This window comes from Mesoplodon bidens (assembly GCF_964165515.1).
Source record: "Mesoplodon bidens genome assembly, chromosome: X".
Lineage (NCBI taxonomy): Eukaryota > Metazoa > Chordata > Mammalia > Artiodactyla > Ziphiidae > Mesoplodon > Mesoplodon bidens.
Genome location: NC_138163.1, coordinates 67,406,192 through 67,550,370, shown reverse-complemented (window position 1 = coordinate 67,550,370; position 144,179 = coordinate 67,406,192). Strand labels below are relative to the sequence as shown.

The window sequence follows — 144,179 nt, the reverse complement described above, 5'->3', positions numbered from 1 at the left end:
GGACCAGGGCATGAACATGTGTCCCCTGCGTCGGCAGGCAGACTCTCAACCACTGCACCACCAGGGAAGCCCTATGCATCTCTCAATAGGGATAATAACCAGTTCATAAGATTATCATGTGGGCTCATATATACAAAAGTATATACATATATACAAATGAAATCACTTATACAAGACACTTGGCATATCTTTAGAGTTCAGTAAATGTTAGTTCCCATTCCGTCCTACTCCTATATGCCTCATTTTTTAATTCAGGTATAAATGGACCTAAATAGTGCCTTAGTAAAGAATTAGATGGAAGAATGGGAGAACATTTTTTAAAGTCTGTTTTTGCTACCTCTTTCTTACTTCTATACATTTTCTATTTTGATGATATAGAAAACTGTTCTTTCCTACCATAGACAATATTCCTGGGCACATGGTCCAGTTCTTGGCCTTCCTTATCTTAGTCCTGAATATTTTCCTAACACTTCACCCTTTTTTCCACCTATAGCATCTGGCAGACTGCTAGATAGTCAGATTGAACTTTTATTTTGGCATGCTTTGACTTCTTAATCTGTTTCACTCATATTGCCAAATAAGGCCATTATGCTTTGTTTTGTTTCTAGAGCAACACCGTTGGCCCTTTACCATTTTATGCTGACTCCTAAGTTTATGTAGTATGAGCTTAACATATATTGACTATCTCCAGAAGGAGATCACCTAGGAACTTGTTAGAAATGAAAATTATTGGGCCTCACCCTGGATCTACTGAATCATAAACTCTGGGAGTTGGGTCCAACAATTTTTATTTAAACTAGGTTAAATAAATAAACCTGGTTTATTTAAACCCAGTGACTCTGATGCATGCTCAAGTTTAAGAGGTACTGACTTAAGATATATCTGTTATATAAATAAAGCTCTTCTTCCCCCTGATTTTTCCGTCTAATTCTTTACTAAGGCACTTATTTTATATCAGGGAATCCACAGCTCTCTAGTAGTAGAAACTTACTATTGAATATCTAACTCAAACCTAATTTGGTCCAGTGATCTAGAGAAGCAGCAGGCTTAGAAGCCCACCACCAAGTTTCTGGATCATTTATTTCCCTATATACTTGCAATGACCAAAGAATTATTTGATTAATGCCACATTCATTTCTGAAGGACCTATCATCCAACATGATTTACTAGTAAATCAGCGATTCCAACATTTTTGGAGTTATCCTATCCTATCTCTAATTCTTCAATGTTCCCTGCCTCCCCCTAAGAAGTGCTGTAGTATATATGTGTTAATTTTTAGGTGAAAGGAAATGCAAATTTACTTTGTGAACATCAGTACATACCTTGAGAAAAATCAGAAAATAACATAGCATTATTTCAAATCAAATTATGTGTCTGAGAGTTGGGCTGGGAAATTTAAAATAGTATCTTTGCAAATGGTGGCTCTTCAGTAATGGTTTATAAAAGTATAACTTTTGATATAATATTGATTGCAAATATTTTCTTTGCCACTATAAAATGTACAAATTAGGTTGTGTCATCATTTCCTAGACAAAATGAGAACATTTAATTTTGTTTTTTCTCTTTTATAAAAGTTTTCCCTTGAACTGTGTACCATCATATCTTAATGATATTTGTTCAGGGTTTGGTGATGCCTCAATAATAAGTATATACACACACATACAATAAGCACGTCTTCTTTTTATAATGTCAGAAAGAAAATTTAAATTTAAAAATGCTATATCGGGGGAAATTATCATAAACCTTGTGATTAGGAACACAGTGCAGTAAGGGAGAAAGCATAACATAATCACAACAAAGGTGAAAACAATGTGATATTTAAGTAGCACACTCACTAGTGTAAGGGTAGTAAAAAAACATAAGTTTCACCTTAAGGCTATTTCTAGGCCAAATAATCAAACAAGAACACATAGACAATGGTCTGTACTAAAACCTACATGTAGTAGGTATTACCTCAGGAAAGTGTTGTAAGAAAGTAGTAATTTCATATGCTAATATCTAAAACGAATTGTTATATTTATCCACATGCACATGTACATCTATTTTTTTCTAAGATGTCTTACTAAAAGTGTTAGTCTTACTTTTATTTTCACAAGTATTATTACTATTATTAATCTAATATGATAATTTTCTTTAGAAACTCCAGCTGTAAAATATTTTAAACTTTTAAGATTGGTCTTTAACAAAATTTTCTTTTTTTTTTCAAGGATGCAGATGTTTCAGATTATCAAATGCATTGTCAAGGAACAAATTGTTTCTTGAAAACTGGGAATAAATGCCATTGAAATAAGTTGGAGTATAGAAAAATATGGAAGATACTTTTAAAAGATACGTAGTGGTGCTGATGGAGGGAGGGTAAGAGTAGAATTGAGACTTACATTGTGAAATATACTACAAAGAAACACTAGCTCTATTTTTAGTTTTTTGAGAAACCTCCATACTGTTTTCCATAGTGCTATACCAATTTACATTCCCATCAATAGGGTGTAAGGGTTACCTTTTCTCCACATCTTCACCAAAATTTGTTATTTGTGTTCTTTTTGATTATAGCCTTTATGACAGGTGTGAAGTGATATCTCACTGTGGCTTTGAATTGTGCTTCCCTGATGATTAGTGATGTTGAGCATCTTTTAATGTGCCTGTTGGTCATCTGCATTTCCTCTTCAGAAAAATGTCTACTCAGTTCTTCTGCCTTTTTTTTTAATCAGGTATTTGTTTTCTTTTTTTTTTTTGATGTTGAGTTCTATGAGCTGTTTATATATGTTGGATATTAACTCCTTATTGGTCATATCATTTGCAAACATCTTCTCCCATTCAGTATGTTGTCTTTTTGTTTTGTTGATGGTTTCCTTTGCTGTGCAAAGATTTTAAGTTTAATTAGGCTCTGTTTGTTTATTTTTGTTTTTATTTCCTTTGCTTTAGGAGACAGATTCAAAAAGATCTGTTGCAATCTATGTCAAAGAGTGTTCTGCTTATGTTTTCCTCTAGGTATTTTATGGTTTCCAGTCTTACATTTAGGTCTTTAATCCATTTTGAGTTTATTTTTGTATATGATGTTAGAGAATGTTCTAATTTAATTGTTTTACATGTAGCTGTCCAGTTTTTCCAGCACCACTTATTGAAGGGACTTTCTTTTCTCCATTGTATATTCTTGTCTCCTTTGTTGTAGATTAATTGATCATAAGTATGTGGGTTTATCTGTGGGCTCTGTATTCTTTCTATTTATCTATGTGTCTGTTTTCAGGGCAGTACCATACTGTTTTTCTATTGAAATATATATATATATATATATATATATATATATACACACACACACACACACACACACATATATATAAATATATATATTCTTTTCCAGTATAGGTTATTACAACATATTGAATACAGTTCCCTGTGCTATACAGCTATACAGTAGGTTCTTGTTGTTTATCTGTTTTATATATAGTAGGATGTATCTGTTAATCCCAAACTCCTAATTTATCCCTCCCTCCCATTTCCTTTTGGTAACCATAAGTTTGTTTTCTATGTCTGTCAGTCTATTTCTGTTTTGTAAATGAGTTCATTTGCACCATTTTTTTTAGATTCCACATATAAGTCAAATTTTATGATATTTGTCTTTTTCTATCTGACTTACTTCACTTAGTACGATAATCTCTAGGTCCATCCACATTGCTGCAAATGGTATTATTTCATTCATTTTTATGGCTGAGTGATATATATATATATATATATATATATATATATATATATATACATATATATATATATATATATATATATATATATATATATATACCACATCTTCTTTATCCATTCATCTGTCAATGGATATTTAAGTTGCTTCTATGTCTTGGCTATTGTAAATAGTGTTTCTATGAACATTGGAGTGCATGTACCTTTTTGAATTAGAGTTTTTGTCTTTTCCAGACATATGCCCAGAAACTAAAATAGAGTACCATACTGTTTTAATTATTGTAGCTTCATAGTGTAGTATGAAGTCAACGCGTGTGATATTTCTTTCTCTGTCCTTTTTTAAGTTTGTGTTGGTTATCTGGGTTATTTGTATTTTCATACAAATTTTAAAATTATTTTTTCTAGTTCTGTGAAAAATGTCATTGGTATTTTGATAGGGATTGCATTGAATCTGTAGATTGCTATGGGTAGTATGGTCATTTTAACAATGTTAATTCTTCCAATTCAAGAACATGGTATATCTTTCCATCTGTTTGTGTGGTTTTCAATTTCTTTTATCAGTGTCTTATAGTTTTCTGAGTAGAGGTCTTTTATATACTTAGATAGGTTTATTCCAAGGTATTTTATTCTTTTTATGATATGGTAAATGGGGTTGTTTCCTTAATTTCTCTTTCTGATAGTTCATTGTTAGTGTATAGAAATGCAACAGATTACTGCATTTTAAGTTCATATCCTGCAACTTTACTGAATTCATAGAACTACCTATATGACCCAGCAATTCTGCTCCTGGGTATATTTCTGAAAAAAAAAAACACTAATTCAAAAAGATACATGCACCCCAATGTTCATAGGAACATTATTTACAATTGCTAACATATGGAAGCAACCTAAGTTTCCATCAACAAATGCATGGATAAAAATGATGTGGTATATATATATATATATATATATATATATATATATATATATACACAATAAGATACTAGTCAGCCATAAAAAAATAATGAAATGTTTCCATTTGCAGCAACATGGATGTACATGGAGGGTATTATGCTAAGTGAAATAAGTCAGACAGAGAAAGACAAATACTGTATGATACCACCTATATGTAGACTCTTAAAAACACAACAAACCAGTGAATATAACCAAAAAAAAAAAAAAAATTCACAGATATAGAGAACAAACTAGTGGTTAAAAGTGGGAAGAGGGAAGGACGGAGGGGCAAAATAGAGGTAGGGGATTAAGGAATACAAACTATTATGTATCAAATAAGCTACAAAGATATATTGTACACCACAGGGAATATAGCCAATATTTTATAATAACTGTAAATGGAGTATAACCTTTTAAAAATCATGAATCACAACATTGTACACCTATAACTAATATAATGTTACACATCAACTATAACTCAATAAAAAATATAAAAAAAGTAAACCCAGCACTGGGATAAATAATATAACTTAGTTCAAATGTGTTTGGAAACACCTGTTTGCCTCTCTCTTCCATCCCCACCTCATCTGTATCAAGTAGAACAAGAAAGAGCTCAATTTAATATTCTTCAATTAATTATAATCCCACTTATGTCAACAAAGTTTCTTAATATGGAGATATATTGGAGTAATAAATATTCCTAAATATTTTTTAATAATACTAAATATAATATCTGATAGTATCTCAGAAAACACACACAGTCAGGACATGTTCTATTACCTCTCCTTGGAAATATAAATTTAGTACTGATATAAGCTTAGCCCATGCTTTATAAGGAAAAATATTATTAGTGTACTGGATATTATACCTATTATGCTAATTCCTATAAACCATTAGAAAACATTGAAGTCAAGATGGACTGGGAATTTTACACTGATGAGAAAAAAGAGAATGAGGAGTAGGGAAACAGAAATTCTGATAAATTCAGCCACAGCCCTTTTTAGTGAAAACTGGGGTTAATTTTGTATGGCAAGCAAGTCTTCTCAATCTATAAAGAAAGAGTCAATTTTCCTAGTTGGATACTTTTAAATATTTTGTCAGACTTCTCACCCAATATTCTCCAATAAATAGACATTACACAATTTCCAGACTTTGCCTATCCAAGTATACGTGAATTTAATAAGGCTTACAATGATAGGTAGAGCTCATTTCTGACACATATCTTTATAAGAGACACTGTTCTGCAGAAGAGAAATGTGGAAAACACATCCTGCAGCTTTGCCATTATGACAGCCAACCTTGAATAATTACACCAATGGAATATTTTAGTTATACATTTATAGATTTGTCCAATAACCAGTTTAATAACTTTTACAAATTGCTTCTCTAATAAAACAGCCTTGTATACCCTAATATTTGCAAGGAACCAAATGAAATAATCATATTGTTTCTTTCATTTAGTCTGAGAATAGATGATTGAAGTGATTTAAAAAAAATTAAACTAAACTATTACCCACTGAAGGTAACTTTTGAAAAAATATATTGCTTTGATGTCTTGGATTAAGTCAATGGAAAGGTATCATTACTTTGTGATTTTTTCTTTAGGTAAATTAACCTTCATATTTCTCCTTCCTATGAGCTGTCATAAATTCTTAGAAATAAATTTTCTAAGAATTAAGATACTAGCTATTGTGCTGGTGACCCATGAATTCTGTTTATGAATTTTGAAAGTATATTTCATAGTTGATCTTAATGAAATAAAAGATATTTGCTATATGTTTTCTTCATTCCAAAATCAATATGTGATATTTATAGTATATATATATATACATATATATATATATATATATACGTATATATATATACATATATATATATATTGTATATATATGTATATATATACAATGATAATAGAAATTAAAAATTTTTCAAGAAACAAGTGAGTTTAATAATCTTTCAATTAAACGTATTGATATTTGTATCCTATTACCTGAACCTGAACTCAACTGAAAAGAAAAACAAAAACCTCTTAATGTCATCCAGGGTTTCTCAACCTTAGCACTATTGATATTTTGCCCTAGGGGTTGTTGTTGGGGCCGTCCTGTGCATTGTAAGGTGTTTATCAGCATACCTGACCGCTATCTTGTAATTGCCAGAAGCAACTCTTCACTATTTGTGGCTACTAAATGTGTTTACACTGTCAAATGTCCCCTTGATGGAGGACAATACTTCAATTGAGCACCACTTATTAAAATAACCTTAATAAAGTAAGAAATTGGGTCAAGATGATTGATGATGTTATATTAGAATGGCATTAATATCTTTAATCACTCATTCGACAAATATTTATAGATTTTTTAATATCCACAAGGCATTTTGATGAATCTTAGGGACACAATGATGAACAGAATAAACAGGGTCCCTTTAAATTAAAGTGGAGGTCCATTAAGCAAATAATTATATATTTATGTAATAATAATTTATGCTAAGTGTTATGAAGGAAAAATCCCATATGTAAGAAGACCAGAAAAGTGAGCCTCCCATTGTCTATTGTGCTATGGATTGCTTCCCTGAAGAAGTGACATTGAAGTAGAAAACCGGAAAATTGGTAGACTTTAGCCAGGAATAGATAGATAAAACTTATTTTTGCTTTTAAAAAATGCATTTGTATTGATGGGACACTTTCCCTCCATCATTTAACTTGTATTACAATGCAATATCTAAATTTGTAGTAAATTCAATCATTTTTCTTTACATATTTTGCATTATACATTGGGGAGAGGTTAACACCAAGGCAAAGGCAAGCCGATGATGAATTATTTTTTCATTAAGAAAATATTTTATCTCCTGGACACATACTTGGTTAATGAAAAATTAGATATTTGATTAAGTATAAATAACCCTTTTCAGATATAGTCACATATCTCTTAGAAATTATACATTTAATAAATTTCTATTGTTTAATTAGTTCACTGTTATTGGCAATTAAGTATAGCTTTACCATAGAAGTACATTAAGAGTTGGCAAAAATGATATTACTGTGTTGATCTTTTATCTTACTCAGCATCAGTTTTTAATCCATTATTATCATTTTGACATGGATCCCATTTAGAAAATACTAACTATCTTTGCACATATATGACCACTGATTTAAGTTAATTGAAGGAATTGTCAGCTAGTCTGGATATGTTATCAGGTATATAATATTTTTATTATTAGTTATATATGCACATTATAAATTTTTCAAATAGCGAAAAAGTGTATAAAGTCATAATTAAATGTCCCTCCCCTCATATACAGAAATATATTATTTTATACTAAGTAATGAAATTTTGTGACCAAAGGAGCAACTAAACAAATGCTACAACTTCTTCTATGTATATCAGTAACAAAGTGTTTTGAAAGGATGAAAGAATCATATTAGACATAATGAAGATGAATAAAAATGAGCTTAATCAACTGGTGACTGACAGAGCCCAGAGTAGTTATAGATAATATAATTTTCCCAAGTAGTTTTTACGTTTATACACCTGAACTCAGTACAGATTGCTTATATTACTCAATTAATAAAATTTTTAAATTACTGGAAAGAGAAATATGACTTTAGAGAGTAAAGCTTAAGATAAAAAATATATATTTTAGAAACTTTAAAAATCTTTATAAATCATTTAATTTTGTATAGTCAGCATCAAAGAAGAAATCAAGCTTCTTAAATAAGTTTAATTTTTATAGGCTCCTTGGTGATTCACTTAGAATTTTACTGGTTTATTAACATGATCCTTAGGATTCAGTCTTCCCCAAATAATGTGCCACAGTTTTAGTTTCATGTCCTTTGGTTTTCTTGCTTATTCTCAAAAAGTCTATAAAACTTTTTTTATATTTTATACTGTAATACACAATTTGTGAATTGTGGAAACAACTATTTCTCTCTTCTTCTTATGTTTGTTCATCCAAATGAAATAATCTTACAAGCTTCAACTTTATAAAAATGATAGGAAATATGGCGAAACTAGATAATAAGTATGTTATTGGGATTAAAGAAAGTTGTGATGTTCTATAATCATTCTGTAAATATTCACAAGTGAGAGTAACTAATGGAACAAAACAGCCAGTTACCTAAAAGATACCCAATCTTTGTGGAGTTACACCTCCCCTTGATATTTAATTGACCTTGCTCTATCCCTCATTCAATATTTAGTGGGAAAAAAAGCCTGTTTCACCTTCTTCCCCAATATTATGGGCTGAATTGTGTCCTCCCCAATTTATATGTTGAAGTCCTAAACCTCTGTACCTCAGAATGTGACTGTGTTTAGAGATAAGGTCATTAAAGAGGTAATTAGATTAAAACGAGGCCATTAAGGTGGGTCCTAATCTAATCTGGCTGGTGTCTCTATAAGAAGAGAAAATTTGGACACAAGACACCAGGGATGCACACACCAAAGGCCATGAGAAGACACAACAAGAAGGTGTTCATCTGGAAGCCAAGAAGAGAGGCTTCAGAAGTTAAACCTGCTGACAACTCGATCTTGGACTTCTTGCCTCTAGAGCTATGAGAAAATATATTTCTGTTGTTTAAGGCACCCAATCCGTGGTATTTTGTTATAGAACCCTTAGCAAAACAATATATCCTGTATTACTAGGGTCATCAATTTGCAGCACAGCAGAAAAATTTAGAGTTATACATCACTTCTTAAAATCCCTTGTCCCTTGCCATCACTGGAAATTTCTAACTGCCCATTTCTTCCACTGTTGAGATGAATCCTATCTCTTTGTCTACCTCATCTCATTTTTCACGTTTCTTCTTTCCACTTTTCTGACACCTCATTCTCACTCAGGGCATGCCAAAAATTCAGAACCTTCCTTATAAATTTATTATTCAAAGTGATTCACCTCTCCAACACTCTCCTGCCCTTATCTCTCTCTATGGGCTTCTGCTCCAGGATGAAAACTCATTTAAGTTGCTACAATAAACAAAGAACAGAAGGTTTCAGATATAAACTCTCTACCAAAAAATAAAGTTCCTGACCTCATAGAGTATCAAATAAGTATATAATTATAACTAACTCATGATAAACTGATATAGAAGAATATTAAACAGTATGACAAGAGAGCTATGTGACTCATTAAAGAGATTATAACAGACTGATCTGATCTGATTTAGTATGGTACATCTTAGACGCTTTCTTTTATGAAGTGACTTCTAAACTGAAACCTGAAAGATACTTAGGATTGCCAAGTGAAAATTGCCAATAGGGTTGTCCAAGAAGAAGAAACCAAATTTGTGAAAGCTGTGAGACAGGAAAGCATTTGGTTTATTTAAGGGAATGAAGCCATGTGGCTGAAATTCAGTGAGTTAGAGGTAGAGTCAATCAAGATGATGCTACAGAGTAACATACATCAGGCAGGGCAACTGAGGGTGCACATTACTTCTCTTTTCTGAGCATGATTAGAGTCAGTTTCAAAATTTCTGTCTTTAGTGATATGCCTACAAAAGATTATCTTGAATGGCCCTTCACTGGTTGAGTTGTTCCATGGATGCATTTCTAGGTTTGGCCTTGATAGGTATGAACCGTATCAGGTAGGACTTTGTAGGCCATAGTAAATTTTTATATTTTTAAAATTTTATCCTGCATTCAATGGAGAGCCTTTGAAATATGATGATAAATATTCCCAGGTACCTCACTTAGCATAGTTTCTGTTTTTTTACCATATAATCCATTCCCTCTGGACAAGCTCCAGTTCATCACGTTCTTAAGAGAAATGTGCTCAAGTGTGGTCTGACCATCACAGAGTAAATTTGGAGTATCATGCTCCTTTTCTGTACTTCAAACTCTTATTAATTCACCTAAGATGACATTGGTTATTTTTGCGGTGATATTCAATTACTGATGTGAAAAATCATAGAAATTTAGAATCTTATGGAAGCACCAAAATATCTTGATCTAATCACCTCAGTTTGCAGATAAAGAAACCAAAACTAGGTTAAGGAATTTATAATAAAATCCTGAAGTAATTTTCATACTGCTACAAATATCTCACTGTATTTTGTACTTATTTGATTAGAAGTATATATTAAATTTCTTCTTGGTAGATCTGGCCATTTTTTTCCAGACTGTTAAGAGAGTTTTGCATGTTAAATATATCAAACAATGTATTTGACCATCCTCTGAGCTTCACTGCATATCTGAATAACCGTCTCTGCCCCCAGTCAAGTCTTTCACAATAACTATAAAGCAGAATAGAGCAGAAGGCAGCGTTGCCACACCATAGAAGATATTCCTTTAGTAACATCTCAATAAATTAATTATTTTTCTAGTTATTCAACTAGTTTCAGATACTTACCTGTCTCATTAGCTTGCTTATGCATGCTGTTCCATCAAGCAGGCTAATCTCTTCACTGTATTCTACAAGACAGTACCTACAACTCAGTGTGATTGGACATTTTATTTTCTTAGCTTGGAATGACTTCACTCATCTGTTAAGGTTTCTTTATCCTTTAATGCCCAGACATTCTCCATGTAGATTTCCTGGATGACTGCAATCCCCAGTGACTTCTTTTTTAAGTGAAGTCCCTCTCCATTTCTGCTTCTAATGCTCACTATACTATGTAATACATGTTTATATTTTATTTTGTATTTTCTAGTCATTTTGTGTGTGGATACTGTACAACTAACATTTTTCATGACACTGAGTTGACTAGCCTTGAATTCCAAATTATTATCTCACAACTAAAACCTACAGCTAACTTCATACTCAATGATGAAATGCTGAAAGCATTTACTCTAAGATCAGGAACAAGACAAGACGGTCCACTCTCACCACTTTTATTCAACACAGTATTGGAAGTCCTAATTACAGCAATCAGACAAGAAAAATAAATAAAAGGAATACAAACTAGAAAGGAAAAAGTAAAACTGTCACTGTTTGTAAATGGCATGATACTATATATAGAAAATCCTAAAGACACCACCAAAAAACTACTGTAATTCATCAATGGCTTTGGTAAAGTGGCAGGATATGAAATTAATGTACAAAATTCTGTTGTGTTTCTATATATTATCACAAACTATCAGAAAGAGAAAGGAAGAAAAAGAATCCCATATACAGTTGCATCAAAAAGAATAACATACCTAAGAATAAACTGAATCAAGGAGGTAAAAGAAAACTATAAGACACTGATGAAAGAAATTGAAAATGACACAAGCAAATGGAAAGTTACACCATGCTCATCTATTGGAAGAAATAATATTGTTAAAATGACCATATCCCTCAAGTAAATCTACAGATTCAATGTAATCCCTATCAAAATAGTAATGGCATTTTTCACAGAACTAGAACAAATAATTCTAGTTTGTATGGAAACCCCAAATTAGTTTACTAATCATTTAAATGTAAGTCTTCTGACATAACCTCATGTCCTTGTCAATTCTTGGTATTTTAAGACTTAAATTTGTGCCAAATCGATGGACATGAAATATGATTTCACTTTTATTTTTCATTTGCACTTTTCTGATCACACATGATTCTGAGCTTTCCTTCACATTTTTGGGGGATATGAAGTTTTTTCCTTCACTTCTGAATTGGCTGTTCACATACATTGCCCTCTTTCTATATTTTTTGGCTAAATTTAACATATTTTTGCAAAATAGTTGTGGATAGTATCAATTTCCTACACAGGAAACAGTGTGTGTATGTGTGTGTGTTTGTGTGTGTGTATGTGTGTGTGTGTACAAACAACAGTTTTATGAGAACAGAGTTTACATACTAAAACAAAATTCAGTAAAATGCTTTGGCAGAACATAGCTTTTTTGTAATGTAAGCTAACACAGGTTTTAAAATCAAGACTAAAATGTTAGCTTTCATATATTTTGTACTGAAAGAGGCTAGCATTTGTTTTCTCTCTCTCTCTCTTGGACAGCACAAATATTGCACTTCTCCACATTTCCTTATTACTTTGCTTTGATCAATCAAAACTGACAGCCATGTTTATAAGCTTACTTAGAAGAAATAAATGGCATCATTAAAGTGAACTGTTAACTCTAAGAAGAATACTTCATTTACCTTCTTTATGAGATAACAGTAACTCCTTTTACTTTTACAACTCTTAACCACACTTCCAATCATCCCAATATATTCTGCCCATCCCATTAGCTAGCAATTTACTCAGTATTGAGGGCTATGAATTTTCTTTATTTTTTATGACATTCCATAAAACATAGGGCTGTGCTCAAATAATTTTTTCCAACAGTAAAATCCTCTGAAATAATGGTTTTATAATGAGAAATTTTATTTTTACTTTGACTGTTTCTAGATGACTATTAACACCTTATATATTAAATTGCTCTTCTTATCCTCATAATATCTCGCAAGCTAGGGAAAGGGCATGTTGTTCTTTACTTTCTTTTACAAAAACGACCTGAGTCACAAGGCAGTTTTTATGATTTTGTTCACAGAACACATAAGTAAGGGAACTGAAAATAGGATCAGTTCAAAGATTTCTCTGTAAAATTTTTAGTTATATCTCTCTAGTTATCTCTTGATGACTGTGCTACATCCATTTTATGTCTCTATTTAATCCAGAGATGTCTTTGAAGCCACATGCCCTGATAAACCTAGGCCATTCTTTTCAAATGGCATTTTGTTCAAAACATTTTAACTGTAAGCTAAGTATAACCTTTTCATGGAACTCATCATTTCTGCATGACCAAGGAGACATTAATAAGATTTTAAAGAAATAAAACTGTTAAACGGAGCCCTTAAATTATTATTAACTTCAATGTATAAATGCTTACTCAGGCTTGATATTAATTGAGATTTCCAATTACCTACGGAAAGCTTCAGGTAAGATTTTACATTTGTGTACACAGTTTCATCTGTTCTCATAATTCATACCTCCAAGGCAGCTAGAAATATGGTTTACATAATGTATATTATTTGAAATTCTTCAGCCTGCACTGCAGTATTCTAATAAGTAGTTAATATAAAATAATGACACATAAAAGTTGCTCTACTGTTACTGTTTAGGTGAAACATTGTAATATCTAAGCAGATACCAAGCACAGAGTCATCCTTAAAATTTCTGACCTTGTGAACATGAGCTCTGTTTTCTGTTCTATATTATATAACAGTATAACTTAAAGTGCATTGAAATTACTTTGAGTCTTGTTTATTATGCCTAATTCACTTAGGTTTTGGTGTAACAATTTTAGTCTACTTTCTTTCTAATTCTACATTTCTTTAGAATATTGAGAACCTTGGGTTCTCACTAAAAACATTTCCTAAATTATTTCCTCTGTCTTTTCCTTTTTCTCTGCCCTCCACCCTCACAGACATCTCTGTGTGAACTGATCCACTCATAAGCTTTTAATAATCAACTCTTAAGTGGAAAATTCCTAAATCTTCATCTCCACCCTAGAGCTCTGTATTGAGCTCCAGATCTAAATTTCCAAATACCAACTGAACAGATCCATGCCAGTGGGATATCAAACTCAACCTACATCATTCTGCATCTTGTACTTTCACATTCCACCTGAGAAGCTGTTCCTATTTACTTTTTATTTCCTGTTGCATCACCCACCTTTAAGTTACCAAAGGCAGAAGCTAAATAGTTATTTGTGATCCATGTCTTCATATCAACATCCATGTATAATCAGTCATCAGATGTTGTTCATGCTACTTCATGATATCATTCATGATTTTCCCCAACTTCCCATTTCAATCATTATGATCCAGGCTCTTTTAATCTTTTATCTATGCTGTTGCAGCAGCCTTCTGATTTTCAGTTTCCCTCTCTTTTTGCTGTAATCCATCCTTCACAATATTGCTGTATTTATCTTCCTAAAATTCTTATTTTTTTTACTGGACTGTAAATATCTGCCATTACCTAGCAATGCTTTGTTCATAATAAGTAGTTAGTAAATAGTGGCTGAATTGAATTATCAGTACAACCCTCGATATAGGAACTTACTTCTCATAATCCATTGAATGAAAATATCTATAGTGAATATATTTATACCACAAATATATACTCAATAATTTTCTGGAGCTACAGTTAATTTTTATACTTCAACTGTCAAGTCTAAATGAGGTATTGATAATCAACATATAGAGGAATTACTTGTGAAAGACAGGCTACCAAGATGAAGTGACATTATATTAATGTAAATTTCTTCTCTATGTAATGACTATGAGAATGTACATAATACATATGCATGTATGTGTATTATTTTGAATGAATTTCTTAAAGTCAAAGTGTGTTGCTAACCAGATAACTGTGATTTTGTAGGCTTGACTTGTATGTTCATACAATCGAGTTTGAATTTAGTAGAGATTAAAGTTCTTTACTTTCTTAAATTTCTAACTACCTGAATTCAATGTATGTTTGCATATATGTGTGCTTATCAGCATATAACTATACCTGTGTGCCTTTGACAGGGGCTGTTTGCCTATCTGTGTACTTGTGTAGTGATTGAAGAAGAAAAATTGTATTATTGACCTTTTGACATAGAATGTACTGCTTGAAGTTTGGTTTTTTTTTTTGTTGTTGTTTTGTTTGTTTGTTTTTTAATCTACAGGACATGATTTGGTTCATGTTAAGTCTATTTATCTATCTATTTTTTCTGTGTTTTTACAAACACACATACACATCACATGAAGGCTGCATTGCAGGATTTGTATTTATGAAATATTATACTTTTCTGTACACAGAAATTTGGGGGAGGTTGTTATGTTGAAATTTCTAAATTCTCTTTCAAGTTTCTCCCAGAAGCTCTTTTCTCATTTTACAACATGTTTGGAAAACAAATATAATTAAAATCCTTGTGGAATTTAGACTTTGACTTCATCTATAACTGTAGACTTACTAATACAAGGTATTATAGGTAATTCAGATTCATCCTTTGCCTGTTTCAGTTGTATCATATGATGTTTCTTCATTATATACGAGATATCTGGCATGAGACTTCTAAAAAGGCCAAAAGCAGCCTCCAAAATAAAAGGCTCTATTAAATGCACACATACATGTACAGTTTCAAAAAAAAAAAAAACTCTGTTCTGCCATTGTATATTACTTTACTATTTTCAAGTTTCCATTCTGAAATGAGGAAAAGGGCTTCAGTTTAAAATAGCAAAATTTGTCTTATTTTTATAACTCATGGTTAAATATAATGTATACAATTAGTCTTTTAATGGATTCCATCATAATGGTAAGCAATTTGGGGTAATTTACATATTCTTTCCTCCCTAGTATGTTTGGTAGTGTAATATTTCTGAATTATGTTCTCAATTTCCCACTTCACATGGTCTTGGAAATGAATCTAAATAGTTGTAATGTGAAAATTTATGATTTTAATTTGTCTCAACAAATCATATTTTCATTTCATTTCTTCATGACTGAAGGTAAACAATGAATAAGAATAAATTTTCATCTATTTAATAAAATTAAAAATAAAGGATTGTATTTTACTAAATATTAAAATAGGTTATGACTACATCTGAACATATTTGTGATATTGAACGTGTATTTATTTATGATAGCTAACATTAAATATATATCATAATTTCATATAATTAAAGATCAATGTCCATGTTTATATTTACAGTCAGGTTCACATTGCTTAGTGCCAAGATAATTAAAAAAAATATTTTAGAGTAAAATCTTGTTTCTAAAACCAATTCTGTTTAATCCAAAGTCAGTAAAATTTTAATCCAAGGTAATCACCCTATGGAATAACTGATATTCATTTTCTGTTATACACTGTTACCTCAGCATACAGATTCTTGAGGGTTCAATAGTCATGAAATAGAGGTAAACACCTTTTTATATAGTAGGTTCTTGTAGGCAGCTAGAGAACTGGATCCAAAATATAGATCATAACGCATCTTAAAAGAAAGATTTAGGAATCACTGACATAGAGATCATAGCTCAAATCTGAAGGTGAATACACTTTACAAGACAGTTAGTGTAAATTAGTAAAAGCAGTGATACAAACCTGAAATTTAGGACTTGCTCACTGATAGATGTTGGGGAAGAGGAAAGAATAATGAAAACCAGGGCACAGGGGGTAGGGAAAGACAGTATATTAAGAAAGATAAGATGTTCATTGCAGCTCTATTTACAATAGCCAGGAGATGGAAGCAACCTAAGTGTCCATCAACAGATGAATGGATAAAGAAGATGTGGCACATATATACAATGGAATATTACTCAGCCATAAAAAGAAACGAAATTGAGTTATTTGCAGTGAGGTGGATGGACCTAGAGTCTGTCATACAGAGTGAAGTAAGTCAGAAAGAGAAAAACAAATACCATATGCTAACACATATATATGGAATCTAAGGAAAAAAAAAAGCTCATGAAGAACCTAGGGGTAAGATGGGAATAAAGACACAGACCTACTAGAGAATGGACTTGAGGATATGGGGAGGGGGAAGGGTAAGCTGTGACAAAGTGAGAGAGAGTGGCATGGACATATATAAACTACCAAAGGTAAAATAGATAGCTAGTGGGAAGCAGCCGCATATCACAGGGAGATCAGCTCCGTGCATTGTGACCACCTAGAGGGGTGGGATAGGGAGGGTGGGAGGGAGGGAGACGCAAGAGGGAAGATATATGGGAACATATGTATATGTATAACTGATTCACTTTGTTATTAAGCAGAAACTAACACACTATTATAAAGCAATTATACTCCAACAAAGATGTTAAAAAAATTAAAAAGTAAGATAAGGAGGAGGAGGCTTCAAAAAATATGGGATGATCAGTAGTACAAAAGGTAAGTTCTTGTGAGCAAGAACAATGCAATCATATTTGCATCCTCAAAGCCTGGCTTATAGTATGCACTCAGTAAGTTTCTGTTGGATGAATGAATGAATGAAGTCATAAATTTTTTTAAAAAGTCATTAAGGAAATAAGCAATGAGAATAGCTGTATTCAACTAGGGACATATCATTGGTTACTTCTTTTTTTTTTTTTTTTTGACCACCATTTTATGGGTAGCATAAAAAGGAGATAGGGACTGAGAGAGCAGGTGGCATAACTAGCAATCCAAGATGAAGATAATGCAAGTCTTCCCAGAACAGGGATGCCCTTCCACAGGGTTTAATGAGGCATTAATTCAATATTTGGTGGGGTTCTCAATGGCTATATCCTTATATAGTATCTCCCACTTGCTCTGGCTGCTCTCTTTTGATCTCAACCAGCTTTACCCCTAGACTTCTGCTGTCAACCTCCTCCAACTTGAATGTTCCTTCTCGACTTCTTGTTTCTCCATCACTTGTTTGTTGCATGAATGAATGAATGAATGAGAGTTAATCAGTTTGCTCATCATCACAGTACTACTAAATGATAGAACTCACTTGTTTCTCTGTTCAGCCCTCTGCTACCCACTGTAGGTAATAAAGAAGAAACACAAAACATCTCTCTTCCTTTTACCCTATTACCTATCTGGGTCCAAGTCAATTATAGTCATGAGGCTGGAAAATTGTCACGTTTATATTCCTATAGATGTGTATATATTGCTTTTTATAGGTGACTTAATTACTGTTGATTTGGTAACTCAGCAGTGAGTGATTTTAGCTTCCAATACAAAATATTAAAAATAAAATATTTGTACACAGCTTGAAGTTTATCTTCAGACATTAAACTGAGGCTCCAAATGAATAAAAAAATGTTAAAGTGTATGAGTTGTTATGGTGAACAAAGGTGATACGTGGGTTGTGACCAAAGCACAAGTTTATTTTTAACTCCCACTGTTCTTTGAACATTATTTAATGAAGATAATCATCCCTGTCTTACAATTCCCATTGATTACTTTAAAACACTATTTCTTAAATTGTGATCTGTGGGCCATCTACAAAAGGAATCATCTAGAGTGATTGTTGAAAAGACAGATTTCTGTGCCCTACCTCAAAACTAATCAGAATCTATAGTTTTAATAAATAACATATGTAAAGTCTTGACTCACTAAAGTCTGAGAACAGTTGCATTGGAATGAACAGTTTCAATATAGAAAAAGGAGCAGCAGTCAAATTTCAAGGGAACAAAGTAAGGGATAAATGGGGAGCATTTGTAGAAAGCTACTGTAGAACATCCATAATTAACTTACCTATGAACTGGAACAAAAAGGGGATTAAAATCAAGTTATGATCTTCCGAATTTGAGTTAGCCTTGAGCAAATGTTAGTGTTTAGCAAAATGTTGTCTTCAAACATTTTTGCTCCACATAACCCCTACAAAAAGTTTGAAAAACATTGTACAGCCTGATACATTACAAAGCTCACATTTAAAATATTGTATCATACATTTAAATAGCTGCAAGGAGTGTAATTTCCAGCATATTTGAAAATATTGGTATTTCAACATAAATCTTTTAAATCACTCTTTCAAATATATCCAATGGAATTTAATAAATACTGTGGTGATTTGATACCTCTATCATTAATTTAATAATACATGGAAAAACTTTCTTTAGAAGCAGAAATTTTAAATAGTTCACTTTCTCCTTGAACCTATATTTTCATTCCACTTCCCTAAAATAATCATTTCCTAACATAATATATTTTATCAAAAAGTATTTTATTGATTATCTTATAATTCCTGCAACAAAATATATACATAAATTGATTTTTTTCTTTTAATTTCCTTTGAATCTACGTATATTTTTTTTTTCCTTTAAGGAGCATTATAACTATTAGTCTAATAATTAAACAAAACAACATAGGTACATTTTATATTTATAAAAGATATTAAACACATATTAAAATTTTACTGGGAATGTACTGTTAGTAAGGACAAATGGCCTTGCTTTTGTGCTAAGTTCAAGTAACAGCAGTGGATATTACTTTTTGCTGGAATGAGACAGGTGTGAGCAAAAGTTATTTTTGTTTATTTGTTTGGTTTTACAGATATGAGCACTGAAAAAAAGTTAATTCACCGAAATAAGTGGATACAAATTGAGGAAGTTTTGTTATAGTAGTATCATTCAATTATTTGATCTTCTTTTGCAGGGTCAGGAAACTGACAGGGACTATGAGTCAATGTTAATGTTTTTTTAGCCTCCTTCAACATTTTGTAGTGATTTTGGGTGCAGTAACTTAAGACAGGATTGGTTAAGAGCCAAGTGTTTAGCATCCAAGCTTTCTTAATGTGATGTTGCTTTTCTTTTCACCATAGCACTACTTGTTGTGGTTTGTGCCAAGTGAATAGTTCCGCATCAGGACCATGATAATTTGTTATGTACAGCCCTTTGTTACACAGAAATCTATAACCATGTTATTTTTCTTTAAGTTGTATAATCATATAATTATGGGAAAGAAATAAAACTAAGTATTCCTAAGTACATTTGAATAATGTTAACTTCTGAAGTGTCCTAGCAGCTGACTAATTTAATTTACTGGCCAGGATTTTACTCAGAATGCAACATCAAGAGAATGTATGTCTGCTAAGTTGCTGGGAGATTTCAATTGGTTTGCAGCCTTGTCCCCTACTTGTATAATCATTATTTAGAAGGGTATTTTAGCCCATAAGCATTTTGGCATTTTCATTTTAAAATTCCAGCACTTATTGAGACAGTAAGTTCTGTGATAATAAAATCATTTAGACTTTGTCATTCATTAATTCTACCTATATTAAATAGTTACTAGACACCAAGTAGATAGTAAGGCAATGGGTAGGAGATGATTAATAAAATATGGTTCCTATCCTCACAGACATCTTTATTTTTGTTTTAATATGCTTAAATCTTTCCTTTATAAAAAGAAACTTAAAAGGAACCCATATGTTTCATAAAATATTATTCTCTTTATTTTCTAGACAATACTTTCTTAGTCATTCTACAATTCTGTGTCCAAGATCTAAGAAAATGGCCATAATCTGCATACTTTAATAAAGCACATTCTTGGTAGGATCATATAGAAGAGTACTGTACTATCAGTGTTTAGATTTTGACAGGTATTAGTTACTATTCATCTTATAAAAGGTACACAGGGAAAGACACAATTATATCTGAATCATTAACAAGCTCAGGGAACATATTAGGAAAATAATGTTGTAGATTCTTAGTATCAAAGAAGGTATTATTTAGAGCTACTTAGATGGCCAAATCAGTAATTCTTCTTGTGCCTACCACATACTATTTACACTTCTATTATAATGTTTTATTCATTCTGCCTGGTATTTACAGTTCGCTTACTCTATGTCCAACACTGTGTTTTAGGCAGAGTGGGGAATACAAAGGCCTAAAATACAAATCTTGACTAGGCATTTACTTGGAATATTATCTACCCAGATAACAGAAACGTAATTCATGTTTAATTGTCAGGACTCACTGTGTCTGGGGCTCGTCAAAAGAACTATTTGAGATTATCTTCAATTATTTATATGCTAAGTTACAGCAGCAGACAACACATTCACCAAAGAGAAAGGATGATACATGCGAACACTGAGGCTTAAGGAGCCTATTGGAAAATAGTTTGGAAAATTGAAGATGGGAGTAACCTGCTTGTAATTGGTATAAAAATCAACTATATATCTATCACTGTGTATTTATTAATTGCTTAGTATTAGAAAAATATTGATAGAGAGATAGAGATGTAGATAGGTAGATAGATAGATAGAAATTGATTTATTATAAGGAATTGGCTTACATAATTATGGAGGCTGACAAGTCCCAAGATCTGCAGTCAGCAAGTTGGAGACCCAGGAGGGCTGATGGTATAGTTTTAATCCAAAGGCAAGCAGGCTTGAGATCCAAGAAGAGTCAATATTTCAGTTTGAGCCTGAAGTCAGGAAAACAAAAAAAAAAAGAAAAAAAGAAAAATGAGGTCCCAGCTTGATGGCTGTCAGGCCGGAGAAATTTCCTCTTATTTGGGGAAGTATCAGTATTCTGCTTATTCAGGCTTTCAACTGATTAGAAGAGGCCCACCCACACTAAGGAAGACAATCTATTAGTCTGTTGATTTAAATGTTAAACTCATCCAAAAACACCTTCACAGAAACACCCAAAACAATGTTTGACCAAATATCTGGGTACCCTGTAGCCCTTTTATGTTGACACATAAATTTCCCGTTACACCTACAAAAACAAGAGGGGAAAGGAAAAGGTATAATTAGATTTATACATAATTGCAGGTAAAATATCTACTAAAACTTACAAAAAGATATTCATTTTATTCTCTATTTCCAAATTTTTAAAAATCCATTGCAAGTATAAACTTGGAAATTTGTTCAGCCTCCATATCAGTTCTTCATAACTGGTATGAAGAAGTAAAATGACTTGTCCAAGATAATACAGCTCATTAACTGTAAAGCCAGAACTAAAATCAAAGCCTTACAATTTCAATATTCTTTCTAAGGATCCAGTAGTACAATTCCCTCTTATCACATGTATGCATGACACGGAAGTTATAAAGTTCAAACTAAATTTCAAAATGGCATTGGTGAATACATTTCTGATACAATACTGTTATAGAAACATTTATCCCTGTACACAGTAGTGATTCTGATTCATACCTCAAAGTACTTTGTGCACAGTTATTACTGAGTTATGTGAAAATTTCGAGTTATTTCAAAACATGCTTTTGCATCCTCTCATACGGACTTTTGAACAAAGAAAATAGACCTTTAACACTGCCTGTGAAAGTAAAGAGCATGATAAGGAAGTGTTTATACTGGCATGGAGCCAGGATGAACTATTCGTTTTCAAGTTTTTGTTCCTGAGAGAAGACATGTCTTCTAACCTAATGAGCTTAGAAAAACACTGCTCTCTTCCTTCAACTGTAGACTTAAAATACTGTTACTACATTCCCTAGTGGAGTGTGTGTTTTTAGTCATGGGTAAAAAACAGTTTCTTATGTTTCTGGAATTGTTCAGGTTTTCAAGCAAATATTTCTATAAAGACATCACATTTTCAGATATTTTGTAAAAATAACTACAAACGTGCATGAGGGGACTGATGACAAGATGTTTTCCCTTAATGAACCACCATTAAATTTTCCATAAGAACCCCAAAATGGATCATAATGAATTCCCTGTTACAAATTCTCCTAGGACAAAGTAGCACATTTTTAAAAGTGGGTTGCCAGGAAATGAAATCTGGCAGGGGATGGGGTAAGTGGGATCTAGAAGGAAGTGAGTTTAAACACTTTGCTTTTGCTCACTTGCTTGGATTTAAAGGCTGAAGCTACTGTACTTGAGTTAGGAAGGATCTGGGTTAGATATTTGCAAGCCCAGGCGGGAGGGCTGGGAGCGTGCAAATCTAGCAGCTGGAGTGTGTTGTGGTAGCTGCTTTCCTGTGCTAAGCTGATTTACTTGTTTAAGGTCTGACCTCATCATCCTGTCAGTATGGGTTCCCACCTACACTGTTAGCTGCAGCTTTCTGCTTCAGATGGAAAGCTAGAAGTATTCACAGTGTACCACAGACAGCGGGGGAGGGGAGAGCAAGAAAGACTGCTCTCGGCACTTGTGCTTTTGTTAGTCCTACAGAAGAGGCAGAGAAACAAGAGATAACAAAGGCTGTTTCCTTTCTGTGAGAGAAGGCTTTTGTCTTTCCTCCTGCAACGATGTCAGTGTCTGGCAAGAAAGAGTTTGATGTGAAACAGATCCTAAGGCTACGCTGGAGGTGGTTTAGTCATCCTTCTCAAGGTTCGCCCAACACTGGAAACTGCCTTCAGCAGGAAGGATATGAGCATAGAGGGACCCCGGTTCAGGGCAGGTTGAAGAACCACTCTCGGGACAGAAATGGACTGAAGAAAAGCAATAGTCCTGTCCACCACAACATACTGACACCATTGCCAGGATCGGCCCCTGCCCATCAAAGAGCCCTTCAGAATTGTCACTCACAAAACCTGATAGAACATCTTCGAGCAAATGAAGATACTCCTAAAGCAGTTCCAGAGGAGAATTTGTTCAAAGAAGCTTGTGAGAAACACTCACAAGATTTGGAGATGATGGCTGATGACAATACAGAAGATTCTACAGCAAGGTAGGAGTTTTCGAAAACGTAACAACAAAGTCATAGCTTAGGTTAACTTATCCTCTAAAACTCTCATTTAATGTTTAAATAAAAGTGTTATAATAATCTCTGAATTTGTATGCAGCCAATCAGGGTCTCCAAGTAACCCCCTCCTCTAAGTCTATAAAGGAAAATATTAATAATACATTCATTTTGATAATTAATGGGATATATGCTTTAGAGTTGTGAGTTTACTTTTCCTATTCCATTCCGATTCCATTAAGAATACTGTTTCAGTTCTAAGAGATGTTTATTATAATTGCTAATTTTCTGTATATATCCTCTATGGCTTGAATGTTCAAATAGTTATGATGTTTTGTACAAGTGTGATGAATTATGTAGAACTATTTCTGACTTTGTCAGGCCAACTCTGACAAAATAAAAGCTCTGACTGCTCAGCACATCCTGATCTATTCCTTAGTACGTGGTTGCTATACTGACATTTGATAAATGTTATCTTTATGTGAGAGTACAGAACAGTTTCCTTTGGCATTTGAGATTTCTTTCAGGTTGTGTTAGTTTCATAGCCAGTTTGCAATTATGAAAATATTTTGCATAACGCAAGTAACGAAATGTTGCTTACAGCAGTGAGATCTTAAAGTAGGAAATGGGACATGTCAGGTGTTTCAGAATATTAAAATTGAATAAGAAGTGATAATAAAGTATAGTTTAAGTATAGCTCATAAAATATTTGACTTTATTTTTCTGTCCACCAGAATTATTTGAGTGGAAGTAAATTATATTCCCTCTTCTAATATTGTCTAACATAACTTAATCTAGTAGATCTTTACTTTTTTTTCTTTTTTCATTATCAGATTTTATTTCCCCAACATATTGTAGACACAATTAACGATTTTGGTAATTAATTAAAGTGTAAAAGAGCTACAGAAAAAGGTATTTTTGAAATGCCTCAAATTTTATATCAGTTCAACATGAAGGTATGCTAACTTATTTAGAAATCTGGATATTTGGTATAGTGTGTCTCTACATAAGTTTAGAGGAGAAGGACTGGCAAATTTGCTTCTAGATATGTTTTTGCAATATATCTACCTGACAGTTCCTTGCTTCCATAATTTCAAAACATAATCAATAGAAAAAACAGCATAACAACATTATGGCAAAAGACAAAACAACTGTGCAAAATGATACCTTTATACAAACTCAGTCTTTCTGTATGAAATGTAAATAATGAAATTATTTTTGAAATGAATTTAAGTATAATAATAGATGGTGATACAGATGTCTTAAGAAATAAAATGTGTATGTAAGAATTTTCCTAAATATTTTTGTGATTACTCCAGAAAATGCTATATAACTTTTGGGATTGCAGGTTGTATTTAGTACAAATACTTGGATTTCAGAGTAATACATAATCAATGCTTTAGATTCAGCAGGTTTTCAAATTATTTCCCCTCACCATGAACAACAATTTTAAAAACTGCTGAATTTAGAAGTTAATATTAAGCACATTTGACTCTGTTGTAGAGTAATTTAAATTATCCACTGTGACTTTCTGACAAAATTCTTTGAGGATCCCTAAACTGATTTTCCAGCATGAGAATGTATTTACAGTAAATTAGTTGTTGAATGAAAATTCCAGATAAAATGTCAAATATAAAGTGTCACCAAGTAATATTTTTAAAATATATTTCTCTTTTTATTTTATTCTTGATAGTGTTCATGTTCTAAAACATTTTCTGTTAAATATCATATGGTTACAGTAGAAAGTTAATATTTTCTTAAAAGAAATACAGGAAGTGGTTTTATAGATGTGTCAAGGATATTTTAAGCAGGAGAGAAGGGGTAAATTGAGGACCTTATTAATTGAAATATGATGGTTTATTAATCTATCATTACCCATTCTGAATTGTTTCATCTTGGGTAAAGAGAGTTTGATAAGGAACTCTCTTATGCCCCGTTTTTCTTTTTTTTTTTTTTTTTTTTTTTTTTTTTGCTGTACGCGGGCCTCTCACTGTCGCGGCCCCCCCGTTGCGGAGCACAGGCTCCGGACACGCAGGCCCAGCGGCCATGGCCCACGGGCCCAGCCGCTCCGCGGCACGTGGGACCCTTCCGGACCGGGGCACGAACCAGCGCCCCCTGCATCGGCAGGCGGACTCCCAACCAGTGCGCCACCAGGGAAGCCCATGCCCCGTTTTTCTAATGCCTCTCTTTTTCAACAAAATTGAGAAGCAGGAGGAAAAAATCCTGCGAAGTTGGCAGCAACCTGTTATTCCCCTCAATAGAACTCTTGTGGTTAAAAACAAACAAACAAACAAACAAACAAAAACGGCAGTCAGTGTGGAGAACACGAGAAGGGCTCTAACACTTGGGGCAAAATAAAGGTCTTTAAGCCATCCTGCTTCCTACAAATATTGCAGGGCATTAATAGAGAATGGACTAAATTACTAACATGTAATATAGTTGAATAAACTACCATTATTACTAAAACAGATAGTAAAGTCAAGGTATTAAAGTTATATTAATATGTTTTTATGAGATTTAGAAACCCCAATACATTCCTGTGTAATTGAAGTATAGTATGTACTTCATTTATGAGCAACTCTGTATCATGATCCCACACTGTGAGTATGCACATATCAGTATGCCTGTCATCAGAGACCTGGAATCAGTTATCATTTTCTTTTTGTCCTAGTTACCTACTAACTCTGCATCTTTGCTTCCCAATAATGACCTTGCTCAATGTCCTTTTTTTTTCTTTATTTCATCCCTAGAATTCCAAAAATCAGAATATTTAAGTGTATTATGATTATGCCTTTATATTACAGAATATTTAGTTATAAGATTATATATCTATATATAGATAGATATTTATAGATATATATAGATATATATTAACTGCTTATAAAGAGATGATTGCCTAAGTACCCAGGTGTATAAAGTGGTAAACTGCATTTGCCAAGACAAATGCGGTTATTTCCTCATTGCGCTTGAGAACATTGAATAAAATGCTGATGATCTGTGTATGGGCCTAGAACAACATGCCCCAGTGCAAAGCTGAAGATTCACAGGGGTGTTTAGTTTTAAGGAATTAGCAGGAATGGGGATAATACCCTCATACTACCTGTTGGGCCTTTTGGTTTTTGCATAAATTACTAATTGTATGATATATGATTTTGTATATCTTTGCCAGTATTGCACCATTAGACAAGACTCCAAATTCCCTCCATTTGAGACCTTTTCAATTTTCAAGTGAGCTTGCCTAGAAAAAAAAAGAGCAGCTGGCACTATATACTTTGATATCCCGAAGAAGGGGGGAATGGATGAATAAGACTTAGAATTAATTAATAATTCATTCCACAAATATTGAGCACCATTGGGTGTCAGGCACAGTTCTAGGTACTGGGGATGAAACAGGATCAAAACAGAGAACCTGTTTTCATAAAGTATACATTCTAATGGGGAGAGAGAGATAATAAAAATAAACCAAAATATAGTACTTAAATGGTGATAAGTAGTATGAAGAAATAATAATTAGAGGGAATAAGTGAAAAAGGGATACTCCTTCAGATAGGGAAGGCCTTTCTGATGAGGTAACATTTGAGCAGAGATCTAAATGAAGTGAAGCCATCTAAATGAAGAGGCAGCCATGAGGATGTCTGACTCAAAAATTCAAACAAATGAAAGGTTACTGCTGCTGTGCTACAGGGGAACCCCTAACCTCCATCCATATTTTTTCTATTCATATCAATGTCACATGTCCCCACACAGTCCATTGATAAATGTTCTAAACACCCTTAACTAGTGAATTCAAAAGTATGTCCTGACTTGTTGTTTACTATAGTGACTTTAAGATCACATGCATATTCCATGGTCACAGAGGAGACTTTCCAGCTATCCTGTTAACCATGGTGCCATTTTGTCCTCTGAGGTTCTGGCTATTCAGCCAGCAGACCATATGCCTCATGTACAGTGGCCCCTGTGTCCTTTGTGAAAATGGACACATGATGGTGTATTTGCTTTCTTAACAAAACAATTCAGATAAGGCCAAATGTATTGTGCGTCTTCATCCTCAACACAGATCCATCTGTGATATGGAATATGCTTGGGAAATATTTATGCATGAGAAATCTTAAATAATGAAGCTTATTGTAATATATTTTCTCATAAAGTAGGAAGTAAGGTACCTGGGTATTTACAGGGAACACTTTCCAGGAAGACAGAACAGAAATTTCAAGAGCCCTGAGATGAGAGTGTGCTTGATATGTTTAAACACAAGGAGGCTAGTGCAGCTCGAGTAGGGTTTTCAAAGGGGAGAGTGGTTGCAGATGATTTTGGAAAGTGGTAGCAGATGATTTTGGAAAAGTAACAATAATAATACAACATTAAAAATAATAAGTACATTTTGTAGACCTTTACTATGTTCCAGGCACTAAATATTTTACATATATTTTCTCATGTTCCCAAGGAAAATTTTTGAATATAAATGTAACATTCACATCTTTCTCTGGGTATTATTTTGTTGGATATCTGTTGTTGTTGCTTATCTTCTTACAAGGCAAAAATAATGTGGTCTTCTAAAGTTCAGAACTAGGCCTGTGTTACTTAATTTTACACTGCATTATTCAGTAGAAACTGTTACTTCAAAGGAAAGAATAAGGAGCTAACTACAGTTTTATTGTTGTTTATAGAAAATTTAAGGTTAAATCCTTTTGTCAATGGGTTAAAATGTACCATATAAAACTACATAAGTTATTCAATTGCTTTACTAAATTTAGAATATTTTAACATATAATTTAAACTTAGTGAAATGATTCCTAACATTCCTAATTCCTAATGGAACTTATGTTGATTGATTTTAAATCCTTGCTACTCACAGCCTCTTTCCTGAGAGTGAGGTACCATGGTCCTCACAACTTACTCTTAACATTGCAGTATTGCATATATATTTAAGCTAACATTAATTGAAGTATATTTAATATTTGAGAAAATTTGGACTCCTTTCCATCTAGGCATCTGGCAATATGTTAGGGCCATGTTTCTTTAAGTATTATGATTAAGCACCTATAGTTATTTCTGATATTTGAAAGACAAAAATCATTTTTCTTCTGAATTTGGAAATATAAATAAAGAACTTAAAGTATGTGGTACTACTTAATATGTGACTTCAGAAGCAGCATATTACTTGCATTGACCTGTTACACATTGCTTAAACACTCAATCACTTAGTACTTTAAAGTTTATTTTTTAAACTTGTATATCTCCTTTCTGATTTTTGTAAGACATCTGCCCCTTAATACTAATCTTTTTGATTTCTTTCCTATGACCTTATAAGTAAAAACTAGTTTCAATGTTATATATATGCACATATACACACATGCACATACATGCACACATATGTATACATGTATATGTGTGTATGTATATATGTATATCAGTGTGAAATTCTTATATTTGAAGGAGATGAAAAACTAAAATTGAGGTGGAGGACTGGGGAACACTGGATCCTTAATAAAGAAACATAAGTCAATATTCTTCAAGATGAATCTGGAATATCTTGTGCCATAAAGTAGAAAGTCCTCAAAAAAGTAATCATGGGGGTATGTCAAAGGGACACAGGAGCCAACTGAAAAAGCTCCTAATGGCCAAAGATGGAAAAAATATTAGCAAACAAACAAACAAAAAGTATTATAAACCTAAGTAAAAAATAAACATTTAATTCTGTATTGATATAAATCAATGATTAAATAAATAAGACAGAAAAAACAAATCTCTGGTGCAGAAGAATTCCAAATAATTTATGTACATACTCTGTCCTCAAAGAGGTGGAGCTGAACACTGTACCTTAAGTGTGGGCTACACATAGTGACTTCTTTTCAAAGAGTGAGTATACCATGGAAGTGTGGTGGGGGAAGAGTATATTTACAGAGGAGAAACCTGAAGAATACTCTCTCAGCCAGGTAATCAAGGCTAACATCAAAACTGCTCTGTAGTGTTGACAGTATATATACTTGATATGGTGTGATGAGAATGGCACTTTATTTCTGTCTTCTACTGCCATAAAACCCATCGCCCCCATGCCAATCTAATCATGAGAAAACCATCAGACAAATCCAAATAGGAGGACATTTTTCAAAATGTCTGGTGTTTAATCTTCAAGCTGTAAATGTCATCAAAAACAATGAAAATCTGAGAAACTCTCACAACCAAGAAGTGCCTAAGAAGACATGATGAATAAATGCGATATGGAAAAGAAAAAGGACTTTAGGTAAAGACTGAGGACATCTGAATAAAGAATGGATTTAATTAATAATGATGTATCAAAATTGGTCAATTAATGGTAACAAATGTGCCAGACTAGTATAAGATATTGATAATAGGGGAAATTGGATGTGGGGTTTAGAGGAAATCCCTATACTATCATTATACTATCACAATTTTTCTTTAAAAATATACAATATTTTAGCAAAGGCTATCTTAGTAAATAGATTTAGTAAATCAATACTAGAAGACCACCCAATTTTAAGGATTGAGTACATGTTGTTATTTGTTAGTTTTGCTTATTTTTGTTCTTTGGCAACTGAATAGAAGGATACCAAATCAAAATCAGTGGGCTGTTACCTCCTCCATGCAAAAATCTTATACATTAGCAACAAGATTTTATCCTAAGGGCAATCTTAGGAAAATCAGTTAAAGTTCTGTTAACAACTAAAAACTACATGCAATTTCAATTCCTATCCCCATGATATTGATTCTATCATTTGGTTTGGACTGACTTTTAAGGGCATAGCAATTAATAACGTCATAGTTGGGTATAAATAAACTCATTTTTATTTAATCACTCCAGAACACTGTGGTTACTAATGAAGTGGTATATATTTATTGGAGCTTTCAAATGAAAATATGGCCTGCCACTTTTTTTCTATTTCTTCATATTACTGTCTGTGGTTTATCTCTTAAGACGAAAACAATGGCACATATAAAATGAGCTCCTTTATATAAAAATCTTTATTACTCCATGCTAAAATGAAAAATTCAGCCATTGAGTATATTTTATTCGTGGTGATTCCATTCCATTAAGATTAAAATTTCACTAAAGAGATTGGAAAATGTGTATCCCAGTGGTTGAGAAATAAGATTTTGTAAATAGACTTAAAAAGAACTATCTAAGAAAATGTAACTAAAAGTGAGAAAATCAAAACCAAATAGTTTTCATTATCTGATGTTTTAGGATAGAAAAAGTATTACTGAAATTTTATTCAACATAAGGTTTTACTCTGAAAACACTGTAAAATAATTATTTCCCAAATCAATATATAGATATAATGCTAACATATCACTAGCATTTGCACTGGAGGAGAGCAATACCAGCAATCATGTTTATTGAAACTATCAAAAGTTAATGCTTTTTTACTCCTGGTTAACTTTTCTTAGCAAGTTACTGCTAGTCAAAGTGGCTTGTCCTTTTCATGCTTTAAAATGCTATTGTACAGAATGTAGACCTGTTGCCCTTCTTACACACTGTGTATTGCTATTGCTTCTTCAGGAGCCATACTATACACCTTGCAAGTGTTTTCGGCAGGTCTTTAACATGTGATTGGTTCTTGGTCATTCCACTTTCAACTCACTCAATAGAAGTGAACTGTTGAGTCTTTTGTCCACACTTTCCCTGTATAACTAGATTGCTTCAACACAGTGACATTTAGATGTCCTTTTTTGGCTAATGTTGATTACATTGTCTATAACAATACTAATAAACAATTGCATGTGTAACAGACTGTCACATAACACTTTAGGCAGCTCTTTAATTTAGTCTGAATTCTGTTGTAACATTCAACGAGCCAATTGCTTAAATAAGATGTTGATATTCATTTGTTTCTGCCATTCAGCAAGTGTTTATTGAATCCCAATTGTAGGCATTATGTTTTCTTAGGCACTTTAAAGATGAAAGATAAATAATAGATGTTGATTCCCACTTGAGACTTAAAATACTGTTGGGGAGATAAAGTGCATCCACTTGCAATGTTTATGGCAATAAAAAAAGACTGCATTGGAAAAACAGTTTAAGTTGCTTAGTCATTGAAACTGCTAGGCATTCAAAGACAAGAAATAATTCTTCTGACCAGAGCAATCTTAGAATGCTTCATGGAGGAGCATGATTTGAGATCAATCTTAAGGATGGATAGCGTTTTGATACAGATATGGGGAAGAATGAATTCTAGGTAGGAGGACAAATACAGTACCTTGAAAATGGCACTGAAACATAGAAATAAAAGGTGTGCTTAAATGGAAGATTTCAGTTTGACTGAAGTGAATGATATACATTGGAGAATAGTACAAAGTTAAGCAAGAAAGGAAGGTCAGGCATAGATTATGGAAGATCTTAAAAGACAGATAAGGACTATCTGGACTTTATCTTAGAGGTCTGGGATTTTTAACCTCCAAGAATTTATTAAAATATTTTGTGTCTATGGGCTTCCCTGGTGGGGCAGTGGTTGAGAGGCCACCTGCCGATGAAGGGGACACGGGTTCGTGCCCTGGTCCAGGAAGATCCCACATGCTGCAGAGCGGCTGGGCCCATGAGCCATGGCCACTGAGCCTGCGTGTCCGGAGCCTGGGCTCCACAACGGGAGAGGCCACAACAGTGAGAGGCCCGTGTACCAAAAAAAAAAACAAAAAAAACAAAAAACCAAAATTGTGTCTGTCAATAATTTTAGGGAGAAGTTCCACTTGCTTTCCTCAGATTCTCCAACATTCCATTACACAAGAAAAACAAAGTAATAAATGGTAGCAAAGAAAGCATGTTAATAGATATAATGCTTTAAGGGAAAAAATGTGGTGAGAAAAAATAGAAAATATAGGACTTGACATGTGGAATATCCATTTAGGATGTTTAGATTTTAAAAAGTATGAGTGCTTTTTTTTTTTTAGGTCATGGTCTAGTTGAATGGGATTCCAGGACTCTGAACAGTTCACTAAACATATGAATAAGTGATTTTTAATTCTCAAAAATATCTTTTTAGCTTTATTTTTATTGTGGCAAGAACACTTAAATTGAGTTCTATCCTCTCAACAAAATTTTAAGTACACAATAGAGTATAGACACAAAGTTGTAGAGCAGATCTCTAGAACCTATTCAAGTTGTATAATTGAAACTCCATCCATTCAACAACAACTCTCCATTTCCCACTCACCCCCAGTCCCCAGAAACCACAATTCTACTCTCTGTTTTTATGAGTTGGATTATTTTATGTACTTTATATAAATGAAATAATACAGCATTTGTCCTTCTGTGACTGGATTATTTCACTTAGCATGATGTTCTCCAGGTTCACCGATGTTGTTGTATAAAGGCAGGATTTCTGTAAGGTGAATAATACTCTATTGTATGTATATACCACATTGTCTTTATGCATCCATCTGTTAATGGAAACTTAGGCTGTTTCCATGTCTTGGATATTGTGACTAATGATGCAATGAACATGGCAGTGAAAATATCTCCTCAAGAAACTGATTTCATTTTTTTTAAGATATATACCCAGAAGTGTGGTTGCTGAATCCTGTGGTAGTTCCATTTTTAATTTTTGGGGGATGTTCCAAACTGATTTCCTTCACAGCGGCACCATTTTACATTCCCATCAACATTGTACAAAGGTTCTGATTTCTCCACATCCTCGCCAACACTTGTTGTCATTTTTTTGTTGTAGTTGTTGTTGTGCTTATAATAGTGTTTTTAACAGATTTGAGATGATATCTCACTGTGGGTTTGATTTGTATTTCCCTGATGATTAGTGATGTTGAGCACCTTTTTGTATACCTGTTGGCCATTTGTATGTCTTCTTTGAAGAAATGTCTATTTCTTTGCCCATTTTTAAATCAGATTATTTGTTTCTTTGCTATTGAATCGTGTGAGCCCCTTACATATTTTAGATATTAACCCTTATCTGATAGATGATTTATAAATATTTTCTTCCATTCCATATGTTGCCTTTTGAGTATTGATTGTTTCCTTTGCTATTTTATGTACTTTTAGTTTGATGTATTCCCATGAGTCTATTTTCATTTTTGTTGCTTGTGCTTTGGTATTATATCCAATAAATTATTGCCAAGACCAATGTCTTGAAGCTTTTTCCCCGTGTTTTCTGCTAGGAATTTTATGGTTTCAGGTTTGCATTAAAATCTTTAATCCATTGTGAGTTGATTTTTGTATATGCCATAAGGTCCAATTTCACTATTCCTAAGTATTTTATTCTTCTTGACACTTCTGTAAATGGAATAGTTTTCTTAATTTCCTTTTTAGGTAGGTCGTTGTTGGTGTAGAAACAGAAAGGACTTTAAATGTTGATTTTGTATCCTGCAACTTTACTGAATTTGTTGATTAGTTCTACCAACTTTTTTGAGGAGTCTTTAGGGTTATCTACATAAAAGAGCATGTCGTCTGCAAACATAGATAATTTTTCTTCATCCCTTCTGATTAGGATAACTTTTATTTCTTTTTCTTCATAAATGCTCTGGCTAGGACTTCCAGTATTATGTTGGTTGTAATAGTGTGTGGGAGGCAGATCATTTTCAGAGATGTTAGTTTAATGAGCTATACCTGGGGCAATTCTCTTTCTTGTTAGTGCAAATAGGATCTTGGGCTTCACTGTGCCCAAGAATTATCTGGGGAGCTTGTTAAAAATGTAGTTACTCAGTATCCACTACCAGAGAATTTAACTTATTAGTTTTGAGGTGAGATTTTGGAATCTGAATTTTCAACAAACTTCTGAACCAAACTTTAAAAAACACTTTGTCAGCTCTTGCAAGCCTAATTTCTCAGGATTCCTATAGGATCCCAATACTTGATATATTTGTAAACATACAATAAATAAATGCCTCATATAAAGTATAATAGGTTATAAAGCATAATAATTGATTCTACTTTATATACAGAATTGTAGATACACTTGAATCTATGATTTACATTAAGTTCTCAAATATTGACCAAGAAAATGGTTTAAAAATAGTCAGCAGCATTAATTTAGCCTTTCATTCTTCTGTGTGTAATGAACTTTATTAAGTTCTGTGAAAGGATGACAAAGGAATAAAAACATATATCCTACCCTTATGGACTTTCCAGTTGGAATGGAAAAGCACACCCTCGCAATAAAAGTTTTAAAAGCAGTTACAAGGTAGCAACTCAGTTCAGATCTCCTAGTGTTTAATATAGAAGCTACCCAGGATAATTAAGATGGAAGTAGGGTTAATGACTCAAGACGTGTTGAAATGCAAACATAGAAAGTTTAATCCAAGAATAGCAACAAATTTCAACCACATGGAAATTTTTTATTATTGTTAATTTTTCAACTCGGAAACAAAATAACCAATGACACTTTACCATCATTGTCGTCCCTCAACTCTCAGGTGAGGTATTTTGAAGGTTGGACAATGATTACTAATATAATGCTATATATACTATAGATACCTATTGAAAATACTGATTATATATTGGTAAACTGCCTGCAGACCTATCTTCCCCCCTCAGTTCTCATAATTAATTTGCTGTTCTTCTCTTACTTTCTCCTTACTTTTCTTTAGTAATTGAGAGTTGCTCTCTTCACCTTCTATGTTTTCTTTGTTCTCCATATGAGGTAATACATTCAAAGTACATAAGTATAAAATTGTAACCCGCCCCCCAAAAAAAAAACAGTAAAAAGGAAAAATTGTTTTTGTCATTCTAAGTGAGCTAGAAAATGAGATGAAAAATTAAGCCTTTCTCTACAAATTATGAATCTGATTAAGATAATTAATATGTTAAGTAATCACCTTCCAGAAGCATTTGGCTGATCTAAATAACTTGTCTTGCTTAAGGATAAAGCACGTTTGATAGCAATTAGCATACATCTTACTAATGTATCAAGATCAAGATGATTTTTATTTCTATATTAAAGAAATAAAAGTACATACATTTGAACTTGCCACATGTGATCAAAGCAAGTATATATGCTATAATTATTTTCATAACTACTATATATATGAAGAAAAAGTAAATTTATGCTCTGAGTTTTTTATCCCTTTTCATTTGACTGAAGTTTATAAAAATTGCACATTTACAAATATCTTAGGATTTTGGTTAGAAAGGACTTTTAAAGAAATGGACAGGTGTGGGAAAAGCTTAAAACATAAACTGACTATAGCTAATTAGTGGCAAAGCTGTAACTATAAGCCAAGTTTCCTAACTCCTGGACTTTAACCATGCTCTTCTCTTAATAACATATTCAGCTACTTCCTTTTGATAAATTTATGAGTGTGCAATCATCATTATAACTGATGTCTAAAAGTGCCTATGTTAGCCTGTTTACAGAATTTCTTACAAGTAAATACATGAAATAATTTTTACACTTCACATCAGATAACTGTCACATAAAACACATAAACTAGGACATTTTACATACTTTTTTACCATAAAATATAGTTAAATCATCTTGTTCATTCTACTGTTTGCAGAAAATATCTAAAATACTCAGTGATTTTTGAGAATAGATGTTTTGCTTTGTAAATTGTCTGTCACCACACAGGGGCTTCTCCATACATTCAGGAGTTCAAGAACAACACAAAGACTGTCTCTGGTCAAGGAATCATCTACTCTTTTGGGTTCTGCCCATTAGTAGTATGGGTAATCAAGAACTGAATGAGATCATATTTATGCTGTTATTCTTAAGTAGATCAATGTTACAAGTTATTCAAAGATGAGGAGGTAATTCAAATAACACTGACAGTTTCTCTGTAAGCTAACCAACAAATATACTAAAACAATTAGGCCCTATTCTCTAATTTTCTCTCAGCAATATAAAACTGGTGATAAATATATCTATGTAGAACATTTAAGATAACTTTTAGTTATCCAGCAACTTTTTCTTCTTCAAGCCCCAAAAGTCTTAAAATCCCCTTTCTTCCATCTAGATAATTTAGTTAGTCTTCTGTTGACAGCTATATAACTAGTAAGGGTCTGACTATAACAGATTTTTTTTTTTTACTTTTGTGTTGAAAGAGGCTTGTAAAAATAAATGGATAAAACTGCTGGTGGTACTCAAAGTTCTTTGCCATTAAAATGGGAAGAAAAGGGGCTTCCCTGGTGGCGCAGTGGTTAAGAGTCTGTCTGCCGATGCAGGGGACACAGGTTCATGCCCTGGTCTGGGAAGGTCCCACATGCCACATAGCGGCTGGACCAGTGAGCCATGGCCGCTGAGCCTGCACGTCCGGAGCCTGTGCTCCACAACGGGAGAGGCCACAACAGTGAGAGGCCCATGTACCACAAAAAAAAAAAAGGAAGAAAATACTGGCAAAAACATGAAAATTCATGAAACATCTGTTATTGCTTCCAGTCAAGCTTAAATAATAGTTATTTCCCCTTGCATAAAATTATTTCTTTTTATCCTTCCAGCATAGCATAGATTTTTACAGTTGCATGAGAATTCTAGTCATTATTTAGCTAAAACATCAATCTGCCAAAAAGTGTGGAAAAGGCTTATGTGGGGGATATACTTGGCAAAATTAATAAGTAGTGTTTCATTGTCTTTCATTTTGAATGAATAAACTGATAGTCTTTCTAAGGTTCTATTAAAGTAAAACAGTAGAGGATAGTTAATTAAGTCATTCATAAATAGCATGATCATCACATACTGTTAAAATATAATTTAAAGTTATTTGCATTTGTATTTTTTTAATTTTGCACTAAATCACATATATTAATTTACAGGTAAATAGAAACAGAATTTCTTTTGTTTGTTGAATGATGATTGCTTAATTCTGAAAAATGTATCTAAGAAGCACTTATAAGCTAATGGACTATTAAGCATTTTTAATGATTAAACCATTTGCATCTTTAGTATTTTTAAGGTTTTTCTTATTTTTTACTGATGTATGCAGTACCATTAGTGAAATACAATGAAGGCTTTAAATCATAGGATACATGAAACGGTTTATTAATAGTAGTGAGAATGGTATACACTGTGAAATCAGAACACACTCTATTGAATTCAAGCCTGTTATTTAATTTTGTTGATTTGTAAATTATCTTTGTGTTGAGAAACATCTTAATCACTCATCTATGCTACCATTGTTACAGTGCTATTTCCCAGAAGGCTTGCTTTGACCTTTGTGTGTAATCAAAAGAAATAAAACTCATTATATCTAATACAATAATATCTCTTCTCCTCCGTACCTCCATCACCCTAGAAAGAAGAATGGCTCTTGAATTTATAATAAGTGTTCAGATCACTAAGACAGCCATTAAGGTCAAGGTCATACCTACACTGCTGAAAGATAATCAAGTGAATATGTGTGTAAAAGAGTAAACTAAAGATTTCTAGACATTTTCCCAGCTTTTTTGCTTTAGCTGATATGTTGAAACCAAGAGACCAATGACTTGGTGCAAGTTGCCCTTTAAAAACACATCTCTTTGACTATGTCAAGAAGATGTAAAAAAAGATAGATAATTTTTGTTTATAATATTAATTTGAATTCTAAATAATATGTTCTCAAATGATTTTATTTTTTATATTTTTATATTTTAGTTTAGTTTTCTAGTTTTTCAACTTTAAATGGAAATTCTGGAATGACTCTGTGACTTTCATCTCAGAGGTCCCAAAATAGTATCCAAGCTACACACACACACACACACACACACACAAAATCTCTCTCCCCCTCTCTCTCTCACACACACACACACACACACACACACTTCCTATAAAAGATCAAGTTTTCAAAAACCATGCCCTCTTCTCAAGGTACAATTAAATAAATATGATTAGTTTTACTCATGAAATGCTTAAATAAATCTTCACTAGCTTCAATATCATGCATGACCTTCAGATTTTACTCAAGTATTTTTAAAAAATTGTTCAATATCTATTTAATTATTTTTGTCAATAGCTATAAGTTCATTCTTCTCATTTAATGGAAACTAAGAGCACATGGTCAGAAAAGTGGGGACATGGGGAACTTTTATAATTATTTGGTTCTTATAATTAATTCAGGTGTTCTAAGAAGGGACTACAGAGTGCTACAGAAGTCAACATGAATTAGGAGATTCTAATTTCAGCCTCAAACATGTTCTGGGGGATTATGTCAGGGTTGCATCAGGAACCAACCATGTCAAAAGATCATGCCTAAATAACTGGGTATGACACATGAGTATTATTGATATTTATTTCTGGAAACTACTATATCCCACTAAAGGTTTCTTGGTATGGTAACTTAATTGGCAGAGCAAAAACATAAGTTAAAGTGACAGAATTGGCATTGAAAAAAAGTAACAATTAAACTTTTGGAGGACTATTACTATAGTTAGAACATTTAACTAAAAGAGAAAATGATTTTTAGAAAATTTTACTTAGTAAATTCTACTCATACTGATCACCTTGGTAATTAATAATCTGAACTCACTTTATTTTATTTCTTTAGATGTTTATTTTGTGGACACTTTCCAGAGTCTCAGGGTGAAATAGAAGGGAAAGCCTTAAATTCTGCCACAGTATATCACTCATGCGGTTTTGAGTATGAGCTTCACCTAGCTCTACATCCTTCATCTTCATTCATTTGTCTTTCTCTTCTTAAATTACAAGGAGTTATGTGAGAAAACTTGGAAAGAAGAGAGGTAACACTACGGATCCCAAAGTTGCACCTAATCTTGTATTTGAGTTGCTTCTCTTGCTGGACATTGTTTCCCAAACCTTTGACATTCTCAGGTTTCATTAAAGAGCAGAGACTCTTTAAGTACTAAGATAAAACAAATCACATGAGATGTTCATTTTACTTCCCTATTTTATAAATAATTATGGCTAAAATATGCATTAACATTTAAGAAGAGAGTACTGCACAGTAAATACAAGAATTTGTCATTTTTATGAGATTAGACAATTCAAAAAGGACCAAGAATTTGTAGGATATATTCTGCATATCATAAATGCGGTATAATATACAGTATATATATATATATATATATATATATATATATATATATATATATGTGTGTGTGTGTGTGTGTGTGTGTGTATATATACATATACATATACATATATATATGTATATTCAAATATTCTTAGAAGTGTTAAAAGTTTGAGTCATTTTTGGTTTAGACTGCTTTCATGCTGGTTTCTCTGGAATCACCTATTGAGAACTTATCATTATTCAGTATCTGCTGCATTAAATAGAAGGTAATAAGGAGGACATAAAACTACTTTTTCTCAATTAAAACTTTTGTCATAATTTTTATTTAAAAATAAATTTCTCCCCAGTATTTCTAGTTCCCTTTATGTCTCCTGCCTATCTGAAAAGTAGCTTGCTCCCTTCTGCTAAAACATCATATTCATGGCAATTTATGTTTTGCTTGATGCGTCTCTTTTTTAACTCAATGATTTTTTTTTGCAACTTTATTGGAGTATAATTGCTTCACAATGGTGTACTAGTCTCTGCTTTATAACAAAGTGAATCAGTTATACATGAACATGTGTTCCTATATCCCTTCTCTCTTGCGTCTCCCTCCCTCCCACCCTCCCTATCCCAGCCTTCCAGGCAGTCACAAAGCAGCGAGCTGATCTCCCTGTGCTATGTGGTTGCTTCCCACTAGCTATCTACCTTAAGTTTGGTAGAGTATATATGTCCATGTCTCCCTCTCACTTTGTCACAGCTTACCCTTCCCCCTCTCCATATCCTCAAGTCCATTCTCAAGTAGGTCTGTGTCTTTATTCCTGTTTTAACCCTAGGTTCTTCATGACATTTTCCCCCCTAAATCCCATATATATGTGTTAGCATATGGTATTTGTCTTTCTCTTTCTGACTTACTTCACTCTGTATGACAGACTCTAGGTCTATGCACCTCATTACAAATAGCTCAATTTTGTTTTTTTAATGGCTGAGTAATATTCCATTGTATATATGTGCCACGTCTTCTTTATCCATTCATCTGTCGATGGACACTTAGGTTGCTTCCACATCCTGGCTATTGTAAATAGAGCTGCAATGAACATTTTGGTACATGACTCTTTTTGAATTATGGTTTTCTCAGGGTATATGCCCAGTTCTGGGATTGTTGGGTCATATGGTAGTTCTCTTTGTAGTTTTTAAAGGAACCTCCATACTTTTCTCCATAGTGGCTCTACCAATTCACATTCCCACCAGCAGTGCAAGAATGTTTCCTTTTCTCCACACCCTCTACAGCATTTATTGTCTCTAGGTTTTTAGATGATGGCCATTCTGACTGGTGTGAGATATCTCACTGTACTTTTAGATTTGTATTTCTCTAATGATTAATTATGTTGAGCACTTTTTTCATGTGTTTGTTGGCAGTCTGTATATCTTCTTTGGAGAAATGTCTATTTAGGTCTTCTGCCCATTTTTGGATTGGGTTGTTTGTTTTTTTTTTGCTATTGAGCTGCATGAGCTGTTTATAAATTTTGCAGATTAATCCTTTGTCAGTTGCTTCATTTGCAAATATTTTCTCACATTCTGAGTGTTGTCTTTTTGTCTTCTTTATGGTTTCCTTTGCTTTGAAAAAGCTTTGAAGTTTCATTAGGTCACATTTGTTTTTTTTTTTTTTTGTTTTTATTTCCATTTCTCTAGGAGGTGGGTCAAAAAGGAACTTGCTGTGATTTATGTCATAGAGTGTTCTGCCTATGTTTTCCTCTAAGAGTTTGATAGTTTCTGGCCTTACATTTAGGTCTTTAATCCATTTTGAGCTTACTTTTGTGTATGGGGTTAGGTCGTGATCTAATCTCCTACTTTTACATGTATCTGTCCAGTTTTCCCAGCAACACTTATTGAAGAGGCTGTCCTTTCTCCACTGTATAGTCCTGCCTCCTTTATCAAAGATATGTTTACCATATGTTCGTGAGTTTATCTCTGGGCTTTCTATCCTGTTCCATTGATCTATCTTTCTGTTTTTGTGCCAGTACCATACTGTCTTGATTACAGTAGCTTTGTAGTATAGTCTGAAGTCAGGGTGCCTGATTCCTCCAGCTCCGTTTTTTGTTCTCAAGACTGCTTTGTCTATTCGGGTTCTTTTGTGTTTCCATATAAATTGTTTATTTTTTTGTTCTACTTCTGTGAAAAATGACAATGGTAGTTTGATAGGGATTGCATTGAATCTGTAGATTGCTTTGGGTAGTAGAGTCATTTTCACAATATTGATTCTTCCAATCCAGGAATATGGTATATCTCTCCATCTACTTGTATCATCTTTAATTTCTTTTACCAGTGTCTTATAATTTTCTACATACAGGTATTTTGTCTCCTTAGGTAGGTTTATTCCTAGATATTTTATTCTTTTTGTTGCAATGGTAAATGGGAGTGTTTTCTTGATTTCACTTTCAGATTTTTCATCATTAGTGTACAGGAATACCAGAGATTTCTGTGCATTAATTTTGTATCCTGCTACTTTACCAAATTCATTGATTAGCTCTAGTAGTTTTCTGGTAGCATCTTTAGGATTCTCTATGTATAGTATCATGTCATCTGCAAACAGTGACAGCTTTACTTCTTCTTTTCCAATTTGGGTTCCTTTTATTTCCTTTTCTTCTCTGATTGCTGTGCCTAAAACTTCCAAAGCTATGGTGAATAAGAGTGGTGAGAGTGGGCAGACCTGTCTTGTTCCTTATCTTAGTGGAAATGGTTTCAGTTTTTCACCATTGAGGATGATGTTGGCTGTGGGTTTGTCATATATGGCCTTTATTATGTTGAGGAAAGTTCCCTCTATGCTTACTTTCTGCAGGGTTTTTATCATAAATGAGTGTTGAATTTTGTCAAAAACTTTCTCTGCCTCTATTGAGATGATCATATGTTTTTTCTTCTTCAGTTTGTTAATATGGTGTATCACATTGATTGATTTGCATATATTGAAGAATCATTGCATTCCTGTAATAAACCCCACTTGATCATGGTATATGATCCTTTTAATGTGCTATTGGATTCTGTTTGCTAGTATTTTGTTGAGTTTTTTTGCACCTATGTTCATCAGTGATATTGGCCTGTAGTTTTTTTTCTTTGTGACATCCTTGCCTGGTTTTGGTGTCAAGGTGATGGTGGCCTCGTAGAATGAGTTTGGGCGTGTTTCTCCCTCTGCTATATTTTGGAAGAGTTTGAGAAATATAGGTGTTAGCTCTTCTCTAAATGTTTGATAGAATTCGCCTGTGAAGCCATCTGGTCCTGGGCTTTTGTTTGTTGGAAGATTTTTAATCACAGTTTCAATTTCAGTTCTTGTGATTGGTCTCTTCATATTTTCTATTTCTTCCTGATTCAGTCTTGGCAGGTTGTGCATTTCTAAGAATTTGTCCATTTCTTCCAGTTTGTCCATTTTATTGGCATAGATTTGCTTGTAGTAATCTCTCATTATCTTTTGTATTTCTTCATACACTCAATGATTTTTTTTCTGGGATTCAGCAGTACTAAATGCCCTGTGTTTATGATTTTTTTCATAATTTGCCATTTCTCTACAAAACATCTAAAATAATATGCAATTATAAAATATATACCTAGTTGATTTTCAAAGTGAACTGTAACTGACAATCACCAATGTAAATTTGCAAATATTAGTTTCTTTAATCAATATCTATGAATTTTAAGCAGGCATAATTGAAAGGTCAGACCGGAGCTTGTACATAATAATACTCTCTCGCTGCTGTGCCAAATGCAAACCAATTTTCCTCCTGTCTCTTGATATTCTCTATGCTGCTGGCTGCAAACATAGAGAATAATTGTTAATTGTTATGGACAGCAGACAAAGTGTGACTTTGTAGTTTATTGTTTGTTCTCCTTAGAAGAATCATTATTTTCGTAGTCTGCCACAGTTTTTATTTGACTTGCTCAAAATATCAGGATCTCTTTTTTGTAAAAGCAATAGAAATGAATAAGCACACTAACAAAATGGCTAATATGGTGAAGAAAATGTTAATTGTTATGAGCAATGGAATTTATCTTCAACTCATGCTAACAAACCTACAAAGCTCATTGTTTTATTAAAAAAAAATATATGGCTCCATAACCAACCCAAGTTTGCTTGTGTCTAGGGACATTTTCCTTTCACATCCTATATAGAAAAGCATGATCAGATTCACCCTGGAGTTAAAGTATCAAAATTCAAAGGCTAGCTCTGAAAGTTTTTTGTGTTATGACCTCAAGTAAATTATTTAACCTCTCAGTTTCTCTTTGTTTTTAAAATGAGGAAAGTATATGCACCTATTTCATATGGTTGTGTGGAAGATTAATTGAGGCAATAAATATAAAGTCATTAAACAGTGTCTTACATATAAGAATTCAATTAATGTTAACATTATCATTTTACATTTTGAACAATTTTCATCATGCCTCATTCATCTTATAATGCTAATTGTTAAGCATACTATAGTTTCTTATAGGTGATAGAAAATGCCTCCTAATTATTTAGCCATTGCTTAATCATTCACTTAATTATTTTATAATAGGAATAAAAAGTCATTGCTATTTTACCAATTCTTTCATTTAATTTCTCATTTGAGGAGATTTCCACATATAATCTAGTCAATTACAAACATCCTTCTCGCATTCACTAAAGTGGATATCTGGAATGGTAAGGTTTAGCAGGTAACATTATCTAGTAATCCAAACAGTGGATGGAATTAAAGACATTAAAAATACACTTTAATGCATCATTGTGTTATTTGGATTGTGATAAAATCAAACTAAAAATATAGCATATAAGATAATAAAAACTTTTATGTCTGTTGATATTCTAGAAACACATTGTGAGAAATGAAAGCAATGAATGTTTTACAAGGGTAGGTAAACTCTATGTAAAGAAACAGAGGGTAAATATTTTGGATTTTGCAGGCCATCCAGACTCTGTTTCTACCACTTAACTCTGACTTTAGATCAAAACAGCCTTAGATAATATGTAAATGAATGAGTGCAACAGTGTTCCAATAAGAACATATTTATGAACATTGAAATTGGAATTGCATACAATTTTCTTGCATCCTTTTGATTCTGTTAACCAGTAAGAAAATGTAAAATAAATTTTTAGCTCACAGACCATACAAAACAGATGGCTGGTTGGATTTGGTACTACGGGCTATAGTTTGTCAACCCTTGTTCTAGAAGCACTTTGTGAGACATGAAGGGAATATTTTCCACAAAAGATAACCATGAAAATTCTGTCATGTTGACAACCTTAGCTGAGATACTTTAAGCCTTGGACCTTCCCACTAACTGAGTCTTGCTCTTTTTTCAGAAGTGTTTTGATTTGACACTCTATTTAGGTTCAATTTTGTATGTCAAGATGCTCTCACTACTATTAAACAAGCTAAAATGATCCAGACTGCATGTTTTTTTACACTGATACAAAATGGTAAATGAAACTCAAGGAGGTATATTTACTGTAAATTCCTCTTATGTCTAGAAAACAAAAATCACATGAAAATAAAACTTCTCTTTAAACTACTACTTCATTCATATGTCAATAAACATTTAGAATGCATAATGTATCCAAGTACCTTGACAGAGAAAATGAGGCATAAAACAATCGCTTTCCAGTTGCTTACTTTCTAGTAGAGAACATAAATATGTATACCAATAAGTGTAATGCAAGACAAAATGTAATAAGTGCTATAATAGTAGCATATCCAATAAGCCATGGGTAATGCTAGTATTTTGTGAAATAAATAAGAAAAAATTTTCCTTACAAAGCTACCCTTAGTATTAAAAAAAAACAACAACAGCTATATCCTAAGCCCTGGTATGTTAACTATTGATGCATTGTGTGTGGTGTGTGTTAGTGACATATTTATCCCTTTGGACAATAATTAGGTGCCTAGTAGTTTCATAAAAAGCAGGCTATTTCTCTACACTGGGAAAATGTTTGTGTTAAGGTAAAGCCAGATACCTAAATGGAGTGTTGTTGACAAGCATTTGCTTTTAAGAGCCCAGTGACAATAATGCTTCAGTCTTGCTTCTGGATGCCTAATGGAAGTCTCATAAGTAGGAACTGTGCAATTTGAGGAGTACTAGAAAAATACCTCAAGCTTGAAATATTCTGCCCTAATCCATCTTGCTAATTGCCACATTTTGGGGGAGATTATTTCCTCTATTTCAAGGCAGTCATTGTAAATAACTCTGGCTTTTCTGCTACTGGTTTTATAAGGATCATATTTATTTGCAGGCCTCTGATCCTGTTTTCCATATGTTGTTAGGTTAATTTTATGATAATCCAAATAAGTCAATCATGTATCAAAATGTATCCTTAAATTTATCATATTCCATCCACTGCTTAAATTACTAGAACATGTTACTTGTAAACAATATCATCCCAGAAATCCACTTTAGCAGCTAAGAGAATATTTTAATTTAATTTAAACCTTAGATAGCGATATATTTGGAAATACAATCCAAAAGACAGAAAAGAAACTTAATCAAGAAGAACAAATTCTAGAAATGACCACTACATTTTGAAAATTAGAAGCCTGCTTTAAGAAACACTTAACATGCTGCTGGTATTGAAATGTGGATATTGTGCCTAGCTATCTTGACAAAGTTATTTAGCTATAATGCACTGACAACCAAATTACAGAGACATGACTATGCATTTTTGTAGGATTTTTCTAACATAATTTTTTATAATCACACCATCAGAGTAAGATCAATTGGGATTTGAATCAAGATCCATGTAAATCTTATGTAATACTACTGTTAATGTAGTGTTCACTTGTTTAAAAGAAAGCCTTTATTTACATTTAAAAACGTACAGGAAACAGCAAAAAGAAAAAAAAATCAACAAAATGAAAAATCAACCTACGGAAGATGGTGGAAGAGTAAGACACGGAGATCACCTTCCTCTCCACAAATACATCAGAAATACATCTACTTGTGGAACAGCCTCTACAGAACACCTACTGAACACTGGAAGAAGACCTCAGACCTCTCAAAAGGCAAGAAACTCCCCACGTACCTGGGTAGGGCAAAAGAAAAAAGGAAAAACAGAGACAAAAGAATAGGGATGGGACCTGCACCAGTGGGAGGGAGCTGTGAAGGAGGAAAGCTTTCTACACACTGGGAAGCCCCTTCGTGGGCTGAGACTGTGGGTGGCGGAGGCAGGGAAGCTTCAGACCCACGGAGGAGAGCGCAGCAACAGGGGTTCGGAGGACAAAGCGGAGAGATGCCAGCACAAAGGATCGGTTCAGACCAGCACTCACCAGCCCGAGCAGCTTGTCTGCTCACCTGCTGGGGCGGGCAGGCCTGGAAGCTGAGACTCAGGCTTCAGTTGGAGTGCAGGGAGAAGACTAGGGTTGGTGGCCTGTACACAGCCTGCAGGGTGTTAGTGCACCACAGCTAGCCGGGAGGGAGTCCGGGGAAAAGACTTGACCTGCCGAAGCGGCAAGAGACTTTTTCTTCCCTGTTTGTTTCCTGGTGTGTGAGGAGAGGGGATTAAGAGTGCTGTTTAAAGGAACACCAGAGAAGGGCGAGAGCTGCGGCTAACAGCGTGGACCCCAGAGATGGTCATGAGATACCAAGACTGCTGCTGCCACCACAAAGAAGCCTGTGTGCGAGCACAGGTCACTATCCACACCACACCTCCCAGGAGCCGGTGTAGCCCGCCACTGCCAGGGTGCTGTGATCCAGAAACAACTTCCCCAGAAGAACACACAGCACCCCTCAGGCTGGTACAACGTCTTGCTGGCCTCTAGCGCCACAGGCTTGCCTCGAATCCGTACCCATCCTTGCCCTTGGCCTGAGTGAGCCAGAGCCTCCGATTCAGCCACTGCTTTACCCCCATCCTGTCTCAGTGAAGAACACACGCCCTCAGGCGACCTACACGCAGAGGAGGTGCCAAATCCAAAGCTGAAATCCAGGAGCTGTACTAAAAAAGAAGAGAAAGGGAAATCTCTCTCAGCAGCTTCAAGATCAAAGGAATAAATCTCCACAAACAACTTGATGTACACTGCATCTGTGGAATACCTGAGTAGACAACAAATCATCCCAAATTGAGGAGGTGGACTTTGAGAGCAAAGATATATTTTTTCCCCTTTTTTTCTTTTTGTGTGTATGTGTAGGCTTCTGTGTGTGATTTTTTCTGTATAGCTTTGCTTTTACTATTTGTCCTTGGGTTCTGTCTGTCCATTTTTTGTATTTGTTTTTGTTTTTTATTACTTAATTTTTTTCTTAATATTTACTTTTTATTTTAATAAAAATATTTTATTTTATTTTATCTTCTTTCTTTCTTTATAATTTTTTCCCTTTTATTCTCAGCCATGTGGATGAAAGGCTCCTGGTTCTCCAGCCAGGTGTAAGTGCTGTGTCGCTGAGTTGGGAGAGCCAAGTTCAAGTGTCTGGGCTGTGCCTCCGTGTAATACAAAATGGTGTAAGTCTCCCAGAGATCTCCATTTCAATGCCAAGACACAGCTTCACTCAATGACCAGCAAGCTAGAGTACAGGACACCCTATGCCAAACAACTAGCAAGACAGTAGCACAACCACATCAATTAGCAGACAGGGTGCATAAAATCATAAGGCCACAGACACCCCAAAACACACCACCAGACTTGGACCTACCAACCAGAAAAACAAGATCCATCCTCATCCAACAGAACACAGGCACTAGTCCCCTCCACCAGGAAGCCTACACAACCCAATGAACCAACCTTAGCCACTGGGGATAGGACACCAGAAACACCAGGAAGTATGAACTTGCAGCCTATGAAAGGAGACCACAAACATAGTAAGTTAAGCAAAATGAGAAGACAGAAAAACACACATCAGATGAAGGAGCAAGACAAAAACCCACCAGACTTAACAAATGAAGAGGAAATAGGCAGTCTACCTGAAAAAGAATTCAGAATAATGATAGTAAAGATGATACAAAATCATGGAAATCGAATAGATGAAATGCAAGAAACAGTTAACAAGGACCTAGAAGAACTAAAGAGAAAACAAACTGTGATGAACAACACAATAAATGAAATTAAAAATTTTCTAGAAGGGATCAATAGCAGAATAACTGAGAGAGAAGAAAGGATAACTGACCTGGAAGATAAAATAGTGTAAATAACTACTGCAGAGCAGAATAAAGAAAAAAGAATGAAAAGAACTGAGTACAGTGTCAGAGACCTCTGGGACAACATTAAATGCACCAACATTCGAATTATAGTGGTCCCAGAAGAAGAAGAGCAAAAGAAAGGGACTGAGAACAATAGATTATAGTTGAAAACTTCCCTAATATGGGAAAGGAAATAGTTAATCAAGTCCAGGAAGCACAAAGAGTCCCATACAGGAAAAATCCAAGGAGAAATACACCAAGACACACACTAATCAAACTATCAAAAATTAAATACAAAGAACATGTATTAAAAGCAGCAAAGAAAAAAACAACTAACACAAAACAGAATCCCCATAAGGTTAACAGCTGAGCTTTCAGCAGAAACTCTACAAGCCAGAAGGAAGTGGCAGGACATATTTAAAGTGATGAAGGAGAAGAACCTACAACAAAGATTACTCTACCCAGAAGGATCTCATTCAGATTTGATGGAGAAATTAAAATATTTACAGACAAACAAAAGCTAAGAGAATACAGCACTACCAAACCAGCTTTACAACAAATGTTAAGGACATTTCTCTAGGCAAGAAACACAAGAGAAGGAAAAGACCTACAATAACAAATGTAAAATAATTAAGAAAATGATAATAGGAAAATACATATCAATAATTACCTTAAATGTAAATGGATTAAATGCTCCCACCAAAAGACATAGACTGGCTGAATGGACACAAAAACAAGACCCATATAAATGCTGTCTAGAAGAGACCCATTTCAGACCTAGGGACACATAGAGTCTGAAAGGGAAGGGATGGAAAAATATATTCCATGCAAATGGAAATTAAAAGAAAGCTGGAGCAGCAATTCTCATATCAGACAAAATAGACTTTAAAATAAAGAGTATTACAAGAGACAAAGAAGGACACTACATAATGATCAAGGGATCAATTGAAGAAGAAGATATAACAACTGTTAATATTTATGCACCCAAGATAGTAGAACCGCAATACATAAGGCAAATACTAACAGCCATAAAAGGGGAAATCGACAGTAACACATTCATAGTAGGGGACTTTAACACCCCACATTCACCAATGGACAGATCATCCAAAATGAAAGTAAATAAGGAAACACAAGCTTTTAATGATACATTAAACAAGATGGACTTAATTGATATTTATTGTACATACCATCCAAAGACAACAGAATACACATTCTTCTCAAGGGCTCATGGCACATTCTCCAGGATAGATCATATCTTGGATCACAAATGAAACCTTGGTAAATTTAAGAAAATTGAAAATGTATCAAGTATCTTTTCCAACCACAAGGCTATGAGACTAGGTATCAATTACAGGAAAAAATCTATAAAAAATACAAACACATGGAGACCAAACAATGCACTACTAACTAACCAAGAGATCACAGAAGAAATCAAAGAGGAAATCAAAAAATACATAGAAACAAATGACAATGAGAACACAATGACCCAAAACCTATGGGATGCAGCAATATCAGTTCTAAAAGGGAAGCTTATAGCAATACAATCCTACTTTAAGAAACAAGAAACATCTCAAAAAAACAACCCAACCTTACACCTAAAGCAATTAGAGAAAGAACTAGAAAAAATCCCCAAAGTTAGCAGAAGGAAAGCAGTCATAAATATCAGATCAGAAGTAAATGAAAAAGAAATGAAGGAAATGATAGCAAAGATCAATAAAATTAAGAGCTGGTTCTTTGAGAAGATAAACAAAATTGATAAACCATTAGCCAGACTCATCAAGAATAAAAAGGGAAAGGACTCAAATAAATAGAATTAGAAATGAAAAAGTAGAAGTAACAACTGACACTGAAGAAATACAAAGGTTCATGGGAGATTACTACAAGCAACTATAGGGCAAAAGAATGGACAACCTGGAATAAATGCACAAATACTTAAAAATTCACAACCTTCTGAGAGTGAACCAGGAAGAAATAGAAAATATGAACAGACCAAGCACAAGCACTGAATTTCAAACTGTGATTAAAAATCTTCCAACAAACAAAAGCCCAGGACCAGATGGCTTCACAGGCGAATTCTATCAAACATTTAGAGAAGAGCTAACACCTATCCTTCTCAAACTCTTCCAAAATATAGCAGAGGGAGGAACACTGTCAAATTCATTCTATGAGGCCACCGTCACCCTGAAACCTAAACCATACAAGGATGTCACAAAGAAACAAACAGCAGGCCAATATCAATGATGAACATAGATGCAAAAATCATCAACAAAATATTAGCAAAAAGAATCTAGCAGGGCATGAAAAGGATCACAAACCATGATCAAGTGGGGTTTATCCCAGGTATGCAAGGATTCTTCAGTATATGCAAGTCAATCAATGTGATAAACCATATTAACAACTTGGAGCAGTAAAAACAAATAAACAACTCAATAGATTCAGAGAACCATTTGACAAAATTCCACAACGATTTATGATAAAAACCCTCCAGAATGTAGCCATAGAGGGAACTTTCTTCAACATAATAAAGGCCATATATGACAAACCCACAGCCAACATCGTCCTCAATGGTGAAAAAATGGAAAACATTTCCACTAAGATCAGGAAAAAGACAAGGTTGCCCACTTTCACCACTATTATCCAACATAGTTTTGGAAGTTTTAGCCACCACATTTAGAGAAGAAAATGAAATAAAAGGAATCCAAATCAGAAAAGAAGAAGTAAAGCTCTCACTGTTTGCAGATGATATGATACTCTACATAGAGAATCCTAAAGATGCTACCAGGAAACTACTACAGCTAATCAATGAATTTGGTAAAGTAGCAGGATACAGTCTTATTGCACAGAAATCTCTAGCATTCCTATATACTAATGATGAAAAATCTGAAAGTGAAATTAAGAAAACACTCCCATTTACCATTGCAACAAAAAGAATGAAATATCTAGGAATAAACCTACCTAAGGGGACAAAAGACCTGTACGCAGAAAATTATAAGACACTGATGAAAGAAATTAAAGATGATACAAATAGATGGAGAGTTATACCATGTTCTTGGATTGGAAGAATCAACACTGTGAAAATGACTGTTCTCCCAAAGCAATCTACAGATTCAATGCAATTCCTATCAAATTACCACTGGCATTTTTCACAGAAATAGAACAAAATTTTCACAATTTGTATGGAAACACAAAAGACTCCTAATAGCCAGCATAATCTTGAGAAAGAAAAACGGAGCTGGAGGAATCACCCTCCCTGATTTCTGACTATACCACAGTAATCAAATCAGCATGGTACTGGCACAAAAAACAGAAATATAGATCAATGGATCAGGATAGAAAGCCTAAAGATAAACCCACGAACATATGGTCAACTTATATTTGATAAAGGAGGCAAGAATATACAGTGGAAAAAAGACAAACTCTTCAGTAAATGGTGCAGGGAAAACTGGACAGGTACATGTAAAAGTATGAAATCAGAACACTCCCTAACACCATACGCAAAAATCAACTCAAAATGGATTAAAGACCTAAATGTAAGGACAGACACTATCAAACACTTAGCGGAAAACATAGGCAGAACACTCTGTAATAAATCACAGCAAGATACTTTTTGACCCACCTCCTAGACAAATGGAAATAAAAACAAAAATAAACAAATGTGACCTAATGAAACTTCAAAGCTTTTGCACAGCGAAGGAAACCATAAAGAAGACGAAAAGACAACCCTCAGAATGGGAGAAAATATTTGCAAATGAAGCAACTGACAAAGGATTAATCTTCAAAATTTACAAACAGGTCATGCAGCTCAATATCAAAATAACAAACAACCCAATCCAAAAATGGGCAGAAGAGCTAAATAGACATTTTTTTCAAAGAAGGTGTACAGATTTCCAACAAATTCATGAAAGAATGCTCAACAACATTTAGCATTAGAAAATTGCACATCAAAATTAAAATGAGATAACATCTCACACCTTTCAGAATGGCCATGATGAAAAAATCTACAAACAGTAAATGCTGGAGAGGGTGTGGAGAAAAGGGAACCCTCTTGCACTGTTGGTTGGAATGTCAATTGATACAGCCACTATGGAGAACAGTATGGAGGTTCCTTAAAAACGACAAATAGAACTACCATTTGACCCAGCAATCCCACTACTGGGCATATACCCTGAGAAAACCATAATTCAAAAATAATCATGTATGAAAATGTTCATTGCAGCTCTGTTTACAATAGCCAGGACATGGAAGAAACATAAGTGTCCATCAACACATGAATGGATACAAATGTGGCACATATATGCAATGGAATATTACTCAGCCATAAAAAAACGAATTTCAGTTATTTGTAGTGAGGTGGATGGACCTAGAGTCTGTCATACAGAGTGAAGTATGTCAGAAAGAGAAAAACAAATACTGTATGCTAACACATATATATGGAATTCAAAAAAAAAATGGTCATGAAGAACCTAAGGGCAAGATGGGAATAAAGGCACAGACCTACTATAGAATGAACTTGAGGATATGTGGAGGGGGAAGGGTAAGCTGTGACAAAGTGAGAGAGTGGCATGGACATATATACACTACCAAACGTAAAATAGATAGTGGGAAGGAGCCACATAGCACAGGGAGATCAACTTGGTGCTTTGTGACCACCTAGAGGGGTGGGATAGGGAGGGTGGGAGGGAAGGAGACACAACAGGGAAGAGATATGGGAACATATGTATATGTATAACTGATTAACTTTGTTATAAAACTGAAACTAACACACCATTGTAAAGCAATTATACTCCAATAAAGATGTTAAAAATAAAAATAAATAAATAAAAAGTAAAGCAATGAAATCTAGAAAAAACACAGTAAATTTTATTGTATGTTTAAAAGAATTAAAACTGAAAAGCAAAATTAAAAATAAAATCAACCTACAGAATGGCAGAAAACATTTGCAAACCATTTATCTGATAAAAGATTTGTATCCAAAATATATAAAGAGCTCAATAGTAAAATATTATTTATTATTAGATTTAAAAATTGGCAGAGGAATTGAATAGTGTTTTTCCAAGAACACTTACAAATGGCCAACATGTTCATGAAAATGTGCTCAACATCACTAGTCATCAGGGAAATGCAAATCAAAATCATAAGGAGATATCACCTCACACTTGTTGGAATGTCTTTTGTTAAAAAATACAAGAAATATCAAGTTTTTTGTGAAGATGTTGAGAAAAGGGAACCCTTGTACACTCTTGGTAGGAATGTAAAATTGTGCATCTGCTATAGAACTGAGATTGGAGCTTCCTCAAAAAATTAAAAATAGAACTATCATGTGATCTAGCAATTCCACTTCTATATATATATATTAAGGAAATGAAATCTGTATCTTGAAGACATATCTTCACTCCCATATTCATAGCAGTGTTAGTCAAATAAGCCAAGGCATGGAAGTAACCTAAGAGTCTGTTGAGGGATGAATGAATGTGATATGTATGCATGTATATATGTGTGTGTGCATGTGTATACATATACATAGTTTTATACACTGTCTAAATCTATATATGTATATACATAAACATACACAATGGAATATTATTCAACCATGAAAAAGAAATAAATCTGCCATTTGAAACAGCAATGAACCTTGACGTTATTGTGCTAAGTGAAATAAGTCAGTCAGGGAATGAAAAATACTGTATGATCTCACTTATATGCAGAATCTAAAAAAGCTAAATTCATAGAAACAGAGAGTGGATTGTTGTTTGCCAGGGGCTGAGGAGTGGTGGAAATAGGGAGATTGTGGGTACAAATTTCCAGTTATAAGATTAATAAGTTCTGGGGAATCTAATGTACAGCATGGTGACTATAGTTAACAATACTGTATTATATACCTAAAAGTTGCTAAGAGAGTAGAACGTAAATGATCTCATCACAAAAAGTAAGTGAAAATTGCCTGAGGTGATAGAGGTGGTAACTAACCTTAATGTGGTAATCATTTTGCAATATATATGATATATGAATATCACACCATCATATTGTACACCTTAAACTCTCACAATGTTACATATCAATTATATCTCAATATAGCTGGAGGAAAAGGTGCAAAAAAGTATAAAATATAAAGATATAGGATAGATGAAGAAGGAAGTTGTACAATGAAGCAAGGTATAACTCTATTATTCAAAAATAGCTAGAGTTGTTGAGTGTACAGTTTTTAAAAAAGGAATAGAGACAGAATAGAAAAGTGGTTGACAGAGGCTGGGATATGGAGGAAATAGGGAGAGGTTGTTAAAAGCGTACAAACTTTCCACTATAAGATGAATACGGTCTAAGGATCTAATTTAATGTGGTGACTATAGTTGATAACACCATATTGTATAATTGAAATTTGCCAAGATAGTAGAACTTAAATGTTCTCATGAAAAGTTAATTAATCAATTAAGTTTGAAGTGATGGTTGTGCCAATCAACTAGATGGGGTGAATCCTTTTACAATGTATAAGTATTTCAAATCATCATATGTGTACTTTAATATTTTACAATATTATTTAGCCATTATACTTCAATAAAGCTGAAAAAAGGAATGGTAAATTTATTTAATGTTTTAGCATACCCTGTACATTTTAGCATTTTAGCATACACCTACCTGTAGTAATCTAATGCATTACAGCTGAAAGTCCCTAGTGTATAACTTTATAACACTATTTAAAGGGTGCACTAATTAAGAAGATGATATTTAAAAAGCTTTTCATTTCACATGAGGATTCAATCAATATCATACTTAAAGGCCAGTTATTATTGTTTTCTCATGAACTACATTTACTGTTTTGTTATTTTAATGAAAATGCATTGTTAAATATATGAGCTTTTATTTCAAACTGTAGTGTTGAACTAATTGGTATCTACATATTTGGTGAACATTTTACATATGTATATATATATATATATATATATATATATATATATATATATATATATATACACATACACACACACACACACACACATATATATGGAGAGAGTGAGAGAGAGAGAGAAAGACTACATAGGAAATATTTACTTATTTACTTAAGAGGTCCTGAATGTTATTGCCATGCAGTTGATCAATGTTATATATTTACTAGTAAAGGATTATATAAAATTATCACAACTCTAATGATTTCATGACAGATGATAACCATTTCACAAGAACCATGGTTTAGGTTACTTTAGAAATACATCTAAGAAAATATTTTTATAATGGAATAGATTTCCATAAATAATCAATTATAGTTTATTTTATTTTAAATAATATTTTATTTAAAGTAAACTGTTTAAGGTTATTTTGTTTTTAAAACTCTCTTACCTGGCATGAACTTTTTTTATATTTTTTTCTTCTCCTTTATTATTATTAATTTAAAATACAGATACATAAACATTTTATTTCAGTTTCCACTTTTTACCTCAAATACCCAAAATTCCAGCAAGTAACACTATACAATCTCTCATTTTTGCCATCAGGGGTAAAGTGTGAGAGTGGTCACCAACCTCATCATAAAGGTTAGCTCTCAGCTGTCATTGTTTCTATGAAAACAAAAGATTCCAGTTACTTTGTAATATCACAGAATTGTAGAAATCTCACTTAAAGTGCAGACCCTGATGATTATCATTATGGCATATATCACCTTCCACCTTTATTAATGAATGTTTCTGTGTTGAGACATTGTTTTCTAAATTTTCGTGTGAACTTTTTAACCCATGAACTTGTCTGGGAAGAAATTTCTCCTTTTCCCTATTGCTGGAGCAAGTGTTTTCAATAGCTTATATTGACTCAGCTTTGTATTTGCTTTTCAGTCCTTCAAATTCAGTTTAATAGAAGTGAAATCCAAGATTTGCTGACTATATAATTAGCTTTCACCAGTACACACTTATTTTTCAAATTCCATTTTCATACCAAATTAGATTCTCCCTGTCACCTAAAGCTTTCCCTGACCACTCCAACCACGATGGTCTCTTCCTTTTCTGCAACTATAGAACATACTATATATATCTTACTTTCTTCAACTGTTCCTCTTCATATCACCTATTTTTCCAGGGTCGTGACTATCTTAGATATTCTCTTCTGGATATACTTCAATTTCAATATACCTCATTTAGAGGATGATAACTATAATTAGACCTAAACCTGCGTATGTAATCTGACCAATGAGTCCGATAAATCTGCTATCACCTGTACCCTGCCCCCACCCACCCCTGTATGAGGAAACTTCTGTAGTAAAGTATCCAAAGACTGTATTGGCCTATTTTGTCAGCTATATTACACTCTATTGGTTCATAATGTGATGTGGTCAACTAATCCAGTAGGGCTTTTTAACTTTGAACTGCTAATGGCAAGCCAATTCTCTTGTTTCATTTATTTTGGACCTAAACCTCAGGCTTTATATCAATTCCTTTTATATCACATTTTCTTGGTCCTGACATAACATTCTAGATTATAAATAATTTCAGATGATAATTGTTTCTCCATGTATGGGAGTGCTTTACAGTTTACAGAACAGTGGCACACATTTATTTCATCTGATCTCAACACTGTGAAGTAGGTTGTGATTGTTACCCCTTTTAAGTTAATGAGTTAATAACAAATGACAGGTCTGATATTCTCACTGAATTCTTCTGACATTAAATCCAATATCCTCTGCCTGAGCCATGTAACCTCTCCAGCTGATGCCAACCACTTTACAAACACACACAGACAGAGTAATTATCCAATCTTATTTTTGTGCTTGCCACAAATGTAAATTTATTTATTTATGAATTTATTTAGTTATATCATGTCTTACTCCAAAACAGGGTTGAAATAAATTTAAATGTGCACACTGAACTGCATGCACACTTTAAATAGGTGACTTTTATGGCATGTGAATTATAATTCAATACAGATTTTTAGGAAAACCTTATTGCCCATTTTCTTCTTAAGAAATTGGATCTCTTAATATAATATATATTTGGAAAACAACTATTAGTTAGCCATCACTGCTATTTTATTTTACATGGAAAAATTATTAATAACAACATTTGATTTTTTAAAGCATGGTTTGAACTCTTGTTGGCCTTGGATTCTATAGTCCAGATTTATTCGTGGACCAATTGTATATTTTCCGTGTACATGAGTATTACTAGTTCTTAAAAGTCTATACAATAAAATAAGACTTCTAGAATCATTATCACTTAGGTTATTAGTTGGACCAAAATATTTCTCTTTTAAGGAGTTGTTCTAATATATCGTAAAATTTCTAATTGTATTCAATGAACTGGATATATACACAAGTAAGAGTTAAGTATTAACTTCCATGATGATAATGAATTTTTTTAAATTGTGAATTAGGCTTGACTTTAAGAATCAGATTAATTTGCTAGTTATCTGTTGTCACAAAGAGCATCTTACATTAACTATTTTTTAATGATATTGTTGCATTTAGAGTACATTCTTCAGTACTTTAATAGATAATATTAAATGACCCCCATCTAATTGCTCAAATCATTCAGTCCCTTGAGGTTGTTAGCTTACCATGTTATTTCCATGAATATGGAGATATGTGAGATTCTTTTAGGACTTTACAATATTTAGACCCAAAATATTTTTATGACTTAGTACTCTGTGGTCTCAGCCAAGGATGTATTAAAATTATCAGGTATATTGAAGGATTTTTATTGAGCCCAAATTTTTACAAAACCTGCAGGTGTTTATGCAGTCCATTTCTATACAGATTATGATTGGTCTCACACTAAACAAAAATAAAATATCAGTCATTCAGTCTTCACTACAGAAATTAAATCCAATACTGGTCTTTATAATTTAATCAACAGTAAACACTATTAGTACTTTAGGTACTTATCTTCCCTCCATCAACTAATCAATTCCCATCTTTTCACTAATTGTCTATCTTACATTGCCTTGTTCTATTTTCTTCATAACACTACTCACTGTTGAAATTATCTTATTCATTGATAACCTCCCTCACTCCAGAATACCAGTTCTACAAGAGGTGAAATTCTATCATGCTCACCGAGGTATCCGAGTGCTTGGTACATAGAAGGTGCTCAATTAATATTTGTTGAATTGTACTTTATCAGGGAATTCAATTATTAATTAATTATCTTTACATGTTCAATTGAAACCAGTGATATTTGAGAGAGACAATATAAAGCATCAAAATCATCTAAGTACCATTTTGAAAAGTCAGATACCTGGGCTTTGCACTATGCATACTGAATCAGAATCTGTGGGAGGCATGCCTCAAGGACCTATATTGTGTGACCTAAAAGTCACCAAGTGATACTGAGGTAACAACTCTACTGAATACATCTGATTGGTGTTTGAGAACCATTGGACTAGACCACATGCTAACTTTCCATTCATCAGATTTTGTAAATGATCTCTATTATGTTAGCTCATCCAAAAGCAACAATCATGAATGCTATGATATGGTAAAACGAACCCAAAGTTTGGGTATACCCAACTTTTCTGAATTTATAATGGAATGCCTTCAGTTTTTACAGAAAGGCATTAAGAGGAAACTTGGCTTGTGAAATCTTTTGGTGTCTTTGAGTAACAAAATGTTCATTATTTAATGTCAACAAAAAGGTTTCTTTTTAGCTTTATGTCAAGAAAAAGAAGTCTGTTTCTCCCAATTAACTTGAATGCTTCTGTTTCTCAAAAAATTATATGACAGAACATGGCTTCCTTTCGATTTGGCTTACAGAAAACACAGGAAAAACTTTACTGCTCAACTATAATAACTAATTTACACTAGATGCTTGGTAATTTGCTGTTAGTTTGAGTTGTTTGCTTGTTTTGAAAGCTATCTTTTATAATTTACGTCTGATTGCAATGGTTCTTTAGTATATATTTTAATGTTTCTAGGCACCAAAATCCTTTCTGGGAAAAGCTGAATATAAATGATAAGTACAGAACTTTTGATGTAGAAATATTAAACTCATATTTTCTCATGTCTCTTTGTAAGTATACATGTGCCTGTGTATTAGCTCAATGAAAAGAAACAATTTCTTTGTAGAGAGAGAGAGATAGCCACCAAACACTTTGCATAGAGCCTTCAATATAGGTACTTATTTTGTTAAATGAGTGATTACATGTGTAAACTAATGATCAAATTGTAATTTATACCTGAGGAGGCAAAGAACAAGTAGACAATTTGTGAATTTTATCTCTGTATGTGCTTTAGTTTCCAATAGCTCTTTGCATAATATTTTATGCCTTATTTGGAAATGTGTGTCTGTATAAGCTTTGGCAGAACCTGGGTCTCAGGTATGAAATGCAAGAAGGGTTAATTTAAATACACTTTTATTTACTAAGAACCACAGATCTTCACTTTAAAACTGTTATCCTTGGAAATGGAAATACAAATAGAAATTCAACTTACTGTTTAGCTAACTGTTATTTTCTGCTGCAGTTACAGCAAGTGTTTCTTCCTTAGTTCGTACATTTACCTGACCCTTCTCCAAGCAAAGTGTTACATTTTCTACAGTGTCTTTCATGGTGTTATTTTGGCATATCTGTTTTTGAATTCTGGGAAACATACAGTAGTCAGCGTGGAAAGATAGCTTCATTAACATAATCAACACATCACACAGACATAAACAAACATAAATCAACAATTCTAATGGGGATAAAGACACTCATAAGAAAATACTTCCATAAAGGTTGATTTATTTGAGAAAATAAATAACAACCACAAATGCTTTGCAAAGAATGGCTAAGCTGTAGTAAAAAAAAAAAAGTAAAATTAAAGGATGAAGATAAAAAATATATGTGCTGTAAAAACCTAAAGAAAACCATATTTCTGAAGCACTTAAGCATTGTTAAAATTAGAAATATTTTTTATTACTTTCATGTTCTTACTTCATGCACTGATTTCTTGCCTAAATTAAATCTGTGAACCACCACATTTTTCACAAGACTGAGACCAAATATTTCTCCATACTGTTAAATTATTTGGCCAGTACCAAAATTTATGAAACTATGAAGTAGCTCAGATTGTCTATTCACTGAATCCATAAATTGGAGAATATTTATGACCTGTCATCATGAGTTTTTTGTTTAATATCTTTATAGGAGTATAATTGCTTTACAGTGTTGTGTTAGTTTCTGCTGTACAACAAAGTGAATCAACTATATGTATACATATATCCCCATATCCCCTCCCTCTTCAGCCTCCCTCCCACCCTCCTTATCTCACCCCTCTAGGTCATCACAAAGCCTGGAGCTGATCTCCCTGTGCTATGCAGCTGCTTCCCACTAGCACCCAATTTGCATTTAGTAGTGGTAGTGTATACATGTCAATGCTACTCTCTACTTCATCCCAGCTTCCCCTCCTCCTCCACCGTGTCCTCAAGTCCATTCTCTATGTCTAAGTCTTTATTCCTGCCCTGAGACTAGTTTCATCAGTACTGTTTTTTTTAGATTCCGTGTATGTGCATTAGCATACGGTATTTGCTTTTCTCTTTCTGATTTATTTCACTCTGTATGACAGATTCTATGTCCATCAACCTCATTACAAATAACTCAATTTCATTTATTTTTATGGCTGAGTAATATTACATTGTATATATGAGTCACATCTTCTTTATCCATTCATCTGTCGATGGACATTTAGGTTGCTTCTACATACTGTCTTTTGTAAATATTGCTGCAATGAAGATTTTGGTACATGCATACTTTTGAATTATGGTGTTCTCAGGGTATATGCCCAGTAGTGGGATTGCTGTGTCGTATGGTAGTTCTATTTTTAGTTTTTTAAGGAACCCCCATATTGATCTCCATAGAGGCTGTATCGATTTACATTCCCACCAACAGAGCAGGGGTGTTCCCTTTTCTCCAAGCCCCTCCAGCATTTATTTTTTTCTAGATTTTTTTGATGATGGTCATTCTGACCAGTGTGAGGTGATATCACATTGTGGTTTTGATTTGCATTTCTCTAATGATTAGTGATGTTGAGCATCCTTTCATGTGTTTGTTGGCCATCTGTATGTCTTTGGAGAAATGTCTATTTAGGTCTTCTGCCCATTTTTAGATTGAGTTGTTTGTATTTTTGATATTCAGCTGCATGAGCTGCTTGTATATTTTGGAGATTAATCCTTTGTCTGTTTCTTCGTTTGCAAATATTTTCTCCCATTCGGAGGGTTGTCTTTTCATCTTTATGGTTTCCTTTGCTGTGCAAAAGTCTTAAGTTAAGTTTCATTAGGTCCCATTTGTTTATATTTGTTTTTATTTCCATTTCTCTAGGAGGTTGGTCCAAAAGGATCTTGCTGTGATTTATGTCATAGAGTGTTCTGCCTATGTTTTCCTCTAAGAGTTTTATAGTGTCTGGCCTTACATTTAGGTCTTTAATCCTTTCTGGGTTTACTGTTGTGTATGGTGTTAGTCAGTGTTCTAATTTCATTCTTTTATATGTAGCTGTCCAGTTTTCCCAGCACCACTTATTGAAGAGGCTGCCTTTTCTCCATTGTATATTCTTGCCTCCTTTGTCAAAGATAAGGTGACCATATGTACGTGGGTTTATCTCTGGGCTTTGTATCTTCTTCCCTTCATCTATATTTCTGTCTTTGTGCCAGTACAATACTGCCTTGATTACTGTAGCTTTGTAGTATAGTCTGAAGTCAGGGAGGCTGATTCTTCCAGCTCTGTTTTTCTTTCTCAAGATTGCTTTGGCTATTCAGGGTCTTTTGTGTTTCCATACAAATTGTAAACTTATTTTGTTCGAGTTCTGTGAAAAACGTCCATCGTAATTTGATAGGGATTGCATTGAATCTATAGATTGCTTTGGGTAATAGAGTCATTTTCACAATGTTGATTCTTCCAATCCAAGGACATGGTATATCTTTCCATCTGTTTGTATTGTCTTTGATTGCTTTGCTCAGTGTCTTATACTTTTCTGCATACAGGCTTTTTGTCTCCTTAGGTAGGTTTAGTCCCAGGTAATTTATTCTTTTTGTTGCAGTGGTAAATGGGAGTGTTCCCTTAATTTCTCTTTCTGATCTTTCATTGTTAGTGCAAGAGTTTTCTGTGCATTTATTTTGTATCCTGCAGCTTTACCAAATGCATTGATTAGCTCTGGTTGTTTTCTCGTGGCATCTTTAGGATTTTCTATAATTAGTATCATGTCATCTGGAAACAGGTACAGTTTTATTACTTCTTTTCCAGTTTGGATTCATTTTATTTCTTTTTCTTCTCTGATTGCTGTGGCTAAAACTTCCATAATTATATTGAATAATAGTGGTGAGATTGGACACCCTTGTCTTTCCTGATCTTAGAGGAAATGCTTTCAGTTTTTCACCATTGAGAATGATGTTGGCTGTGGGTTAGTCATATATGGCCTTTATAATGTTGAGGTAGGTTCCCTCTGTGCACACTTTCTGTAGACTTTTTATCATAAATATGTATTGAATTTTGTCAAAAGCTTTTTCTGCATCTATTGACATGCTCATATGGTTTTTATCCTTAAGTTTGTTAATATGGTGTATCACATTGACTGATTTTTGTATATTGAAGAATCCTTGAATTCCAGGGATAAACCCCACTTGATCATGGCGTATGATCTTTTTAATGTGCTATTGAATTCTGTTTGCTAGTATTTGGTTGAGGATTTTTACATCTATGTTCATTAGTGATATTGGCCTGTAATTTTATTTTTTGTGACATCTTTGGTTTTGGTATCAGGATTGTGGCTTCATAGAATGAGTTTGGGAGTGTTCCTCCCTCTGCTATATTTTGGAGGAGTTTTAGGAAGATAGGTGTTACCTCTTCTCTAAATGTTTGATAGATTTCACCTGTGAAGCCTTCTGCTCCTGGGCTTTTGTTTGTTGTAAGATTTTTAATCAAAGTTTATCCTTTGAGTTTTGACTAGTGGTAGGAGAATGTTAATCATTGTGCTTAGATCACTTAAAGAGGGGTTTGAAAGGGCATTTTTTATTGTGTAACAAGGTAAAAATAGTGTAAAAAGGGATCCTTTACAAATTTAATAAAATTGATGGAGAATAATTTCAGTATTATAAAACTATTAAATGCACAAATAGTTCATTACAGATTTATTCATAAACTACAGTTTAACTCCTGAAGCTCACAGATGTATAATACATGAAAAATAGAATAAATTTCCAAGAGAGATTAGTTCTAAAGTATGTGCCATGAGATTTGATACAAATTAAAAATAAGTTATGGTGTAAGGGTTTACATGAATTACTAGATAACTTATCCCTGATAATAACATTATTGAATTCTGATTATGGTATTGCCCTTTTAGAAAACTGTCAATGAATCCCAATTTTATACTAACAAACACAGAATTGGAGCACACATATTATCATTATAGAGAGTATGCCACACTCTGCCTTCCCACATGTCGTTTCCAAAATCCAAAAGGGTATGAAATGGTATCTCGTGGTGTTGGTTAGCATTTTCCTAATTTCTAATGATGTTTAGCATATTTTCTTGTTTTTGTTGGCCATTTGTATATTTCCATTGGAGAACTCTCTATTCAAATCCTTTGCTCATGTATTAGCTGGGTCGTTTGTCTTTTGGTGTTTAGTTGTGTATATTATAGATATAAGTTCTGTATCAGGTACCTGGTTTGAAAATGTTTTTTTTTTTTTTTCTCATTTTGTGGGTTGCCATTTTACTTCCTTAATCATATCCTCTGGAACAGAATATTTTAACTTTGGTGAAGTCCAATGTATTAATTTCTTTTTTTTTTTGCCTCTACTTTTGGTGTCATATCTAAGAAACCATTGTGAAATCTGAGGTAATGAAGATATACCCCATTTTTTTAAATAGTTTTATAGTTTTAGCTCTTACATTAAGATCTTTGTTTCATTTTGAGTTTTTTTTTATGTGGTTTCAAGGGTCCAAATTCATTCTTTTGCATGTGGATATCCAGTTTTGCCTGTACCATTTGTTGAAGAGAATATTCTCCCCCCTTTAAATGGTCTTGACACTTTTGTCCAAAATCAATTGACCAAAGATATATGGGTTTATTTTTGAACTCTCAGTTCTATTCTATTGGTCTATAAGTCTCTCCTTATGGGAGTACCACACTCTCATGATTACTGTAGCTTTGTACTAAGATTTGAAATCAGGATGTATGAGTAATTGAACTTCATTATTTTACAGGATTGTTTTGGCTATGCAGTGCCCCTTGTTATTACATACTCATTTGAATATCAATTTTGATAGGGATTGCATTGAATCTGTAGATTGCTTTGAGAAGTATTGCCATACTAAAAACATTGTTTTCTAATCCCTGAACACAGGATATATTTCCATATATTTATATCTGTTTTAACTTCTTTCAGAAATACTTCTTTTTTATCATTATGATGAAATATACATAACAAAATTTACCGTTTTAACAATTTTCAACTGTACGGTTCAGCAGCATTTAGAACACTCATATTATTACTTCTGTCCATCTCAAGAACATTTTCTTAATACCAAAATGAAAGTCTGTACCCACTGAAAATAACTCCCTCAGCCACTGATAACCACTATCCTATATTCCATGTCTATGAATTTAACTATTCTAGGCACATAGTATAAGTGGAACCACACAATATTCATCCTTTTTTCTGGCTTATTTCATTAGCATAATATCTTCAAGATTCATCCATGTTGCAGCATATATCAGAATTTCAATCTTTCTAAGGCTGAATAATATTCTACTGTGCATATATGTCACATTTTGTTTATGCATTCATCAGTTGATGGATATTTGGGTTCTTCCCACCCTTTGAGTGTGGAATAAATCTGCTGTGAACATTGTTGAACAAATATTTGCTTCAGTTTCTGCTTTCAATTCTTTGGGTATATACCCAGAATTGGAGTTGCTGAAATATACAGTACTTGTTTGTTTTACTTTTTGAGGAAATGTCATACAGTTATCCCCAGTGGTATCATTTTACATACTATATATGGGTGTTCCAGTTCTCCACATCCTCACCAATATTTGTTATTTTCTGATTGTGTTTGTTCATTTGTTTTTTTTAATAATCATTCTAATGGCTATGAGGTGGTAACCCACTGTGGTTTATTTCAGCTTTAAGTATTATGTTAGCCGTGAGGTTTTCATCAATGCCCTTTATCAGTTTGACAAAGGACCCTTCAACTCGTAAAGTCTTATTTTAATCATGAAAAAATTTTGGCTTTTGTTCAGTGTTTTTTTCTGTATCAGTTGAGATTGTCATGTATTTTTTTCCCTTCATTCTACTAATATGTTTTATTATATTGATTGACATTTGATTGTTGTCTCAAGCTTTCTTGGATAAATCCCACTTGATCATTGGATATAATCCTTTTAAAAATGCTGTGGGGTTTAGTTTGCTAGTATTTTGTTGATGATGTTTATATCTATATTCATGACAGATGTTTTTTCTGTTTTCTTGTGATAACTTTTACTTATTAATATGGCAATGCTGGCCTCATAAAATAGTTGTAAATTTCCCCCCTTTTATAATTTTTGGAAGAGTTTGAGAAGGATTAATGTTAATTTTTCTTAAAATGTATGTTATAATTTACAAATGAAGCCATTGGTCCTAGCCTTTTCTTTGTGGGCTTTTTTTTTATTTGTTTGTTTTTAATTGAAGTAGGTTGATTTAAAATATTATATTACATGCTCATCAACAATTGTTATTTCTTGTCTTTTGATAATAGCCATTCTTACAAGTGTGAGGTGGTATCTCATTGTGATTTTGATTTGCATTTCTCTGATGATTAGTGATGTCAATTATCTTTTCATGTGTCTGTTTGCCATCAGTATGTGTTCTTTGGAAAAAGGTCTGTTCAGGTTCTCTGCCCATTTTTTAATTGTATTGATTTTTTTAGTGCTGAGTTGTATGAAATCTTTGTATATTTTGGATAGTAACCCATTATGGATATATTGTTTACAAATATTTTCTCCCATTCAGTAGGCTGCCTTTTTGTCTTCTTGATAGTTTCTTCCACTATGCAAAAACTTTACTTTGATGTAGTCTCATTTGTTTATTTTTGCTTTTATTTCCACTGTTTGAGGAGATATATACAAAAAAAATAATGCAAAGACCAATGTCAAAGAACATACTGGCTCTTTTCTTCTAGGAGTTTTATGGTTTCAGGTGTTACATTTAAGCCTTTAATACATTTTTAATTTACTTTTGTATACGGTGTGAAAAAGTATTCCAGTTTGATTCTTTCACATGGCACTGTCCAGTTTTCTCAGCACCATTTATTGAAAATGCTGTCTTTTTCACATTGTATATTCATGCCTCCTTTGTCATAGATTAATTGACCATATAAGTGTGGCTTAATTTCTGGCTCTCTATCTTGTTCTAGTGATCTATGTATCTGTTTTTTACCAGTTCCATACTGTTTTGATTACTGTGGCATTGTATTGGGTTGACCAAAAAGTTCATTTGTTTTTTTCCATAAGATGTTACAGAAAAACCTGAATGAATTTTTGGCAACCTCAATAGTATAGTCTGAAGTCTGGGAGGGTGATAATTCCAGCCTCTTTTTTCTCAAGATGTCTTTGGCAATTTTGGTTATTTTGTGGTACCATATGAATTTTAGGATTACTTTTTAGTTCTGTGAAAAATATCACGGGTATTTTTATAGGGATCACCTTAAATCTGTAGATTGCTTTGAGTATTATTGCCATTTTATCAATATTAATTCTTCTAATTCAAGATCATGTGATATCTTCCCATTTATGTGTATCCTTATCAAATTCCATCATCACTGTCTTATAGTTTTCACAGTATATATCTTTCACCACCTTGGTTAAGGTTATTCTTTTCATGGTGATCATTTCATAATGTATGCAAATGTCATATCATTATGTAGTACATCTGAAATTAACACAATATTATACATAAACTATATTTCAATAAATATATAAGAAATTAGAAATGTGATGCAGATTAGTGTCCAATTAGATTGCTGTAGAATAATAGTAATGAAAACATAATAATGCAAACTAATTATATTAAATATAGATATAAAGTACAATGTTATACTATGTTTTTTAAAAATATTTTTACCGAAACTATAATGTTGTGAATCTAAAATTACTGGTTACTCATGAAAATATGGATTTTGGTCCTTTTTCCCAGTTTAGTTACACAGTACATAATAATTCCTCTCATGAAGCCATGAATGGAGAAGGCCCTCCATGTATTCCTTCCTTTTTGAGTAGGCATTCAATAAATATTTAAGTGGATGAATAAACTCTTGTACTCTTTTTAGAAAATATTTCAGTTAGCTAGGGACTAAATAGCCTTCAATAACAAAATTACCTAAATGTTTCTCAAAGGTGTTTAGAAAAATCAATTATATAAGAGTGGAAGGGGTAGTTTACCTCCAAATATAGTATAGATACAATATATAGTAAGGATGCTACCAATTTCTTCACAGCTATGAGTTAAAATATGGCTGTGAGGATGTTACCTGAAAAGTGGTTTCACCTCTTGGTGGGTGTCGAGCCAATAGACATGACCAAGCCAAAGATCTGGAGAAGGAAGTATTTATTATTACCTGTAGCATGTAAGAACACCAGGAGTCTTTCCCGAAGTAGTGTCTCCCTGAATAGCAAAAATTGGGGAAGTCTTAAGCTAAGGGTACATGCATATTCATGAAGAGGCTTAAGCAGAGGAGAATTCAGCATAGAACTGGGGCAAAGGTCTACAGAGTCCAAGCTTTAGTTGATTGAAGTAAGGAGAGTCAACATCTTCATTCCATCCTCCACCTGGTTGGGGGCCTTAGCTCCTGCAGAACTCCAAGATATATTATGTATATCACTTGAGGAGGAACTAGGACGCTGCTTTATCACTGAACTATTGTCTGATTGCCTTTTCTCTGTTCCTGCATTCCTTTGTTCCCTTAAGATCATAAGTTACTGGAACTTCCTTGGCGGTCCACTGCAGGTGGCACAGGTTCAATCTTTGGTCAGTGAACTAAGATCCCGCATGCCCTACACACACCCCTCCCCCCAAAAAATTATCATTAATTATTAAGACCTGTTCAAGGGCAAACACTATGGTTGTGGCTAGGCTTAGATCACAAAATGGCTTAGGCAAAAATGGCTTCTTTATGTCAAGAAAGCCATTCCTACTTCTCATTCTCTGGGAAACCCCCTAACGTATCTGCTCACAGGGAGGCAAAGTAGAACCCAGTGGGGCTTTTGAAGTTTTACTTATCTCTTAAGTTTCTGCAACTATTATTTCATATATATATATATGAACATTGGACCCACAAACTATCTCTTTTGGGCAACCTTCCAACTTCTGAAATGCCTGAAAAATTCTGATGTATTACAGCTGTTATAATTAACCAGATCCTGATAAGATTTAATATATGGTTAGACATTATTAGTCTGCATTTAATCTCCAAAATTAATCACAAAAGAGACAAATGAGACAAGATGCTTTAGAAAGAGAGGTGATGTTATTTAGTAGTTAATATTCTGGATCTTTAAGGAAAGATTGTCTTGATTCAAATTCTGATTGTGTTGTTTAGCAGCTTTATGACCAGCAGTTTACTTTACCAATCTGCACAGCCTATTTCCTTATCAATGTAATTAGTATAAGAATAGAGTTGTTGAGAGTATGAAATGAGTTACTTTACATGAGCTATGAGAAATACCTGTCATATAGAAAGTGATTATTCAGTGTTATCTATGATTGTTATTGATATTGACACTGTAACTTGAATTCATTCCAGAACATAAAGATTGCTTTAACATAAGGAATTGAAATTTTCTTACTTTCTCCTCACATTTCTATAAATAGGAAGAATAATAAAATCAAGATTTGTCTAAGTCTGCTTATATTTCTAGGTGTTACAGATATTAGCACAGACCTTCTGGTATAAAACCTGTTCAAAGATGCCATGACAATTCCAAGCTTAGGCTTTATCTAACCTTATTCCGCTTGAATTTCTTCTCAATATTCAAAGTTAGTTTAACTGAATTTCAGTGAAGAAAATGAATTATGGTAAGCTTTAGGCATACAGAATACATGTGGAGGAGGATAAGATAATGGTTACTTCAAGTCAACAGTATTCCCTTTTGGTTCATATTTGCTTTAATGTATGTAGAAACATAGGACAACACTAGGCTGTAAATATTGTTTCTTGAGAATCGGACCAAAAAGCCTTCTAAAGAAAGTGGTACGGTATTCAGAAGTGTTACACAGCATGATTTATCAGCACTTGTACATAGTAGGATCTCAATAAAACTTGCTGAATTGAATGAATCGGCATTATACATATTATTTTACACAAGAATTGAGAAAGTGCCATCTTCTCATCATTTGACATTAGGTAAAGAGGAATCGTTCTGAATACTTCTGTGTAGAAAAGTCTGTTCATTCAAATTTGATTTATTTTCACTAATCACTCTTAGCTTGTAGGGTATGATACAAATGGGATACAGATTCCGTTTGGAAAAGGAATAAAATTGTTTTAAATGCATATGCCCTCTTAGGACTATTAATTCTATATCTATTCAAAAATTATCTGTATTGAGTACATCAAAAACCAAATGGTTCTTCTCTGTTTATATGAGGGTTATATTTTTGGATTTCGTTAATAAATGATTGTTTCTCATATATCTTAAGAGTATGTCTTCTCTTTAAATTATATATATTTGTGTTTGGCTTGGTAAACTTTTTTCATCAGTATCAGTCTACCATTTGTTTTTGTTTTGTTTTAACATCTTCACCGGAGTAAAATTGCTTTACAATGTGGTGTTAGTTTCTGCTGTATAACAAAGTCAATCAGCTATATGTATACATGTATCCCCATATCCCCTTCTTCTTGTGTCTCCCTCCCACCCTCCATATCCCACCCATATAAGTGGTCACAAAGCACCGAGCTGATCTCCCTGTGCTATGCAGCTGCTTCCCAGTAGCTATCTGTTTTACATTTGGTAGTGAATACATGTCAATTGCTACTCTCTCACTTCATCCCAGCTTACACTTCCCCCTCCTCATGTCCTCAAGCAGATGCTCTACATCTGCGTCTTTATTCCTGTCCTGATCCTAGGATCATTAGAACCATTTTATTCTCTTTTAGATTCCATATATATGTGTTAGCATACAGTATTTGTTTTTCTCATTCTGACTTACTTCACTCTGTATGGCAGGCTCTAGGTCCACCCAGCTCACTACAAATAACTCAATTTTGTTTCTTTTTATGACTGAGTAAACGGCTTTTAGTTTTATTGATCTTTGCTACTGTTTCCTTCATTTCTTTTTCATTTATTTTTGATCTGATATTTATGATTTCTTTCCTTCTGCTAACTTTGGGGTTTTCATCGTTCTTTTTTCACTAATTGCATTAGGTGTAAGGTTAGGTTGTTTATTTGAGATGTTTCTGGTTTCATGAGGTAAGATTGTATTGCCATCAACTTCCCTTTTAGAACTGCTTTTGCTGCACCCCATAGGTTTGGGCCATCTTGTTTTCCTTGTCATTTGTTTCTAGGTATTTTTAACTTCCTCTTTGATTTCTTCAGTGATCGCTTCGTTACTTTGTAGTGTATTGTTTAGCCTCCATGTGTTTGTGTTTTTTACAGATTTTTCCTGTAATTGATATCTAGTCTCATAGCGTTGTAGTCGGAAAAGGTACTTGGTAGGTTTAAATTTTCTTAAATTTACCAAGTCTTGATTTGTGACCCAAAATATGATCTATGCTGGAGAATGTTCCATGAGTACTTGGGAAGAAAGTGTATTCTGTTGTTTTTGGATGGAATGTCCTATAAATATCAATTAAGTCCATCTTGCTTAATGTGTCATTTAAAGCTTCTGTTTCCTTATTTATTTTCATTTTGGATGATCTGTCCATTGGTGAAAATGGGGTGTTAAAAAAAGTCCTGCACTATAATTGTGTTACTGTTGATTTGCCCTTTTATGGCTGTTAGCATTTGCCTTATGTATGGAGGTGCTCCTACGCTGGGTGCATAAATATTTACAATTGTTGTATCTTCTTCTTGGATTGATCCCTTGATCATTATGTAGTGTCCTTCTTTGTCTCTTGTAATACTCTTTATTTTAAAGTCTATTTTGTCTGATATGAGAATTGCTACTCAAACTTTCTTTTGCTTTCCATTAGCATGGAATATCTTTTTCCATGCCTTCACTTTCAGTCTGTATTTGTCCCTAGGTCTGAAGTGGGTCTCTTGTAGACAGCATATATATGGGTCTTGTTTTTGTATCCATTCAGCCAGTCTATGTCTTTTGGTTGGAGTATTTAATCCATTTACATTAAAGGTAATTATTGATATGTATGTTCCTATTACCATTTTCTTAATTGTTTTGGGTTTGTTTTGTAGGTCTTTTCCTTCTTTTGTGTGTCCTGCCTACAGAAGTTCCTTTAGCATTTGTTGTAAAGCTGGTTTGGTGCTGCTGAATTCTCTTAGCTTTTTCTTGTCTGTAAAGGTATTAACTTTGTGTCAAATCTGAATGAGATCCTTGCTGGTTATAGTAATCTTAGCTGTAAGTTTTTCCCTTTCATCACTTTAAATATGTTTTGTCACTCCTTTCTGGCTTGCAGAGTTTCCACTGAAAGATCAGCTGTTAACCTTATAGGGAATCACTTGTATGTTATTTGTTGCTTTTCCCTTGCTGCTTTTAATATTTTTTCTTTGTATTTAATTTTTGGTGGTTTGATTAATATGTGTCTTGGTGTGTTTCTCCTTGAATTTATCCTATATGGGACTATCTGCACTCCTGGACTTGATTGACTATTTCCTTTCCCATGCTAAGGAAGTTTTCAACTATAATATTTTCTCAGACCATTTCTTTTTCTCTTCTTTTTCTGGGAGCCCTATAATTTAAATGTTGGTGTGTTTAATATTTTCCCACAGGTCTCTGAGACTGTCCTCAATTCTTTTTATTCTTTTTTCCTTATTCTGCTCTGTGATAGTTTTTTCCACTCTTTTATACTCCAGCTCAGTTATCCAGTCTTCTGCCTCAGTTATTCTGCTATTTATTCCCTCTAGAGAATTTTTAATTTCATTTATTGTGTTGTTCATCATTATTTGTTTGCTCTTTAGGTCTTCTAGGTCCTTGTTAAATGTTTCTTGTACTTTCTGCATTCTATTTACAAGATTTAGATCATGTTTCCTCTCATTACTCTGAATTCTTTTTCAGGTAGACTGCCTATTTCCTCTTCATTTGTTTGGTCTGTTGGGTTTTTACCTTGATCCTTCATGTGCTGTATATTTTTCTGTCTTTTCATTTTGCTTAACTTACTGTGGGGGTTTTATTTTCACAGACTGCAGGTTCATAGTTCCCATTGTTTTTGGTGTCTGTCACCAGTGGGTAAGGTTGGTTCAGTGGCTTGTGTAGCCTTCCTGGTGGAGGGGACTGGTGCCTGTGTTCTGGTGGGTGGGGCTGGATCTTGTCTTTCTGGGGGGCAGGGCTGCTTCTGGTGGTGTGTTTTGGGGTGTCTCTGAACTTAGTATGATTTTAGGCAGCCTCTCTGCTAATGGGTGTGATTGTGATCCTTTCTTGCTAGTTGTTTAGGATTGGGCCTCCAGCAGTGGAGCTTGCTGGCTGTTGGGTAGGGCTGGGTGTTAGCGTTGAGACAGAAATCTCTGGGAGAGCTTTTACCATTTGATATTACTTGGGACCAGGAGGTCTCTGGTGGTCCAATGTCCTGGACTCGGCTTTCCCACCTCAGAGGCTCAGGCCTGACACCAGGCCAGAGCACCAAGACCCTGAGGTGCCCAGAAATATCATGGGAAAATGCCTATGACTCCTAAACTCCATGATGAGTGAGGATTTGCCACAGGCTTCACCACTACATCTTACCATTTGTTTAAATTGTTACAAATTTTGAATTAGTGAAGTCCAAATTAAGAATTTCTAAAGGACCATTATAATAGTTAATGAGAATATAGAATATATTGATACTTTAGAATTCCATTTAGTAAAACAAATGGTAATATGTCCATGAATTAATCATTAATAGTTTAATTATGTAAAGCAATCCTACAATCTAATGGAAAGAATAGAATAATTTATTTTCTACTTCATTAAAATTCAGTGCATTTAATTTCCACAAATTATTAGAAAGGGGATAATTTACTAATCTAGGGGAAAGACAGAAGTGCATAAAATCACTAATCATATTAGAAAAATTAGATGTCATTTTGAGGATTAACTAAACTTTGAGCTTAGTTTATAACCCAATCAAATGAGGGATGATAAAATTTAAATTCCCACTCTTATGGAAATATTAAAACATGTATGATCCCTACAGATGTAAACAAACAAACTTATGGTTACCAGGTGGTAAGGGGAGGATATATTAATTGGGAGATTGAGATTGACATATACACATTGCTATATATAAAATAAGTAACTAATAAGGACCCACTGTATAGCACAGGGAACTCTACTCAGTACTCTGTAATGGCCTATATGGGAAAATAATCTACAAAAGAATTGATATATGTATATGTATAAAGATTCACTTTGCTGTATACCTGAAACTAAGACAACATTATAAAGCAACTATACTGCAATATATTTTTTTAAATATACGATCCTAACATAATAGATTCTGATACTTTAATTTTGATTTTTTTTCCATCCAAAGATTAGTAAAATGCTAGATCATTCTATATTTCCCTGCTGACCACTAAGGGGCCTTGAGATATTTTATGCATAGTAAAAATGGAAAATTAAAACCTCCAAAAAATGTATATGTAGAATAGAATATTTTATAACCTGCATGGGAACCAGAAATAATAACCTTGTTATGGCTAAATCATGGGAAATAAGACTCCCATATTTTGAATAAGACAGCCATATTTCATCATTACATTTTTAGGTGGTTTCATTTGTTCTAATGATTATTGCAATTAAGATAATTTATAATATGATACGGTATATAATGTTTTTATTGTGACTTTTTTCTTTTCCATTGGTTCCTCCTGAATGTAATTCATACTTTTAATCCTGTACCTTGTCTTTCCATAATTCTCAGCCCACTTCATCCTCATCTGTCTGCCTGTATTGCTGGCTTTTTGCTTTCTGAGACTTGCATTTCATTTGTTCTCCAGTAGTTCCTAATGACTGACTAGATCCTGACAAATTTCCTTACCTAGACATCTAGGTGCCAAATTCACAAGTACTATGAAAGACAAAACAAACAAACAAAAAAACGAAATATAAATGTTTCCCAGAAACATTGAACTCGGTCTAAAAAATATATTTTGCTTTTTACATTCAAATTTAATCAAGCTTTGAGAACTGAACAACTTATTATAATGTTTTTTCAAGAACTTATGTACCATGTGTGAATTATATTTATCTTTTAATTCTGTTCTTACAAAAACACTCTGAAAAATACCACTGTGTTCTTTTTCTATTAATACAATCACAGGTCCTGAATACTTTAAACATCTGATGTAAACATATGATCAGATTCATTTGATCCTATGAATGGTTTAGAAATAAGAAAAATATAAGTAGCAAACAAAACAGTGATGTTATTCTCAGAGAATGCTAAACATGGGTTTAGAGGATTGTACTGTGCTGCTTTTAATAGAGTATTCTTAAATCACTAAGAGGGAGTGATTATTTCAGTTCATCATTTCTACTTTTGTCACTATGTCATCAGCAGCTCTACTTTGGGTTTGGGAATAGCATCACTCTGAAAAAAGAACCAAGAACACTGTGTGTGGCCTAAGTATTCAGATAAAACATATATGTGAATTGCCATAAAGCCATACAACTCTATTAGATTAAGATGCAACCCATTATTCTGCTTTTGTTTCTTCTTGTATTTCTTGTTTTCCAAGTATGCTGCAAATCAAATATTTGGTAAAAGAATCTAAAAAATATAAATCAAAATCAAAAACACTTCATTTTCAACCTGGAAATATTTTTTCAAAGAGAAATACCATTCCCTTTTTCATGTGTCTCCTCTAAAATCTGGTAGTGAAGAACATAGTTTTTATCTTTTAAAGTATCCATAGATAAGATTTTTTTAGAGGACAATAAATGACATAGCTTCAAGAGCCCTGTCTTTCTGAAACAAGTTCTAAAAGTAAAGACTCTAAAATGCTGAAGTTAGTAGGTCAGCCCAGGTAATTAACACAGTTCTCAAATTACTTCTAAGCCAAGCAATCCCCAGATTCCTTATCTTCCTACCTTAAAATATCTTGAGTTAAAAATGTGATTTACAGGTCACTAATTTGTAATCTTTACATTTGATCAGTATCATAAATGATTTAAGAAGCTTTCAGAAGTTATTATAATTTCTGAATTTTTAGTTCATAAATTATAAAACTGCTGTCAACAAATTTATCTTTTCTCAGATTTCCTTTAGAATAAATGTGTACTTTATCTGTACCAACTATTTAAAATACAATACAAAGACTCCAACCTTCTGTAAGTTAAATGTGCAATGTAATGTAAGTAGTTAAATTGTATTGTGGAATACTAGAAATAAATCAGCCTTAGGATCAGACAGATCTTGATTTGGCTTGAAACCCAACTCTTCATTTAATAGCTTACATAATATTAGGAATTTTTTAAATCTTTCTGAGCCTGAGTTTCCATATTTTAAAAATAGAGATAAATTTTAACTTACAGACAGTGAATACTAAAAGACTTAATATATAAGAAAATATATAGCATATTGCCTGGCTCATAACTGACACTCATTAGTCTGTAATTATGATTATGATTACCATTATACTGTTAATGTGTGAAGATATGTAAGTCTTCCTTTTCTGATAGTGAAGACCAACATAAAAGACTGTTTTATACTTATGTGGGAATTTTCACCATAGTTAAAATTATAAAGTACATACTTCATTTAAAAATTAATTTAGGTATATTATTGTTCAAACTGTGTCTCCTACTATATAGCAACTCTGAAGGGAAATAGGTCATAACAGGTATTCCATAAGGCAAGTGTCAATTTTGTCAGCTCCCACTTCAGCCTCATGAAGAAGATTTGTTGTTATTTTCACAAAAGCTCTTTTGGATCTAAAAGAGCTAAAGTTATTTTTATAAATTAATATTTTCACTTGGTTAGCATGTTAATATTTATTTTACTCTGTTTGAAGAATGCATATTTGGAAGACATTTGAACATTACCTACAGTAAATATATTAGCATGATAGCCTCTCCTTTTACTAATTTAATTATAGTTCACTTAGGCATGTAAAATGGATAGAAATTCTTTAACTGTATTTTAGAATGAAGAGAGGAAGGTCACAAGTACAACAAGTAAAACAATTATTTAAGAGCTAACATTTTTCTATAATAATTATCATTAAAATTCACTACCATTAGTTTTATTTACTTTTTCCTTTGGAATATTTCTCTCTTTCATTAAAGTTTATTTCAAAACTAAGAAAGACAACAGCAAAATCAAATATCATTTGGAGTATAGGGCACTCTAAGTACTTACACTTCAGTTTATAGCATTCTCCTGAGAATATCTTTTAAAATATATTCTTTTGTCTTTATATGATGATATGCAAAGCCTTAGTTTTACATTCCACATATTTATCTATATTACAGTCTCTAATTTTTGTTTGGTGTATAGGTGAAAATATACATTTTTCTTTTTAATCATCTAGGTCTAGAACTTGATCTTGATATTGACTTATACTAGGTAGCACATTTTCACTAAGGTGAGTAGAACTGTGATGTGTATATCTTCACAGACATAAATTCAGACATTTTTTTGTAAAATGACATTAAGGTCTTACCAAGAAAGCTTGGAAAAGGAGGGTGTTAATGAGTTTTTTTATATATATAACAAATAGCCTTACATGATGATTCCAAAAAGGAAAAATCTACATGCACTCCTGGAAGACTTATAAACATATTGGAAACAAGTATAGCTCTTCACATTAAAAACACTGTGACATGTTTTATTTTCAACTCTAGCAGCTTTTTGCTTATGTCAAAGGAAACACTTGATAGACAGCACAAATTCAATATACTATGGAAAATGTGCCTTAATTACAATAAGTTATCCAAAAAGAATCTTGAGTCAACATGTACCAATACTTAGTGAGTGATTTGGCTGCTTTACTTGCAAATGATTATACCAGATTTCATAACTTATTATTCAGCATTCTATAATTCATTTTCCATTCGTAGATTGAAATTATTTTGAATAGAAATATATTAATTTACAATATAAAAAAATAACAGGTAGGATTACAAATGTAATTCTTATTTGAAAATTAATATATTTTCTAATATAGGCTCATTCATGATAAAATATTTTTATATTTTAAAAAAATACGACTTATTAAAATAATTCTATCATTGATGCAGAAACCTGACCTCTGTATTTAACATAAGTCACTCACAAATTTCATGAATCTTATAAAGCAAATGAAGAATAGTAATGTTACTAAGTTCAAGCTTGTACTGCTCCCTCACAACAAGCCAGTAAATCGAGAGATGAAGTTTTGGGGCAAGGAATAGCGACTTTATTCAGTAAGCCAGCAGACTGAAAAGATGGTGGACTAGTGTCCCAAAGAACCATCTTCCCCAAGTTAAAACTCAGACTTCTTTATTAATACGGAAAGGGGTGGGGTGGAGGTGACTGGTTGTTGCAAACTTCCTGGTGCCGGAATCCTTTGTTCTTGCAGCTATCCGTGTAGGTCAGGTCACAATGTTCCTATAAACCTCCAACAAGACAAATGTTATTCTCTGTTCCACAACTTTGTGCCTCTATATGAATGAAATGTGTTATAAATTTAAAGGTCAAGCCTGGAAGGCAGAGGCTTGAGAATGGGCTATTATGTATATTTCAGATTTTTTCTTCTCTGTTACAGTAACATTGTAACAAAATACTATCAACAGTCTTTAGGAAACCATATTACAACAATAAATAAGCAAACTTTTTAATACCATATTAAAAACTGGTTGGGAGACTGTCTACTTTCCCTTGCCTCACCCACTGTTCCCATTGGAAACCCCAAAGCATTAGCAATTGCTACATAAATGTCTTTCACCAGCCTCAAACAAACTTCACATTAATCTTCACATCTAAGGGAATATCATGTATGCATAGATTGTGTGAATATCTCATCATTCTGGTTTGTCAACCTCTTTTCAGATACTCTTTGTCCAGCATGGTGTAACCAAAAAAAATATAAATTAAAAAAACATTAGTTTCCCTTCAGTTAAATAACTTTTCCCCAAATAACACACAACAAAGAAGCAAAAAGACCACCAACTTCTCTTGATCCTGCTGCTGTTTAAATAACAATTCTATATTAATTCTCTTTCTTGTCTATGCTGTAGTTCATTAAATCTGTGAATGCTACTTATTGCTTTCACTTTTGTTCCACATGTAATCTGTATACCATAATGAAGATAGTCAAATGCAGGTGCTGAACATGTTGTGTACTTTTCTGTTGCCAGGAATCTGGCTCAGAATTACCATTATTTCACTCAGGGAAGACCTTCAAATGATGTCTCACTGCCACCAAATGCTAAATACTTTCACACTCCTTGCTTCTTTGTCAGGTCACTATCAGGTGTAATCTAGAACTGCCCTTCAGACTAACTCATTCAGAGCAACTCCTTCTTACTGACTCAGTTCCTGACTGCAGATTTCCCTTTTCTCAGTTTTCACTGCCCACACCAGGTTTCATAAAAGATTTATGATTTTCCTGGTGTTTAACCTCTGTTCCTAGTCTAAATTTTACTTTTCTACTTCTACATTCTTTCTAACATGTTATGAGAAATCTAGCTGGGGAAAAATAACAGCAGTTACAACAATTACAAACTTTTGCTCACCTTGTTCTCCATTCTTCAAATACCCTTTTCATCTCATCCAGGCCATGTCCATCCTTCAAAGCTAAGCTCACCTGCATTATTTTTGTACACTTCTAAGGCTACCCTGTATTATTTCTGCCAATTTCACTGATTGTGGCAACCCTAAATGGTGATTATGATGTTGAAATTACAATGATGACAGTGGTGTTTGTGCTGGTGCTTTTAGTGACTAGGATAGCTAATATTTAATGAGTATTTCCTGTTGTGTTCAGAAAATCCTCTTTGGAATTGGCATTAGTTTACTGATGAGAGGAGTTAAGCATTAGGGAAGAGAAGCAAATATTTTAAAGTCACTTAATTAAGCGTCAGAATTGAAATTAAACATTTGAGTAAAAAACTTAAGTTCTTAATAACTACACCACACTGTCTCCTCTCAAATTTTATTAATTTTTAAAATGCAATTAATGCAATATTTAATAAGTTTTGACATCTTGAGATTTTGACATTTATTATTGTTAAATACATATAGTTGCTTTCAGTAAATGTTTATAAGCTAATGGAAAAAATTACCTGACCTTATCATATTTAATTTTATATATAACTTACATTAGTTTTCTAGGACTGCCATAATGAAATAGCACAGACTTGATTACTTAAACAACATAAATGTACTTCCTAATAATTCTGGAGGCTAAAATTACAAAGGCAAATAAATTTTAGAGTTCTAGATGAAAGTGATTTCAACTTTGATGTCATCTTCATTTATCATAATTAAGTAACAACAAAATTTTAAAATATATTATCCCCAATATTAATAACTGATAAGCCTTCATAAATGGCAAAATGTTTTGGTTTTAATGGAAATATTGCAGGCATTTGCTTTGTATTATCCATATATAATATTTCCTTTCAACTAACAATTTGTCATTTACAACAGATGATATCTTAAAATATAATCACATATGATATATTAAAATATTTATTTCACACAAAAGAATACATTATTTCTTCAGAGAAAAATCTCTACCTACTATAGGTTTAGAATGTTGGCTTAATTTATGCCACTCAAGTCATTATATTATCTGTATGATTGTAAGTTTATATTATCTACATAGGTATCTTAGCAAGAAGAAGCTTTAAGTTTGTGATTTGCTTTTGAGATTTAATTCATACACTTCCAAGACTCCAAATGTAGTAAAGTTCAAGCTACAATAGCATTAAAAATGTTCATAAATTAATATCTTAATCAGATATTTACTGAGTGCCTTCTATTTGCCAGGAAAAACACATGGATGAAGCTTTAACAGCTCTCCAAAGGAGAGTCAGTACAAAAATTTTATTTAAGCAATAAGCTTGTCCCTTGGATTGAAGAGAGCAATTTTTCATATGGTCTAGCATCACCATATACAAAAAAATAGAAATTAATTTTCTGTGTAGTTTTACATTCCCTTAGTAAGAAAATGCTCTTCTGAGTTTTTGGAACTAAGTTAACACCATTAGAAGAAGTCTAAGTTTCCATTTAATCTCCATGGCTCACTTGAAAAAATGGAATTTACCAAAGAAAAACAGATAAAAATATGAAGCTATTTGAGAAATGCCTAAATATGAAGTTATGCTCTTTATATTAACAGCATGAGGTTCTGTGTCTTTACAACATTTGAACTAGGTTAAAAGGCACATTCTCTAAAATAACTGCATTCAGACTTTCAACTTCAGACTCAGAGGCTTGCCAAGAATGTCTTTACAAAGTATCTATATTTTAATTTTTTAAAGTTTATTTCCAAATTGCCTTCCAAAGTGACCTCCAAAATTAACGACACCAATTTTTTAAGGTAATGCCTTCCATTTTTTTCTCAAAGTAAATTTTTTACAAAAGAGTTTTACATCAAAAGCAATCTCAAAGGCTTATTGTTCTGATATCTGTTTCAATGCTGCTCAGAAAAACATAAGAAACTCAAGTATTCTCCTTAAAATTAAATAAAATAAGACTGCAGTAACTTCTGTGATTTCAGCACAATGGTGGATTAAGAAGATCCAGACCCTTGTCCTTTATGGAAATATCAAGTAAGCAACTACAGATTGATTTAAAAAGCTTCATGGGAGCTCTGGAAGCAAATTAAGGATATACAGCAGCCAAGTAAATGTCTGATCAAGAAAAAGTCACATTCAAATCACTAGAAATTTCATGGCATTTGTGCTTGCTCTTATACCAGGGTAACACAGCATAATTGGAAGAAGGCAACTTATTTCTTGATTTCCCCCTCAAGATACAAGAAATGAGTTGAATTTTAGGCCACATTCTGGTCTATCTGTAGGCTATGCAACAAACTAATTTCAGTATTGCCTAACTCAATGCTCAGATTAGAATAGCAGTATGGTTTGGATCTCAAGTTAGAAGCCATAAAAAGTAGGGGCAGGTACAATAGCACATGAAAATTGCAGGACTACAGACCCATGGATACCTTGGGGCAAGTGATTATAGTCAAAGGTATACAAAAGAATATCTAAGGTCTGACAAATAAGCAGAGGTGAGACTTAGAGAAATTATGATATGTATAAGCAAGTGTGTATATGTGAGATTGGAATAAAAAAAGCACACATGCAAGTCCACAGAGATTCATTCTCAGAAAAGTCCTGAGAATTCAACTTTCATGTTGGGCCAATTAGTGAAATACTTCCCCCACACAGAGCCATTATGCAAAGATTAGGGAAAGTGGCTGTTTTTCCAAATACCCAATTTTAACAAAAGATCACAAGGAAACATGGCTCATTCAAAAGGGAGAAAATAAATATCAGGAAACTGACCATAAAGAACAACAGATTTTTAAAATTCTAGACAAATAACTTAAACAACTTTCTTAAATATCCTCAAAGAGCTAAAGGAAAACACAGAAAAAAGAACTAAAAGAAATCAGGAAAGCAACATATGAACAAAATAAGAATATCAAGAAAGAGATAGAGATTACAAAAAAAGATGCAAACAGAAATTCTGGACATGAAAATTACAATACTGAATTGAAGAATTTATTAGAGGGCTTCAATAGCAGACTTGAACCAGCAGGAAAAAAACTGTGAATTTGAAGACAAGTTATATGAAATTTTCAAATCTAGAACACAAAGAAAAAAGAATGAAAAACAGTGAATGGAGTCTTAGAGACTTAAGAGCCATCATCAAACAGACCAATATATGCATACCTGAAATCCCAGAGAGAGAAGAGAGAGAAAAGGAGCAGAGACCTTCTTTGAAGAAATCATGATAAAGAATTCCCCAAATTTGAGGAGGGATATAGATTTAAAATACAGGTAGCTAAATGAACTTCAAATAGGATAAACCCAAAGAGACCCAAACACATTGTAATGAAACTGTTGAAAGTAAAAGACAGATCAGTTTTGAAAGCAGCAGAAAAGAAGTGACTCAACACATACAAGGAATCATCAATAAAATTATCAATAACTTTCTCATCAGAAACCTTGCAAGACAGAAGGCAGAGGGATGATATACATTTGTCCTTCAGTATCCATGGGGAATTCATTCCAGGACACACCACAGATACAAAAATCTGTGGATGTGTTCAACATGTGGAACCCAAGGATATGGAGGGCTGATTCTATTTAAAGTACTGAAATAGGGCTTCCCTGGTAGTGCAGTGGTTAAGAGTCCGCCTGCTGATTCAGGGGACACGGGTTCATGCCCTGGTCCCAGCAGAACACACATGCCGTGGAGCGGCTGGGCCCATGAGCCATGGTCACTGAGCCTGCGCATCCAGAGTCTGTGCTCCACAACGGGAGAGGCCACAGCAGTGAGAGACCCACATGCAAAAAAAAAAAAAAAAGTACTGAAAGAAAAGAAAAATATCAAATGAGAATTCTATATCTGTAAAAATGGTCCTTCAAAAATGAGGGGTAAATTAAGATATTCCCAGATAAGCAAATATTGAGAAAATTTATTACAACTAGACCTTCACAACAAGATATGTTAAAGGGAGTCCTTCAAGTTGAAATGAAAATATCCTATACAGTAACTCAAAGCCAAAAATTAATACATAAATTTCTCAGATAAAGGAAGATGCATGACTAATATAAAAACCATTATTATTAATATTGATTCATAACACCACTTTTTATTTTTCTACAGGATTTAAAAGTCAAAACCACAAAAAAGTGATTATAAATCTATGATAATGAGTACACAATACACAATAATGTAATCTGTGATGTCTATAGCAAAAAAGATGGGGCATAGTTGTAAAGGAGTAGAGTTTTTCTATGTGATTGAAGTTAAGTTGAAATCACATTAAAGTAGATTGTTATAACTTTAGGACATTATACGTAATCTCCATGGTAATTACAAAGAAAATATATAATACTGACAAATGGAAATGAGGAGAAAATCAAAATGTTTCACTACAAAAAAAAATATCAACTAAACAGAAAGAAAAGCAGTGATATGGAGTAAGGTACAGAAAAGCTATTATAAGACATACAGAAAACAAAGAACATAATGACAATTTTGTCCTTCCTCATAAGTAATTACTTTAAGTATAAATGAATTAAACTCCTCAATCAAAAGACATGGATTGACAGATTTTTTTAAAGGATTGGACTATATGCTGTCTAAAAGAAACTCACTTCAGAGTAAGTACATTCCAGAATGGAAAAAGATATTTCATGCAAATAGCAACCAAAAGAGAGCAGGGCTAGCTATATTATATCAAACAAAATAGACTTCTTATCCTGAGAACTTCTAATAACTGAAAGTTTTCACCCTTCAATCTACATTTCTCCATCTTCCCTTTCCCGCCCCTATTCCACATACAAGTGATCCCATACACACACACACACACACACATACACACACACAGGCATCCACATAGGAAATGAAAAACAAATATTTCCCAGCAAGAACTTCCCAAAGCATATTCCTCCTTTAGAATATGCCCATCTCCAATACATGCTGGAGTATACACAAGGACAGCTAAGATAATTAGATAATTAGATATTGAATGTTTGATTGACTCAATGTGAATCAAACCATTTATTGAACAGAGGAAAGTTTAGGATAAGTGAGTTCAGTGAAACCTGAATGCCTTCCATTCTATGGTGCCAAGGGATTGTTCCTTTCTAAAAATATAAAATAAAAAATAAGCAATTTTTAAGGATATTCATATCCTATTACCCTAATTGTCCATAGAGTATTGTGACAGAATGTCCACAGGAATCCTTAAAGGTTAAGAAGATTTGCAGATGGATCATTTATTTGAATTGCACAGACAAAAAGACAGTAATGTCACCCTGGGCCAATTGTCTTCAAAGAAACACAACCTAAATTGTGTGTGGGGGGGACCTAAAACTAATTTTAACTGGTGGGTGGAAAATGATGCTTGGAAGCTAGAATCATAACAAGAAAAGTATGTTCATCTTACCATCAAATTTTTAAGCTTCTACTCACTGTAATCCTCTATGTGCCTGTGTTAGTACTTAAATTCCACCATTGTATGAGGTTGAAAAGACATGTAAACAACTTTCATTATTGCAAATTCAACAGTCATCATCTTTGCCTAAACAGTCAAAGGGTACAAACTTCCAGTCAGAAGATGAATGAGTTCTGAGGATCTAATATACAACATGGTGACTATAGTTAACAATACTATGTTGTATACTTGAAAATTGCTAAGAGGGTAGATCTTAAATATTCTCACCACACACACACAAAATGGTAACTATGTAAGATGATGGATATTTTAACTAACCTTACTGTGGTAATCCTTTCACAATATATATGTATATCAACTCATCACATTGTACATCTAAAACTTAATGTAGTATGTCAATTATATTTCAGTAAAGCTGGAAAAATGATAAAAGATGGAAATATGTTTATTTTCTTGATGGGAATGACATATTATAAACAATGTTGTGGAAGTCTCGGCCTTGAGATTCTTCAAGAAATATCTCTGATGTGTAATGAGTACTCCATGGAGAAGCTTCAGAACATAATCAAATTTGAAAAGTATTTTGAATCATGCCTACAATTTCATGCCAAATGGCATAATTGTGATGCCAATAAAAATCAAAGAAAGAGGCTTGTATCTTGAAGTTTATGTTTGTGAATATAAAAATTAGCACTAGCTCTACCATTGAACCATGCATAGTCACATCCACGGTTACATTCCAGACATCAGTAGTAATCATGACACTTCACTTTAATAGAGGTTAGGGAGCAATAACAGTGAAACATTTAGGATTGGTGGGCAAATTTTAAGTTTACTTTAATTCTATTTATTTATTTTAGAAGTAGATGTGCCCAAATTTCTACTGGATTTTTGCACACCCACTAGGAGAAAATAATATCTTCTCACACTTATCCCCCTTTTAGATTAGATATGCAGCATCCTGAAGAAATGAATGTTAGCAGATCTGAGGAGCACTTCCATGCTGTAAACCATGCGGAACAAACACTTCATAAAATGGAGAACTACCTGAAAGAGAAACAATTGTGTGATGTGCTACTCATTGCCGGACACCTCCGAATCCCAGCCCATCGGTAAGTATCCTTATGCAGACAGATCATTTAATAACTATAGCTAGCATGAATGAGAAAGAATCAGTCAATTGATTACGAATTGGAGCATTGAGGAAAATAGATTTTTATGTTTTTATATTGAAAAAGTACTAGCCTATATGATCTGTTTCCCTGTGTGATATTTAGAAGAGCCAAACTTTAGAGAAATTGATGAAGAGAAACAGCCCAAATTGTCTAAGCAAAATCAACTTACTTAATTTACCGTTCTAATTTCACTACACTTTACAGAACTATGAAAGATTTATGCAGTAAACATACTCATCAGTGTTAAAAACTTACTGACTATATTTCATGTCTTTTTCAGTGAGATTATGTACTGATTTAACTTCCTATGAAACATTCCTAATTCCAGGTTGGTTCTCAGTGCAGTGTCTGATTATTTTGCTGCAATGTTTACTAATGATGTGCTTGAAGCCAAACAAGAAGAGGTCAGGATAGAAGGAGTCGATCCTAATGCACTTAATTCCCTGGTGCAGTATGCTTACACAGGTAAGTGCTTGGCGTGTATTAACTTATTCAGTCCTCACAATAACTCTATATTATATAGCCCACATTATTATTATTCTGACTCTGCAAGTGAGAAAATTGAAGGATAAACCAGTTAAGTAAATTTCCTAAAGTAGTAAGTGGCAGAATCAGTATTTAAATACAGTAATATGAAAGAGCAAGAGGTAAATAATATGCTATAAAATTTTTGACCATGAGAAAATAGAGCTATTTTAACACAAAGCTACAAAAGCATGTCTCTCTTTCTCTCTTGAGAGGTGTGGGTACATTCTTGTTTGGAAAAATGAGAGTGGAAGTGGGATATTCTAACTCTATAGATTTAGTCTCTTCTTTTGAAATAATAAAGTCATATTTAATCAAACTATGTAACAAAGGTAACAGGATGAGTTTGTGGGCCAAGAAATATTTATTTATTGATTTATTCATTCATTCCAACTTTATTAAGGAATAATTGACAAATATAATTGTAGATACTTAAAGTATACAACTTGATGATTATATATATATATATATATATATATATAATGTATATACACATATATATGTGTGTGTATATATATACACATACACGGTTATATATATATATATATATATATATATATATATGTATATATGTGTATATATATAGGAATGATTACCAAGATCAAGGTAATTAATTCACACATCATCTCATATAATTGACTCTTTTTTTTTGGTGAGACTGCATAAGATACACTCTCAGCAACTTTCAAGTATGCAGTACCCAATACTGTATTATTAACTAGAGTCACCATGCTGTACTTCTTATCCTGAGAACTTCTAATAACTGAAAGTTTTCACCCTTCAATCTACATTTCTCCATCTTCCCTTTCCCGCCCCTATTCCACATACAAGTGATCCCATACAGTATTTGTCTTTCTCTGTCTACCTTAGTTCAGTTAGCATAATGCCCTCCAGGTCACCCATGTTGTCACAAATGGCAGGATTTCCATCTTTCTCATGGTTGAATAGTATTCCATTGTGTGTGTGTATATCACATTTTATTTATCCATTCATGTGTCAAAGAACATTTAAATTGTTTCCATATCATGTGAATAATGCTGCAATAAACAAGCGAGAGGAGCTATCACTTTAAGATCTTGTTTATATTTCCTTTGGAGTGGGATTGCTGGATCACATGGTAATTATATATATATATATATATATATATATATATATTTTATTTTTAGGAGCCTTCATACTGCTTTTCTTAATGGCTGAACCAATTTACATTTTCACCAAAAGTGCACAAAAGTTCCATTTTCTCCAAAGCCTCACTAAGATTGACTATCTCTTCTCTTTTTTATAATAGCCATCCTAACAAGTATGAGATACTATCTCATTGTGGTTTTGATATGCATTTCCCTGATGAGTAGTGCTGTTGAGCACCTTTTAACATACCCATTGGTTATTTGTATGTCTTCTTTGGAAAAAAATTTCTATACACGTTATTTGCCCATTTTTAACTGGATTATTTGTTTTTGTGATATTATGTTGTATGAGTCCTTTACATATTTTGTATATTAAACCCTTAACATATATATGGTTTGCAGATATTTTCTCTCATTCTGTAGGTTTCCATCTCAATTTTTTGCTTCCCTTGCTGTGGAGAAGATCTTTAGTTTGATGTAGTCCCACTTGTTTACTTTAGCTTTTGTTCACTGTGCTTTTCGTGTCTTACCCATGAACTTATTGCCAAGACCCAAGGAGCTTTTATGCTATGTTTTCTTCTATGAGTTTTATTGTTTCATTCATTGAGAAATAAATATTATTCCTAATAACCAGGTCAAGTTTCAATGTTTACAGCAGGTGAATCTGAGAATAGTTCATACTTCTCTGAGTTTCATAAAATATAGGCAGGGCTCTCCCTTCAAAATCCAGGATAAGAAACAACACAAGAAAGTTTGCCAATGGGCTGGATCCCTTTACAACACATTTTAGAGGTTGAACCGAATACATAGCAGCTTACAGTTTTTATTATTCTTTTTTATGGTTATACAATCAGATAGAATTCATATTAAGGTATTTTACAAAGCAAAATTATAAAATAATACTTTATAGTTTATATAATCCATATAATATCATTCTTTATAACTTCCCTAAGCTTGGCTAAAACAGAAATATAGGTATATATCTTATCAAAATAACTTACAACATTTGCAATAATTCATCAATAACTCTTGCTTCAAAAATAATACAGATATATCAATATAAAGGAAACAGCTTAAATTGCTCTGATTTTGGTTTTTAAAAATCTTTACAGATATTTTTAAACAGAATCTGTTTTTTATACCTAAAAAATAATCATACAGGCAATTATTTAGCTGAGGACTCTTGGCAACAATTTATTTCTTTTAAGACAGTGCTGGACATTAAGTCCAGGGGTAATATTTGAGCAAAGTCATCCTTATCAGCTAATAAATACAGATTAAAAAAATGGACATATAAGCTTAATGTTATTTACCCAGACATTTTTCCACACAAATGACAGGTACCTGTATTGCCCATTGTATGATCCTTATACAATATGACATAGTACTTCTTGAGTCATAATGTAGACAGCTTTTAATATTAGATTTAGATGCAGGTCTAAGATGATAAAGAAAGAAGAAATTGCTTTTTGTTGCAATGGTGGTACTCACTGTTCATTTGCTACAGTTGTTTTTGATAATCTAGTATGGCTCCCTTCAGCCATCTTATTAGTGTTTGTACATACTCGCTTGCATATATTCACCTCAAAAGATATTCCCTGAATAGTTACTGTACACTAGAAAAAATAGCCCTATTAATGAAAGAAATTGAAAATGTTAACTATCTAGCATATTTATGTCTTACTTTACAGAATATAAAATCATTCTTTACTTTTTCAAACCATTTAGGTGTCCTGCAATTGAAAGAAGATACTATTGAAAATTTGCTGGCTGCAGCTTGTCTCCTGCAGCTGACTCAAGTCATTGAAGTCTGCTCCAATTTTCTTATAAAACATCTCCACCCTTCAAACTGCTTAGGGATTCGATCGTTTGGAGATGCCCAGGGCTGTACAGAGCTCCTGAGTGTGGCACATAAATACACAATGGTAAAATCAATTGCTTCATGTTAACTTGTAGTGATAATATATTAACACAATGTCTAAACTAATTATATGTTTACTGATATGTATTTGTGTGTGTGTGTGTGTGTGTGTGTGTGTGTGTAGAACCATTCCAAGGTAAAGATTATAATGTTGGGATAAAATTAAACAGCAATATAAATTTACATAATTTTCAAATGACTTGCACAAAATAGATATTAGATAAAAATATTTGTCTGGTTGAGCTGTACACAAGCAAGTTTCACATTTTCAAACTAAAAAGATTTAATTAAATCTCAGAGCTTGGAGAAATGAAAATACTGCCAACAATTAAACTGGACAAATGTATATTTCAAGTAGAATCCACAGTAACAAGAAAACATAATTTCTCTGATGTTTTTGTACTATTAGAACTTTACTTCATAAAGTTGTACAAATTATTTCTAATGAAATTTATTGGGTTAGCCAAAAGGTTTGTTCAGGTTTTTCATACGATGTTATGGAAAAATCTGAACGAACTTTTTGGCTAACCCAATAGGTATCATTCAATAAGTAAAAAGGTAATATTATTGAATCACTATTAACTGGAAGAGCTTAAAAACTATCAAAATTAGTAAATCAGACAATTCTATTGAATGGACTTTTTATTTCTTAAAGAAAACATGTTATTTCTGTTAAAACAACTTGCAGTTCAATTCTTTAATTAACTTAAAATCCCTCTCAATTCTATTAGTAATTATAATAAATTAAATGAACATGTTTGATGTGTTAATTCTTTAAAAGTTGCATGGGGTAAGACTATCTTTATTCAGTCAAGTGACAGTGACATGAAACATAGATTGTAGAGAGGCAAGTAAAAGTAGACAGAGGATATTAAATAAATCTTTACCATTCATGCTAATAATTCCCTTATGCAAAGAAGAAAGTGAACTTTTTAACCTCTGAAGCAGGGAACAACACAAGAGATGGATCTTTCTGTGAAACCAAATTAAAAGATAAATTTTCAAGCTAAGAAAATAGCTACATTTATTTAAGATTCAAAATTAAAGGCAAGTACATAAAAATGAACAATAGAGAATCACAACTAAAAACATTAAAATTAACAGTACAGTTTTAGAATTCAGATGCATATAATTAAAAAGTATTTCTAGAGTTTCATACAGACCTTAAATTTTTTAAACTTGTAATATTTGAATTCTCTAAAAAATTCTTGTAAAACTTCCCCTCTCTTGTTCCCACCCTTGGTCATTGTTCAAAATTTGAAGTTTTAAACATATTTCTGAAACAATACCATTATATGGAGAATCATATTATAATAGGTTGACATTTTAACATGTCATTTAATTATGCTATTTATATTCCTATGTCCTAAATATAGATGCTATATAATCTATAGGAACAGCAGTTCAAAGTTTAATCCTACCACAAATGCCAAACATGAAAACTTCCTGTTAAATTACTTAAATTCTTGAACTAACTATTAACAGTTTCCTGTCTGGTATCTTACTCTTGCAGACAAAACACATTCTGATAAACAGCTTGAGTTATTTTTGTTGCTCAAAATGAACTTGTCTTCCTTTTCCTATTATGTGACTGAAACTGAGTGTTAAAGCAGGATGTGCAAAAAAATGTAATACCGTTATCTCCTTTAATCCCTCTTTAGTTATTTTAGTATCTATTATAAATGCAGCAAAAGATGTCAAGATCTTGCTAAAATAATGCTTTTATAATACTGTATTGATAGTATAAAAATGCAAATAATTTTAATCTCTAAGAATAATGCTAAACTCTAAGGATTCAGTTACAGTCATTTGAATCATAAACTGAGTAAAACAGATTGCCCTTTCCAATCAATGTGATTGGGCCTCATCCAGAAATACCCTCACAGACACACTCAGAATAATGTTTGGCCAAAAGTATGGACGTTCCATGGCTCAGTCAAGTTGACATAAAATTAACCATCACAATCATATAAATAGTCTGCATCGATGAAACATTCAGCAAATATTCTATATTCATTGAATACATTTTGCAACAATGTAAGTGTGGATTTTAAAAATGAATACCAAACCAAGGGCACTCTCTCTCACACTCTTGTTGTTTTTTTTTTTTTTTTCTTTTCTTTCGTTGGAGAGTGGATAGAAAGAAGAATGAGAGATGGGGTCTTCCATAATATTTACACAGTTTCAAAGTTTACATACACTACCAGTAATGGGTAACCATAAGTTTTAGAGTGTTTTATCTTTTTCTTAACCCTTTCATAAAAATCACATCATTTATGAAAGGCAGTTGCAGTATCGAACAAAATGAAGTAGACCTAAAGGCATAGGTGTGAGTGCATACTTAGTCATTTACTGCACAAAGATCAAACAATTCACATAGCCAGTTTTCTCATCAGAATAATTCCACCTCCCACAAGATTGCATTGGTGATGACTTAATGTTTGTGAAAGAAATCTGTAAAGTGTGAAGTGCTGTACAAGTGTAATGTATTTTTAGTTTTAGTACTAGCTCCACCATTTTGCTATAGATGAGAGGGTTTTCAACCAGGAACATCTGCTATAGTAAAATCAGCAGTTCTCTCTCAATTACTTGCATTAGTCACAAGAGGGCTCTTTGTCTAAACAGGCAAGTTAACTTGGAATTTATGGTATCAGAGCTTCCTGATGGGTTTATCAAACTTGATGATTCTTGTATGGATAATTTTGCTATTAGGTTAACTCAGTCCCACAATGACTAAACTCAAGGGCACTGGTGGTTCATTAGCAGAAGTCTTGCCTCCTATAATGACTAAACAGAGTGGAGCTGAGGGAGTGATTTGATTTATCCGGATCCTCCAGTTATTCAGAGGCGGTCTTAAGCTGCTTCCAGAATATCTATTTATTGGGCAACATAAATTACCAACTAGACTTGCTTATATCAATTTCAGAAGTATATTTTATTGCATTGAAAACTTAAGATCTTTAATATGAAAAATGTTGGAAATGATAATTGTGTTATCAAAGAAAAATATATAACATTATAAATAGGAAAAATATAGTGGTGTTTTGATGAAAAAAATTGAAACACAGCTGCCTGAAATTTGATACTTGACAAAAATACAACACAAATGACAGAAGAGAGAATCAAGTTATAAAATATAAAAATTAAGAGATAGCCCCACTCCCCCTCAAAAAATAACTCCAAAGGAGTCACTTTGAGATTAACCTGACTCTGTAGAAGTTTATCCATAGTAAAATAACTTTGCCTTGGTTAATAGAAGATCATGCTTTTTTACAAGAGAAAGGAGTTTTTAATCAGTCTCTTTTTCTCATCTCAAATGAATTCAGTATATTGCCCCATCAAATGCACAGACAAATCTGCCTCTACTGGGCCTTCAAGATAGCCTCCACCTTGAAAATTTTTAGCATTTCTCTTTAGGTTTTTGGCTAAAGGCCAACTTGACATCAGTCAGTTCTGGAGTCATAAACTGCTGTCACCTACAAAATTTGAGAGAGAAAAGCACTGGCATCAACTCAGACACTGCCCATGTGGCCTGTGAAGTAGTTAAGGCCTTTCCTTTCCTTGCATTTAATAAATAATTCCCAGTGGAAGCATTTTGTTCCTCAGCTTCAGAGGCTCCTCCAATCCCCTGTCACGGGCAGCAATAACATCTATTTTCTATGAATGCATATATCTGTCTCTCTGGCTTTTTCTGAAGTTTAACAAAAAGAAATGCTTTGGTAAGCTTATTTTGTTAAGAAGTTTCTAAAGTACAAAGTTTCAGTAGAAAATTTCTCTTTTCTAGGAACACTTCATCGAGGTAATAAAGAACCAAGAATTCCTCCTGCTTCCAGCTAATGAGATTTCAAAACTTTTATGCAGTGATGACATTAATGTTCCTGATGAAGAAACTATTTTCCGTGCTCTAATGCAGTGGGTAAGGCATGATGTGCAGGCTAGGCAACAAGACCTAGCAATGCTGCTTTCTTACATCAGACTGCCATTCCTTCCACCACAGGTATGGAAACTTACCCAGGTAATGTAAATTATAGTTCTAAACAACAACTAGGCATTAAGCCATTCTTTTTTCTTTTAATTGTATACAGAGAATTTCTGGTACATTATTTGTTTCACAGAAGGACATGTACAGCCTTCAATTAACAATATTAGTAATGACGACGAGTGAGGAAAAAAGGTTTAAGGAAAAAATCTACAAATGATCCCCGAACTTCAGAATACTCATTAGATTCAGTTTCCTCTCTCACCAAACAGCACTTGTAACAAGCAGGGAAAATGACTAACATAACTCTTTTTCTTTTCCTGCCACCTTCTAGGCAAGGTGATAATAATCATTACAGAAGCATACCAGAGGAGAACCTAGGAAGGAGTTAGATTCTGGACAATACTTACTAACTAACATGAGTAATTAGCTACTATGATTGAAACCATATTATAATTGCTTCAGATGCATTGGAGCATCATTATAATGGCATCCTCACCATGCATGCCAAAGGACTGTACTAAAAATGATCCTAAAAACAAACGCCCTTGGATAAAACTCAGGATTGACCCACCTCATACTGAATTTTAGTATGTGAAGTTTAGCGAGGTTGGAGTGAAGTCTCATTATATAATTCTAACATTGGTGATAACCACAATTATTTCTCTGTAGCCAACTGATCAGTAGTATATATCATTTATATATATATATATATATATATATGAATATAAGGCACATATGTACACTTCATATGCTATATAACTTGTAGCTAAAGTCCTCAAACATCATTCACATTGGAAGGAAGGACTTTTCTGGACCTAATGGATCAGTAGCTTCATAAATGTTAAAATTAATCAATTTGCAAAAAAATTCTAATTAAATGTTAACATTGAAAAATAGATTTTAATTTGCTGATGATTTCTCTGCTTTTTTTTTTTACTTTTAGCTGTTAACTAAATCCCATGGAAGTACATATTTACTCTTATTTTTAGTTGAGGTACAGTTGATTTACAATATTATATTAGTTTCAGGTGCACAACATAGTAATTCAAAATTTTTATAGATTATATGCCATTTATATTTATTATAAAATATTGGCTATATTCCCTGTGCTGTACAATATATCCTTATAGCTTATTTATTTCATACATAGTGGTTTGCATCTCTTAATCTTCTACCCCTAACTTGTCTCTCCCCCCTTCCCTCTCCCCACTAGTAAACACTAGTTCTCTATACTTGTTATTCTGTTTCTTTTTTTTTAATTGAAGTATAGTTGATTTACAGTGTTATGTTAGTTTCAGATGTATAGCAGAGTGTTCCAGTTATGTATACATATATATATATATATATGTATATATATATATATATATATATATTCTATTTCAGGTTCTTTTCCATTATGGATTATTACAAGATATTGCATATAGTTCCCTGTGCTATATAGTAGGTCCTTGTTGTTTATCTATTTCATATTTAGTAGCATGTATCTGTTAATCCCAAACTCCTGTATTATCCCTCCCCCCTTCCCCTTTGATAACCATAAGTTTGTTTTCTACATCTCCGAGTCTGTTTCTGTTTTGTAAATTAGTTCATTTGTACCATTATTTTTAGATTTGCATATAAGTGATATCATACGATATTTGTTTTTCTCTGATTAACCTCACTTAGTATGATAATCTCTAGGTCCATCCATGTTGCTGCAAATGACATTATTTCATTCTTTTTCGTGGCTGAGTAATATTCCATTGTATACATATATCACATCTTCTTTATCCATTCATCTGTCCATGGACACTTAGATTGCTTCTATGTCTTGGCTATTGTAAACAGTGCTACTATGAACATTGGGGTGCATGTAACTTTACAAATTAAAGTTTTCTTCTTTTCCAGATATATGCCCAGGAGTAAGATCGCTGGATCATATAACTCTATTTTTAGTTTTCTAAGGAACCTCCATATTGTTCTCCATAGTGACTGCACAAATTTACATTCCCAACAATGTAGGAGGGTTCTCTTTGCTCCACACCCTCTCCTGTATTTATTTTTTTGTAGTCTGTTTCTTTTTTGCTGTGTTCACTAGTTTGTATCACTTTTTTTAGATTCCACATATAAGTGATACCATACAGTCTTTGTCATTGTCTGATTTATTTTGCTGAGGATAATACCCTCCAGGACCTTCCTTGTGGTTGCAAATGGCAAATTTTCATTCTTTTTTATGGCTGAGTAGTATTCCATTGTATACAGTGTGTGTGTGTGTGTGTGTATACATATATATATGTGTATATATATATGTGTGTGTGTGTGTATATATATATATATATATATATATATATATATATATATATATATATATATATACCACATCTTTTGGTGAGTGGGGCTATGTCCCTGCTCAGTTAATTACTTCACCTGAGGCATGTCAGTACTGTTGCCTATAGGCGGTTCAGTGGGGGCAGGTCTGGGTTCTAAGGCTAATAAGCTAGAAGGAGGATTCCAAAAAGGCCCTTACCAGGACCAGTGTCCACACGACAGAATGAGCTCCCACAAATGGCTGCTGCCAGTGTCTGACTCCAGGGTGAGCTCTGATTGCCTATTGCCTTTCTTATTGACTCTCTAAGATCAGCAGGAAGATCTGACACAGTCTCCTTTCAAGTTACTGCTTCTGCCCTGGATCTCAGAGCATGTGAGATTTTGTGTGCACCCTTTAAATATGGAGTCTCCATTTTCCACAGCCCTCTGAGTCTCCTGAATGTAAGCCCTGCTGGCCTTTGAAGCCAAATAGTCTGGTTTCTTGTCTTCCTGGTGCAGAACTCTTAGGCTAGGGAACCCAATGTGGGGCTTGGAGCCCAATGTGGGGCTTAGGCCCCTCGCTTTTTGGGGAGAACTTCTGAAGTTGTAATTATTCTCCTGTTTGTGGGTCACCCACACTGGGATTATGGGTCTTGACTATATTGTGACTCTACCCCTCCTACCCAACTTGTGGTTCCTTCTTTACATCTTTAGTTGTAGATGATCTTTTGTGGTAGGTTCTGGTCTTTTTCATCAATAGTTATCCTATAAATAGTTGTAATTTTTGTGTGCCTGGGAGAGGAGTTGAGCTCAGAGTCTTTATTCTCTGCCATCTTTGGAACTCCCGGGACATATTTACTCTTAAGCCAGGGGCTTCTTTGAAACTCAGTTTCTCAGGCCCCCACCACAGACCAAGGGAAACGAATTATTGGGTTGAGGCCAAGGAATCTGTATTTTAACAAGTTCTCCAGATGATTCTTAGATATGCAAAAATTTTAAATACACTGGTGTAAAGGATCAGAAGCCCTTAACTTTATACTGCTATTAAGTCTACATGACATTTTTTTCAGCAAAGGGTTTAGTTGGACTTTTCTTAATTTATTGGAATAACAGTAAATATCCAGCTGAAACACACAACCAGTGGTACCTTGGCTTCCCACTCCTGAATATGCCTAGAATGTAGGATTGTGTGAATTTTTCCTGATGATGGTAGTAGTGGGTAATCTTATACAACTATTCTAGAAATGAAATATATGAAGAGACTGGTGATAAATGTCTGAAGAATATTTTTGAAAGAAAAAAAATTGCATAGCCTAGTTTTCAAACCTATTTGCTACAGTGTATGCATTAAGGAAATACCTGGGGTCTCACCAGTCAAGTCAAAACAGTAATCCATCAGGGATAAAAAGTGGGGTGAGAGCAGGGTTGAGGTTAACCAGTGAAGAACAGGAAACTTCAGGGGGAAGTTTTATGGGGTAAAATTAGCACCTCCATTCCAACAACCTTCTTGCTGTTCCTGTCAATTCCTATGATACTGTGGACTGCAGACTCCAAGGAACCAATCTAAATGACCCTTGGAAAATTCTGAACAATACTCTTCACTTCTCCTCAACTCATCTCAGGAAGGATACTTTACCTAGCTTTTATCCCATTCATTTAGTGTCATATTAGCTGCTGGGCAATAATTGTTAGAAAGGATTGATCTCATGTACTATTGGTGATGAATTACCTAGTTACTAATACATGTACTTTACTGGTGTACACATGTACATGTACAGATAAAAAGCAACTGCTTCATGCTTTGATTTGATGATAAAGATGCAGCCCCTATGGTGATATAATTTTTTAAATATATTTATTTATTTATTTATTTAGGGCTGCATTGGTTCTTCGTTGCTGTTCATGGGCTTTCTCTAGTTGTGGCAAATGGGGGCTATTCTTCACTGTGGTGCATGGGTTTCTCATTGCGGTGGCTTCCCCTTGTTGAGGAGCTCATGCTCAGTAGTCATGGCAAACAGGCTCCTCGGCATGTGGGATCTTTCTGCACCAGGACTCGAACCCGTGTCCCCTGCATTGGCAGATGGATTCTTAACCACTGCGCCACCAGTGAAGTCCGGATATTATTTTAATTGTGCATGTTTGTGCCATATCCCCTAAATCAACAGAAAAGGTGGCTGCTTCTCTAGCGGGGCAGGAGGTGCTTGCTCTGTGCAGACACAGCCATTCACTTTGCTTTCAGTAACACATTTTATGAGTGCTTTTTCACTTTCACTCCTGGAGATTACATGTACATACTCAAAAGAGGAAAAATATGTCAAATAAATGTGCATTAATAAATTAGCTACTACCATGAGGCTTTTCATCATAAAATATGTTACTGAGTAACTTAACATATTAAATAATAACACATATATTAGAATTAGCTTGAGTTTTCTCCAAATTTATATAAATGAAAATGCTATTTCTAATGTTTGCTCTTCACTTCATATACATGCGTCATTACTTTTCAGTTACTGGCAGATCTTGAAAACAGTTCCATGTTTACTGGTGATCTTGAGTGTCAGAAGCTCCTGATGGAAGCTATGAAGTATCATCTCTTACCTGAGAGAAGACCCATGATGCAAAGCCCTCGGACGAAGCCTAGAAAATCAACTGTGGGAGCACTTTATGCTGTGGGAGGCATGGATGCTATGAAAGGTAACAGGAACAAATTAATTACTTTAGAAAGTATCATTCAAAAAAGATGTATTCTCCACATGCACCAAACTATGAGGGCAGTATTAAAGCTACATATAAATGTGTGCATCTAAAGCTATTTCTTATAAAAAAGGTAATATAAATATTGTGACCTCCTTTTTTATTCTTACATTATGGGACATAACCCTTTCATTAGTGTTTCCTCAACTCTTAAGAGGTACTTTTCCCTTATGACAGCAATATTTATTTATTTATTTATTTATTTATTTATTTATTTATTGCGCTCAGGATACAATTAATTTCTTTTTATTGAAGTATAGACTTACAATATTATATTAGTTTCAGGTAAACTGCATAGTGATTCAGTATTTTTGCAGATGATACTCCATTATAGGTTATTACAAGAAAATGACTTTAATTTCCTGTACTATACAGTATATCCTCACTGCTTACCTATTTTATACATAGTAGTTTGCATCTGTTAATCCCATACCCTGAATTTGTCCCCCCCTCCTTCTCTCTCACCTTTGGTAACCACTGGTTTGTTTTCTATATTTGTGTGTCTGTTTCTGTTTTGGATATACATTCATTTGTATTATTTTAGATTTCACATATAAATGATATACAGTATTTGTCACTCTGACATTTCACTAACCATAATATATTTTTATTAGTTTCTGCTTTATAACAAAGTGAACCAGTCATACATATACATCTGTTCCCATATCTCTTCCCTCTTGTGTCTCCCTCCCTAGCACCCTCCCTATCCCACCCCTCCAGGCGGTCACAAAGCACCGAGCTGATCTCCCTGTGATATGTGGCTGCTTCCCGCTATCTATCTACCTTACGTTTGGTAGTGTATATATGTCCATGCCTCTCTCTTCTTTGTCACAGCTTACCCTTCCCCCTCCCCATATCCTCAAGTGCATTCTCAAGTAGGTCTGTGTCTTTATTCCTGTTTTACCCCTAGGTTCTTCATGACATTTTTTTTCTTAAATTCCATATATATGTGTTATCATACGGTACTTGTCTTTCTTTTTCTCACTTACTTCACTCTGTGTGACAGACTCTAGGTCTATCCACCTCATTACAAATAGCTCAATTTCATTTCTTTTTATGGTTGTGTAGTATTCCATTGTATATATGTGCCACATCTTCTTTATCCATTCATCGGATGATGGGCACTTAGGTTGTTTCCATCTCCAGGCTACTGTGAATAGAGCTGCGATGAACATTTTGGTACATTAATCTTTGAATTATGGTTTTCTCAGGGTATATGTCTAGTAGTGGGATTGCTGGGTCATATGGTAGTTCTATTTTTAGTTTTTTAAGGAACCTCCATACTGTTCCCCATAGTGGCTGTACCAATTCACATTCCCACCAGTAGTGCAAGAGTATTCCCTTTTCACCAAAACTTCCTCAGCATTTATTGTTTCTAGATTTTTTGATGATGGCCATTCTGACTGGTGTGAGATGATATCTCATTGTAGTTTTGATTTGCATTTCTCTAATGATTAATGATGTTGAGCATTCTTTCATGTGTCTGCTGGCAGTCCGTATATCTTCTTTGGAGAAATGTCTATTTAGGTCTTCTGCCCATTTTTGGATTGGGTTGTTTGTTTTTCAGATATTGAGCTGCATGATGTGCTTATAAATTTTGGAGATTAATCCTTTGTCAGTTGCTTCATTTGCAAATATTTTCTCGCTTTCTGGGGGTTGTCTTTTTGTTTTGTTTATGGTTTCCTTTGCTGTGCAAAAGCTTTTTAGTTTCATTAGGTCCCATTTGTTTATTTTTTGTTTTTATTTCCATTTCTCTAGGAGGTGGGTCCAAAAGGATCCTGCTGTGATTTATGTCATAAAGTGTTCTGCCTATGTTTTCCTCTAAGAGTTTGATAGTGTTTGGCCTTACATTTAGGTCTTTAATCCATTTTGAGCTTATTTTTGTGTATGGTGTTAGGGAGTGATCTAATCTCATACTTTTACATGTCCCTTTCTAATTTTCCCAGCACCACTTATTGAAGAGGCTGTCCTTTCTCCACTGTACATTCCTGCCTCCTTTATCAAAGATAAGTTGACCATATGTGTGTGGGTTTATCTCTGGGCTTTCTATCCTGTTCCATTGATCTATCTTTCTGTTTTTGTGCCAGTACCACACTGTCTTGATTACTGTAGCTTTGTAGTATAGTCTGAAGTCAGGGAGCCTGATTCCTCTAGCTCCGTTTTTTGTTCTCAAGATTGCTTTGGCTACTCAGCATCTTTTGTTTTTTCTAAGCAAATTTTGAAATTTTCTGTTCCAGTTCTCTGAAAAATGCCAGTGGTAGTTTGATAGGGATTGCATTGAATCTGTAGATTGCTTTGGGTAGTAGACTCATTTTCACAATATTGATTCTTCCAATCCAGGAACATGGTATATCTCTCCATCTATTTGTATCATCTTTAATTTCTTTCATCAGTGTCTTATTATTTTCTCCGTACAGGTCTTTTGTCTCCTTAGGTAGGTTTATTCCTAGATATTTTATTCTTTTTGTTGCAATGGTAAATGGGAGTGTTTTCTGGATTTCACTTTCAGATTTTTCATCATTAGTGTACAGGAATGCCAGAGATTTCTGTGCATTAATTTTGTATCCTGCTACTTTGCAAAATTCATTGATTAGCTCTAGTCGTGTTCTGGAAGCATCTTTGGAATTCTCTATGTATAGTATCATGTCATCTGCAAACAGTGACAGCTTTACTTCTTCTTTTCCAACTTGGATTTCTTTTATTTCCTTTTCTTCTCTGATTGCTGTGGCTAAAACTTCCAAAACTATGTTGAATAAGAGTGGTGAGAGTGAGCAGCTTTATCTTGTTCCTTATCTTAGTAGAAATGGTTTCAGTTTTTCACCATTGAGGACGATGTTGGCTGAGGGTTTGTCATATATGGCCTTTAATATGTTGAGGAAAGTTCCCTCTATGCCTGCTTTCTGCAGGGTTTTTATCATAAATGGGTTTTGAGTTTTGTCGAAAGCTTTCTCTGCATCGATAGGGATGATCATATGGTTTTCTCCTTCAATTTGTTAACATGGTTTATCACACTGACTGATTTGCATATATTGAAGAATCCTTGCATTCCTGGAATAAACTCCACTTGATCATGGTGTATGATCCTTTTAATGTGCTGTTGGATTGTGTTTGCTAGTATTTTGTTGAGGATTTTTGCATCTCTATTCATCAGTGACATTGGCCTGTAGTTTTCTTTCTTTGTGACATCCTTGTCTGGTTTTGGTATCAAGGTGATGGTGGCCTCATAGAATGAGTTTGGGAGTGTTTCTCCCTCTGCTATATTTTGGAAGAATTTGAGAAGGATAGGCGTTAGCTCTTCTCTAAATGTTTGATAGAATTCGCCTGTGAAGCCATCTGGTCCTGGGCTTTTGTTTGTTGGAGATTTTTTATCACAGTTTCAATTTCAGTGCTTGTGATTATTCTCTTCATATTTTCTATTTCTTCCTGATTCAGTCTTGGCAAGTTGTGCTTTTCTAAGAAGTTTTCCATTTCTTCCAGGTTGTCCATTTTATTGGCATAGAGTTGCTTGTAGTAATCTCTCATGATCTTTTGTGTTTCTGCAGTGTCAGTTGTTACTTCTCCTTTTTCATTTCTACTTTTATAGATGTGAGTCTTCTCCCTTTTTTTCTTGATGTGTCTGGCTAATGGTTTATCAATTTTGTTTATCTTCTCAAAGAACCAGCTTTTAGTTTTATTGATCTTTGCTATCATTTCCTTCATTTCCTTTTCATTTATTTCTGATCTGATCTTTATGATTTCTTTCCTTCTGCTAACTTTGGGGGTTTTTGGTCTTCTTTCTCTAATTGCTTTAGGTACAGGGTCAGGTTGTTTACTCGAGATGTTTCCTGTTTCTTAAGGTGGGATTTTATTGCTATAAACCTCCCCCTTAGAACTACTTTTGCTGAGTCCCATAAGTTTTGTGTCGTCGTGTCTCCATTGTCATCTGTTTCTAGGTACTTTTTTATTTCCTCTTTGATTTCTTCAATGATCACTTCATTATTAAGTACTGTATTGTTTATCCTCCATGTGTTTTAATTTTTTGCAGATCTTTTCCTGTAATTGATGTCTAGTCTCATAGCATTGTGGTCAGAAAAGATACTTGATACAATTTCAATTTTCTTAAATTTACCAAGGCTTGATTTGTGACCCAAGATATGATCTATCCTGGAGAATGTTCCATGAGCACTTGAGAAAAATGTGTATTCTGTTGTTTTTGGATGGAATGTCCTATAAATATCAGTTAAGTCTTGTTGACCAGTGTCCTGAAGTTGGCTCTCCCACCTCAGAGGCACAGCACAGACTCCTGGCTGTAGCACCAAGGGCCTTTCATCCACCCGGCTCAGAATTAAAGGGATAAAAAGTAGAAAGAAATAATTAGTAGAAGAAAGAAAGAAAGAAAGAAAGAAAGAAAGAAAGGAGGGAAGGGGGAGGTATGGAGGGAGCAAGAAGGGAAGGTAGGAAAAAGAAAAAAAGAGAAGATAAAATAAAATAGAATAATCTATGATAAAATATTATAGCATTATTAAAATAAAAACGTAATTATAAAAAAATAAAAATTAAAAACAGAAAAAAACAAACAAACAAAAAACAACAAAAAAAAGAAAAACGGATGGATAGAACCCTGGGACAAATGGTGGAAGCAAAGCTATATAGACAAAATCTCACACAGAAGCATACACATACACATACACTTTCACAAAAAGAGAACAAGGGGAAAAAAATCGTAAATCTTGCTCTGAAAATCCACTTCCTCAATTTGGAATGATTCGTTGTCTATTCATGTATTCCACAGACGCAGGGTACATCCCGTTGATTGTGGAGCGTTAATCCACTGCTTCTGAGGCTGCTGGGAGAGATTTCCCTTTCTCTTCTTTATTCTCACAGCTCCCGGGTCTCAGCTTTGGATTTCGCCCCGCCTCTGCATGTACGTCTCCGGGGGGTGTCTGTTCTTCACTCAGACAGGACGGGGTTAAAGGAGCAGCTGCTTCGGGGGCTCTGGCTCACTCAGGCCCAGGGTAGGAAGGGGTATGGTGTGCAGGGCGAACCTGTGGCAGCAGAGGCCAGCGTGACGTTGCACAAGCCCGAGGCGTGCCATGGGCTCTCCCGGGGAAGCCATCCCTGGATCCTGGGACCCCGGCAGTGGTCAGCTGCACAGGCTCCCCGCAAAGGGGGCGTGGACAATGACCTGCGCTCGCACACAGGCCTCTTGGTGGCGGCAGCAGCAGCCCCAGCATCCCACGCCCGTTTCCGGGGTCCATGCTTTTAGCCGCGGTTCTCGCCCGTCTCTGGAACTCCTTTAAGCAGCGCTCTTAATCCCCTCTCCTTGTGCACCAGGAAACAAAGAGGGAAGAAAAAGTCTCTTGCCTCTTTGGCGGCTCCAGACTTTTTCCCGGACTCCCTCTGGGCTAGCCGTGGTGCACTATCCCCTTTAGGCTGTGTTAATGCCGCCAACCCCAGTCCTCTCCCTGCACTCCAACTGAAACCCGAAACCCATGCCTCAGCTCCCAGCTCCACCCGCCCCAGCGGCCGAGCAGACAAGTCTCTCAGGCTGGTGAGTGCTGGTTAGCACCGATCCTCTGTGCGGGAATCTCCCCGCTTTGCCCTCTGCACCCCTGTTGCTGTGCTCTCCTCCACTACTCCAAAGATTTCCCCCTCCACCCCCCGCAGTCTCCACCTGCGAATGGGCTTCCTAGTGTGTGGAAACCTTTCCTCCTTCACGGCTCCCTCCCACTGGTGCAGGTTCCGTCCCTATTCTTTTGTCTCTGTTTATTCTTGTTTCTTTTGCCCTACCCAGGTACGTGGGGAGTTTCTTGCCTTTTGGGGGGTCTGAGGTCTTCTGTCAACCTTCAATAGGTGTTTTGTAGGAGTTGTTCCACCTGTAGATGAATTTCTGATGTATCTGTGGGGAGGAAGGTGATCTTCGTGTCTTACTCTTCCACCATCTTCCCCCAGCTCCTCCCTCTGCTCCTCACTAAGCATAATATTTTCTAGGTCCTTCAATGTTACTTCAAATGGCAGAATTTCCCCCTTTTTGTGGCTGAATCCTATTCCATTGTATATATACCTCATCTTTTTTATCCATGTATCTGTTGATGACAGTCAGGTTGCATCTATACCTTGGCTATTGTATATTATTCTGCTGTGAACATTGGAGTGCATATATCTTTTTGAATTAGTGTTTTCATTTTTTCTGGATATATTCCCAGGAGTGTAATTTCTGGATCATATGGTAGTTCTATTTTTAGTTTTTTGAGGAAACTTCATACTCTTTTCCATAGTGGTTATACCACTTTACATTCCCAGCAACAGTGTACAAGGGTTCCCTTTCATCCCCATCCTCTCCAACATTTGTTATTTGGAGACTTTTCGATGATAGTCATCTGGTATGTGTGAGGTAATATCTCATTGCAGTTTTGATTGCTTTTCTCTAATAATTAGCAATGCTAAGCATCTTTTCATGTGCCAGTTAGCCATCTGTATGTCTTCTTTCAATAAATGCCTATTCTTCTGCAATTTTTTGATTGTTTTTTTTGATATTGAGTTGTATGAGCTATTTATATATTTTAGATATTAACCTGTTGTAAGCCACGTCATTTTCAAATATTTTCTCCCATTACAGAGGTTGCCTTTTCATTTTGTTGGTGGTTTCCTTTGCTGTGCAAAAGCATTTATGCTTAATTAGGACCCACTTGCTTATTTTTGCTTTTATTTCTTTTGCCTTAGGAGACAGAACCAAAAAAATATTGCTATGATTTATGTCAAATAGTGTTCTGCCTGTGTTTTTTTCTAGGAGTTTTATGGTTTCAGGTTTTACAGTTAGGTATTTAAACCATTTTGATTTTATTTTTGTATATGGTGTGAGGGAGTATTCTAATCTCATTGTCCAGTTTTCCCAGAACCATTTGTTGAAGAGTGTCTTTTCTCCATTGTATATTCTTGCCTCCTTTGTCATAGATTAATTGACCATAGGTGTGTGGGCTTATTTCTGGGCTTTCTATTCTGTACTATTGATCTATGTGTCTGTTTTGGTGCCAGTACAATGTTGTTTTGATGACTTTAGCTTTGTAGTATAGTCTGAAGTCTGGGAGGGTGATACCTTCAGCTTTGTTCTTTTTTCTCAAGGTTTCATTGGCAATTTTGGGTCTTTTGTGGTTCTTATGGGAACAATTTTTAAATTTGAGTATTTGCTTTGCAAAATAAGATCTTTTCAGGGAAAACTTAAAGATTTATCATAATTGGAAGGAATGGGGTCCTCCAAATTTGTTTTTTGACAGAAATAGGATAGTGGTCTCTAACTTCTTGCTGTCAATTTCCAGACAGGTGCTCAAAGACCAGTTACAAATAAACTTGAAGTGCTGATAACAAGATCAGCAATTCCATCCTGGAATAAAATAATGATTTTACAAAAGAATTTCAACAAATAAGAATAGGGAAAAAATTCTGAAGCCATCATGTCAAGCTTGAATACTTCTTAGAACTTGTTTTTCTATAGTTCTGTCTTTTTACACTTGATTTCTCAGGCTGTAGACCCATGTTGCCAAAACAATGAGGCAAGGACTTTGTAATTAAGAATTGGCTGTGTAGGAAATAAGATCAACCACTTAAAATTTGCCAAGTCATACATAGAAATGTTTTGACACCTTGTAGAAAATGTTGCAAAAGTCAAAGTTCTGTGCTTCTGGAAACTGATTCTTTTTTTTTGGTATGTGTAACTGGAAATTGGAAGACCATATAGGAGACATGTCAATTAATAATAAAGCTATTAAACAAAAGCTTGCCAATGCAGTTATTTCCAAAGTAGTAGAGAAACCTCACAGAACTAGTGTTCTTCAGAAAATAACAAATACAATGAAATCCGATAATTAATTTCAAGTCTAATAATGATATTTTATTACATTTTGTTGAATAGAATGAACATTAACATAATTTAAAGGTGTCTTATTTGATATTTATATCAAAAGAGTACTAAGTACAAAATGCAAGCACAACTATGCTTAGTTTCTGATTAAAAAAAAAAAAAGCCTAACCTGCAGAGTGAGAAATGGAAAACTTTGTGTTTATTGGTTTGGTTTTTTCTGTTTGTTACTGTTTTTGTTATTTTTTCAGGTTCCTGTTTTTTAAGTTAATATTACACAAATGAATGTGTTTCACAAGATGGTAATAAGTGTCTACAACTCCTTATTAACTTACAGAAATGATTGTGAAATGTGAGCCTATGATCCCTTGATTCTACTACCACAGTTTGATATGGAAGGAAGTAAAACAATCATTTTGAGACTCTTGGAATACCTAGTGTATGGAAATATAAAAATCTCTATGGGAAGTTGCAGACAACTACAATAATAGTAAAAACTATTATTTTTGTGTACCTGATCCTTGATTGGCATTTTGCAAACATCATTTCTAATCCTCACAATAATGCTACAAGATAGATTTTATTACCCCAATTTTGCAGATGAGGAAACTAAGGTCTTTAAGGTTAGATAGACAAGCCAAGGGCAAACATCTAGAACTAAGGGAAAGGGAATTATTACTCAAATTTTGTGTTCCTTTTTGCTATACTGACACTATGTTAGATGAAAGAACAACAACAACAACAAAATTGACCCCTCTCTTTGAGGGTTTTAGAATCTATTTAAAAATCAGGGTGAACACTAAGGAGTAAAAAAGGAAAGAAAGAAAGAAAGAAAAAATAAGTAAAGCAAAGCATTAAGGTGGTAGCATTTATCTATATAAATAAGTATTACATTGAAAAAGATATCAATTTACATTCTTTAAAAATTTCTATATGCATGCCTTTCCTTACAGTGTGTTGTTTCATTTATCTTTTTTTAAGATACTTTTTGAACTTTCACATTTGATGTTTAGGAAATACAGTACTTCCTCAGTCTTTAATTACCTTTCTGACTCATACAATTAACTGGAATTAGTTGCTAAATATAGATATCAGACAAGTGGCTGGAGTTAACTATAACTCCTACCGTGTATATTAAAAGAGTCATCAAAAAATTGTAAGTATGATCACAGAGTCAAACATTTTAAGTGGTCAAACGGTAAACTGTGGGCTTTTGTGAATACAAGGTATTCACTAACCTTTCATTTATTAAAAACAATGAATTCCAAGAGACAATATGGCAGGGGACAAATTAAAAGCTAATATAGTGATTTTTATTTCATTTTAAAAATAGATGGAGGAAATTACCAAACCAGATATATTCACAGCAGGAATTATCATGTTCCAAACAATACTATAAAGTTTGGCTGGTTTTGTTCCCTCTTGAATAGATCACAAGTGAGGGTTGAATAGGAGCTCTGAAATGAAATAAGAAACAATATTTGCAACGTTTAAGTGCAGAAGGCTGATATACACAGAAAAATTATGAAGTGAGTCCTAAAGAGAGAGATTAGTTAAAAAATAATCTAAGTTTTCCCATCAATATAGAGCTTCCATAATAAGCTAGCTAGAGGATTTACATTTTGATTAGTTGGAGCAATTGTGGAAATAGGCAAATGGGCTAAAGAAATTTTCAGAATTCAAGATACAGAACTACAAGTCATATATGTTCATAGATGCAAATAGTAGATATGGGGTAAATTTATCTTTTATATTTTATCTAATGTCTGGAAAAAATAACTTGGCATGAAGCAGACTACATCATTTCAATGTAAATCTTCAACATACAGCTGATTTATGTAACCTTCTACAATTCCCTAATTACTTCACCATTAATAACTCCATAATCTCAATAATTAGTGTACCCTAGCCTTCATTTCCTAATCTAAATTGGCTTTTGGTAAATTCCACTAATGAAAAGAGTTCAAAATGAAAAGTTAAAATAGAAAAGAGTGGATAGGAGGACAGATGTGGGAAGATTGGAATGAAGAAGTGGAAAGATATGAAAACAGACAGAGAAAATTGACTGCTTCACAGAGTGAAAGTAGATGTTGAGTTTGTTTGCAGGTATTCCATGTGTAACAGTATCATCCAGAGACATTTATTATAGAAAAGCTAAGTGGTGATATTTGACCTCTCAGCAATAAATATAGTCAATAGAGTGATTGCTATCTGTAAATCAGCATTCAGACAAATCCACATTGTCATTGAAAGATGCAGGGATTAAAGAGAAAGAGTAAATGTGTGCCTGTGTATTCACATGTTTTTATTGTGAAAATCCAAACTCTTGAGACAAAAATACTTATAGTGCACTCTTCACCAGAAAAGACCTAAAAAGATATAAACACTGTTTCCATTAGTCCAATATAAAAAGAAAAACTATCAGAAGCAGCCATAGACATAATATATACTCGGCCTAAATCCCTATACTGTAGCCTTATAATTCGCCAGTGAAAAGGCTTCAGATATTAACTGTTTTCATCTGAACTAATGGATTACATTTTCTCCACAAATCTCCCAGTAGAACAACAGAAAAGTGTTTTTGCTTATTCCTATGGTTGGCATTGTGAAATTTGGTTGAAATTCCCTAAATCTCTCACAAGCTGTCTTAGGTGCGCTATGCATGTGAATCGTCTAATTCTTTCATATCTTACTTCGGCTATTAGAAACTTTCCTGTTGTGCAGAATCAATTTTTATTAAAAAAATAGCAGCAGCTATTGTTGATGACTGGTAAAAAGCATTGCCTTCATGGGTAATGATTTATTATGAAGTAGTGACAATTTGCTGTGGGGGTAGTGACAGTATACTATGGTAGTAAACTTGGTATTTCAGTAATTGAGTAGAAAATTGAACTTTTATTAACACATAAAAAGGTAATACATCAGAATTGCATTATTAATTATAATACATAAATAATATAAATATAAGTAATTATATTATTAATTATAATCCTTTGTGTTACCATCATGGAACATTATGTGAATCAACACTGAAGTTCCATTTAAAAGTAATTTTCATTTCTTTTCTTTTAGTCGTTTGTATTTTAAATCAACCCCCACACACACCAAACTGAATAAAATAAAACGGCATAAATTAGTATATTGAATGGTCATAGGTAATTAAAACCATAAGGGATATGTAAACAGTCAGTAATAGATTCCGAAGTAATTTTTGGTTGTAAAATATGGTGTTTGACACCTGTGTTAGTACTACCAATAGCTTATTATTGCCAAAGAAGCCATTATAAGCTTGTAAACTATATATATTAAATAAACTATTTTATTCTGACTCCTCCATTTGGATTCAGAAGTGGCGAAATATTATCCTTATCTTGCCTCCCAGGTTTGAGAATCATCTGGACTACTTATTTTAATTTGAGTTGCAATCACTGATTCTATGCTATAAATGATAGATACAGAAATATAATATGAATGATGCCAATTAAAATTTTTATACAAGCAGTTTTTACCATTGTTCAACCTTTCTTTAACAGGTACCACTACAATCGAAAAATATGACCTCAGGACCAACAGCTGGCTACATATTGGCACCATGAGTGGCCGTAGGCTTCAGTTTGGAGTTGCTGTTATTGATAATAAGCTCTACGTCGTGGGAGGAAGAGATGGTTTAAAAACTTTGAATACTGTGGAATGTTTTAATCCAGTTGGCAAAATCTGGACGGTGATGCCTCCCATGTCAACACACAGGCATGGCTTAGGTAAGAGCTTAATGTTACATAGTTTCTAAAGAATGTACCGTTAGTAGAGCTTTTTAAAAATTAAATTAAGCTGGAATACACTAACTAATATGTATAAAATAGATAACTAATGAGAACCTGCTGTATAGCACAGGGAACTCTGCTGTAGAGTAGAAACTAACACAACGTTGTAAAACAACTATACCCCAATTAAAAATAAATAATAAAGGTCATCCATCTGAAAAAAAAATTAATTAAAATTAAATTAAGCTGCACATCACTGATATTTAGCCAAACACTTAGTGAAAATGTTTCCAAAATGCTGAAAAGCTTAAGCAAATGATAAAAGACTGTGAAAGTTTTTTCTTGTTTCAGGTGTCATACTTGTTGTAATCCTATCTCCATTCTACCGGTATTTTAAAGGGGTCCCACTTCAGGAAGGATAAAAACTTTTAGAAGGAATACATTGTTGAAGAGCACGAAACTACAACAGAGAGTTTTTTTTTTTCTTTTTGTAAACTTAATTTAGAGAAAGAACACTTGATAATGGAGAGACATTGTTTCTTTATTTCATTGTTTCAAGGGACTAGTTTCTAGTGTCCCTTCACATAAGAAGCAAATCTATATTTAGGCAAAAGCTTTAGGATACAGTTTGAAGGCAGAAATATTTAGAAAAAACACTTTGGTTGAGAGTAGCTCTAAATTATACTTAATCCAGAGGTTCCAAAAATGTTTAAGAAGGAATGGAGACTTCTGGAACAGTGGGGAACTTTGATTTTCCTGTGCATTTTTCAAGGTATATTTTTCTTCGTGCTAGACGTCATACGATTCAATAACATAGAGTTTCTTAAAAAAAAAAAAGCCGAATAATTGCATTGTTCTTTAAGAACTGACTTTTACACAGATTAAGCATGCCATATCCAGGACTGGTATTATTTGTCCCAAAATATCTGATAAATTATCTATATCAAATGATAGACTATGTAATTATTCAGCTCAGTTCTGTCAGTGTGATTTTTAGAAAACATATCTTACAGAGAAATCAGAGCAAATTGTTAAATTCTAATTGATATTACTAAAGCGATAGGAGAGGTGATGAGGGTATAACTCTGAGAGGCAGATTGAGATGGTGAAGAAGGTAAGGTGGGGAGGAACAAGATACGTGAATTCACAGAGCAGATGAGAAACAGAAAGGGGCTATTTATAGTATCTACTGGAACAAATTTCTAACTAAACCTCAAAAATCCCTGTCTACTGAGTTATCTCATGGGAATCATTTTTTTTATCCCTATAATAAAAATCAGGGATTAGAAAGACTTATCACAGTTAGCCTACAATTCTAAGATTTATCTAAGATTCAATATCATACCTCATTTATCACTTACATTCGAAAAATAACATTGAAATTATGCCAGAAAAGAAATCAGCTTCCCTTTTCTATTAATCCTGAGAAAAGGTGTGTCCCACTACTTCCTTTGACTTCAGCATTACAACCATGATACCCTAACTATGCCTGAAAATTTCTAGGGTTAAAAGACTATATTCACTTTTATATCAAGATCAGTAAATTATTCATTAAATGATTATTTACAAAACCATTTAAGAGATACAAACAAATTTTTAAGCAGTCAGTTCCTTAAAAAATGAAAAAAAAAGCATCCATTGTGTGTGGCCTACCTAGGTGAGCTCTCATGCTATTTTTACACTTTAGGCGTAGCCACACTTGAAGGACCAATGTACGCTGTTGGTGGTCATGATGGATGGAGTTATCTAAACACTGTAGAAAGATGGGACCCTGAGGGACGTCAGTGGAATTATGTGGCCAGTATGTCAACACCTAGAAGCACCGTTGGTGTTGTTGCATTAAACAACAAGTGAGTAAACCCAAGCATTCATGTTTTTGCTCCCATTTCATGTGGTACAGCACTTCAGTGATGTGATCCACCAATCAATAAGCATTCCCAGTGACCAGGACATCCTAGTTATCGATAGTAGAAGGCCTTTGTTGGAACTCTCCCTTCATTATGATGGAAAATACTTGTCTAAAATGAATATTTAATTAAATATTCTGTAGTCATTTGCTACTCCAATCTGGTCCTGAGATCAGTAGCATCAGAATTACCTGAGATCTATTTAGAAAAGCTGAATCTTAGCCCCAACCTAGACCCCCTGAATCAGGATAGACATTTTAACAAGATCCTCAAGTGACTTGTGTGTACATTAAATTTGAGAAGCAAACCAGTTCCAATCTTACCCTCAATAAACTACCATTTTTTTACATTATAACTTATTCTTGACTTATCAAAAATTTGGTAAGTCTTTGTAATAGACCAAGTCTTTTTGTTCTTTACCATTCACTCTCCTGAGCATTTTAGAACTACAACTAGTACCATCTTTCTGATTTTTTCCCTCTTCCTGATCGTTTGCCTATAAGAGAAGCTAATATATTGAAACCCAATGATGTTAGAGGTTTCTACGAGCTTGAATTGTTCTTCTTGCAGGTAATTATGTACTTTCTGACAAAGAACCTTTGGAGATAATGACCAGCATATAGGAGAGACTTGAATGATGAAAAATTCAGACACCAGGATGGGTCAGTGGCAGGAGACAGCCTTGTGTGTCTGTACTGACTATGCATATACATAAAGCCAATATCTAATCACATAATTGGGTTCTGTAGAAATTTCAATACAATTTCAATTAAAATTCAATTTCAATTCAACACCTTGTGCAAGGAGTAGGAAATGTCTATAGTTAAGAGGAGACCCAGACTTACAGTGTCTTAGAGCTTAAAATTCTCCTAAATCTGATTATCTCTTGCCTAACCTGAATGATATCAGGTGACTCAGTAGCAATCTCCTACCTATTACAGAAGAAGCTGAAATCATAGAATCTGACTAATTTAATTTTATCTTTCTGACTTGCTATTGTTCACAATTGAGCATGAAGGGTAATTATAGACATATAGTTTAATAAATGGTTATCTTCTTTATTGATGCAGGATTAAATTTAAATTAGATTAAAAATACTGCTCATCAAAAGAATTGGCATTTAAAATTTATGAGAGAAATGTCATAGCCAATATATCTTTCTAGGAAAAAAAATCTGGTTTCTAGGTTTTATTCTATTCCCTTAGTTACTTATTAAATTAATATCTTCTTAGTTACATTTTTTTACACTAAATAAAATAGTTAATAGAAAACAACAGGGATTCTAATGCTAAGCAATTAAACCTAGCTAAAATTGTATGGTTGCCATAGTTGGGTTTTAGAAGCATCTTACCTTTCTTTAAAAATGTTTAGATTTATTGAGATTTAACTGACAAATACTACCAACAATTTTGATATCTCCCTTCTTTCTCTGTACTTCATTTCCAATGGGATCCTTTAATCTATTATATTATGTCACAGTAACTTTCAAAAAAATGATGAAACAGAGGTTTAGGGTAAGGTAGACCTTAAAAAATGCCTTTAGGTAACTATCCATTCACAAATTCAGGCCATTCACTGTAAAATACTAAGAGAGTAGAATACACAGTTCAATGCTTTGCACAAGGTTCTGTCACTTTCATTCTATGCACAAATTTACACACACACACACACACACACACACACACACACACACACACTTCTGTCTTTTTTCTAGGCTATATGCTATTGGTGGACGTGATGGAAGTTCCTGCCTCAAATCTATGGAATACTTTGACCCACATACTAACAAATGGAGTCTGTGTGCTCCAATGTCCAAAAGACGTGGAGGTGTGGGAGTTGCAACATACAATGGATTCGTATATGTTGTTGGGGGTCATGATGCCCCTGCTTCTAACCATTGCTCCAGACTTTCTGACTGTGTGGAACGGTAAAATATTCCTTTTTATTCATGTATTTATTTGGTTATGTGTTTTATTCAGAAATGAGAAGGATTTTTAAGTAGTCTTCCAAATAAGTATTAATTCTTACAGAGGTATAATCCTCTGTAAAGTTGTACACTTACTCCTAGGCTCGAAATATTGTGAAGAAATCTTCCTTATGCGTTCCAGATTCATCATAAGAAATGTATAAAAAGAATGTGTTATTTTATCATTTGATAGTCACCCTATAAAATGAGACAAAAGAAATGAAAGAATAAATAAATTTTATTACAAGCTATATCATTCAACAATTCACCAGCTCAAATCAAAATAACTTTACTGTTTTGAAAACAAAATCAATCCTCAAAGGATGAAGGCTTATCACTATAAAATAAACTTAAAGAATTCCCAAAGAGAAGTGTTAATAATGTTCTGAACAATGACTGTATTGCATTAAGTATTTAATTTCCAAAGGTCACTTCTTTGAATGGAAGACATTCATCTGTACAAACAAAGTGCACTGTGTTTTTTAAAATGTCAGTCATATTACTTTGTTGTTTTACTATTCATATTCCCTTTCAAGATAGAAAAATATATATCTATATGCACAAACATAACAGTTGATAATATTAACCACATTCCAGTGACAAATTTACTGTCAGTCAGGTTATCAGAATTCAGAAGACAGAGATCAATATGAATGGAGTCCTCAAGGGAAATTCATGAACTAGATAGAATTTGTACTTTGTAGGCATAAAAAGAATGGAGAGAATTTCAGGTCTAGGTAAAAGCACAGCCAAAACGTGAATATAAAGGAGAAATCTTCATAGATATTAGCAGAGACTTTAGGTTGAAACAATTTGGAAGAGCAATTCAAAAACACAATTAAGCACCAGATTTTTTGATAGCCTGAAATGTCAAGGTGGAAACTTTTGGATTTCATCTTGTAGGCAAAAGGATAATTAAATTTGAAGAAATGGAATATCACAAAGAAAATAATTTGGGGGAAATTGATTTAACAGTGATATGTAGGATATAATGTAAGGAAAAAAGACTAAAGGAAAGAATACGAATATTATTTTTCTTCTGAAAAGCATAATTGATGATGCTAATACTTCATTTCTTATAAGGAATAATTGATTTATGATAGACTTTTTCTTTTTTTTTTGTTTTTTAAAGTTTAATCATAAGTGACGAGCTCCCTGCTACTCAGTGTATATCTGGAATACTTTTCCTGAGACTGGATCTTAAGAGATGCAAACAAATTTTATTTTAACATTATGCAAAACATAAAACAGTTCAATTACTGTCTCAATATATAATATATTATAGTCAAATATATGTGACACTGAGATTATCCATATCAGTTTTCCCCAAAGTTAGGAAAGTAGTAGTTGATCACCTCTTCATTATGCTACATATTTTTAGTGTGGCAAAATATACATCACATAAAATTTACACTTTTAACCATTTTTAACTGCACAACTCAGTGGCATTAAATACATTTACATTGGTGTGAAAACATTACCAACATCCATCTCCAGAAATATTTTTCATTTCCTCAAGCAGAAACTCCATCCTTATTAAAAAAATAAATCCCCATTCTTCCCTCACCTCAGTCACCGGCAGCCACAATTTTACTTTCAATTTCTATGAATTTCATAATTCTAGGTACCTCATAAAAGTGGAATAATAAATAATCCTTTGGTGTCTGGCTTATTTTATTTAGCCTAGCAATAATTACTCAAGGCTCATCCATGTTATAGCATTTATCCAAGCTTCCTTTCCTTTTAAAGCTGAAAAAATATTATATCATATGTGCATACAACATCATTTTTTTATCCATTCATTTGTCAATGCACAAATGTGTTGCTCCACCTTTTGTCTACTGTGAATAATGCTGCTAGGATATAGGTGTACAAATATCTGGTTGAGCCTTTGCTTTCAATTCTTTCGGGTATATACACAGAAGTAGTTGCTTTATCATATGGCAATTCTATTTTTAAATGTTTTATTTTTAACATCTTTACTGGAGTATAACCATTTTGCAATGGTGTGTTAGTTCCTGCTGTATAACAAAGTGAATCAGCTATATGTATACATATATCCCCATACCACTTCCCTCTTTCATCTCCCTCCCACGATCCCTAGATCCCTCCAGGGGGTCACAAAACACCAAGCTGATCTCCCAGTGCTATGCAGCTCCTTGCCACTAGCTATTTTACATTTGGTAGTGTATATATGTCCATGCCACACTCTCACTGTATCTCAGCTTACTCTTCCACCCCCATGTGCTCAATTCTATTCTCTACATCTGCATCTTTATTCCTGTCCTGCCCCTAGGTTCTTCAGAACCATTTTTTTTTAGATTCTATGTATATGTGTTAGCATATGGTATTTGTTTTTCTCTTTATGACTTACTTCACTCTGTATGACAGACTCTAGGTCCATCCACCTCACTACAAATAACTCAGTTTCATTTCTTTTTATGGCTGAGTAATATTCCATTGTATATGTGTACCACATTTTCTTCATCCATTCATCTGTCGGTGGACACTTAGGTTGCTTCCATCTCCTGGCTATTGTAAATAGTGCTGCAATGAACACTGTGATACATGACCCTTTTAATTATGGATTTCTTAGGGTATATGCCCAGTAGTGGGATTGCTTGGTTATATGGTAGTTCTATTTTTAGATTTATAAGGAACATTCATATTGTTCTCAATAGTGACTTTATCAATTTACATTCCCACCAACAGTGCAAGAGGGTACCCTTTTCTCCACACCCTCTCCAGCATTTATTGCTTGTAGATTTTTTGATGATGGCCATTCTGACTGGTGTGAGGTGATAACTCCTTACAGTTTTTTTTTTTTTTTTTTTTTTTTTTTTTTTTTTTTTTTTTTTGCTGTACGTGGGCCTCTCACTGCTGTGGCCTCTCCCGTTGCGGAGCACAGGCTCCGGACACACAGGCTCCACGGCCATGGCTCGCGGGCCCAGCCGCTGCGCGGCATGTGGGATCTTCCGGGATAGGGGCACGAACCCGTGTCCCCTGCATCGGCAGGCGGACTCTCAACCACTGCGCCACCAGGGAAGCCCCTCCTTACAGTTTTGATTTGCATTTCTCTAATGATCAGTGATGTTGAGCATCCTTTCATGTGTTTGTCGGCAATCTGTATAACTTCTTTGGAGAAATGTCTATTTGGGTCTTCTACCCATTTTTGGATTGGGTTATTTGTTTTTTTGACATTGAGTTGCATGAGCTGTTTGTATATTTTGGAAATTAATCTTTTGTCAGTTGCTTCATTTTCAAATATTTTCTCCCATTCAGAGGATTGTCTTTTCATCTGATTTATGGTTTCCTTTGCTGTGCAAAAGCTTTTAAGTTTCATTAGATCCCATTTGCTTCTTTTTCTTTTTATTTCCATTTATCTAAGAGGTGGGTCAAAAATGATCTTGCTGTGATTTATGTCATAGAGTGCTCTGCCTATGTTTTCCTCTAAGAGTTTTATAGTGTCTGGCGTATAAACATTTAGGTCTTTGATCCATTTTGTGTTTACTATTGTGTATGGTGTTAGGGAGTGTTCTAATTTCATTCTTTTATGAGTAGCTGTCCAATTTCCCCAGCAACAATTATTGAAGAGGCTGTCTTTTCTCCTTTGTATATTCTTGCCTCTTTTATCAAAGATACAGTGTCCATATGTGTGTAGGTTTATCTCTGGGCTTTCTATCCTGTTCCATTGATCTATATTTCTGTTTTTGTGCCAGTACCATACTCTCTTGATTATTTTAACTTTGTAGTGTAGTCTAAAGTCAGGGAGCCTGAGTATACAGCTCCATTTTTCTTTCTCAAGATTGCTTTGGCTATTTGGGAACTTTTGTGTTTCCATACAAATTGTGAAAATTTTTGTTCTACTTCTGTGAAAAATGCCATTGGTGGCTGGATAAGGATTGCATTGAATCTGTAGATTGCTTTGGGAGTAGAATCATTTTCACGGTATTGATTCTTCCAATCCAAGAACATGTTATGTCTCTCCATCTGTCTGTATCATCTTTAATTTCTTTCAGTAGTGTCTTATAGTTTTCTGCATACAGGTCTTTTGTCTCCTTAGGTAGGTTTATTGCTAGGTATTTTATTCTTTTTGTTGCAATGGTAAATGGGAGTGTTTCTTTAAATTCTCTTTCAGAGTGTTCATCATTAGTGTATAGGGATGCAAAAAATTTCTGTGCATAAATTTTGTATCCTGTTACTTTACCAAATTCATTAATTAGCTCTAATAGTTTTGTGGTAGCATCTTTAGGATTTTCTATATATAGGATCATGTCATCTGCAAACAGTGACAGTTTTACTTCTTCTTTTCACATTTGGATTCTTTCTATTTCTTTTTCTTCTCTGATTGTTGTGGCTAAAACTTTGAAAACTATGTTGAATAATAATGGTGAGAGTGGGCAACCTTGTCTTCTTTCAGATCTTAGTGGAAATATTTTCTGGTTTTCACCATTGAGAATGATGTTGGCTGTGGGTTTGTCATATATAACCTTTATTATGTTGGGGTAAGTTCCCTCTATGGCTACTTTCTGGAGATTTTTATCATGAATGGGTGTTGAATTTTGTCAAAAACTTTTTCTGCATCTATTGAGATGACCATATGGTTTTTATCCTTCAATTTGTTAATATGGGTAGCACATTGATTGATTTGTGTATATTGAACAATCCTTGCATTCCTGGGGTAAACCACACTTAATCATGGTGTATGATCTTTTTAATGTGTTGTTGGATTCTGTTTGCTCGTACTTTGTTGATGATTTTTGCATCTATGTTCATCAGTGATATTGGCCTGTAAATTCCTTTTTTTGTAAAATCTTTTTCTGGTTTTGGTATCAGGATAATGGTGGCTTCATAGAATGAGTTTGGGAGTGTTCTTCCCCCTGCTATATTTTGGAAGAGTTTGAGAAGAATAGGTGTTAGCTCTTCCCTAAATATTTGATAGAATTCATCTGTGAAGCCATCTGGTCCTGGGCTTTTGTTTGTTTGAAGATTTTTATTCAGAGTTTCCATTTCAGTGCTTGTAATTGATTTGTTTATATTTTCTATTTCTTCCTGGTTCAGTTTCGGAAAGTTGTGCTTTTCAAAAATTTGTCCATATCTTCCAGCTTGTCCATTTTATTGGCATATAGTTGTGTGTAGTGATCTCTCTTTATCCTTTGTATCTCTCCAGTGTCAGTTGTTACTTCTCCTTTTTCATTTCTAATTCTGTTGATTTGAGTCTTCTCCCTTATTTTCTTGATGAGTCTGGCTAATGGTTTTTCAATTTTATTTATCTTCTCAAAGAATCAGCTTTTAATCTTATTAAACTTTGCTATTGTTTCTTTCATTTCATTTTCATTTGTTTCTGTTCTGATTTGTATGATTTCTCTCCTTCTGCTAAGTTTGGGTTTTCTTTGTTCTTTATCTAATTGCTTAGGTGTATGGTTAGGTTGTTTTTTGCGATTTTTTTTTGTTTGTTAATGTAGGATTTTATTGCGATAAACTTCCATCTTAGAACAGCTTTTGCTGTGTCCTGTAGGTTTGTGGTCATTGTGTTTTCATTGTCATTTGTTTCTAGGTAGCTTTAGATTTCCTCTTTGATTTCTTCAGTGATCCCTTGATTATTTATCAGTGTATTATTTAGTCTCCATGTGTTTGCCTTTTTAGTTTTTTTTTCCTGTAATTGATATCTATTCTTATAGCGTTGTGGTCAGAAAAGATGCCTGATAAGATTTAAATGTTCTTAAATTTACCAAGGCTTAATTTGTGACCTAAGATATGATCTATCCTGGGGAATGTTTCATGAGCACTTGAAAAGAAAGTGTATTCTGTTGGTTTTGTATGGAATGTCCTATAAATATCAATTAAGTCCACCTTATTTAATGTGTCATTTAAAGTGTTTCCTTATTTATTTCTTTTTGTATTATCTGTCCATTGGTGCAAGTGGGGTGTTAAAATCCTGTACTGTAATCGTGTTACTGTTCATTTCCCCTTTTATGGCTATTAACTTTGGGCTTATGTATTGAGGTGTTCCTATGTTTGGTGCATTTTTACAATTGTTATACCTTCTTCTTGGATTGATCCCTTGATCATTATTTAGTGGCCTTCTTTGTCTCTCATAGCAGTCTTTATTTTAAAGTCTATTTTGTTGGATATAAGAATTCCTACTCCAGCTTTTTTTTGCTTTCCATTTGCATGGAATAACTTTTTCCATCCCCTCTCATTCAGTCTGTATGTGTCCCTAGGTCTGAAGTGGGTCTCTTGTAGACAGCATATATACAGGTCTGGTTTTTGTATCCCTTTAGCCAGTCTGTCTTTTAGTATGAGTATTTAATCCATTTACATTTAAGGTAATTATTGATATGTATGTTCCTATTACCATTTTCTTAATTGTTTTGGGTTTGTTATTGTAGGTCTTTTCCTTCTCTTGTGTTTCCTACCTAGAGAATTTCCTTTAGCATTTGTTGTAAAGCTGGTTTGGTGATGCTGAATTCTCTTTGCTTTAGCTTATCTGTAAAGTTTTAATTTTTCCATTGAATCTGAATGAGATCCTTGCTGGGTAGAGAAATATTGGTTGTAGTTTTTTGTTTTTTTTTTTCCTTTCATCACTTTGAATATATCCTGCCACTGCTTTCTGGCTTGCAGAGTTTCTGCTGATGTTCAGCTGTTAACCTTATGGGTAATCCCTTGTATGTTATTTGTTGATTTTCCCTTGCTGCTTTTAATATTTTTTGTATTTAATTTTTGATAGTTAGATTAATATGTGTCTTGGCGTGTTTCTCCTTGGGTTTTTCCTATATGGGTCTCTCTAACCTTCCTGGACTTTATTAACTATTTCCTTTCCCATATAAGGGAAGATTTCAACTATAATCTCTTCAAATATTTTCTCATTCCCTTTCTTTGTCTCTTCTTCTTCTGGGACCCCTAGACTTTGAATATTGGTGTGTTTAATGTTGTCCCAGCAGTCTCTGCGATGTCCTCAATTATTTTCATTCTTTTTTCTTTATTCTGCTCTGCAATAGTTATTTTCACTCTTTTAACTTCCAGTCACTTTTACTTTCTTCTGCCTCAGTTATTCTCCTTCTAGTGAATTTTTAATCTCATTTATTGTGTGGTTTCTCATTTTTTGTTTGCTCTGTAGTTCTTCTATGTCCTTGTTAAATGTTTCTTGTGTTTTCTCCATTCTATTTCCAAGATTTTGCATCATCTTTACTATCATTACTCTGAATTATTTTTCAGGTAGACTGCCTATTTCTTCTTCATTTGTTTGGTCTAGTGGGTTTTTATCTTGCTCCTTCATCTGTTGTGTGTTTTTCTGTCTTCTCGTTTTGCTTTTCTTACTGTGTTTGGGGTCTCCTTTTTTCTGGCTGCAGGTTCATAGTTCTCATTGTTTTTGGTGTCTGCCCACTATGGGTAAGGTTGCTTCTGTGGCTTGTGTTGATTTCCTGCTGGTAGGGACTGGTGCTTGTGTTCTGTTGGGCCAGCCTGGACCTTGTCTTTCTGGTGGGCAGGGCTGTGTCTGGTGGTGTATTTTGTGGTATCTGTGAAATTAGTATGATTTTAGGCAGACTTTCTGCAAATTGGTGGTGTTGTGTTCCTGTCTTGCTAGTGGTTTGGCATGGTGTGTCTAGCACTGGAGCTTGCTGGTCATTGACTGGAGCTGGGTCTTAGTGTTGAGATAGAGATCTCTGGGAGAGCTTTCGCCATTTGATATTACATGGGGTCAAGAGGTTTCTGGTGGACCAATGTCCTGAACTCGGCTCTCCCACCTCAGACTCTCAGGCCTGACACCTGGCCAGAGCACCAAGACCCTGTCAGCCACACGACTCAGAAGAACATGTAGAAAAAAAAGAAAGAAAGAAAAATAAATAAAGTTATTAAAATAAAAAAAATTAAAATAAAAATAATAAAAACAGTTTAATAGAAAAATATGTGAGTAACCAAACCAATCAACAGATCCACCAATGATTACAAGCACTAAAATTTATACCAATATAAACATGAAATCACAAACTAGTCAGTCCCATACAGCAAACCCAAAGTCAAAAGTTGCTCCCAAAGTCCACTGCCTCAATTTTGAGATGATTCACTTTTTATTCAGGTATTCCACAGATGCAGGGTACATCAGTTTGATTGTGGAGATATAATCCGCTACTACTGAGGCTGCACAGAGAAATTTCCCTTTCACTTTTTTGTTTGCACAGCTGCTGGTGTTCAGCTTTGGATTTTGTCCCACCTCTGCATGTAAGTCGCCCTTGGTCATCTGTTTTTCATGAAGACAGGAGGGAGTTAAAGGGAGCAGCTGATTAGGGGACTCTGACTCACTCAGGCAGGGGGAGTGAGGGGTACGGAATGCAAGGTGAGCCTGCAGTGGCAAAGGCCAGCAAGATATTGCAACAGACTGGGGCATGCCATGTGTTCTCCTGGGGAAGTTGTCCCTGGATCATGGGACTTTGGCAGTGGTGGGCTGCACAGGCTCCTGGGAGGGGAGGTGTGGATAGTGACCTATGCTTGCACACTGGCTTCTTGTTGGCTGCAGCAGAAACCTTAGAATTTCATGTCTGTCTCTGCTGTCGATGTTGATAGCCATAGCTCGTGCCTGTCTCTGAAGCTTGTTTAGGCAGTGTTCTGAATCTCCTCTCCCCGTGCACCCCAGAAAAATTGTCTCCTGAATCTTAGGCATTTCCAGACTTTTTCCCGGACTCCTTCCCAGCTAGCTCTGGCTCACTAGCCCCCTTCAGGCTGTGTTCATGCAGCGAACCCCAGTCATTTTCCTGGGATCTGACCTCTGAATCCCGAGTCTCAGCTCCCAGTCCCCACCCGCCCCAGCAAGTGAGCAGACAAGCCTCTCAGGCTGCTGAGTGCTGGTCAGCACTGATCCTCTGTGCAGAAATCTCTCTGCTTTGCCCTTTGCACACTTTTTGCTGTGCTCTCCTCTGTGGCTCTGATGCTTCCCCCCCCAACCCACACCCCATTTCCACCAGTGAAGGGGCTTCCTAGTGTGTGGAAACTTTTCCTCCTTCCCTCATCCCTCTCAGAGGTGCGTGTCCCATCCATAATCTTTTTATTTTCAGACATGATATACTTTTATTTTTATTTATTTATTTATTTTTTACATCTTTATTGGAGTATAATAGCTTTACAATGGTGTGTTAGTTTCTGCTTTATAACAAAGTGAATCAGTTATATGTATACATATGTTCCCATAACTCTTCCCTCTTGCGTCTCCGTCCCTCCCACCCTCCCTATCCCACCCCTATAGGTAGTCAGAAAGCACCGGGCTGATCTCCCTGTGCTATGCGGCTGCTTCCCACTAACTATTTATTTTACATTTGGTAGTGTATATATGTCCATGCCACTCTCTCGCTTTGTCACAACTTACCTTTCCCCCTCCCAATATCCTCAAGTCCATTCTCTAGTAGGTCTGTGTCTTTATTCCTATCTTACCCCTAGTCTCTTCATGACATTTTTTTCTTAAATTCCATATATATGTGTTAGCATATGGTATTTGTCTTTCTCTTTCTGACTTACTTCACTCTGTATGACAGACTCTAGGTCCATCCACCTCATTACAAATAGCTCAATTTATTTCTGTTTATGGCTGAGTAATATTCCATTGTATAAATGTGCCACATCTTCTTTATCCATTCATCCAACGATGGACACTTAGGTTGTTTCCATCTCCTAGGTATTGTAAATAGAGGTGCAATGAACATTTTGGTACAAGACTATTTTGAATTATGGTTTTCTGAGGGTATATGCCCAGTAGTGGGATTGCTGGGTCATATGGTAGTTCTATTTGTAGTGTTTTAAAAAACCTCCATACTGTTCTCCATAGTGGCTGTACCAATTCACATTCCGATGAGCAATGCAAGAGTGTTCCCTTTTCTCCACACCCTCTCCAGCAATTATTTTTTCTGGATTTTTTGATGATGGCCATTCTGACCAGTGTAAGATGATATCTCATTGTAGTTTTGATTTTCATTTCTCTAATGATTAATGATGTTGAGCATTATTTCATGTGTTTGTTGGCAATCTGTATATCTTCTTTGGAGAAATGTCTATTGAGGTCTTCTGCCCATTTTTCGATCGGGTTGTTTGTTTTTTTTGTTATTGAGCTGCAAGAGTTGCTTGTAAAGTTTGGAGATTAATCCTTTGTCAGTTGCTTCATTTGCAAATATTTTCTCCCATTCTAAGGGTTGTCTTTTGGTCTTGTTTATAATTTACTTTGCTGTGAAAAAGCTTTGAAGTTTCATTAGGTCCCAATTGTGTATTTTTGTTTTTATTTCCATTTATTTAGGAGATGGGTCCAAAAGGATCTTGCTGTGATTTATGTCATAGAGTGTTCTGCCTATGTTTGCCTCTAAGAATTTCATACTTTCTGGCCTTACATTTAGGTCTTTAATCCATTTTGAGCTTATTTTTGTGTATGGTGTTAGGGAGTGATCGAATCTCATACTTTTACATGTCCCTATCCAGTTTTCCCAGCACCACTTATTGAAGAGACTGTCCTTTCTCCACTGTACATTCCTGCCTCCTTTATCAAAGATAAGGTGACCATATGTCCGTGGGTTTAACTCTGGGCTTTCTATCCTGTTCCATTGATCTATCTTTCCGTTTTTGTGCCAGTAGCATACTTTCTTGATTACGGTAGCTTTGTAGTATATTCTGAAGTAAGGGAGCCTGATTTCTCCAGCTCCGTTTTTCATTCTCAAGTTTGCTCTGGCTATTCGGAGTCTTCTGTGTTTCCATACAAATTGTGAAATCTTTTGTTCAACTTCTGTGAAAAATGACAGTGGTAGTTTGATAAGGATTGCATTGAATCTGTAGATTGCTTTGGGTAGTAGAGTCATTTTCACAATGTTGATTCTTCCAATCCAAGAACATGATATATCTCTCCATTTATTTGTATCATCTTTAATTTCTTTCATCAGTGTCTTATAATTTTCTGCATACAGCACTTTTGTCTCTGTAGGTAGGTTTATTCCTATGTATTTTATTCTTTGTGTTGCAATGGTAAATGGGAGTGTTTTCTTGATTTCATTTTCAGATTTTTCATCATTAGTGTATAGGATTGCCAGAGATTTCTGTGCATTAATTTTGTATCCTGCTACTTTACCAAATTCATTGACTAGCTCTAGTTGTTTTCTCGTAGCATCTTTAGAATTCTCTGTGTATAGTATGTCATCTGCAAACAGTGACAGCTTTACTTCTTCTTTTCCAATTTGGATTCCTTTTATTTCCTTTTCTTCTCTGATTGCTATGGCTAAAGCTTCCAAAACTATGTTGAATAAGAGTGGTGAGAGTGGGCAACCTTGTCTTGTTCCTGATCTTAGTGAAAATGCTTCCACTTTTTCACCATTGAGGACGATGTTGGCTGTGGGTTTGCCATATATGACCTTTATTATGTTGAGGAAAGTTCCCTCTATGCCTACATTCTGCAAGGTTTTTATCATAAATTGGTGTTGAATTTTGTCAAAAACTTTTTCTGCATCTATTGAGATGATCATATTGTTTTCCTCTTTCAATTAGTTAATATGGTGTATCACTTTGATTGATTTGTATATATTGAAAAATCCTTGTATTCCTGAAATAAACCTCACTTGATCATGGTGTATGATCCTTTTAAAGTGCTATTGGATTCTGTTTGCTAGTATTGTGTTGAGGATTTTTGCATCTATGTTCATCAGTGATATCAGCCTGTAGTTTTCTTTCTTCATGACATCCTTGTCTGGTTTTTGGCATCAGCATGATGGTGGCCTCATAGAATGAGTTTGGAGTGTTTCTCCCTCTGTTATATTTTGGAAGAGTTTGAGAAGGATAGTGTTAGCTCTTCTCTAAATGTTTGATAAAATTCGCCTGGGAATCCATCTGGTCCTGGGCTTTTGTTTGTTGGAAGATTTTTAATCGCAGTTTCAATTTCAGTGCTTGTGATTGGTCTGTTCTTATTTTCTATTTCTTCCTGATTTAGGCAAGGTAGGTTGTGCATTTCTAAGAATTTATCCATTTCCTCCAGGTTGTCCATTTTATTGGCATAACATTGCTTGTAGTAGTCTCTCATGATCCTTTGTATTTCTGCAGTGCCAGTTGTTACTTCTCCTTTTTCATTTCTAATTCTATTGATTTGAGTCTTCTCCCTTTTTTTGATGAGTCTGGCTAATGGTTTATCAATTTTGTTTATCTTCTCAAGGAACCAGCTTTTAGTTTTATTGATCTTTGCTATCATTTCCTTCATTTCTTTTTCATTTATTTCTGATCTGATCTTTATGATTTCTTTCCTTCTGCTAACTTTGCGGGGTTTTTTTGTTCTTCTTTCTCTAATTGATTTAGGTGCAATGTTCGGTTTTCTATTTGAGATGTTTCCTGTTTCTTAAGGTAGGATTTTATTGCCATTAACTTCCCTCTTAGAACTGCTTTTCCTGCATCCCATAAGTTTTGAGTCATTTTGTCTCCATTGTCATTTGTTTCTAGGTATTTGTTGTTTCATCTTTGATTTCTTCAGTGATCACTTCGTTATTAAGTCGTGTATTGTTTAGCATCCATGTGTTTGTAATTTTTAAAGGCCTTTTCCTTTAATTGATATCTAGTCTCATAGTCTTGTGGTCAGAAAAGATACATGATACAACTTCAATTTTCTTAAATTTACCAAGGCATTATTTGTGACCCAAGATATGATCTATCCTGGAGAATGTTCCATGAGCACTTGAGAAAAATGTGTATTCTGTTGTTTTTGGATGGAATGTCCTATAAATATCAATTAAGTCCATCTTCTAAACTGTATCATTTAAAGCTTGTGTTTCCTTGTTTATTTTCTTTTTGAATGATCTGTCCCTTGGAGAAAGTAGGGTGGTAAAATCCCCTACTATGAATGTGTTACTGTTGATTTTCCCTTTTATGGCTGTTAGTATTTGCCTTATGTATTGACGTGCTCATATTCTGGGTGCATAAATATTTACAATTGTTATATCTTCTTCTTGGATGGATCCCTTTATCATTATGTAGTGTCCTTGTTTGTCTCTTCTAATAGTCTTTACTTTAAAGTCTGTATTGTCTGATATGAGAATTGCTACTTCAGCTTTCTCTTGGTTTCCATTTGCATGGAATATATTTTTCCATCCCCTTACTTTCAGTCTGTATGTTTCGCTATGTCTGAAGTGGGTCTCTTGTAGACAGCATATACATGGGTCGTGTTTTTGTATCCATTCAGCCAGTCTGTGTCTTATGGTGGGAACTTTTAATCCATTTACATTTAAGTTAATTATCGATATGTATGTTCCTATTCCCATTTTCTTAATTGTTTTGGGTTTGTTATTGTAGGACTTTTCCTTCTCTTGTTTTCCTTGGCTAGAGAAGTTTATTTAGCATTTGTTGTGAAGCTGGTTTGCTGGTTCTGAACTCTCAGCTTTTGTTTGTCTGTAAAGGTTTTAATTTCTCCATCAAATCTGAATGAGATTCTTGCTGGGTAGAGTAATTTTAGTTGTAAGTATTCCTCATTCATCACTTTAAATATGTCCTGCCACTCCCTGCTGGCTTGCAGAATTTATGCTGAAATATCAGCTGTTCACCTTATGGGGATTCCCTTGTGTGTTATTTGTTATTTTACCCTTACTGCTTTTAATATTTTTTTCTTTGTATTTAATTTTTGATAGTTTGATTAACATGTGTCTTGGCGTGTTTCTCCTTGGATTTATCCTGTATGGGACTCTCTGTGCTTCCTGAACTTGATTAACTATTTCCTTTCCCATATTAGGTAATTTTTCGACTATAATCTTTTCAAATATTTTTCAGTCCCTTTCTTTTACTCTTCTGGGACCCGTATAATTCAAATGTTGGTGCATTTAATGTTGTCCCAGAGGTATCTGAGACTGTCTTCAGTTCTTTTTATTCTTTTTTCTTTATTCTGTTCTGCAGTACTTATTTCCACTATTTTATCTTTCAGGTCACTTATCCGTTCTTCTGCTTCAGTTATTCTGCTATTGATCCCATCTAGAGTATTTTTAATTTCATTTATTGTGTTGTTCATTATTGCTTGTTTCATATTTTGTTCTTCTAGGTCCTGGTTAAATGTTTCTTGCATTTTCTCTATTCTATTTCCAAGATCTTGGATCATCTTTACTGTCATTATTCTGAATTCTTTTTCAGGTAGACTGCCTATTTCCTCTTCATTTGTTGGGTCTGGTGGGTTTTTATCTTGCTCCTTCATCTGCTCTGTGTTATTCTGTTGTCTCATTTTGCTTATCTTACTGTATTTGGGGTCTCCTTTTTGCTGGCTGCACATTCGTAATTCCTATTGTTTTTGGTGTCTCTCCCCAGTTGCTAAAGCTGGTTCAGTGGGATGTGTAGGCTTCCTGGTGGAGGGGACTAGTGCCTGTGTTCTGGTGGATGAGGCTGGATCTTGTCTTTTTGTTAGGTAGGTCCACGTCTGGTGGTGTGATTCTGGGTGTCTGTGGACTTATTATGCTTTTATGCAACCTCTCTGCTAATGGGTTGAGTTGTGTTCCTGTCTTGCTATTTGTTTGGCATACAGTGTCCAGCACTGTAGCTTGCTGGTCGTTGAGTGAAGCTGGGTGCTGGTGTTGAGATGGAGATCTCTGGGAGATTTTCGCCATTTGATATTTTGTGGAGCTGAGAGGTCTCTTGTGGACCAGTGTCCAGAAGTTGTCTCTCCCACCTCAGAGACCCAGCACTGACTCCTGGCTGCAACACCAAAAGCCTTTCATCCACACGGCTCAGAGTAAAAGGGAGAAAATTTAGAAAGAAAGAAAGAGGATAAAATAAAATAAAGTAAGATAAAATAAAATAGTTATTAAAATATTAAATAATTATTAAGAAAATATATTTTCACAACAACAACATCAAAAAAAAAAAAGACGGATAGAACCCTAGGACAAATGGTGAAAGCAAAGCTCTACAGAAAAAATCTCACACAGAAGAATACACATACACACTCACAAAAAGAGGAAAATGTAATAAATCTTGCTCTCAAAGTCCACCTCCTCAATTTGGGATGAGTTGTTGTCTATTCATGTTTTCCCCAGATGCAGGTACATCAAGTTGATTTTGGAAATTTAAAACACTGCTCCTGAAGCTGCTGGGAGAAATTTCCCTTTCTCTTCTTCGTTTGCACAGCTCCTGGAGCTCAGCTTTGGATTTGGCCCCGCCTCTGCGTGTAGGTCACCAGAGGGCATCTGTTCTTCGCTCAGACTGGACAGGGTTAAAAGAGCAGCTGTCTCCGGGGCTCTGGCTCACTCAGGCTGGAGGGAGGAAGGGGTGCGAATATGGGGTGAGCCTTCGGCCACAGAGGCTAGTGGGACTTTGCACTAGCCTGAGGAGCACCATGTGTTCTCCTGGGGAAGTTGACCCTGAATCATTGGACCCTGGCAGTGGCGGGCTGCACAGGCTCCTGAGAGGGGTGGTGTGGATAGTGACCTGTGCTCGCACACAGGCTTCTTTGTGATGGCAGCAGCATTCATGGCATCTCATTCCCGTCTCCGGGGTCCACGCTGTTAGCCACGGCTCACGCCCTTCTCTGGTGTTCCTTTAAACAGTGCTCTTAATCCCTTCTCCTCGCACACCAGGAAGCAAAGAGGGAAGAAAAAGTCTCTTGCTTCTTTGGCAGTTCAAGACTTTTCCCCGGACTCCCTCCTGGCTAGCCGTTGTGCAGTAACCCCCTGCAGGCTGTGTTCAGGCCGCCAACCCTAGTCCTCTCCCTGCACTCTGACCGAAGCCTGAGCCTCAGCCCCCAGACCTGCCTGCCCCAGCAGGTGAGCAGAAAAACTGCTCGGGCTGGTGAGTGCTGGTTGGCACCGATCCTCTGTGTGGGAATATCTATGTTTTTCCCTCTGCACCCCTGTTGCTGTGCTCTCCCCTGTGGCTCCGAAGCTTCCCCCCTCCACCACCCGCAGTCTCCACCTGCAAAGGGGCTTCCTAGTGTGTGGAAACCTTTCCTCCTTCACAGCTCTCTCCCACTGGTGCTGGTCCCATCCCTTAATTTGTCTCTGTTTATTCTTTTTTCTTTTGCCCTATCCAGGTACATGGGGAGTTTTTTTGCCTTTTGGGAGGTCTGAGGACTTCTGCCAGTGTTCAGTAGGTGTTCTGTAGGAGTTGTTCCATGTGTAGATGTATTTCTTGTGCATCTGTGGGGAGGAAGATGATGTCCACGTCTTACTCTTCTGCCATCTTTTCCCTCTCCTAATGTTAGGTTTTTGTCTTGCAATTTTTCTTCCTTTTAATGTAAGCCTTTACAGTTATTGATTCCCCATATCACATCATGGTTTTCTTTGCATTCCAGAAGACACTGTATGAGTCATGTTTTCATTTTCACTTGTCTCAAGATGTTTTCTAATTTCCCTTACAACATATTCTTTGACTCATTGGTTAAATGTATGTACTTTCATTTCCATATATGTGTGGACATATCAATTTCCTTCTGTTGTTGATTTATAGTTTCATTCCACTGTGAAAAGACCTTGCATGTTTTCAGCCTTTTTAAATTTATTAAGACTTGTTTTATGTCTTAACATATGGTCTATCTTAGATAATGTTCCATGCTTACCTGTGAAAAATATTTCTTCTGAGTTTTGGAGGAGCAAAAATTTTTATGTATGTTTGTTAGATCCAATTGGTCTATAATGTTGTTCATCTTTCATGTACTTACTGATCGTCTGTCTGGTTTATTTTATCCATTATTGATAATGGAAAGTCAAACCCTCCTACTATTACTGTAGAACTATTTCTTCTTACTCTTCCCCCACCTCCTTCTCCTCCCTTTCTTCTTCTTCTTCTTCCTCTTCCTCTTCCTCCTCCTCTACCTCCTCCTCCTCCTCCTCCTCTTCTGCTTCTGCTTCTGCTTCTGGTTCTTCTGCTTCTTTTTCACCTAAAATGTATATATTGACCCACTTGATGCTGTCTCAGAGGTCCCTTAAACTCTGTTGACTTTTCTTCATTCTTTTCACAGACTTGATAATTTCAAAAAAAAAAACTTGTCTTCAAGTTCACTTATTCTTTCTTCTGCCTGCTTGAGTCCCCAATGGAAAATTCTAGTGAGTTTTTAAATTCAGTCATTTTATTTTTCAGCACCAGAATTTCTATTTTTTCATCTTTATAATTTATTTCCTTTGTTGACCTTCTAATTTTGTTCATTTATTATTTTCCTGATTTCTTTTAGTTGTTTACCTGTTTTTCTTTTCACTCTTTGAGAATATATGTCAGTCACTTAAATATATTTTTCTTATAACACAGATGATTGTGTTTCTACAGGGATGGTTTTGGAGGTTTACTTTGTTCTTTTGAGTGAAATTCATTTTCTCATTTATCTGTATGCTTTGTGGTCTTTTGTTGAAAACTGGTCATTTGAAATAACAGATACCTTTCCCAGTCCTTGCAGATTGATTCCATGCATAGGAAGACTATCGTTATTTAATCACTAATTATGTTCTATGCTTGGGATAAGCCCAGCTTGAAAGATTGAGGTCTTCTCAAACCTTTTCTGGGTTTGTCTATTTCCTGGGCCTGTGTGTGTGTATGTGTGTTTGTGTTTGTGTGTGTGTGTGTGTGTGTGTGTGTGCGCGCGCGCATTGATTCTCTGTATACATGGCTGCTTTTAAATGCCTTAACTTCCTTAAGGTTCTCAGCCCTGTTGCCTTTCAGAGCCTTAGCCATTCTATTGGACTAATCAGTAATCTCCTGTAGTATCAATAACCTCTTGTCCCAGTTGGCTATGTATCTGTAATCTCCCGACAGCTTTCATGAACCATGTGCAGTACTTTCCATGGCTTTTCCTAGCCTGAAATCTTAGCTGTACCACTTTTGACTGTCTGAGCTCTGAGTTAGGTAGCACAGAAGATAATCCCTTTGGCAACAACTGAGACAGGTTGGATTGTTGCATATTAGCTCTGCTCTTTTCTCTCTGGTTCAAGGAAAGGAACTGGGGTTGGGCCACTGCTTTCTCCAATCCATGCCATGCCTTTCTAGGAGGGAGTGTGGCTAGAGAAAGTAAAATAATTCACAAAATTGCCTACATCTTTTTCTTGACTGAGCAGGTATTTGGTTGCTGTGGGTCTTTGACTGATTTCCAGAACTCCTACAAAGTTATTTTTGCCAGTCTCTATTTGTTTATTTAATATTTTTGTGACAGAATAAGATCCTAGATCTTCCTTGTCTACTATCTTGCTGACGTCACTCCTTAGTAATGCAGCATTGAATAAAAGATAAAAACTACATGAAAATCACCTTGACTTGCCTGTGTATTTAAAAGATAAAGCTGAATTTGCTCTGCCCTTTATTTATATCCAGAAGCACAATAATGAAATTATATGTAATTACAAATGGAAAAGATCTTGAAAATCTAGTATATCCCTGTCACCCTACAGAAGTGGCAGCTGAACCCCTCTATTGTTAAATGACAAATAGTAGCTAAAGGATTTTTTTCATATAACTGGAGTTATTAAAAGTTTGGAAACCAGTCATATTTGACTTTCCATTTCATTATAAAACTAAAAGTTCACTATTCTACACTCAGTACTATTGATAGAATTAAACATCAAGCCACAATTTTCTACTTTTATTGATACAGAATTTCATCATGTGTACAAAAGTTTAAGCATTTACTCTGTGCTTGTGTGTGTATAACTGATGGGAATCATGTTTCCATTTTAGAAAGGCCAAAGAAATACAATAGACTCAATACTTGTTAAAAGTTCACTGTAAGAAGTTGAAAAAGGATAGATTCTACTGAAATTTCGAATTGCTTAGATAATTTATTGATGCCTTCCATAGACCACAAAAAAGTTACCAACAACATACAGTTCACAAAAGTTTAGGCCCACCTGTCTAATGAATGTATACATACTCTCAAAAAACTGATACTTGTATTCAAAAAAGGTAAGTGTAGCTTTCATTTTAAGAAAGGGTATCTAGACATTGAATTCTATTTTTATGCTTGTAAAAATATGCATATTTCTATACCTAAGAATAACTGTAACCACCTCTTTATATGAGTTGAGAGTGGAGAAGACTATATCACCTCCTATAAGCTAAACAGACAGCATCAGGAATTATTATATTTGGGAAAACTTGATCAAATGTACAAACAAATCCATGTAAAAATGATTATGCTTTCTCAAATTTCCATTAATGGCTAAACTATATTGGAGTGATAAATTCATGAGAAGCAGTGGTCAGAGTGTTACTGATATGGAAAATTTATGTCATTCATTACAGAAATATTAAAAGTTGTCTAGAAGGTTTTATACAAAATAATGCAATACTATACAAAATTATATCTAGTAAATAAAAAGTCATGAAGATTTGATACTATGAAAATCAAACCTGACTTCACAAAAATTTCATCTGAATTAAAAGTTAAACCATATACATATATAGACAGAGAGACAGGTAATACGCTCAGCTCTTATAATAGTAATTTTCTTATAATAAATTCAAACTAGTAAGAGACTTTCTTTCTAACATACTGAAGTCTATGCTTTTTTTTTTTTCTATTTCAGTTTTGGACACTTTTTATTGTACCTTAGTGGTGTAAATTGTGTTGCATTTACTTGGTTCCTTGTATCTAAATGTATGGGATTAAGAAAGTAGGTTTGGTCCAAAAAGAATACATTTCATAAGGAAAAAGTCTAGAATACACAAAATATTTTAATTAAATCACCTTCTTCTCTCCCATTATTATGCCAGCATTTTCCTGGCTTTACCAAGAACCCCTGAAATTGGGAAATTCTATCTTAAGACCTGAAAGAGAGATGAATAGTGCTGCATTTTAGCACTGTAGGGGGATCACCATGAAATTAGCCTTACAATAGCTTGATGTGTCTAAACCAATTTAAATAGGTATTTACACACACAACTAGGAAAATATAAACTCAGTTCATATTTTATGATATAGAAAATTTCATAATACAGATTACAAAATTAAATGCTTACAAACATCCTAATAATTAAATGTTTAACTTTATTTAATGATATAATTATATTTCCAAATATACTATTTTTAATTTTAATGGGAGAAAGCACTTTATGCATACCAAAAAATGTATAGTATACTAGTTAAAACCACTAGATTTGGAGTCAGAGAGCTCCGAGTTCAAATCCCAGATCTGTTATTTACAAGTTATGTGACCTTGACCCAGTTACTTTACATCTCTAAACATCTGTTTCCTCATGTGAATAATGGGAATAATTTTAGTATCAACTTCATAGGGTACAAAATAATAAATGTTAATGCACTTAGTGTCTTGCCTGGCACATATTATTACTTTGTTTGTATTATTTTTGTAATTAGTATTATTGTTATTACTAACATTATCCCCTTATTGGTATTTTCCTTGTAAAGATCTTGAGAAAACAACTAGTGCTAAAGTACAGTTTTTGAAAATTATGACTTTCATACAAATATAATAGTAATGTGTCAAAGAATTTTGTGTGATTGATTAATTAATGAGGTAACCCATAAGGTGTTAAAATTGCTTCAAAGAATCTTTGAAGAAAAGACATAAAAACAATTAGGAATGCTGAAAAAAAGTTAATAGATGCAAAAGCAGTTAATAACCTATAGGGAATAAAATGTAATATTTGGGTGGGGTCATCATTTGGGGTTAGACATTAATTCTATCTCTATCAGGTAAAATTTATTTTATGGTTATGTATAGGAATCACAAGAAAACTCAGTTTTCTACAGCTTAACTTCTACACCTATAGAGTTGTAAAATAGCCTTGTCAGTTAGAAATTCAATCAAAGATGCACACTCTGTGGAATCAGATAATCCTCATTTCCATGTCTTAGACAATATTCCTGACAATATTTTCTGGTAAAATATTGGTGGCCTACCCAGTACCTTAGAAGACTCATCCAATTAATTAAGATAATCATTTAAATTAAAGGTTTTCTGAAATACATAAACATGTTTTGGCTTGGTAAGGGATTATTATTTCTATAATGTTGACGAGAAAATTGAGGCAAAGAAGTCAAGCAAATTGTCTGTAATTACTCCTTTTTATTTCCACTAGAATATATATATATATATATATATATATATATATATATATACTTATATCCAAAGTAAGGAGAAATAGAAAAGCAAAAGAGAAACAAAAGGGGAGAAATGCGGTGCTGTTTTAATTTGAAAGTGAGGTAGTGGCTAACATTTTCTTTCATAACTGATCCTCTGTGTCATTACAGACAACAACCAAGCTGCCATTTTTTTTTCTTCAGAAGATTCTACATTCCTCAAACCTCTCTAGTTAATAAAGCAGTGTCCAGATAATATTCAGATTTTTGAGCATTCATTATCATGCACATGCAGAAAAATCTTGGGTTTTGGATGCAAATCTATAGGGAATCCTTCTGCAAGCCCTGGTTCACCATTCATATATGTGTGTACTGTGTTAGCTGAGCACAGCATCAATTAACAATAGCAATTGTGTTAAAGATTCTGATTAGCTAAAGCATACAGCTGTGGATTTTCTGGTTCTGCTTTTTAATATAACATCGGAAATTAAGGTGATATCCAACAATATATGGTGGATATTGAGGACATCTTAATTATTGCTGATTTCAGATATTATTAAAAATATTACTGGATGTGAGACTAAGTTCAAATGGAAGCTGGGATCAGATAATTTAGATTATGATTAAAGAGAGAAAAACAGAAATAAGACGAGTAATACGAATGTAAGGAAATTAGTAGATGGTAATAAATGAAATTTTGTAAAATAAATGTTTTTCATTGGGCTTTACAAATAGGCCAAAATAAAATCAGAGATAATTTCCACATATAATTATATAAGTATTTTCTTATTGTTCACCCCTTTTAGATCTTAGTATTCTATACTGGCTTCAAATTTTAGGAAATAATTCCTGGAAAAGATTTAAATTAATATTGCTTATTGAATTATCTTTCATTTTGCTTACAGAATAGGCTTGGGGTTAAGGAGTTAACTTCAAGTTAAAATGGAAAAACATCCCAGGGTCCTGTGAAGATAAATAAGAACTCTCATAGAGGAAAAAGAATACAACTGTGGTCATCGTAACTACAAACAGTATTAAAACCAGGGTACTATAGTTTATAAAACAAAAAGGCAATTATATTCAGAATTATTAACATGTGAGCTCACATATAAACAATATCAGGTATCTCAGATATAACTTGGATAAACAAAGAATAAGAAAAACCCATTCCAGCTAGCATATTAAATGACAGAGGGGACGTTTTCCACATAATGTTAAGTTGCCAATATGTGAAATTTCCTCATAGAGAATCTGAGTACTGTTCAAAGAAATGTGTGGTATTTTTAAACGGAAATTCATTTTCACTATGCTTTGAGTGACATCTGGTGGCTGAAGAGAATTCTGTCATTTAGTTACCCTTAACGTTTATTAGTCAGACTACACTTGGTATGTATAAGGTATTTTTAATTTCTTATATTAGATAAGAGTACATTTTATTAATGTCTGTTATTTTTAATTTAGCACTGTTGTACTTTCTTCTCAATTGTCTTCCTAAACTTCTTAAAGGTATGATCCAAAAAATGATTCATGGTCAACTGTGGCACCTCTGAGTGTTCCTCGAGATGCTGTTGCTGTATGTCCCCTTGGAGACAAACTCTATGTAGTTGGAGGATATGATGGACATACTTATTTGAACACTGTTGAGTCATATGATACACAGAAAGATGAATGGAAAGAGGTACTCTCATTTAAAGTATGCAAATTGATATATTTCAGGTTTTAATTTAAAAATTAAAATATGTGTTTGGAATTAATCCCATTCTCTTCCTCTCTAGGGCTGAACTAAATTATTTTAATGAAATTTATAGCATGTGCTTTATTTAGCTATAGTTAATTATTAACTGAGCTGTTTTATCATTAGCAGGATCCATCAGTACTTATATAAATTGGGGGCAAGACATTCTCTTAATGATGGACTCATTCCTTTTACAGAAAAGTAAACCAGATTCAATAATCCAAGAGCTTTACTCTCTGACCAACTTTTTATGTATGTATTATGACTTGAGAAGCAAAGAATAATGTCCTCACCCACAAATGTCTGCCCCTTTTTATTGGCTGGTGCCCAGGAGGAAAATCTTTCAGTCCCCTCCTTATAGAGGTTCTACAAATTACAACACTCCTAAGTACTGATCAGTCATTCAAGGGACTTGGTGCACAGTAAGAGACTGGAATTAAACTCTCTCAAGAGTGCTGGGCATCTAACAGAAGAAATTCTAAGGAAAGTACAAGAAGGGGCACTGAAAGGACATCTTGGGGATGCTAAAGGAAACTTGATGCTTCTGACAGCTTTTAAAGTTATATCTCTATATTTATTCCAAAATATCTAATGGTGTTTTGTTGATTAATTGATGGATTAATAAAATATGAAGTATGATTAACTCTTTACCATTTCCACAAACAAGCAAACCTTGTATTTTTTATCAAACCTCACCTTCCCTTATACTAACTTCATGGTGCTCTGTTTTCTACGTAGTAAGCTGGTTATTGTTCTAAATAAGTTATGTGTTAATATACTGACACCTGATAATGGGTTTCTAGCTCTTTCCTCCAAGAATATGATTCATGAAGACCCTCAGAAATATTCAAGTTCTGCCATGTAGGTTGCTCTTTACAATGGTTAGGACCAGTTAGAAATGGAGGAAAATATTTACCAAACAAGGATGTAGGTCAAATACAAGAATCAAAATGTTTGTAATTTACTTTTCAGAAAATTATAGACCAGTAGCTAAGAGACCTAGATTCTATTCCAGACATTTCACAGTTTCATTGTGTGACCTTGAAAATGGTGAAAGAGAGCAAATAGATAATGAGATCATAACTATTATATGCCTAATTATTTTCATTCATTATCTTCCTTAACCCTAACAAAAACTCATTGAAGAATGAGTATTATTAGCTGTAATTTTTAAAGTGAGAAAATTATCAGAGTGGTGAAATTTACCCAAGATCACCTGTTCTTCAAACTCAGGCCTACTTCATTTTAAAGACTATGCTCTTTCCACATTGGACTATTGTCTGGGCTGCATTTCCCCATATCTTTATACAATATGAAGGTTGGGACAGAATAGGTAAGGACTTTTTCAACTCCAATATATTATGCTAAAGGCAGAGTTCATTCAAACGGCATTTCTTTCCTTGTTTTTGTTTTCTATGTTAGGAAGTTCCTGTTAACATTGGAAGAGCTGGTGCATGTGTTGTGGTGGTGAAGCTACCATAAAGCTATCTTTATCAAAGGGAAGGAAACTGGATAATTTCAAGAAGTGGAGTAGGAAGAGGAGAGGAAGAAGAAATATGTTCTTTCCTTCAATTAGTAATCAAACATGAAAATTCTTGTGTCATTTTAATATGTAGTTATAAATACTCTCATTTGTGAAGCCAAAGCAAGTTTTCAAACATTAATTACATATAGGTATTTAGTGTATATGTTGTTGCAGCTAATAATATAAATGAAAATCCAGTAGTCTAGGTTTAGCCCCGTTACTTTAAAATATTAAAATGTTTAAGGGAAATTGATAGTGACCAACGTATAAAAGGTTATAAAAGCATCGGTAATTTTGAGTTTGATAAGTTAAAAACATTTTCTATTTCAAAAACAAAAAATAGGTACCCTATCACTTGGAACATGACTAATATAAAAGAGAACATCTAAAGCTTAAATTATAAGGTTTGATTTTCAGTAAGACATCATTCTTTTATCTGAACAATATCCCAAATAGCTAAATAATACCTCACATTTACCAAGAAGAAAGCTTTTACTGTGGTGAGATAAAAAAAAAAAAAAAAAACGCTCATTGACATAATTTGTTATGCTGATCACAGTAGGTTAAAATTTTCACAGACTTACTCTTTTACAGTACCATGTTCCAAAGCACACATATAGATTTGGTATTCTTTAACATGTTGTCTTGTTAGACAACATTTATTTTACCAGTAAAATATTACTGTAATTCCATATACACAATCTATACAATAAAATGGTGAATATTTATCATATTGATACAAACTGTGACCTCAGCTTTCGAGTGTCAGGGCCTCACTTGTATAGACAGTAACATTCTCCTCAAACATTTCTGTGAACTCTTAAAACACCTGCCATTAAGTTAAACCAGTTTTCAAAAACAAAGCAATTTTTCATCGGCAGTAAAATTGAGATGTTCTACAATATTAACACATGGAAGCACTAAAATGTTCAACATCCGTGGTTAATTCTATAATTATTTTTTATGTACCAGTACATGCTTTTCTGTCAATTATATATTCATCCAGTAGAGAATGTTAAGGATATATGCACTACAAATATTTTTAAATTAAAAAGGACAACAAAAAAGACTAGCTGTGTAGTATTTTACCTTTAAATTCTCACTTCCGTGTCCAATTATTTAAAAAAAAGGGGGGGGGAGGTTGGCCAAAAATTTCGTTTGGGTTTTTCCATAAGATGTTATGGAAAAACCCAAATGAACTTTTTGGCCAACCCAATATTTAAAATAAAATGTTGGAAAACCTTCTTTATGAAAGTAACTTTTCAATTAAATTACGATTTTAGAATTTCTGCAATATGTCCTTTTGAATGGGCTTTGTATTGTAGTATGTGAAACCAACAAATAAAATCCAACGATGCTTATAAAACGTACTACTACCTTTTAAGTTTTTTTTTAAAAAAAGAGCAACATAGGTGGTACAAAGATATTTGTACTTTGACAAACTGAATTTAAATAAAATCTATTTCCTCTGGTTATAAAGTGTGGCTTTAGATTATGTCAAGTGCAGCTTGAATTGACCTTTTGATATTTATTTTTCCAACAGCTAAAATATTTAAATACAAAAATAAAATGCCCCTGCTTTGTTTCTTATTCCTACCATTGTCTTTAATTCTAAATAAAGGGTTATAGACATCTTCAGTTCTAGGGGTAAAGATGGAAACATAGAGATGCTGTAAAAAATAATAAACACACATGCAGAGAGTTCTGTTGGATCTTTAAATTCATACCTTATCTAAGTCAATGCAGAAGTAGAGTTACTTAAACTTTTATCTCCAGAGCAAAGCTTGGCCTGTCAAGTTAAATTGGAGTGTGAACCAGTGGGAAAAAGAAAGATCAAAGGACCTACCACAGCTCAGCTTGCCAATGCTCCAGTCACAGCTAGATGGCACCAATAGGGAAATCATGTCCAGAGTCATGCTTGGTCAGGCAAACAGAGAAAGAATACCATCTTCTTCTTTTTTTTTTTTTTTTTTTTTTTTAGAATAGTATCTTCTTTATGGTCCAGTTAGGCTTGCTTCATTTTGATCAGCTATTGACTAGTAGGAGAGGTATGTATATGTTGCCCTGGGCTGCTTTTGAAAATCTTGCTCACAAGCAAAACAATAAAAAAATAAAAATGTGGGACTACATCAAACTTAAAAGTTTCTTTACAGTGAAAGAAACCATGAACAACAACAACAAAAAATAACTATGGAAGGGGAAAAATATTTGCAAACCATACATATATCTAATAAGGGGGTAATATCCAAAATATATAAAGAACTCATACAACTCAGTAGCAAAAAACAAGCAACTCAATTAAAAATGGGCAAAGAACCTGAGTAGACATATTTTCAAAGAAGATATATGAAAGGCCAACAGGTACATGAAAAGATGCTCAACATCACTAGTCACTGGGGGAATGTAAATCAAAACCACCATGAGATATCACCTCATGCCTATTAGAATGACCATCAACAAAAATACAAATGCTGGATGTGGATAAAAAGGAACCCTTGTGCACTGTTGGTGGGAATGCAAATTGGTGCAGCCACTATGGAAAACAGTTTAGCAGTTCCTCAAAAAATTAAAGGCAGAACTACCATATGATCCAGCAATACTATATTCAAAGGAAATGAAAACACTAACTTGAAAAGATATATCTGCTGCCCAATTTTTAACTGGGGTGTTTGTTTTTTTTATATTGAGCTCCATGAGCTGTTTGCATATTTTGGAGACCTAAATAGACATTTCACCAATGAAGACATACAGATGGCCAAGAGGCACATGGAAAGATGCTCAACATCACTAATTATTAGACAAATGCAAATCAAAACTACAGTGAGGTATCACCTCACACCGGTCAGAATGGCCATTATCAAAAAATCTAGAAACAATACATGCTGGAGAGGGTGTGGTGAAAAAGGAATCCTCCTGCACTTTTGGTGGGAATGTAAATTGATACAACCACTATGGGGAACAGTATGGAATTTCCTTAAAAAACTAAAAATATGGCCCAGCAATCCCACTACTAGGCATATACCCAGAGAAAACCATAATTCAAAAAGAGACATGTACCACAATGTTCATTACAGCACTATTTACAATAGCCAGGACATGATAGCAACCTAAGTGTCCATCAACAGATGAATGGATAAAGAAGATGTGGCACATATATACAATGGAATATATATATACTCAGCCATAAAATGAAATGAAATTGAGTTATTTGTAGTGAGGTGGATGGACCTAGAATCTGTCATACAGAGTGAAGTAAATCAGAAAGAGAAAAAAATATATATGCTAACACATATATATGGAATAAAAAAAATGGTACTGATGAAACTAGAGGCAGGGTAGGAATAAAGATGAAGACATAGAGAATGGACTTGAGGACACGGGGAGGGAGGGGGAGACTGAGGTGAAGTGAGAGTAGCATCAACATATATACACTACCAAATATAAGATAGATAGCTAGTGAGAAGCAGCAGCATAGAACAGGGAGATCAGCTCGGTGCTTTGCGACAACATAGAGGGGTGGGATAAGGTGAGTAAGAGGGAGGCTCAAGAGGGAGAGGATATGGAGATATATGTATACATATAGATGATTCACTCTGTTGTACAGCAGAAACTAACACAACATTATCAAACAAATATACTCCAATAAAGATGTATAAAAAAAAGAAAGAAAAGATATCTGCATTCCCATATCCATAGCAGCATTATTTACAATAGCCAAGACATGGAAACAGAGTGAGTGTCCATTGATGGATGAATGGTTAAAGACCTTGTGGTATATCTATCTTTCTATCTTTCTATCTATCTATCTATCATCTACCTATCCATCTATACAGTGGAATATTATTTTGCCATAAAAAATTAGGAAATCTTACCATTTCAATAGCATGGATGGATCTAGAGGGCATTATGCTAAGTGAAATAAGTCAGAGAAAGACAAATACTTTATGATCTCACTTATATGTGGAATCTAAGAGAGAGAGAGAGAGAGAAAAACCAAACTCATAGAAAAAGAGATCAGACCTGCTTACTAAAGGTGGAGTGTGGGGGAAAGGGAAATTGGAGGAAGGTAGTCAAAAGGTACAACTTTCCAGTTATAATATAAAGAAGTACTAAGAATATAATGTACAACAATGATAATAGTTAATACTTTTTTATATGATGCATAAGAAAGTTTTTAAGAGAATACATCCTAAGAGTTCTCATCATAAGGATATTTTTTTCTTTTCTTCTTTCTTTTCACTTTATTGTATCTATATGAAATGATGGATGTTAGCTCAGCCTACTGTGATAATCGATACACAATATATATAAATCAAGCCATCATGCTGTATGCCTTAAACTTATACAGTGATGTATTTGTTATGTGTCAAAAAAAAACTGGAAAAAAGTTGTGCTTGGGCCACTATGGCTTAGCTGGGCTGCCAAAATCTGAGCAGAGTTGAGCAGTCAGAATGGAGAGCTGCAGAGGCTCAGAGTACTGAAACATAACTGTGCTTGCTTCAGTCAAATCTAGTTTGGAAAAGGAGTTATAGGGTCAGGACCCTTGTTACCATAGCATAGTGAAGATGACCTATCAGTTTGGTTTAAGCTAACAAAGATAAGAAAGAGAGTTATTAATTTATATATATATATATATATATATATATATATATATATATATACTCTTTCAACAAGTGTAAGGGCTGATACATTTAGACATTATACTCAGATTGGAAAGAAAATATTGGTTCTTGATTTTTCTGTAATCACTATGGCCTTGCTCTCAGGGTTCCCCTGCTCTGCAGCCTTAAACCTATATTATGATGACTCTCCAGACAACAACATCAGCTACTTTCCCAGTATTTCCATAGGGCATGAAGGAAATTCTAGATACTTTCTATACTACACAGGACCTTAGAGGAGACTCTGGGGCACTAAACTCAGTTTCTCTCTCTTCCTAACTCTACCATACATCAACCTGACTCAAATGTGGTTGCTGCCACATTTTGATATGTAGGGAACACTGAAAGGAAGTCTCCTCCTATAGTCCCAAATGGAATAGAGAACAAAAACTGCCCTGATTTCAGATTTTCTCTTAAGCTCTCCAACAAGATTCCCACCTCAAGATCTTATTCCAGGAAAAGAAAAAAGACCATAAAACATACATTTCTTCAGATGTCATTTTTCTCTTACCACAGTCACCTGAGGAAGAGGGACAGGTTTTTCAGTTACTTTTCCTCTTTGTAATGGACTTCTTTTACATCATATACCACTTGCTAGAGACACTAAGACCCAACTGAATAATGGAAGGAGTATCTTCTCTCTAGTCTGTGTAAGACACCACATAAACTTCATATTTCATCAACCTGCCTCCCCATATGTAAAGGAAACATTTTCTAAAATCCATAGAATATTTTTCCTCTCTTGACAATACTTGTTTTTCAAGATTATTGCCTACTACAGACCAGGGAAAAAATCCTATTTGACATGCTTAAAGTTTAATATTGGTATCCACATTTTTTGCCTTCCTGTTGTAATCCTAATCCCCTCCCTTACACAGACATAGACACACACACACACAAACTCAGATTATACACAAACAATGGGTGAAATGAACATATCTAGCAAAATACTGGAATCTCACACATGAGTAAATGTTAAAAGGAAAAAAAAACACATAATAGTCTTTGAAAATAATATCCCTGCATCACAAATATTTATTAAGGATCTACTGTGTCTTAGGCCCTAGTGATATATACATAAATTAGGGCTAAGTTTATGAAATCTCTACCATATCCAGGTCTGTGTAATTTAGATTATATTCCAAGTAATGGAGAATCAGTATTTGGTGCTCACTT

The 144,179-nt window shown here is 34.1% G+C and overlaps 1 protein-coding gene across 3 annotated transcripts; it reads left to right on the top strand.

Annotated features, from left to right (window-relative positions):
- The first annotated feature begins 23,054 nt into the window (after window positions 1–23,054).
- KLHL4 (kelch like family member 4) lies at window positions 23,055–139,457 on the top strand. Of its 3 annotated transcripts, none has more exons than XM_081222733.1 (11): window positions 23,055–23,605; window positions 85,785–85,952; window positions 86,344–86,480; window positions 89,396–89,592; window positions 93,373–93,504; window positions 98,367–98,535; window positions 109,981–110,205; window positions 111,896–112,058; window positions 113,830–114,042; window positions 136,589–136,760; window positions 138,240–139,457. In XM_081222733.1, exons 1-11 carry the CDS (start codon window positions 23,184–23,186, stop codon window positions 138,297–138,299), a joined length of 2,058 nt encoding a protein of 685 aa, XP_081078859.1. In that variant the 5' UTR covers window positions 23,055–23,183; the 3' UTR covers window positions 138,300–139,457. The 3 variants fall into 3 exon arrangements, with proteins under 3 accessions (XP_081078859.1, XP_081078858.1, XP_081078857.1); XM_081222732.1 differs by having other exon boundaries at window positions 93,373–93,585; XM_081222731.1 differs by having other exon boundaries at window positions 93,373–93,585; window positions 98,367–98,553.
- The last annotated feature ends 4,722 nt before the right edge of the window (window positions 139,458–144,179 follow it).

Coding starts and splice junctions, on each gene's coding strand:
- KLHL4 (XM_081222731.1), top strand. CDS start 23,184: ATGTCAGTGTCTGGCAAGAAAGAGTTTGATGTGAAACAGATCCTAAGG. Junction 86,481..89,395: donor GGTGCAGTATGCTTACACAG/GTAAGTGCTTGG, acceptor CAAACCATTTAG/GTGTCCTGCAATTGAAAGAA. Junction 112,059..113,829: donor GTTGTTGCATTAAACAACAA/GTGAGTAAACCC, acceptor TCTTTTTTCTAG/GCTATATGCTATTGGTGGAC.